The sequence below is a fragment of the Phacochoerus africanus genome, chromosome 8, assembly GCF_016906955.1.
Source record: "Phacochoerus africanus isolate WHEZ1 chromosome 8, ROS_Pafr_v1, whole genome shotgun sequence".
Taxonomy (NCBI): domain Eukaryota; kingdom Metazoa; phylum Chordata; class Mammalia; order Artiodactyla; family Suidae; genus Phacochoerus; species Phacochoerus africanus.
Window position 1 is genome coordinate 167,682,358 of NC_062551.1, and position 139,313 is coordinate 167,821,670.

Consider the following 139,313-nt stretch of genomic DNA (forward strand, 5'->3'; position numbering starts at 1 on the left):
GCTGAAATCCCTATCAAATTACCAAGGACATTCTTCACAGAACTAGAGGAGAATATTTTAAAATTTGTGTGGAAATACAAAAGACCTAGAAGAGTCAAAGCAATATTGAAAAAGAAAACAGAAATGAAGGATTGAGTCTCCCTGACTTCAGACTATACCCAAAGCTATGGTCACCAAAACAGGATGGTACTGGCACAAACACAGAAGTATAGATCAGTGGAGCAGGACAGAAAGCCCAGAAATAAACCCAAGCACCTATGGTCAACTCACCTATGACAAAGGAGGCAAGAACATACAGTGGAAGAAAGAACATACAGTGGAAGAAAGACAGTCTCTGCAAAAAGTGGTGCCGGGAAAACTGGACAGCTATGCGTAAAAGAATGAAATTAGAACACTCCCTTACACCACGTACAAAGATAAACTCAAAATGGATTGAAGACCTAAATGAAAGGCCAGATAATTTATAAAACCCTAGAGGAAAACAGGCAGAACACTCTTTTACATAAATCACAGCAACATCTTATTTGATCCACCTCCTAGAATAATGACAATAAAGACAAAAATAAACCAATGGGACCTAATTGAACTTAAAAGCTTTTGTGCAGCAAAGGAAATCATTTTAAAAATGAAAAGATGGGGCTCTTGCTGTGGCTCAACAAGATCAGCAGCATCTCTGAAGCACTGGTGTGCAGGTTCAATCCCTGGCCTGGCACAATGTGTTAAGGATCCAGCATTGCTATAGCTGTGGCATAGGTCATAAGTGCAGCTCCGATCTGCTCCCTGGCCTGGGCACTCCATATGCATCTGGGCAGCCAAAAAAAAAATGAAAAAACAATCCACAGAATGGGAGAAAATCTTTGCAAATGATGCAACTGACAAGGGCCTAATCTCAAAAATATACAAACAACTCATACAACTCAATGAAAACAAACACCCAATTGAAAAATGGGCAGAAGACCTAAACAGACATTTCTCCAAAGAGGACATACAGACAGCCAGTAGGCACATGAAAAAAAAGGTTCAATATCACTAATATTAGAGAAATGCAAATCAAAACTATGATGAGGTACCACCTTACACCAGTCAGAATGGCCATCATTAACAAGTCTACTAATAACGAATGCCGGAGGGGGTGTGGAGAAAAGGGAACCCGCCTACACTGTTGGTGGGAATGTAAATTGGTATAACCACTGTGGAAGACAATATGGAGGTACCTCAGAAAACTAAATACAGAAATACCATATGGTCCAGCAATCTCACTCCAGGGCATATATCCAGACAAAACTTTCACTCAAAAGATACGTGCACCCCTATACTCATTGCATCACTATTCACAACAGCCAAAACATGGAAACAATGTAAATGTCCATCAACAGATAAAGGGATAAAGCAGATGTGGTACATATACACAATGGAATATTACCCAGCCATAAAAAAGAACAAAATTTGCAGCAACATGGATGCAATTAAAGATTCACTTCTACCAAGTGAAGTCAGGCAGAGAAATACATATACCATATATCACTTAGATGTGGAATCTAAAATATAGCACAAATGGGGAGTTCCTGTCATGGCTCAGCAGTTAACAAACCCAAATAGAATCCATGAGAACCCAGCCTTGATCCCTGGCCTTGCTCAGTGGGTTAAGAATCTGGCATTGCCATAGCTGTGGTATAGATCACAGACCAGCTTGGATCCAGCATTGTGTGGCTGTGGTGTAGGCCAATGGCTCTAGCTTTGATTTGACCCATACCCTGGGAACCTCCATATGCCATGGGTGCAGTCCTAAAAAGACAATAAATAAATAAAATACAGCACAAATAAACCTATCTACAAAACAGAAACAGACTCACAGACATAGAGAACAGACTTGTGGCTGCCAAGGGGGAGGAGGCAAAAGTGGGATGGACTGGAAGTTTGGGGTTAGATGCAAATTCTTACATCTATTTTTTTTTGTCTTTTGTCCTTTTTAGGGCCACACCCATGGGATATGCAGGTACCCAGGCTAGGGGTCTAATTGGAGCTGCATCTGCTGGCTTACACCAGAGCCACAGCAATGCCACATCTGAGCCTCATCTGCAACCTACACCACAGCTCATGGCAACGCCAGATCCTTAACCCACTGAGCAAGGCCAGGGATCAAACCCACAACCTCATGGTTCCTAGTCGGATTTGTTTCTGTTGTGCCACAATGGGAACTCCTATTTTTTTTGTCTTTAAATTCTTACATTTAGAATGGATAAGCAATGAGGTCCTACTGTATAGCATAGGGAACTATATCCAGTCTATTGGAATAGACCATAATGGAAGATAATATGAGAAAAAGAAAGTATATATATATATATGACTGGATCACTACACTATGGCAGAAATTAACTCAACACTGTAAATCAACTATACCCTAATAAAAAAAAATTTTTTGCCTTTTCTAGGACCACACCCGTGGTGTATGGAGGTTCCCTGGCTAGGAGTCTAATTGGAGCTGTAGCTGCTGGCTTATGCCAGAGCCACAGCAACACAGGATCTGAGCTGCATCTGTGACCTACACCACAGCTCATGGACAATGCCAGATCCTCAACCCACTGAGCAAGACCAGGGATGGAACCCACAACCTCATGGTTCCTAGTCAGATTTGTTAACCACTGTGCCATGATGGAAATTCCCAAAATATAAATTTAAAAAAAGAAAATTCATGAAGCAACATGAACATCAAGAAATAAGAAAAAGACGACAATGAGGTATCACTTCACACAACCCAAAAGAGCCATCATCAAAAAGTCTACAAATAATAAATGCTGGAGAGGGTATGGAGAGAAGGGAACCCTCCTACACTGCTGGTAGGAATGTGAGTTGGTACAGGCACTATAGATAACAGTAGAGAGGTTCCTCAAAAAACTAAAAATCAAACTACCATATGATCCAGGAACATTGCATCCCCACTCCTGGGTGTCTATGCAGAGAAAAACATAATTTGAAATGATACATACACCCTAATATTAATTGCACTTACAATAGCCAAGACATGAAAGAACCTAAATGTCCATCAACAGAGGAATAATAAAAAAAAAAAAGATGTGGTACATATACACAATGGAATATTTCTCAGCCATAAAAAGAATTAAACAATGCCATTAGCAGCAAGACTGAGTCACTTTGCTTTACAGCAGAAATTGGCACAACAAAGTAAATCAACTATAATTTAAAAAGAAATTTAAAATAAACAATTTTGTTCTTTTTTATGGCTGTGTAGTATTCCATTGTGTGTATGTATGTATGTGTATATATATATATATATATACCACATCCTCTTAAACCATTCATCTATCAACGGACATTTAGGTTGTTTCCATGTCTTGGCTATTGTGAATAGTGCTGCAAAATAATGCCATTTGCAACAACATGGATGGAACTAGAGACTCTCATACTGAGTGAAGTAAGTCAGAAAGAGAAAGACAAATATCATATGATATCACTTATATCTGGAATCTAACATATGGCATGAATGGATCTTTCCACAGGAAAAAACTCATGGACTTAGAGAACAGACTTGTGGTTGCCAAGGGGGAGGGGGTGGGGTTGTGATGGACTGGGAATCTGGGGTTAATAGATGCAACTATTGCCTTTGGAACAGATAAGCAATGAGATCCTGCTGTATAGCACTTGGAATTATATCTAGTCACTTGTGATGGAGCATGATAATGTCAGAAAAAGAATGTATATATGTATGTGTGACTGGGTCACTTTGCTGTACAACAGAAAATTGACAGAACACTGTAAACCAGGTATGATGGAAAAAATAAAATCATTTGAAAAATAAAAAAATTAAATATATAAACTCAAGGAAAGTAAAGAGTAAAGAATAGAAATTTATCAGAGGGATTTCCTGTTGTGGCGCAGTGGTTAACGAATCCGACTAGGAACCATGAGGTTGCGGGTTCGGTCCCTGCCCTTGCTCAGTGGGTTAAGGATCTGGCGTTGCTGTGAGCTGTGGTGTAGGTTGCAGACGCGGCTCGGATCCCGTGTTGCTGTGGCTCTGGCGTAGGCTGGTGGTTACAGCTCCAATTGGACCCCTAGCCTGGGAACCTCCCATATGCCATGGGAGTGGCCCAAGAAATGGCAAAAAGACAAAAAAATAAAAATAAAAAATATATAAATTTATCAGAATTCCCTGGTGGCCTAGAAGTTAAAGATCTGATATTGTCTCTGCTGTGGTATGGGTTCAATCCCTGGCCTGTGGCCATGGCCAAAAAAAAGGCAAGCCAAGGAGTTCCTATTGTGGCTCAGTGGAAATGAATCTGATTAGCATACATAAGGATGCAGGTTCAATCCCTGGCCTTGCTCAGTGGGTTAGGGATCCAGCGTTGCCATGAGCTGTGGTGTAGTTCGCAGACAAGGCTTGGATTCCACATTGCTATGGCTGTGGCGTAGGCTGGCAGCTACAATTGCAATTTGACCCTTGGCCTGGGAAACTCCATGTGCAGTGGGTGCAGTCCTAAAAAAAGACAAAAGACAAAAAAAAAAGGCAAAACAAGAACATCCACTAGTATCACTGTTTCTACTACACTGTGCTAGAAAGCCTAGCCAGGGCAGTAAGGCAATACATAGAAATAAAAACATAAAAATTGACAAAGAAGAAATATAATTGTCAATATTCTTAGATATTACTGGTTATATAAAATTCTGAAAAATTATAAAAACTATCAAAGTTGCTAGAAATAGGGTCAGTATAGAAATACTAATCATACTTCTATGCCAGCAAAAAGTTATAATTTTTTCAAATTTTTATGTCCACATCTGCAGCATATGGAAGGTCCCAGGCTGGGGGTCAAATCAGAGCTACAACTGCTGACCTACTCACAGCCACTGCAACACTGAATCTGAGCTGCCTCTGTGACCGACACCACAGCTTGTAGCAATGCCTAATCCTTAATCCAGGGATCGAGGCCAGGGTTCCTCATGGATACTAGTCGGGTTCTTAACCCACTAAGCCACAACGGGAACGCAATAAGATAATTTTTTGTAGATATGCTTTATAGGAGTTCCCACTGTGGCACAGTGGGTTAAGAACCTGACCACAGTGGCTCAGGTCACTACAGAGGCTCAGGTTCAGTCCTCAGCCCAGCACAGTGGGTTAAAGGATCCAGCACTGCTGCAACTGCAGAGTAGATCACAGCTGCAGCACAGGTCACAGTTACCGGTCTGATTCAATCTGACCCAGGAATTTCCACGTGCTGCAGGTGCAGCCATAAAATTTTAAAAAGATATAATTTACAGATGAATGAAAAACTTTAAATATCTAGGAATAAATCTGACAGATTGTGCAAGACATACAGAGGAAAGAATAAAACATTGTTGAGAGAGAAAAAAAATTTTTTTTTAGATTTTTAGGGCCACACATGCGGCATATGGAAGTTCCCAGGCCAGGCGTTGAATAGGAGCTACAGCCACTGGCCTACGCCACAGCCACAGCAATGCAGGATCCAAGCCACGTCTGAGAGCTACACCACAGCTCACAGCACCTCCGGATCCTTAACCCACTTGAGCGAGGCCAGGGATCGAACCTGCACCCTCATGGATCCCAGTCAGGTTCATTAACCACTGAGCTTCGAAGGGAACTCCAAGAGAAAAATTTTTAAACCCTTTTAAAAGGGGTATTATAAATGTTCATAGGTCAAAAAGACTCTGTTTTGTGAAGATATCATTTCTCTCATGTTAATGTTTCCTCGGTGGACTCCAAATCCAAAAATGTGCGTGCATATTTATGTAATTAATTTTACAGGCTGAATCTAAGTTTATTGGTGGAATTGCAAGGGACAAGGAAGAGCCAACACACCCTCGGAAAAAACCAAACAAGGTGAACAGACTTGCTCAACAGGATATCAAGACTTAATATAGGAGTTCCCGTCGTGGCGCAGTGGTTAACGAATCCGACTAGGAACCATGAGGTTGCGGGTTCAGTCCCTGGCCTTGTTCAGTGGGTTAAGGATCCGGCGTTGCCGTGAGCTGTGGTGTAGGTCACAGACACGGCTCCAATCTGGCGTTGCTGTGGCTCTGGCGTAGGCCGGTGGCTACAGCTCCGATTCCACCCCTAGCCTGGGAACCTCCATATGCCTCAGGGGTGGCCCTAAAAGGACAAAAGACAAAAGACAAAAAAAAAAAGAAAAGAAAAGAAATCCCAGAAAGAGCTTGATTTATGACTGTAGTGAAGTGGAGAAATGATGGTCTTCGCAACAAATGCTGCTGAAGCAAGAAGGTATGTGTTGGGGGAATACTTTGACTCCTATCACACATCAGATACAAAAAAAAAAAAAAATCAGACAAAACTGTAAAGCCTTTGGGAGGTTAACCTAAGGAAATATCTGCATTTCACTGCGGTAAGAAAAGATTTCAAAAGTAGAAAACGAAAAGCATTAACATTGATAAGTTAAACAGCATTAAATTCAAGAACTTCTGTTCATCAAAAGATGTCCTCCAAAAAGTCAAAGGCAAGTCGGGGGCGGGGGGGGGCACTACTTGAAATGCATGTAACAAAGGGCTCGTATTTAGAATACATGAAGGTTTCCTACAAATGGTGAAAGAAAACCCAGCAAAAGCTTGAGCAAGAAACTTGAACAAACACATCATAAGAAATACAATTTTCCAGGAGTTCCTTTTGTAGCTCAGTGGTTAGCAAACCTGACTAGTATCCATGAGGATGCAGGGTCGATCCCTGGCCTTGCTCAGTAGGTTGAGGATCCAGAGTTGCTGTGAGCTGTGGTGGAGGTCACAGACGCAGCGCGGACCCCAGGTTGCTGTGGCTGTGGCGCAGGCCGGCAGCCGTAGTAGCGCCAATTCGACCCCTAGCCTGGGAACTTCCAGATGGTGCAGGTGCGGCCCTAAAAAGCAAACAACAACAACAAAAGAAATACAATTTTCCAATAAGCATGAAAAAAATCCTTAACCTCAGTAGTCATCAGGGAAATGTAAATTAAAACCACAACCACCCCAGACTAACTGCAAGTCCAAAAAAAGAGTTGAGGAAGATGTGGAGAAACAAAAGTCAGCCAGACTTTGTAAAATGTATAGAGTGCAACCAAAAAATAATGAGCATAAAGGAGTCCTTCAGTCAATTGACACTTATGGAAACCCACCTGTGTCCAGCTCTGTGCTGGGAATGAGACACAAACATGTACAAGGCAGTTCCTGCCCCCAAAACCCTAACAATCAGGACTCTCCTCCTGCTCAGTGCAAGTTGATATGGGCTTTGGTTAGATAGTAAAATGTTCTTACAGGTTTATCCACCCAGCTAGGTTTATAAACTCCCTGAGAGTAGCTATCAACACGTTCTGCTTCCTTGGTGGTCTCCAATGATCCTAGGCAGGTAGCCGATCTCATTATGGATACCTATCTTTTGCAGGTTCCAGAAGAAACTATAGAGGAAGTAAATACAAAAAAATTAAAAGTACTGAAAGTTTTCAGTGTAATACTGGGGCGGGAGGTATGGGCCCGTTTAACAACATATGAGGAGTTCCTGTCATGACTCAGGGGAAACGAATCTGACTAGCATCCATGAGGACACAGGTTCGATCCCTGGCCTCACTCAGTTGGTTAAGGATCCAGTGTTGCCATGAGCTGTGGTGTAGCTCCCAGACACAGCTCAGATCTGTTGTTACTGTGGCTGTGGTATATAGGCCAGCAGATGCAGCTCCGATTCAATCCCTAGCTTGGGAACCTACATATGCTGTGGGTGCAGCCCTAAAAAGACCAAAAAAGAAAAAAGGAAAAAGAAAAAAAGATGAGGTATTACACTGTGACTTTTACTAATGTGGAGTCAAACCTTATACCTTTGGAGCAAATTGAAAACTTAAATAAATGTGAAGCTCTGGCTTCCACATCAGGAATCAGAATGAGAAAAAAACAACGTTTTTTCAAGCTTTATTTTGAATTCAAGTTCAGAGAGGAATAGATGCTGACAACACAGTCACCAATCCTATCAAACACCTGCTTTCCAAACCATAAACAACCTTGGATCAACCTCAACTCTGCACAGGCAAAGTCACAGCTCAAGTTGCTAAACCCAGAGAATCTTAAGCGCTCAAATGACACTCTACATTAATTTACTCATTACTTGTAAGTTATTCATTACTTGCAAGAGTATTTGTTCTGATTTTTATAACACTGAGAATTTGTAGGCACACGGCCTTGAGACAGATTCAGTATTTAAAACACCCTTTCACATACTTGCTTACCTCTGCCCTGGACTGAGCATGTTTATGTGGCTGTTATCTAAGAGAACATGGTAGTTGAACAGACACAGCAAAGCAGGGTTCATTTCAGAATTACATATGGTGTAAGTACTTCCAAGGCTCCAAGAACCAACTATTTGAGTATACTATATTAAGAAATGGGAAATCTCAACTCTCAAGGGCTCTCTGGACAGTTTTCATTCTAAATATTCATCTCTGTGTCATATCTCTCAACTTTTGGTTTGTGGAGACCCTGCAGACTGAAGGGACAAATTTTCTTCTTGCAAAAGAAGGGTGGAATAGCTGTAAAGGGACAGTATCCTTCCCCAGAAGGTATAAAACCTTTTCTCCAGACAGCTCTGTCTCCTGCCCACTCACCTAGTCTAAGCTAACTAAATTCCACAAAATAACGATGCCGTACTATCTAGTACCACTCCACACACAGGACGGCCACTCAAGATTCAACAGCATCAGAATAAACCACAAAACCCGTTTCAATGCAGAAAATAGGAATGAGAAAGTCTCCTGCCTCCAGCCCAGCTAGAAAGCTAGACAAAGCGACCCAGCAATGTCTAAACTCTTGGTGATATTTGTGCTGCGCTGAGGGAGGTGCCGTGACTCAAATTGGGAAACGACCTTTTTCTCAAGGCTGATGTCCTGCTTTCCGTGTTTCCCATCAGCCTATAGCCTTGAACATCTGTCCACTGCCCGTTACCTGTTTTTAACACAGACGTTAAGAAAAATGAGGTGAAGACCTCATGGACAGCATGGTCTACCTAAAAATCTTTCTCTAAAGAGTCAAGCAGGCTAACCAAAGTGAGATAGGGAGACAGAGAACGTGAGACGTTTAAGACGGCAGGTTAAACCAAACCAAGAGTAAAATTCAAGTCTCCCGACTTTTCTGGATCTAATCAATAAGGCAATAACTTCAGATTAAAGACCACAGACATGGACAGCAGACTTGTGTTCGCCAGGGGGAGGGGGAGGGGTGGGGGGAAGGGGAGTTTGGGGTTGGTAGATGCAAACTACTGCACAGCACAAGGAACTACGTCCAGTCTCCTGTGTTAGAACATGATGGAAGATATTTAAAAAAAAAAAAAAAGGAATGTATGTATATGCATGGCTGGGTCACTTTGCTATACAGAAGAAATTGAAGGAGCACTGTAAATCAACTGTACTTTAATTAAAAATATTTTTAAGATATCAGCTTTAGGAATAATTGACTGTTATAACTCAGGGCAGACTTTTTACATAAGTAAGACACAGCAGAGAGAGCCACACTGTCCGTGGATCGCTCATGATTCCTGCCCTCTAACTGGTCCATAAAGATGGTAGGGTTACAAGGACTTTTTCCCTACTGGCCGCACTCACAGTTTTTACCAAGAATGAGCTTTCTGATGGGACTTGTTGCTGAAACTCTTCTCACCAGTGGGACACTTGCTAAGAGCTCTCCTCAGTACAGTTTCTCTGATGAATACTGAGAACTGAGCGTCTGTAAGATCTTTGTCCTGCGGGGACTCTTTGATGCATAAAGAGAAATGAATGCAGCTGACGCTTTTCCCACACTGGAAGCAATGATATGGTTTCTTACCTGCGTGGGTCTTCTGACACAGTACAAGTTAGGTGCTGTGACTAAAGCTCTGGCCACACTCTGGGCACACATGGGGCCTCTCACCAGTGTGTTCCTCAGGTGATGGAGCAAGTTGGAGCTGGAGTTGAAGCTTCCCCACACTCCTGACACTGACATGTCTTCTCCAGTGTGAAGGCCCCGCTGGGTGATCAGGTTAGGACTCTGGCTGAAGGTGTCTCCCCACACTCTCAGGACTTGTAAGGCTTCCCCTGCACGTGTGTCCTCTGGTGGGTGGTGAGGTTGGGGCTCCAGCTGAAGCCCTCGATTCATTTTTCCACACTGGTACGGCTTTTCAGCCGTATGCATCCTCTGATGATGATGAGGGCTGAGCTCAGGCTGAAGGAGTGCCATTTATAGTGCCTCTCCCCAGTGTGGGTCCATTGGTGTCTAATAAAATCTGAGCTGTTACTGAAACATTTCCCACAGTCCGGGCAATGATAGTGTTTCTCCCCTGTGTGGATCAGCTGATGCTTAAAAAGGTGTGGGGGCTCCAAGTACAACTCCTTCCACACTCAGAACACATACCCAGCTCTATACAGGGCCCCTTGTAACTTGCAAATGACCTTAAACTGTCCTCTTCAGCAGTGGACTTTCCCTGTTGATGTCCCAGAGATGTTATTTCACCTTCAGTTGCAAAGCCTATAGTTCCCGTTGTGGCTCAGCAGGTTAAGAACCCGATTAGCATCCATGAGGATGCAGGTTCAATCCCTGGCCTTGCTCATTGGGTTAAGGATCCAGCATTGCATAGGTTGCAGATACGGCTCGCACCTGGCATTGCTGTGGCTGTGGTGTAGGCTGGCACCTGCAGCTCCAATTCAGCCCTTAGCCTGGAAACTTCCATATGCCACAAGTGTAGCCCTAAAAAGAAAAAAAAATTTCAAAGACTCTTCTCTGATAATACTGTACAGAAACTAAAAATGCATCGTCAAGTAACACTTCCACAAAAACATTCTCTGCTGTATTGTCTTCCTTCTCACTTCTGACCTCAAAATCTGAAAGAAGAGAAAGTGAAATTATCTTATTGTTCATTACCTAAGGAAGACCAGGATTAGGATTAAAGGGCCCTAACAGTTTGGATATTTTTAAGGATTTCTCACTGAAGGGCACTACATATATGAAACCTTAGAATTTAGACATTTCTTTTCAAAAGTAAAAATAGTGCAGTTTTTCTGATGATAAAACTAACATATGCTTATTGTAAAAGGTGCAGAGAGAACCAATATAGATTTGTTCTATATATGCTATTTGATAATCTGCTTTTATTCCCAACACATAATGACCGTCTTTCCATGCCTAAAATGTATCTACATCATTATTTTTACTTACGTGTGGAATTCTATTCTTTGGATTAAAATAAAGTCATTATGAGCATCTATCTTCTTTGGAATCAGACTGTCATGAATTCAAGTCTGAACTCTACCATCTACTAGTAATGGGACCTTGGGCAAATTATTTAATCTCTCTCAGCCTTATTTCCTTTAACTGTGAAAGGGAGATTATCACATCCATCATAAACAAGATGATTAAATGAAACAATACCTAAAAAGAATTTTCAGAATACCTAATGTGTAATAATACCTCAATGGATGATAGGTACTGTCTTTGGAAAGATTACATATCATTTAAAATAATGACTTACCAATGGACATATAGGTTGTTTCTAATTCTTTCCTTTAAAAACAATGGCACAATATATTACTCTGTATATAGAAAATGTTTCCTATTTGTGTAATTTGGCTTTTTTAGGTTTAATCCATGAAATAAAATTCCTGGGTCAAAGGATATTGGCAAAACAGGGTTCAAACATCCACCAAAGTTTCACAGCATTAAAACTGAGGGAACTGTAGTGAATAGACAGTGCAAAGAGAAGGGCTGAACAGTAATAGCCATGCAATGGAGAAATCAGAAAAAGGTGTGGACTATTTTGTGGAAATTTTATTGTATGGGGGGTGGAGGCAAGAAATAAGGTAGAAGAGTTAAGAGTATGCACAAGCTCTGAAGTCAGGTAGTCTAGATTTAAACCCTTATTTGTCTAAATTAGCTGCTTTACTTTGGACAAATAACATTTTTAAAGGAAAGAGTAACAATATATATTTCTTAACTATGAGCAATAAATAAACTAATCTATGTGAAGGATTTTATACAGTGCCTAAACCAAGTCAGTGCTCAGTAAATGGTTATTATTATTGAAAATATCACCTAAATTAGGAAATAAAAATGAGAAAAAGCAGAGCACAGAAAAAGAAAACTTCCTAATTAATGCTTAAGGAAAAAGAGAACCCTGACATTAAAACTGGATGAAAGCATGCAACAACATAGAACTATAGATAAATATCACTTGTGGATATAGATGTAAAATTCCTAAATAAAATAAGATAAAAATATTAAAACAAGTAGAGTTCTAGAAAAATAATGTCATGCCCAAGAAATGGCTAAGTGATAAGGCAAATTTTTAAACGTTTCAGTGTCTCATTTTTCTTTTCTGTAAAACTACATGGTACAGTAGGAGTTATCTCATAGGACTGCAGTGTTGAACTGAACATAAAAAACTAAGAACGCTAAAAAAAAACACCAAGAATACTGACTGTTATATACTGAATGCTTAATGAGTGTCAGTTACTAATACTATCGTCATCACCACTACTACCACCACTGGAATGCAAGGACGGCTCAACTTTAGGTCGAAAGAAAACCACGATCACCTTAACTGCTGCAAAACATTTCACAAAACTCAACATCCATTTATTTTAAAACACTAAGCCATCTAGAAATATAAGTAAGCCTGATATGTACCCCAAAACTAGAGAAAATACCATTCTTGAGGGATACAGGAATACCTTGGATGTACTGAGGATTTGGTTTCATACCACAACAATAAAAAAGCAAATTATCTCGACAAAGTGATTATCACAATAAAGTGAGTCCATTGAACATGAAAACACAAATTTTTTGGTTTCCTAATACATATGAAAATTGTGTTTACACCATAAGGTAGTTTATTAAGTGTGGAATAGTATTATAAATAACAATGGTAATGTACATACCTTAATTAAAAATCATGCTGTTGGGAAAATGGCAACAGTAGATTGATCAAACAGGATTGCCACAAACCTTCAATTTGCAAAAAAAAAAAAAAAATTCAATTTTACCTGTGAAGCACAATAAAACAAGGTATGCCTGCATCTATTATAACTGGTTTTAGGGTTTTTTGGGCCATACCCATGGCATGCAGAAGTGCCCTGGCCAGGGATCAAACCCACGCCATAGCAGGGACCTGGGCACAACAGTGACAATGCTGGATCCAAAACCCACTGAGCAATGAGGGAACTCATTGTATAACTGCTTTTATTCACTATTTTTCTGAATGTTTTAGCCAATGCAATAAGTCAGGAACAAGAAAGAAGAGGTATAAACACTAGTAAAAAGAGGTAAAACTGATTGTTTACCTGTGAGGTGGTTTCTATGAAGATTAATCATCCCAGAAACTAATAGAGGGCTTTGGATATATTCCTCTACTCTACCTGTCCCATTTAAAGGATAGAATCTGAAGATTTAATGACAAAAGACAGTTGCAGAGTTCAAAACTGTGGCTAATCAGGGAGGAGATGGGATTAAGATGGTGGAATAGAAGGACCGAGCTCGACTTCTCTCCTAAAAACAACAAAATTTACAACCAAATACTGAGCAATCTACAATCAAATGGACTGGAAACTTTGAAAAAGATATTCGGAGTTCCCGTGTGGCTCAGTGATTAACGAATCTGACTAGGAACCATGAGGTTGCAGGTTTGATCGCTGGCCTTGCTCAGTGGGTTAACGATCCGGCATTGCCGTGAGCTGTGGTGTAGGTTGCAGATGCAGCTCAGATCCCGCTTTGCTGGGGCTCTGGCGTAGGCCAGAAGGTGCAGCTCCAATTTGACCCCCAGCCTGGGAACCTCCATATGCTGCAGGAGCGGCCCAAGAAATGGGAAAAAGACAAAAAAAAAAGAAGATATCCTACTCCAGAAGACAAAGAGGAGGCCACTAAAGAGGTAGGAGGTGTGATTATGTGATATAAGCAACCCCATACCTCTCAGGTGGGAAGCCACACAGACTGGAAAGTAACCATTGCACAGAGACTCACCTATAGGAGTAAGAGTTCTGAGCTCCACAAAAAACTCCCACGAGTGGGAATCTGGCACTGGGAGAAAGAGCCCCTGGAGGATCTGGCATTGAAGGCCAGTGGGGCTTGTGCTCAGGAGCTCCATGGAACTGGGGAAAATGGAGACCCCGTTCTTAAAAGGCACACACAGACTTTCACAGGCACTGGGTCCTAGGGCAAAGCAAAGTCTCCACAGAAATCTGGGTCAAACCATACTGCACTTCTTGGAGGACCTCCTGGGAAAACAGGGGTGAATGGGGGTTGTTGTGGGGGAAGGACATTGGAAGCAAAGCTCTCAGGAATATTCATCAGCTGCCTTTCTCTGGAGGTGGCCATTTGGGGAAAATCTGGTCCCACCCATCAGCACTGAGAAGCCCCAGGCCAAACAACAATCCAGGTGAGATCACAGCCCCACCCATCAGTAAACCGGCTTCCTAAAGACCCTCCAGGCACACAGCCAAACCTAATCTCACCCAGAGACTAAGCCCCACACACCAGAGGGATAGGAATCAGTTCCACTTACCAGTGGGCAGGCATCAGCCCCTCCTATCAGAGAGCCTACAGCAAGCCCCCAGACCAACTTCAGTCGCAAGGGGGGCAGGCCCCAGAACTAAGAGAGGCTACAACTCTATTATCTGTAAGAAGGTCACCACACCAAAAACCTATAAAAATGAAAAGACAGAGAACTATAACTCAGATGAGGGAGAAAGAAAAAGCCCCAGAAAAATCAGCTAAGTGATCAGGAGATTCCCAGCCTCCTTGAAAAAGACTTTACACCTCTGATGCTGAAGATGATGCAAGACACTGGAAATAAACTGGAGGCAAAGATGGATAATTTACAGGAAACACTGAGCAAAGACATACAAGATATAAAACTTAAACAAGAAGAGACGCAAAATAAAATAACTGAAATAAAAAATCCATTAGAAGCAGCCAACAGCAGAATACAGGAGGCAGAAGAACGAATAAGCGAGGTGGAGGACAGATTAGTGAAAATCACAGATGTGGAACAGAAAAGAGAAAAAACATTGAAAACAAATGAAGAGAATCTCAGAGAACTCTGGGACAACGAAAAAAGCACCAACATGCATATTATAGGGGTGCCAGAAGGAGAAGAGAGAGAGAGGGGGCAGAAAACATATTCCAAGAGATAATAGCCAAAAACTTCCCTAACATGGGAAAGGAACCAATCACTCAAATTCAGGAAGCACAATGAGTACCATATAAACTAAACCCAAGGAGGAACACCCAAGACACATATTAATCAAATTGACCAAAATTAAAGACAAAGAGAAAATATTGAAAGCAGCTAGGGAAAAGAAACAAATAACATACAAGGGAACTCCAATAAGGTTATTGGCAGATTTTTCAGCTGAAACTCTGCAGGCCAGAAGGGAGTGGCATGATATACTTCACGTGATGAAAGGGAAAAACCTCCAACCAAGATTACTTTAACCAGCAAGGCTCTCACTCAGATTTGAAGAAATCAAAACCTTCACAGGTAAGCAAAAGCTAAGAGAATTCAGCAACACCAAACCAGCCTTACAACAAATACTAAAGAAACGTCTCTAGGCAGCAAAGAAAAGGCCACAACAGGAAACAAAAATCCCACAAATGACAAGGCTCACCAGTAAAGGTACATATACAGTAAAGATACGAAATCATCCACACACAATTATGCCACCAAAATCAGAAATCATGAGAAGAGGTGGGTACAAATGCAGGACACTGGAGATGAACTTGCAATTAAGAGACCAACAACTTAAAACCATCTCATGTATATATAGAGACTTTATATCAAAACTTCAGAATAACTGCAAACCAAAAATCTACAATTGGCACACAAATAGGAAAAATTAACTCAAATACAACACTAAAGCTAGTCATCAAACCACAGGAGAAGAGAACAAGAGAAGAAGAGAAGAAAAAAGAGCAACAAAAAGCCAAAGCAATTAATAAAATGGCCATAAGAACATATATATCAATAATTACCTTAAATATTAATGGACTAAATGTCCCAACCAAAAGATACAGACTGGCTGAATGGATGTAAAAACCAGACCCACATATGTGCTGTCTTCAAGAGACCCACTTCACTTCTAGGGACACATACAAATTGAAGGTGAGAGGATGGAAGAAAATACTCCATGCAAACGGGAATCAAAAGAAAGCTCGAGTAGCAATACTCATATCAGACAAAAGAGATTTAAAATGAAGAATATTTTAAGGGACAAGGAAGGTCACTACATACTGATCAAAGGATCAATCCAAGAAGAAGATATGACAATTTTAAATATCTATGCACCCAACATAGGTTCGCCACAATATATAAGGCAACTGCTGACAATCTTAAAAGGACAAATCAACAATAACACAATAATAGTGGGGGACTTTAACACCCCACTTACAGCAATGGACAGATCAACCAGACAGAAAGTCAGTAAGGAAACACAGGCCCTGAATGATCCATTAAATCAGATGGGCTTAATAGATATTTATAGGACATTCCATCCAAAAACAACAGAATACACATTCTTCTCAAGTGCACATGGAACATTCTCTAAGACTGATACATCTTGGGCTACAAATCCAACCTCAGTAACTTTAAGAAAATTGAAATCATATCAAGCATCATTTCCAACCACATCACTATATGACTGGAAATCAACAACAAGAAAAAAACTGCAAAAAACACAAACACATGAAGACTAAACAACGTGCTACTAAACAACAAATGGGTCACTGAAGAAATCAAAGAGGAAAGTTAAAAAATACCTAGAAGCAAATGACAACAAAGATACGACACTCCAAATCCTATGGGATACAGAAAAGGCCGTTCTAAGAGGAAAGTTTATAGCAATACAAGCCCACCTCAGGAAACAAGAAAAAGTTCAAATAAACAAGCTAACTTACAGCTAAAGCAGCTAGAGAAGAAGAACAGGCAAGACCTAAAGTTAGTAGAAGGAAAGAAATCATAAAGATCAGAGCAGAAATCAGCCACATGGAAAAGAATGAAATTAGAACACTCTCTAACACCATACACAAAAGTCAACTCAATATGGATCGAAGACCTAGATATAAGACCAGATACTATAAAACTCTTTGAGGAAAACATAGGCCAAACACTCTCTGACATAAACCACAGCAACATCTTCTCAGATCCACCTCTTAGAGTAATGACAGTAAAAACAAAAATAAACAAATGGGACCTAATTAAACTTCAAAGTTTCTGCACAGCAAAGGAAACCCTAAACAAAACAAAAAGACAACCCACAGAATGGGAGAAAATTTTTGCAAATGAATCAGCTGACAAGGGATTAATGTCCAAAATTTATAAACACCTCCTATAGCTCAATACCAAAAAAAAAACAACCCCATCAAAAAATGGGCAGAAGATCGAAACAGTTCTCCAAAGGAGACATATGGATGGACAAAAAACACATGAAAAGATGTTCAACATCACTCATCATTACAGAAATGCAAATCAAAACCACTCTGAGGTACCACCTTACACCAGCCAGAATGGCCATCATCCAAAAGTCTGCAAACAATAAGTGCTGGAGAGGGTGTGGAGAAAAAGGAACCCTATTACACTGTGGGTGGGATTGTAAATTGGTGCAACCACTGTGGAAAACAGTATGGAGATTCCTCAGAAAACTAAACATAGAAGTACCATTTGATCCAGCAATCCCACTCCTGGGCATCTACCCAAAGAAAACCACGACTCGCAAAGACACCTGTACTCCAATGTTCATTTCAGCACTATGTACAATAGCCAAGACATGGAAACAACCTAAATGTCCATCAACAGAGGAGTGGATCAAGAAGATGTGGTATGTATACACAATGGAATATTACTCAGCCATTAAAAGGAAAGAAATACCAGAATTTTAGCAACATGGCTGGACCTAGAAATTATCATGCTAAGTGAAGTCAGTCAAGACAATGAGATACCAACATCAAATGCTGTCACTTACATGTGGAATCTGAAAAAAGGACACAGTGAACTTCTTTGCAGAACAGATACTGACTCACTTATGGTTTCCAAATGAGACAGTTTGGGAGGTGGGGGGATGCGCTGGGGGTGTGGGATGGAAACCCTATAAAATTTGATTGTGGTGATCATTGTACAACTATAAATGTAATAAATTTATTGAGTAATTTAAAAATTAAATAAAAAATAAAAATAAAAATCGGAAAAAAGAGGTAAAACTGTCTCTTATTTGCAGATTATTTGTATATAATCTAAATAGCCAGAAAATCTGAGGCATCATGATCAAGTGAGAAAACTCTAAGAACTAACAAAAATGGAGTTCTCATTGTGGCTCAGCAGTAATGAACCCAACTAGTATTCATTAGGACACAGGTTTGATCCCCGGCCTCGCTCAGTGGGTTAAGGATCCGGCGTGGCTGTGAGCTGCAGTGGAGGTCACAGACACACTCAGAGCTGGCACTGCTATGGCTGTGGAGTAGGCAACTACAGCTCTGAGTCAACCCCCAGTCTAGGAACTTCCATATGCCACAGGTGTGGCATTTAAAAAAAAAAAAAAAAAAAACTAAAACTAAAAATAGAATTAACAACAACATCAAAAAAAACTAGCCCTAAAAAAAGAAAAGAAAAGAAATAAGCCATACATTTATGTGCTGTGGTGTAGGCCAGCAGCTGTAGCTCTAATTCAACCCCTAGCCTAGGAACTAGGACAAGCACTGAAACTAAATGTTTAGTGAAATGACCCAATACAAAAAGGACATATAAAATCTGAGCCTGAGATCCACATCAATAAAACAGAGGAGTTCCCACTATGGTGCAGCGGGGTTGCTGCAGAGGTGCAGGTTTGATCCCTGGCTCAGCACAATAGGTTAAAGGATCTGGTGTTGCCTCAGCTGTGACATAAGTTGCAGCTGTGGCTCAGATTCACTCCCTGGCCCAGGAACATCCATGTGCCACAGGAGTGGCCATTTAAATAAATAAATAAATAAATACCAGAGACTATATCATAATTACGAAATAAAATATAAACACGGTATTTAGAAATGTTTGTTGTACAGTGTGCAATAATGCTGTTTAGATTTGGTTAACACAGAACACTTTTTTTGTGAATTTATTTTACTTTTTTTTTTTAAGGGCCTGTGGCATATGGACATTCCCAGGCTAGGGGTCAAATTGGAGCTGAAGCTGCCAGCCTACACCACAGCTGCAGAAATGCCCGCTACAAGCTGTATCTGCAACTTTCTACAGCTGCAGTTTACGGCAACACTGTATCTTTTACCCACTGAGCAAGACCAGGGATTGAACCCACACCCTCATGGATCCCAGTCCGATTTTTAAACCACTGAGCCACAATGAGAATTCCATAAATTTCTTTCTTTAAAATGGAGTATTTACAGCAATAAACAATCAGACATACTACGTAGTTCCGATCTTATGCTGAAGGCACTTTGCTGCCATCTGGTGACAGTTTATCTTTTTAAAAGGGCAGTCAAGTTTTGAAAACTCTTCATAGTACAAGCTGCAAACACGACACTGAATATATTAGATCTTAAAGTACTTTTTGTCCAGAGACAAACGGACGTTACAATGTCAAGAAATCCAGTTACTCATTAAAGACAGAAATGTGAGAGACAAGGTTACCAAACAACTTCAGAAAATACTTAAAGGAAAAAGCAACTCTCTTTGCTCCTGTTCCCTTGCCACATTCTAAAACCTGAGCTAGAAGGAGATAATGCTAAGAGTTCATCCAGCAAAAGGTATAATTATTCTGGGATGGGGACAATGAGAGGAGGAGGAAGGGAAATCTCCTTGGACTGGGCTTTGTGACAGAAGCGCGAAAAGCGTGAGCTCTGGAGTTAGACATGGCTTTGATTTCTGCCACCATCACCACTTACCAGCCTCGAGGCCCAAAGCAAGTTTCCGATCCTCAGGTCCTTTTCTTACCTGTAAAATGTGAAGAGTACAGACTTGACAAGGTTACTAGGGAAATATGAAAAGTTCGATGTGTTTGGCTCCAAAGTGTTTTTTCTGAAATACAAATTAGCTGTCACGTGACTAGCTTATGGGGAAGCAATGCCATTATTAGGCAAAAGTGGAAGGGATTCGTATGTAATTTTTTCAGAATGTTAATGCTTTGCACCACCAACTGACAACATCTGAATTTAAGTAAACTAATGTGACTGGATGTAGTAAACTAAAGGGTGAATGTATATGACCCATATTTACATATCAGTTTGCTCCACATTCTTCCTCTTGGCCACAGCTCTTCCATGAAGTTTCCCCAATATCTGTGTATCTTGCCCTTATCTCCATAACTCAGAACCCACTTACAGCCCTTCTTTACATCCCCTTCACCAAGACACCGTCACCTTTGTAGGCTGAAGTACTAAAGTCATTGAGGTACTTATTTATTCATTAGGAGGTTAGCATGTCTTTTCAACTGTGCTAGCCTTTTCGTTAGGATCATTTTCACATTTGTCATTGTGACTGTTACAAAGTTGCAATGATTTTGAGAGGTCTGCCCCCAAATTGCTACTTGACATCACCAGTTCTCAGATGCATCATTATCATATATACCACTAAGAAGGAAAAAAGTGTCATTTAACTATAACGCAACATTTTCTTACACTGAACTTGTACTGAACAGGTATTCAAAGAGTGCTTAGATTTTCGATGTGTGTTACCATTGTTCGTACATTAAAAGGAAATAAATTTGTGAAATAAATAGGTAAATGTAGTCCTAAAACATCTTTATATTCAGTTTGACTCTTCTGACTTCCGTTTTGACTCAGTTACATATTAACATACTTACATTTGCATATTTACATATTAATATACAATGTGTAATTGATTACCCCCTGTGCCACTATGAACATTAGGATACAGCATTTCTTAAAAGGTGCTATATGAACTAAAAGCCATTTAGAGCTAGGCTTTGGCTTGAGTTCTGCAATTATGAATACCTAGCTTACTCCGGTTCCCTCTTCAGGGATGCTGCTACGCACATTTTTATTTACTTTCTTCCCTACCCCTCCCCCCAACCATTTCATTCCTGGGGGTTAAAATAGCACTCCACTCTTATCTCCGAGGGTGTCTTCCATCCCACAGACACCCATTCTGCAAGTTTTGATGCTAAGGGGTTTCCTTAGTTTATTTATAACATGATAGTAGCTTCACGTGTACAACATAGCGATTCGGTAGTTTTACAGATTATACTTCATTAAAAGTTATTATAAGATATTGGCTATAATTCCCTGGGCTATACAATATATTCATGTTGTTTATCGATTTTGTACATAGTAGTTTGTGCCTCTTAACCCCATGCCCCTAATTTGCCCCTCCCACCTACCCTCTCCCATTTGGTAACCACTAGTTACCAAAAGTTTCTATATCTGAGAGTATGTTTCTGTTTTGCATACACATTTATATTATTTTTTAGATTCCACATATAAGTGATACCATACAGGATTTGTCTTTGACTTCTTTTACTAACCATCATATGCTCTAAGTCCATCCACATTGCTGCAAATGTCAGACTTTTGTTTTTTTAAAGTGGCATTAATATGCTATTGTGTATGTATACCACATCTTCTTTAATCTATTATTTCTCCATCGGTGGGCATTTTCGTATCTTGGCAATGGTAAATAATGCTGCTATGAATTATTTACATGGGGTGCATATATCTTCTCAAATTAATGCGTCTGTTTCCTTTAGATAGATACCCAGGTGTGGAACTCCTAGGTCACATGACAGTTCTATTTTTAATTTTTTTGGGAACCTCCACACTGTTTTTCACAGAGGCTGCACCAGTTTTACATTCTCACCAACAGAGCACACATCCTTTCCCACACTTGTTATTTGCAATCTTTTTGACGATAGCCATTCTGACAGGTGTGAGGTAATATTTCATTGTTTTTTGATTTGCATTTCTCTAATAATTAGTGATGTTGAGCATCTTTTCATGAGCCTCTTAGCCATCTAAATGTCTTCTTTTTTGATTAGGTTTTCGTCTTTTTGATACTGAGTTGTATAAGCTGTTTATATATTTTGTTTTTTGGGGTTTTTTTGGGGTTTTGTTTGTTTTCTTTTTTGTCTTCTTGTTGTTGTTGTTGCTATTTCTTGGGCCGCTCCTGCGGCATATGGAGGTTCCCAGGCTAAGGGTTGAATCGGAGCTGTAGCCACCGGCCTACGCCAGAGCCACAGCAACGTGGGATCCGAGCCGCGTCTGCAACCTACACCACAGCTCACGGCAACGCTGGATCGTTAACCCACTGAGCAAGGCCAGGGACCGAACCCGCGACCTCATGGTTCCTAGTCGGACTCGTTAACCACTGTGCCACGACGGGAGCTCCTATATTTTGGATATTAACTTTTTCAGTCACATCATTTGCAAATATTTTCTCCCATTCCATAGGTTGTTTTTTCTTTTTTTGTGTGTGGGGTTTTTTGATAATTTCTTTTATTGTGCAAAAGCTTTTATGTTTAATCAGGTCCTATTATTTATGGATGCTTTTATTTTGTCCTAGGAGACAGATTCAAAAAATTTTGCTACAATTTATGTTTCCTTATAGTTTTATGGTTTCAGGTCTTACAACTAGGTCTTTAATTCATTTTGAGTTTATTTTTGCATAAAGTGTTGAGGTAATGTTCTAATCTCATTGTTACACATGTATCTGTCCAGATTTCCCAGCACTGCTTTTTGAAAACCCTGTATTTTCTCTATTGTACATTCTTACCTCTTTTTTGCTGATTAATTAATAATAGGTGCATGGGATTATTTCTTGGCTCTGTATCTGTTCCTTCGATCTATGTGTCTGTTTTGTGCCAGTACAATGCTGTTTTGATTACTCTAGCTTTGTAATACCGTCTGAAATCTGGAGGGTGATACCTCTAGTTTTGTCCTTTTTTCTCAAGATGGCTTTGGCAATTCTGGGTCTTCTGTGGTTCTGTGTAAGTTTTGGGATTATACTCGTGAAAAAATGTCATGGGTATTTTGATAGAGATTGCTGTTAATCTGTAGATTGCTTTGGGTAATATGGTCATTTTAGCAATGTTATTTCTTCAGTCTAACTACAAGATATCTTTCCATTTCTTTAAATCTTCATAAGTTTCCTTCAACAATGTTTGATAGCTTTCAGAGTATAGGTCTTTCACCTCCTTGGTTAAGTTTATTTCTAATTATTTTATTATTTTTGATGGGATTTTTTTAACCTTTGCTTTTTGATGGTTCATTATAATTGTGTAGAAATGCAGGAGTTCCTGTCATGGCTCAGCAGTAACAAACCCAACTAGTATCCATGAGGATGAGGGTTCAATCCCTGGCCTCACTCAGTGCTGCCATGAGCTGTGGTGTAGGCTGTAGATGCAGCTTGGATCTGGCATTGCTGTGGCTGTGGCTGTGGCTGGCAGCTGCAGCTCTGATTTGATTCCTAGCCTGGGAACTTTCACATGCCATAGGAGTGGCCCTAAAGAGCAAAAAATAAAAATAAAAAAATTTAAACATAATAACAAAGAGAGAAATGCAGTAGATGTTTATATATGAATCTGTATCTTGCAACTTTGTTGAATTCATTTATCAGTTCGAATGTTTTTGAGTGGAGACTTTAAGGTTTTTCTATATAAAGTACCATATCATCTTCAAATAGTGAGTGACAGGTTTACTTCTCTTCCAGCTTGGATTCCTTTTACTTTTTTTTTTTTTTGTCTGATTGTTAAGCTTTTGATGTTTGCAAATGCACAGATAATGCTTTATCACTACTTCTACCTGGCCGACAAAGATTGTAACCTTTCATCAACTTTAAGCAACATTCCATTTTCAAAGATATGTAAAACATGAAAAATATGCATTGAAAAAATCAATAAAATAGGTAACATATTTAATCCTTACAACCCTATGACACAGATAACATTATTATCTTACTTTTATAAGTGAACTAAAGCACAGAGAACTTGAGTAACTTGACCAGGATCGCACAGTTAATTGGTGTTAAAGCTGGTGTTCAAAGCCAGGATTCTGGCTCCAGAGACTTTAAAGTAGCCCTTAGCTTCAGAGCTCTATTCCTATTTCATCAAAGCTTCGTTCTAAAATACCCAAGCAGCAAACATTTATACTATTCTCCTAAGGCTAACTACTCGGTGCAGATCACAATCAGAAAGCCTCAAGACTATGGAAAACAGTATGGAGATACCTCAGAAAACTAAATACAGAACTATCATATGACCCAGCAAGCCTACTCCTTGGCATATATTCCAGATTTGGCATATATCCAAAACTTTCATTGAAAGAGATACATGCATCCCCTATGTTCATTGCAGCACCATTCACAATAGTGGAGACCTCAAACAACCTAATGTCCATCAACAAATGAATGGATTAAGAATACTACTCAGCCATAAAAAAAGAATAAAATAATGTGGATGGAACTGGAGACTCTCATACTAAGTGAAGTAAGTCAGAAAGAGAAAGACAAATACCATATGATTCTTATATCTGGAGTCTAACATATGGCACAAATGAACCTATCTACAGAAAAGAAACAGACTCACATAGACTTGTGGTCGCCAAGGGGGAGGGAGTGGAACTAACTGGGAGTTTGGGGTTAGCAGATGCAAACTATTGCATTTGCAGTGGATAAGCAATGAGATCCACTGTATAGCACAGGGAACTACATCTAGTCATTTGTGATGGAACATGATGGAGGATAATGTGAGAAAAAGAGTATATATATTCTTTATACATATATGGCTGGGTCACTTCGCTGTACAGCAGATATTGACAGAACATTTTAAATCAACTATAATAGAAAAAATAAAAATCTTTTTAAAAACTAAATAATAATAATAATAAAAAGAAAGCCTCAAGGCCTTTGGTAGGATTTAATTTACCACATCTTGAAAATCAGAATTCATTCTCTAGTTGTTTGTTCTTCAAACCCTCACCTGGGTGCATTTTCCTTGAAGGCATCACCTGTCTTGAGACCCAGCATTCTCCACTGCTCCAGACTAGAAAGAAGTGCAGGTTTTGAGAATGAGATACCTGCATATGGGTAAAGACAAAGGATATGGCTTATTGCACATAACTTTCCCAGAGCTCTGGTTCTAAACCCAGGGATCGGGGACAAGCTGAGACAAGTGATCAGGCCAAGCAATTCAAATGACCACTAATTAGTCTTGGATGAAATATTCCACCTTAGACAATTTGGGCTTTTTCCTGTTGTAAACCTTCAATTAATATCTTTCATCCCCAAAAAACTGTAAGCTCACGAGAACAGGAACCATGTTGTTTTTCTGTTACATTCCCAGCACTTGGAAAAATAAATGGCACATAGCTATGTAAAAATTAACTAAAACTGAAATTATCTTTAAAGACACTTTCTCAGGCATATTTGCTTTCTAAATCAAGAACATAAGAAATAGAAATATTTTTTTTTGGATTTTAGGGCTGCCCACACAGCATATGGAGGTTCCAGGCTAGGGATCGAATCAGAGCTGTAGCTCCAGCCTACTCCACAGCCACAGCGATATGGGATCCAAGCCACATCTGGGACCTACACCACAGCTCGTGGCAATGCTAGATCCATAATCCATTGAGCAAGTCCATGGATTGAACCTGCGTCCTCATGGATACTAGTCGGGTTCATTACCGCTGAGCCACAACGGGAACCCCAAGAAATGCAAATCTTTAGAGACACAAAGACAGCTAAGGGTCTATGGAGGTTTTTTTAAAAAGACATCTGCAAGTGCTTAAAAAGAACAAAGAGAATATTATAGATCCCTCCAAACTTTAGTCAACTGAATGCACCAAAGGTTATCAAATTTACCTACCCCTCAAAGCAGCCTCCCAAAGTCTTCTGAAATGAGTGTTTACATATAAATTTTTATTACTGTAATGTACACATTCACTCTCATTTGACCAGCTCCCCTGACTGCCTATGACAGAAATTTCGGCAGCCAGAGGTAAACTCAACTTCTGGAGCTGACTGGAACCGGGAGCTCAGGTGTGGCATACACAGAGCAGGTCATTTATACTGATTAATCAGGGGTCAGGCCAAGGACTCACAGACAGGGCTCAGATCCAGTCTTCTTTGCCCCTGGCCAAGTTTCCCTAACTACAAATGAATAAAGTTCAGGGCAAGGGGATCATTTTGTCTATAATTCAAGTAGAAAATTGTTTGCCTGTGGTATAAGATAAGGACAGCACATCAATCAAAAGATACGAAAAAATAAATATCTAAATTCATCATACTTTATAGACAGACTTGGGTGCCCAGATCATAGGACCAGAAGTTATGTAAATACTGGTAGAGTTTCTGTTTGAATGTTTATGGGCTGAGTTGATATGAAGGCTTCACTCCTTGACTGGAATTGCCCTGACCATCTGCCACCTGTGTTACCTTGGTTGACAGTTCCCCCTCATGGGAACTCTGGGACGCCCAGAGCCGTGGTCCTTCCCCTTGTTCTAGGAGAGGAGTAGCACTGTGTTTGGGGTTCTGAAAACCTGTTAATGTGAAAGTTACTGGGAGGAGGAAGTTCCAACAAGATTGTCTGAAAAGTCAAATATCTCAGTCCCTCTCCCCCTCCCTCTCCCCATCGCCCCCTCTCCATTCAGGGCTTCTCCGGGTTTTCCTTTGAAATACTGTAAATGCACATGTCCGTGTGCTCTGTGAAGGGTCTGGGGAAAGAGAGGAACGCGTCCTGCTGTGAAAAATAAACTTCTTACACAACCGTCTTATGAAATCTTTGGAATTTTGCACAAAGTTTGAATACACTAAACTGTTTTTCTTTTTTTTTTCTTTATGCTTTTGCTATTTTTTTTAAATTTTTTTTTTATTTTCCCACTTTTCTTATATAAATACCTTCTGGCCAAGAAGATGCACATGGCACCCTGCTCTGTATCCCTGCAATTTCAATTGTCTCAAATTTGAGAAGTGTGTTCCTATACCATCTGCAAGGAACTCTAGCTGCAGTTCCTTCCATATAGTTGCCAGTCTACTTAAAGAACAATGAGTATCCAATAATGTTTGTTGGATGGATGGATGGATGGATGGATATCATTTGGAAGAGTAAACTTTCTATCTGTGAAAAAACAAGTTATTCCTGCCCCAAACTAGGGAAGCTCAAGGGTTTCAGCAGAATTAAATCAAACAAAGCAAAAGCAAACCAAACTGGAAACTCATTTAAAACCATATCCCTGGAACAATCCCAATGTTTGCCTTTCAGATACAAAGCAGCAAAACATATTTATAAGCTTCCCCTCAACCATGCTCAAGGCAATACAGAACCTGGACCATACAAATGGGTCGCTTCTGAGTCTAGTCATAAGGAGCAGAAGGAAAAAGCTTGTAAGTCATTACTAACCTACTCTAATCCTGCTCGGGTCCCATGTTTATAGTCTTCTCCCTTTCTGAGTTTGGAGCCGAGGGAAATTAACAGTGTCCTCTAGCCCAGGATCTTGTAGACCAGTAGATCTCCTGGAGTCCACAGAGAACTTTCACAAAATACACATACGTCCCTCAAATCAAAACCTCCAGGGTAGAGACTGGAAACACGCTTCAGTATCTGATGGGAACCCTAGTTAAGAATAACTAAAACAGCGGCTATAGACTGCTAGCCTGCAAGCAAACTTTACCCAGGAAACACTCAAGGCAGTAAGAGTAAGTGGCTACACGGGAGATTTCTTCAGCTCCCACTCATCCAACATGCTCCTCCACACCCACCTCATCAACAAAGCATTTCCCAGTGAGGATGGAACAATCGGATTTCACTTCTCCCTCTCAGATCTTTATCTTCGCATTTTTGTCTGCTCTCAAGTCCACCAACCAAACAAGAAAAAAAGTAGATCAAACTAGTATTTAAATGCGCAACATAAATTGGCATGGGACTTATGGCTGACTGTCTATAAATGCATTTCCATGAATAGTGAATTGTGCCATTCTAGCCTTACGTCCTAGGAGATACGATTTCAAAACAGTAGACAAAATGTAGTTGTTTGACTATTAAACATTATTATATTGCAACAGGTAGGTGAAAGAAAAAGTAACAAGCCTACTCTTTTCCTTAGCTGAAGTCCTATCGTGAGCGTTCCAGAGAGGCTGTGCGGGAAGTGGGAAGTAGAACACAAACCCAGAGTGGTAGACTTTGAGCTAAATCCTCCTCTTGCCTTGTCCTACATCAAAATATCCACAAGGAACATAAAGACTGAAGACCATTTGTGGCCTGAGAGTTTCCACCTCAAGTTTCAGAAAATCGAACTCCAGAGCACAAGCAAAATTTCTCCTCTGCTCTTTGATCAAAAAGCAGAGCAAGATTATGGCACCAAGTAAAAGCAAAGAGAATAATCCTGGTGCGAGTGAAAAGGACAGAACTGCTTATTCATCTTTGTGTCCACAGACCTAAATTCAGTGACTTGACTTTTAGCAAATATTGGAGGGAGGGAGGGGGGAGGGAGGGGGGAGGGAGGGAGGGAGGGAGGAAGGGAGGGAGGGAGGGAGGAAGAAAGGAAGGAAGGAAGGAAGGAAGGAAGGAAGGAAGGAAGGAAGGAAAGTTACATACATAGCCTCTGCCAGAATCAGAGATGTGCATGAAATAGAAAACCCCCAAAGTCTCTGAAGAGATTCAAAAAGAGAACCTAACTTCCTCTTGAGCTCTGCTTGTTTTACCTGAGCACAGCATAAGATCTGCCTCTCAGGTGTGACTTGGCATGATCCAAATATGGCCCTAAAAAATCTAGGGAGAACAGGAAAGAAATGGGAAGAGGGACCACAGCCCGACAAATGTTAAGGAGATTGAATATAACCACGTCTCTATTATCCATACATGTGGTAGGTGTTTAAGGGACAGAGGAAATAAAGACATTGGAAATGGTATTTAGGACAATTAAAAAATCCAAGGAGCCCCAACAGGGCAGGTAGGAATTCCTGGGAAAACAGAAGAGAAGGGAAGGACCAACTCACAAGAGGATGTTCGATGTAAGAGGATTCTAGCTCACCTGAGGACCTGCCACAATAAGTACAGCTGCCTCTCCTGGTGTTTCCCTTGTTCCTTCTTTCAGAGATGCTGAGCCCTTCAGGACTGGCAGAGCTGTAGCAGCAAGAGGAACTGTGCCAGCACCGGGCTCCCACAGTGGAGGCAAGAATCTACTCTACTGTGTATGAGGTCCACTTCTACAGATTAAGAGAGCGGACAAGACTCTCCACGTCAAATACTCCTCCTCCTCCTCCTCAGGCTCCTTTCCCAGCTCCTTCTGATTCAACAGGACCTTTAGAGGCTGGAGCTCCTGGGGATCAGCCTTAGGTTCTCTTTTCATTTCTCCCCACACTCTGTCTGGTCAATATCATCACCGCTATAGCTTTATTCATAATAACTTTCCAATCTATCACCATCCCAGAACTTTCCTCTCAGCTTCAAAAACAAAATCCAACTGTTTGACATCCCATTCAAGCGCCTCAACTCAAAATATCAAAAAACAGACATCTTTCTCAACAAATCTACCTCTCCCTCCCGTCTTCTTGCTCTTGGGAAATGGCACTCAAGTCGGGTATCTAGGAAGCATCCTTAATCCACAGCCCCCCTCTGCAAATCCCATATAATCACCAAGTCCCAGTGAGCCCACTGCAACCCACTCGTTTGAGTCATTGTCACCTCTCCCCGGGCCACTGTAACAACCTCCAAACTGGACGCCCTGTGTCCATTCTTGCTGCACTGCCATCTATTTCCCATACAACAAACTGATCTTCTTAAGCCACAAAACTGAAGGCCATGTATTTGCTTAAAACCTTGATTATCTTTTAGTTACTCTTAGGATAAAATATAACCTAGCCCCAGACCACCTCTGTAACTTCATCTCAAACCATTTTCCCTCCCTTCCTGTGCTTCAACTATTCCAACATTCTCACAGTTCCCTGAACATACTATGCTTCTTCCCATCTTGAGGCTGTTTCCACTAACTAGAAATTTCCCTCCCCATTTCCATCTCTCCCCATCCCATATATCTGGCTAATGCCTACTTATCTCTCAAGTCTCAAGCTCAAGTTCACCTAGAAAGGCTTTGCCCTGAAATGGTAAAACTGATTGGTGTTAGCAAGTCAATTAGTAGGTCAGTAAAAGAGCTATCGTTTTCACGCTTATCTGCCTGACTCCCATGTGTCTTGGTTCTAAACTCGGGTGGGAAAAAGAGAGGTGTTTCCTATTGAGCTCCCTCAAAGCCCACCAATATAAGCTCTCACGAGACTCTGTACTTGCCCTTCACAATCCAAACCCTCCTCACTAACTTGTGAAACTGTTTCGTGTCTGAATCTCCTCCTGCACCATACATTTCGCAAGGGCGTGGATATGCCTTCTGACTATCTTGATATCCCCAATGCCTAGCTCCAGTAAGCACTCAAATGCTTGGATGAATGGATACCATGCTGACATCTTACCTTCACAGAGAAGCACGTCACTGATAACATTTTTACTGACCCCAGGTTTGACTCCCACCCCTAACTCCAGTCTGGAAAATTCGCTCTCCTACCACCGATGGCCGTGTCTTCTCACCTCTCTCCTGGGACACAACTCTCTCCACCACCACCGTATATTTACCACTTTCCAGACATGCTCCTGTATCAGCTGGGAATCACCCCTGGCCGTAGAGTAAATGGCTGTTCTCTGGGGTGCATTTAAGGCCTTCGCCGCTAAGGGCAGCCCTCCAGGAGTTGGCGGAGAGCTTCCTGGAGTTCTCGCCCCTGGTAACCATGGACCTTTTGGTCAAACTGGTAAGAAATCTCGGGGCTGTTTACTCGATTGGTGAGAAATCTCGACTCCTCATCTCTCCTTCCTCCCTCCTGCTACCTGGAACACAAATGTGATGGCTAGACTGTATTCGTTTTGTATCCCTGCCCTTGCAGGGTATGTTCCTTTTCCCAATTTGAGGTCTCTTCTAACATCGCCACTGGTAGCTTCTCTTATTCCTTGTTAGACCTGGCCTTGAGGACACAGGACAGCGGTCAATCTGGATTCTGCATTCGCCGTTCAGTAGACAAATATATAAAGCAACCATTCCCTCTCTTCACCCTCAGGCTCAGGGGATGGCTTTTCCTAAAAGGACCTGGAAAGACATCCATGGGGTAGAACTAAGATGGGAGAAACATTTCAAAACCAACCAATCTCAAAGACCTATACAGCTCACCTAACTCTCCATCAGTGAGCTCAAGGAACTTCAACTCCCTTCAGTGATGAGAGACTTACAGAAATAGGTAACAGACTTCTTCGAAAGTGAAATCCAACAGGAAGCCAGCAGAAACAAGAAGAGTTAAATACTGTCCCAAGGAGCAGGTAGTCAGACAAGCTTTCACATCAGAGAGGATCTGAGGAATGTCAAAGTCAGAATGAGAGGGGGGCAAGGAAGAGAAAGTGAAGACTCAGAGCTCTCTTTGAAAGGCCCCAATAAATTACAGTAGGTGTGTTATCTGAACAGAGAATAAATTTGAACATTTTGCAGAGTTCGCGTCATGGCTCAGCAGAAACAAATCTGACCAGCATCCATGAGGACACAGGTTCGATCCCTATCCTTGCTTAATAAGTTAAGGATCCAGCATTGCCATAAGCTGTGGTGTAGATTGCAGGTGCGGCTCAAATCCCTTGTGGCTGTGGCTGTGGCAGAGGCCAGCGGCTACAGCTCTGATTCGACCCCTAGCCTAGGAACCTCCATATGCTGCAGGTGCAGCCTTAAAAAGACAAAAATAAATAAATCTACATTTTGGGGGGCATAGAGAAAAGCATACTCTGAAGGTGTTAGCTCTAAAAAAAATGTTATGAATGTAGATATTCCTGATTGTAGGTTGAATAAGCAACTGCCACCCATAATATCAGCTGGGGGTGGGGGTGGAGGGATGCCGGGCTGCCATAACCTGTCCTAATGTCTCCATGGGAAATTTCTGCTCCACTCCCCTGGGAAGGGATGGGGAAGAAGGTGGCACTTTAGAGCTTTCTCTTAACCCCTCTATCCACTCCTCCTCGAAAGAAGAGAGAGAGTTTATCTACTTGGCAAGATTGGTTGTAAAATTGACTTGGGAGGGTGTCTTACGTCAAACACCAATGTCCAGGGAACAGGCTGGGAAGACCAAGAACCCGACACGGGCATAAGAGAGATGGAGATGAAGCTCTGCTCCTTCCTGCTAAGAGTTCGTTTGGAGGACGAGGTTCAGACCTGCGGAAAGTGGGCTAGTCAACTTCATCCCTGACATAGGCAGACAACTCATGCAGCAGAGGCTACTGATTGTCCCCTAATAGCTGTCTTCCCTTTCATTTAATAGACTTCACAATTCATGGCTGAAGAAATGGTTTCTTGGAGTAAAGACTAAAGTTGCTAGTTTTCCTTGTAGCAAGTTACACAGGCCAAGAGGATTTAAACAGAAGTTCTACAAGGCAGCTTCAAGGAAAACCTCCCTAAAATTTGCCTCCATGCCTTCTTCATCTCTCCCTCCTCCCTTCCTCCATCCTGCTGCCTGGGACACAGATGCAACGGCTAGCATATACTAGTTTTTTGTCCTCAGAGCACCCTGTACTCTAGGTATTACTGTGCAATAAGCAGGAAGCAACTAGGTCCTTGAGGACCTTGGGGGCACAAAGCCATCATACTGGCCTTGGACTGCCTACCTCTGGAGCTTTTTAAACAAACAAACAAACAAAAATTTCCCAATCCATTTAAGTTTTACTATTTTTTATGTCTGCTCCCTGCAGCAAAGTTAATCCTAACTGACACACCCAAGCAGACAAAGACAGCTCTGGGTTCTTCACGCCTCCCACTTGGTGACCAACCCAATAAAATGTATGACATGGAAGAGCAGACCCGCCCCAAAGAGAAAAGAGGAAGGCACTGAACCAAGTAGGTCAGCCTTTTCCAAACTTACCAGTTTGGCCACTTTTCTTTGCTCCTTGAAGGAGAGAAGAATGAGGAAACAGAGCGAGGTCAGGAGGGTTCCTCTTTAAAACTGCCCCCACACATGGGAGTCCCATTGTGCCTCAGCAGTACCGAACCCAGCTAGTATCCTTGAGGACACGGGTTCAATCCCTGGCCTCACTCAGTGGGTTAGGGATCCGGTGTTGTCATGGGCCGTGGTATAGGTTGCAGACGCAGCTCATATCCCATGTTGGTGTGGCTGTGGTATAGCCCGGCAGCTAAAGCTCCAATTCGACCCATAGCCTGGGAACTTCCATATGCCACAGATGTGGCCCTAAAAAGAAAAAAGAAAAAAGTGTGTCCACATAGAAACAGTCAGGAGTGGGGTTTCCTGCCACCCTGGCCCTGTGCTTCTGAGGTCCGCTTCAGCTCCTCCCCTTCCCTCCGTTCTTGTTTCTCAACAGTCACAGGTCTTGCTTGCCGTCTCTTCAGTATCTCTACATTTAGCTGTCTGTTCCCACCCACGCTGCTCCTGTTATAGCTCATGTCAGTAGAATAATAGTGTAGGCACTGGTCAAGACCGTGGGCTTTGAAACTAGACACACCAGGGTTAGAAACTCAGCTCCTGAATCATAATCTGTGTGCTGCCCTGAGCAAATTGCCTACCTGGTTTACCCCTCAATTCTGCAATATGGAAAACAAAGATAACACTAACCTCATAAGCTGTTGGAAACATTAAACAAGACAGTGTTCATAAAGTAGTTGGGTAATACTTGACCATGAATGATCGCCACAGATCTATAATGAATTCATTAATCTCTCCCCGGGACTCCAGCCTCCTAACTGGCCTCCCCAAATCCACACGGACCTACCTAATAGTCCACCCTGTTACCAATGTGATTTTCCTAGCATTCAATTGCCACTCCCCACTTAAAAATCCTTCTCTGGACCCCACTGTCCCAGGGATAAAGCCCAAACTTCCCAGGGAAACACAAGACTCTCTGTATCTGAACCTTGCGTGTCTTCGCAGCTTCAGTTGCCATCACTCATTCCCTCGGCCACTCTGTGAAGGGCTAGGCCTGAGCAGGGCCAGACCACGACGACACTAAGATTTTATCCTCTGTATCTGGGAGTCGCCGACAAGAGCCCGCGGGGGGGACAGATCACTCTCGCATAAACACGCCTTAAAGCAAAACCCCTGGGCGCCAGGGACCTTACCTGCTAACACTGATTTTGGGGGTTAAAGTCATTCTTACGTGGTTCAACATCATTGTCAACAGTCACTCTTCATACTGGTTTCCCAATTTGCTTGACCCCCTATGAGAAAAACTGCTTTGGACCCTGTAACACAAGACTCAACCAACTTACCACACAATACACACATCTCCCGCGGACAGTACGTCGCGGACTGTCACACAGGTAACATGCGTTTCCTCACCCTCCTACAGCAAGCCTTTCCTTAATTTTTTTTATTAAAGAGTAGTTGATTTACAAGGCCGTGCACGTTGCTTTTTCTCAGAGTCTATCATGTTCTAGCCCAAGAGACTGGATATAGTTCCCTGTGCTATAGGGTAGGACCTCACTGCTGATCCATTCTGAATATAGCAAGTTTGCATTTGCTAACCCCAAAGTCCCCGTCCATCCCCCTCCCTCCCCTCTCCCCCTTGGCAACCACAAGTCTGTTCTCTATATCTGCGAACATTTTTTAAATGTATATTTTCCTAGATTTTTTCAAAAGATAAACACTAACAGAACTTATAAAGAATATTAAAATTCGGAGTCCCCGTCGTGGCGCAGTGGTTAACGAATCCGACTAGGAACCATGAGGTTGCGGGTTCGGTCCCTGCCCTTGCTCAGTGGGTTAACGATCCGGCGTTGCCGTGAGCTGTGGTGTAGGTTGCAGACGCGGCTCGGATTCCGAGTTGCTGTGGCTCTGGCGTAGGCCGGTGGCTGCAGCTCCGATTCAACCCCTAGCCTGGGAACCTCCATATGCTGCGGGAGCGGCCCAAAGAAATAGCAAAAAGACAAAAAAAAAAAAAAAAAACTAAAATTCAAATTCTAACTTTTTTTTTTTTTTTTTGCTTTTTAGGGCCACACCCACATCATATGGAGGTTGCCAGGCTAGGGGTCCAATCAGAGCTGCAGCCGCCAGCCTACGCCAGAGCCACAGCAACGCGGGATCTGAACCACGTCTGTGATCTACATCACAGCTCACGGCAACGCTGGATCCTTAACCTACTGAGCGAGGCCAGGGACTGAACCCACGTCCTCATGGATACTAGTAGGGTTTGTTAACTGCTGAGCCACGACGGGAACGCCTAACATAATTTTAATTCTAACCCAATAGTTACAATAATAGTGTTAATAACAGCTAATGCTTGCAGGGGGCCAGGGACTCTTCTAAGCACTTTATGTGTATCAATTCTCACAACAACCCTATGAGGTAGGTGTTATTATCTTCATTTCGCATCAAGGAAACTAATGTAAAAAGAGAATAGGTTGTCTGCCCAAAGACCCACAGCTAGGAACCCTGAATTTGAGAAACTTTCAAAAAAAAAAAATGTCTAGGAGTTCTCTGGTGGCTCAACAGTTTAAGGACCCAGCATTATCACTGCTGGGTTCAGGTTGCTGCTGTGGCACAAGTTTGATCCCTGGCCTGGGAAATTCCACATGCTGGCTGATGAAGCCAAAAAAACTTTAAAAAACAAACAATAACAACAACAAAATCCTAACCTAAATGTCTACCAACAGATGAATAGATAAAGAAGGTGTGGTACATATGTGCAATGGAATATTACTCAACCATTAAAAAGAATGAAATAATGTCATTTGAAGCATCACGATGGACCTAGAATTACATACTAAGTGAAGCAAGTCAGAAAGAGAAAGACAAATACTATTATGATATCACTTTTAGGTGGAACCTGAAACATGAGACAAATGGACGTATCTACGAGATAAAAACAGACTCACAGACATTGAGAACAGATTTCTGTTTGCCAAGAAGAAGGGGAGTAGGGGAGGGAAGGATTGGGAGTTTGGGATTAGCAGAGGCAAACTATTATATATAGGATGGATAAAAAACAAGGTCCCCACTGTATAGCACAGGGAACTATATTCAATAGCCTGTGATAAACCATAATGGAAAATAATATGAAAAAGTATACACATATAACTGAGTCATTTTGCTGTACTAATTAACACAACATTGTATATCAGCTATATTTCAATAAAATAAAAAGGAAAAAATCTCACTTTCATGTGCTAGAATGGGATTGGTTATATCCTTTTTAGATTTAAAATTTCAGAAGCTGATTTTGTGTGGCAATTTAACATTTTTTAATGTATTGACTGATTGGATCTAAGCTGCTATATCATGATATGTGGTGGTTAAGAATGTGGACTCAAGCCAGGGGTTTGAATCCCAATTACAATTTCTGCCATACCTTAGGCAAATTAGTGAATTTGTATGACTCTGTTTTTTTCACCTGTGAAATGAAAATAATAGTAGTACCTGTTATTTTAAATAACAGTTGTTTTGAGGATTAAGTGAATAATAAACTTTAAATAACTTAATACGATGCTTAATAAAAAAATAAAATTTCAGAGGCTGAATTTGCTAGTCTTGATGGGGAAATAAGGTGTTGCTACGAATTTCTAGGATATGGCCATTTATGAGCATATGAGCTGTTTACTGTTTGCTCTAAGCATAATCCTTCCCTCTGCTAGTTGGGGACTTTCAGTCAAATCTTCATTTTCCACTTTCCGTATTTGAGAAGCCCTGCTTTCTCTGTCATAGTCATGTGAAAGCAATCTTTTATGTAAGGATCTAAAGATGTGTACAGAACACAGCAATATTAAGAGCTAAAAGCCACTCCAGCCAGCATCTGAAAGAACAACCGCAAATTTACACGTCCTGATCCTGACCCAGGGAACTTCTTTACCATCCTCATACAAACCCGTTCTCTAGGAGAGATTTCCTTCACCCACATTTAGAAAGGAGCTCTCTTTCTTGTAAATTTTTATTTTTATTGAGAGTTACTTACAGGGCTGCGTCCACTTCTGCTGTGCGCGTGGCGCCCCAGTCACAGAGACGTGCACATTCTTCCCCTCCTGTCTCTTCCATCACGGTCTGTCCCGAGAGACTGGATGCGGTTCCCTGCGAGCCCATTGCCCGTCCACTCTAAGTGTAATAAACGCACCTGCCAACCCCAAAGTCCCCATCCATCCTTCCTCCTCCCCCTCCACCACCACAAATCCGTTCTCTAGTCTGTGCGTCTGTAGAAAGGAGCTCTCTTGCTTTTTAAGATATAACACTATCAACGGAGACTTTTCTCATGAAATGGATGTTTGCCTTTTTATAATTAAATTTTACATGAACTATTTCTTTTTTTGTTTGTTTGTTTGTTTTTGTCTTTTTCGGGCTGCACCCACGGCACATGGAGGTTCATACGCCATAATCTGAGCTACAGCTGCCGGGCTACACCACAGCCACAGCAACTTGGGATCTGAGCCCCATCTGCGACCTACACCACAGCCCACAGCAACACCAGATCCTTAACCCGCTGAGCAAGGCCAGGGATGGAACCCCAGTCCTCACGGATACTAGTTGGATTTGTTAACCACTGAGCCACAACGGCAACTCCTGCATGAACAGTTTCTAATAAAATACAGCAAATTAGTAAACGTGGGAAGATACTAAGAGTGGCAATCAAAGAAAACAAATGATCATAACAATATTTCTTCCTAATGAGTTACAGGTTAAATTGGCCCTTTCTTTTGGAAAGCAATGCGGTACTGTCCATTAAGTAAAATGTTCACAAACTTTGACCTCTCCCAGGAATTTATCCCTTCCCTAGCCCAGTCTGTAATATGTAAGTTAAAAACCACGACATGAAAAACTATAAGGGAATATCCATTCAATGGAGTATTAAACGGTAACTAAAATTTTAAGAGACTATGCAATAACATGGAAAATGGTTAAGACACCTTAAATAAGAATGCAAGGAGTTCCCATCGCGGCTCAGTGGTTAACGAATCTGACTAGAAACCGGGAAGTTGCAGGTTCAATCCCTGGCCTCGCTCAGTGGGTTAAGGACCTGGCATTGCCGTGAACTATGGTGTAGGTTGAAGACGCAGCTCGCATCCCCTGTTGCGGTGGCTGTGGTGTAGGCCAGCAGCTGTGGCTCTGATTAGACCCCTAGCCTGGGAACCTCCATATGCCGTGGGTGCGGCCCAAGAAAAAGGCAAAAAGACCAAAAAAAAAAATGCAAGATTACAAAACTATATTGAGGAGTTCCTGCTATGGTAGAGCAGGTTAAGATCTGGCCAATGTCTCTGTGGGGGCGTTGGTTCAATCCCCAGCCTGGTGCAGTGGATTAAGGAATCCTCACGGCCACAGCTGTGGTGTAGGTAACAGCTGCAGCTCAGATTCGACCTCTGGCCTGGGAACTTCCATATGCCACAAGGGCAGCCAGAGAAAAAAAATCATATTGAGCTGTGACTGCAGTCCACTTATTTATACAGTAAACATGTAGCCTAATCAATAGTCCACAAAATACAATAGCCATTTGTAGTTTTTTATTCAATAAAATTAAACTGTTTGGCTTCTTCCAAAATATAGTAGCCATTTCAATCTTACTAAAATCCATTAGCTCTTAAAATTGAAAAATATTCTGGAATTCATAGGTGGGTTTCACAAAAACACTGCAGTTTGCGTTTTTCTGAAGAAAAAGTTCTAGATTTTCATCATACTCGCAAAGGGTTCCCTGACCCTAAAATACTTGAGAACCTCTGCCTTAAAAAAAGCAGGGTCGGGTTTGGGAAGAAAGAGCTTAAAGCCAAAGGGATGAGATATGGAGGCTTGATTCGTCCTGTATGATCAAATTAATCTTGCTAACACTTTGCTTTTGTCCGATAGGGCTCTGCTCAAAGTTTCAAATGACTCCCTTCTTCCTATCACGTTAAATCCAAACTCCCTTTGCCCGGCTTTCAGGGTCCATCTTAATCTTCCTCCAGCCTGTCTCCCCAACAGCACTCTCTTCCCAATTACCACGACGATCTTTCTCCAAGCCAGTTTCACCAAACCCCGCACGCAGCAAACCATCCTTGCTCTTGCTATTCCCTACCCCAAGGAGGTTCTCCGGCTCTCCTCTTCACTTTTCAAGACCTAGCTCAGGTGCCACTTCTCCCACACCACCTTCCCAAACCTGTGTCTCCCTTCCTGTGCGCCTTTAAACTCTAGTGTCTTTTAACTGCTGGTAGAAGAACTCTTAGCTGGGCAAAAGGAAACAGTCCTTCCTTCCTTCCAGCTACTGATAAGCAGAAAGGATTCTGCCTCATACAACTGTTCTTGCAAACGTTATTTCTAACAAGGTAGACCTTTACAACATCAGGGCTTTTGAGATGGCTGGTATATCCAACGAAAATAAACTTTAATCTCAAAAAGGCCTGGCATTATTGGATATTGCGGGACTACACCCCTGCAGGCCTGCAACCTTGTAGCTGAACAGCCAAGAGACTAAAGGAGGAGCCCAGATGCAGAGATAGCCATCAATGGTTTTATTAGATAGAGGATCTTACATGTTTGAAGCCAAAGGTCCTAGAATGACACCCTACCGTGTGAGGCAGATGGGAAGCAAGACCGAGCAGCAGTCTCCGCTACTTGAGGGGGAAGGAGGCTACCATTTATAGGAACTGACGTCAGATTGGCTCATCGGTTACCTGGGAAACCAGCAGCTGAGACACAGAGCAAACACACAGGCAATTACTGATTAAGCCCCAAAATTAAGAGGATTGGAGGGTCATGTGAGTGAAACATGGCCTGGTCAAGCAGAGGATGTGCAGAAAGTAGGAGAACAGCCATTTGAATGATCTAACCATACAGATGCCTTCCTTAATAATTGTTGGCATCTTTATTTTACAAAAAGTATAAATACTTGCAACTTTATTTTACTAAGCTGGTAGAGGATCAGTGGCATTTTCCTTTCCTCTTACATAGAGGTAAAAAGTAAAATGATGCTAGGGGGTTTGATTTAAACAGAATTTGAGTATCTGCAATGCACTTAAATTTAACACATGCAATAATTCCTGAGATAAGACTGAGCATAGAGTGTCTCAGAAGCACAGAAGAACATCCAGCTTTGGCTAGATTTGGAGACAATTTGTACTCTTTTAGGAATGAAGAATGCTTGCACTGGGCGGAGGGGTGGGCAAAATAGGTGAAGGGGATTGGGGGCACAAACTTCCAGCTAAAAATAAGTCATGAGGAAGTAATATACAGAATGGGAAATGCGGTCAATAGTATTGTAATCGTTTTAAAGGGTGACAGATGTTAGCTAGATTTACCACGGCAGTCATCTCATGATGTATGCAAATGCTGAGTCAGTATGTTGTACACCTGAAGCTAATATAATGTTGTCTGTTAATTATACTTCAATTTTAAAAAGAAAATGCTTTCCCTGAATGTGGAGGGAAACATCAGACAACTACTGGAAGGGCGTTTCACACACAGGGAATAGTACATGCAAAGGCACCCAGCAAAGAAAAGGATCACGTCTTCAAAGAACAACGAATAGAATGACTAGAGCAAATGTTCCTCTGACCACGTAATGGAAGGTAAGTTTGGAGAGAAAGGCAGAAATTATAAGGCAGAATTACAAGGTTTCGAACAGAAAACACAGGCTCTTGCCGATAGTCCCTGGCATGCTGTGGACAGGTGATACCAACGCTTCCATTGCTAGTGAACTAGATGGCACAGAGGTTGGAGACGATGCACAAACTGGGCAATATTTTAGGGGTCTGAGAGGTTTGGAGAAAACAGCAAGTATAAGGATTGTGAAATTGGACGGCTGCTGCTAAATGCCATTAACTTATCGAAGAGAGAAAATGACAGAATTACATCTATTCATTGAGGATTTAAAGCAAAGCGTGAAAGTCAGAGATCCTCGTTGATGAGGATTTAAAGAAATCCTCATCTCCTGCAGGCAGAGAGCAACAAAACTAGCTCTTTAATTGTAAGAGAAAGAGTTCCCGCTGTGGTGAAACTGGATCAGTGGCTTCTCTGGAGTGCTGGGACGGCAGGTTCAATCCCCTGCCTGGCACAGTGGGTTAAGGATCTGGCATTGCTGTGCTGTGGTGGAGGTCGCCACTGCAGCTCTGATCTGATCCCTGGCCCCACAAACTGGAGGTTGGCAAAAAAAAAAAAAAAAAGAGAGAGAGAGAGAGAGAGAGAGAGAGAGGGAGAAATTTGTAAGAGAAGCAGAACTTCAGAACAGACTGAATTCTCAGCCCGAGCACATCTCCTATGCTCTGATAGGAAGGGGATGTGACCTGAGAATGGTGCTATCCGGAGAGATGCATTTGAGAACCTTAAGATTCTTGGACTGCCCTGAAACTTCTGGTCCTGAAGAGGTGTACCACTCCTCCTGACTGGGCGATAGAGACGTGCTTACTTGAAGACCATGGAGAAGACACACGTGAGGCAGATACATCACAATACCACGCCTGCCCTCGCAAGGACCTGCTCTCACCTCCTCTCCTCACCACCAGACCCCAAACTAAGTTCACATCTCAGCATGAGATGACTAGGGAAGGCAGTAGCATCACTGAAGAGCCCAACAGTGGCCGTCCTCTGTCGGCTTGGATTGACGGGAGGAGAAGGTACTGTAGAACCCGTCTCCTTGGCAACAACACGGATGTTGGATCGCAGAACAGCGAAGCTCCGGTGGCAGCACCTAGAAGGTAGAAGAAAGGTGAGGCCTAATAATGCGATGGGCAACAAAATCAGAGTGGCAACCAGGAGGACCTGACCCTCAGAGATCTATGGAGGTCCTCAGAGATGATGACGTTTCTAAGGGCAAGAGAGATGGGCAGCCAGCAAGGCAATTACTTAGGATATATACTCAAGAGAGTTGAAGAACCAATGAGCAAAAAGCTTTGATCAACTGCTCCATGGAAAGCCACAATTCCTCGTCCAATTTCTAGTCATGAACCAGTTTTCAGAACCCAAACCATCAACTGAAGGAGAGGCCGCATCCCCGAAATAAAATAGAATTAACATAGTTTTGGGGGGTGTTGGTTTTTTGTTTGCTTGCTTTTTGCTTTTTAGGGCTATGGAGGTTCCCAGGCTAGGGGTTGAATCAGAGCTGTAGCCACCGGTCTACACCAGAGCCACAGCAATACAGGACCCGAGCCGCGTCTGCAACCTACACCACAGCTCACGGCAACGCCGGATCCTCAACCCACTGAGCAAGGCCAGGGATCGAACCCACAACCTCATGGTTCCCAGTCGGATTCGCCAACCACTGAGCCACGACGGGAACTCCTGGGATCTTTCTTGTTTTTTAATGTAAATATTTATAGCTACACGTTTCCCCTTTAGCACTGCTTTCTCCACATCCGATAAGTTTTTTTAATTTGTTTTGATTTTTGAGGTATAATTGACTGATAAGTTTCAATATGCTGTGTTTTTGTCTTCATTCAAGTATTTTTTAATTTTCCTCGTGATTTCTTCTTTGATCCATTGATTAAGAGTGTGCTGATTTCCACAAATTTGAGAATTTTCCAGATTTACTTCTCCTTCTTTTTTTGTTTCTTTTTAAGGCCACAGCCGCAGCATATGGAAGCTCCCGGGCTAAGGATCGAATCAGAGCCACAGCTGCTGGCCTACGCCACGGCCACAGCAACGTGGGATCCAGCCACATCTGCGACCTACACTGCAGCTCATGGCAACGCCAGATCCCAGGCGTGTTGGTATCACATCCGCTTAATTTGAACCGTGTGTGTTGTGAGGTTCGCTGGTCACCACGGCCTCCTGGACTCCTCTCCGTCTTGAGACTCTCTATTCCAATTCAGTCTCCAGTTTGATAAAAAGACTGCCTTCAGCTGGAGTCCACATGTGGAAGTTTTCTGAATTCTCATGTGTTTGAAAACGGTTTGTTTTTTTGGGTTTTTTTGGGGGGGGGGGCGGTTGCGCTGCCAGAAGAATTGTGTTCTTGCTTGATTTAGGATTATAAAATCACACAGCCCATTTCCCTTGATAGTCTGTAGACATTATTCAAGTATCCTTTCTTCCTTTCTTTTGTGTGTGTGCGCGTGTGTGTGTGTGTGTGTGTGTGCTTTTTAGGGCCACATGCACGGCATGTGGAAGTTTGGAGCTACAGCTGCCAGCCTACACCACAGCCACGGCAGTGCCAGCCAGATCCTCACCCCACGGAGTGGGCCGGGGACCAAACCCACATCCTCATGGACACTAGTCAGATTCGTTTCTGCTGCGCCACAGCAGAACCTCCCTCAACTCTCTTTTCTCTTTCATTGTTGGAAAGGGGAGCTATCCAACGTGAGCAGGGTTCTTGTTTCCTTCTGTACCTGTTTTGTTTTTGGTTTTGGCCACCCCACCCCCGCTGTGTCATGTGGAACCACCTGGGCCAGGGATTGAACCCTTGCCACAGCAGTGACCTAAGCCACAGCAGTGACAACACTGGATCCTTAATCTGCTAAGCTACCAGGGAACTCCCAACCTGTTCTTAATAAGAGAAGCTTATAAGACTTTTCTGTTTATTCTTAGAGTTTAGTGTCTTTTTGCCTGTTTTAAAAACGTGCCTGGGATTATTTGAGCTCTTTCAACATGGAGGCTCACCTTTCTTTAGATCCAGGAGGTTTTGGCCTGTAACCTCTTTTTCCTTTGAATTATTTACACTCAGGTGTGTTTTTCACGTATAAGCCAAAGGACTGGAATTGGGGCTTTTCAATGGTCAAATAAGCCCACATTCAACTAAACAAAGCTGTAGTTTTCTATCTGTGCTTTAATTATTACTTCTCCATCTGTTTTCCTTTTTTACCCTCTGTAATTCCTACTATTAACATGTTCAGCTTCCTAAACCTTTCATTTGAGTCGACTATTTTTTTTACTCATGATTTCAATTTCTTTGTATTTTTACTTTGGATTGAAAGATTGTTTTTAATTTAAACATTAATTAGAATGTTAATTCAGTTCTCAGCTCTGATCACACTTCTTAATCAATATGCCAAGTTTTTACATTTAGAACTTCTGTCTTGGAGTTCCTGTCATGGCGCAGTGGAAACAAATCTGACTAGGAACCATGGGGTTGCAGGTTCGATCCCTGGCCTCACTCAGTGGGTTAAGGGTCTGGCACTGCCATGAGCTGTGGTGTAGGTCGCAGACACGGCTCAGATCTGGCATTGCTGTGGCTGTGGTGTAGGCCGGCAGCTGTAGCTCTAATTAGACCCCTAGCCTGGGAACCTCCATATGCCACAAGTGTGGCCCTAAAAAGACAAAAGACAAAGAAAAAGGAAAAAAAAAAAAAGAAATTCTGCCTTGCAGTTTTGGAGAGTCTTGGTGATGGGGGGGTGAGGGGTGGGTAGTAACACGGCCTCTGGAGTTCTTATGCTTTGGTTTTGGTTCTGGTTTTAATCACTTCCAACTAGCACTTCAGCTGGTCTAGGTTGCTTGCTTAGAGGGGTGACCCAGAGCCTCATCCTTAGAAGGTCTTTGTCCTTAGTTGCTTTATCTGTTTCAGGTCGTGGTGGCTGTAATTGAACATGATAGTTAATACTGGGCACTGAAATCGCCCAGGGACATGCCATGACTCTCCCGGGCTCCGGATATACTGCCCCCTACCTTCCTTATTGGATAGTAGCAATAAGGACTTGGGGGTGCTGCTATCCAGTAAGGCAGGGAGCAATATATCTGGAACCTCGTTTTCATAAAAAGGCAAAACTGCTAAGTGAGAATCACAGCCTCAAGTACAGTGGCAATTGTACTGTGTCCCCTGGAGTAAGTGTTTTCCCCACACCCAGAAAATAGAACTTCTGCTACAGCCTGTATTTGCAGGAGTGGTCTATACAGCTGTCATAATCCGGCCACCAGGATTGATCACGAAAGGACCGGTCCCACCTCTGCCTCTTTGTTCATGGGCCTGCGCACATCAGCCACTGGTTCAGCACACAGAGCGCCCCGCGTGTAAAGGGAAGTACCACAACCCCACAAGGCACTGTCCCCAAACTGGGGCCTTCACTGAACATTTACTTAGTTGTTCCGCGGGTAGGCCAGGCTGGCTACTTCCAGGTAATGGGTTATATTTACCAGTGAATCATGTGGCAACGAGCTCATGGCCCAAGCGCCTTTGCTATAAAATGGGCCCCCTGACCTGAAGCCGTACATAGGAAACACCACGACAATGAACCAGGCATGTTGTTAGACATCAGATAACAGTGCTGATGAAGGTTATGCAACCAGAGAATGCAAATCTATCGAATTATCTATTCCAGGAATAAAATTTCTGCCTCCTCCAAGGTGTAAGATATCTGATAAGGTCAACTGGCCATCAGGTCGCTGGCGGGTCTCTCAAGAGAAAGCCACATCAAGGGCTCTGCGTCTGCCGGGCATTGAGTCATCCTTGCTGAGAGGGAGCCAGCGTCAGGGACTCTGCACAGCTCTCATCCATGCCACCCTGGCCATTACCTTTAAGCTCACCTGGCAAGTTCTAGGATGGCCAAGGAAAGCGCAGGTGAGGGTGGTGGAGGTTTTTTAAGTCCCTCCCGAGGTGGTGCTAGAAGAGACCTGGCAGATATTAATGGTAAAAAGACCTGCATGCTTAGTTTCACCCACACGAGTACGTTCAGAACTTCTCAGTCTTATTCCTTCCTGGCCATTGACCAACTGGCCAAGTCATTCATCAGGTCCATGAATCAGTGTGTGTAGGTATCTTGGGCCATATTTCCCTTTATAGTAAATCTACGGCCAAGTGTACCACTTTTAGCTCTGCCCATTGAGACCATTACCCTTTATTTTTATTTTTTATTTTTTTTGTCTTTTTGTCTTTTAGGGCCACACCCATGGCATATGGAGGTTCCCAGGCTAGGCATCCGTTCAGAGATGTAGCTGCCAGCCTGTGCCACAGCCACAACAACTCAGGATATGAGCCCCATCTGCGACCTACACCACAGCTCATGGCAACGTCAGATCCTTAACCCACTGAGCAAGGCCAGGGATCGAACCCACATCCTCATGGATGCTAGTCGGGTTTGTTAACCACTGAGCCACGATGGGAACTCCCGAGAACGCTTCCCTTTAGTCCTTTTCTAGCATGCACCAGCAAACCACGCTGAACCGTCAGTGAACCAAACCCAAGTCTTTCCATCCTCCATCAGCTGGTCACAGGGAACCCCTTCACCGTACCACAGAATAAGAGGCATTGGTAGGTGACATGAGCATCTGGGGTGCCTGTCCTTATAATTGATTCATGATCCTGAAAGGCTGCTTTCATCGGCCAATGCGTTGCTTCTGGGCTCGCCCAGACCTATGAGTCAGGGGATCTGTAACGATCTGAAAAAACCAGCTCAAGATAAGCAGCTATGGTACATAATCTCTTTGTGTCTTGTGGTTAAACATTTAGTCTCTACCAAAGCCCAGTTAGCAGGGCAGGAAATATTTTTCAAATTGAGAGTGTTTCTCCACCACAGAAGTCGTGGCCCTGCTTCAAAACCTAGAAATCTGCACAAGACTGTCCCCTGGAGCCCCCAGAGACCCTGCCCAGTGTCCTCACCCACCGCAGACACTTGGCACCATCGTGCCTGCTGGTCAAAGGGCTGAGGCCCTTGGGTCAGCTGCACAGCCCTTTTTTCTCAAGGTCTGAGTCAAAACTGGCAGCCTTCTGAGCCACCTAATGAAGGATCCAGACAATGTTCCCACGTGCGGTAAACGCCACCGTCCAAATACAGCCACGTGGTATGCCCCTTCCTTTGCAGTGAGAAGCAACACCTTGTCCTTTACCAGACTTCCCGTCCCGGCGAAGCGGCAATGAACCCGACGAGCACCCATGAGGACACAGGTTCAATGCCTGGCTTCGCTCAGTGGGTCAAGGATCCGGCATTGCCGTGTAGGTCGCAGACATGGCTCAGATCTCACGTTGCTGTGGCTGTGGGGTAGGCCAGCGGCTGTAGCTCCGACTGACCCCTAGCCTGGGAACCTCCATGTGCCACGGGTGCTGCCCTGAAAGGACAAAAAGAGAAATAAATACATACATACATAACGTGTCCTTTACCTTAGAAGGACTGTCTCCTTTAGGGGAGAAGTTGGCCAACAACTGTCGGGCCCCCCTCCTATTTTTGTAAATGATGCTTTAGGGGAACACACAGCATGTCCATTCATTTATGTGCAGCCAATGGCTGGTTTCCCACCACGATGGCAAAATTGAGTAGCTGTGAAGGAACCTTATGCCTCGCAAAGCCTAAAATGTTTACTGGCCGTCCCTTTAAAGATAAAATTCGCCAGCGCCTGCTCTAACACTGCTAATCCATGGCACGCAGTTCCTTAAATTGTCACCTGTAATTGGCTAGACTCAGCGGCCTATGGAAGGCAAGGCTTTGGAAGATCAAGTAGCGATAATTATAGAACACTATGGAATATTCTTTCCAAAATGAAGGGCAGCTATTGCATCAGTCCTCTCCAGTCACAAAGAACCCAGCACATCTTTGGATGTGGAAGATTTCAGGGGGCTTGCTGCTGGAGCGGATTTACTGAGTAACCCCCCAGACTGCCACAGGGGGGCGGTGTGGCATCTTGGAAAGTTCAGCTTCAGACAAGACGGATGACTCGAGCCTATTTTCTCACATGCAAAATGACCATAAATAACTTCTTCATTAAAAAAAAAAAAAAAAAGGAATCCCCTTGTGTCACAGCAGGTTAAGGATCCAGCGTTGTCACTGCTGCAGCTCGGGTCGCTGCTATGGCATGGGGTCAGTCCCTGGCCCAGGGAACTTCCATCACGTGCTGTAAGCAAGGACAAAAACAAAAGCAAAAACAAAAAACTTCTTCATAGGGTTCTGGTAACTATAAAGTAAGCTAACACGTGAGAAAGCCCATGAAAGGCCACATCCTTGCCTGCACCACTTCGCAATCTGATGCCAGTCCAATGACATCCGCCCAGAGTAAAAACTGCCCCATAAGGGTTGGCAACAATTCTGTTTTCTTCTCTTGCGTTGTCACATGGATACAGAAGTGCCTATGAAACATTAATGTAGAGTTTAAAGAATAATAATAATGTGACACCCTTCTAACTCGCACTTGAGTCAGAAATAGAATGTGGCCACTTACCCTGTAAAATGACCCCCAGCTGAGAGAGGCAGAAGGGGGCTGAAATCGATGAAGCGTCTGCCAGTGCCCTCTGCTCCACAGTCTCGTATCCAGTGAGATGTGGGCGTGCACTAACTTCCCCTGAGCCCCCAACCCTGAAAGGGCCCGCTGGGGTTATCCCAAGGTCATCCCACTCCGCTTCTGCGGCAAGCAGCTTGTTCCCTCTCCTTTCTGTCGGGACAAGTCGCATTTAGAACAACAGAGGGCAGCCACTTCCCACCAGTGATGGTGCCTGGGCCAACAACAGCTAAACCAAGGGGGCCAAGGCCCACCTCCCAGGGCCCTTCTGATCCCTGCTCCTGCTCAGGCCCACGCCACACAACAGAATGAAGCGGTGTAGAGACCCATGCCATTGGCAAACGAGAGACCTGGGCTTGAATCCGACTCTGCCATTTCCTACCGGTGACCTTGAACAAATGACCTCTGCAAGCCACGGCTCCCTCACCCGGAAAAATCCGGTGCAAAAATAGTATGTACCTCATAGGGTTGCTGGGATGACAAGTGGGACCATGTGGGTCCAAATACTGTCCCAAGAGTCCTTGTTCTCGGGCATCGTGCCAGTGCATCCCATCGGAATGTCACCACAGTCCTGGCGGGCAGAGAAAGCAAATGGGACTGCTTCATTCTTCAGATGGAGAAACTGAGGTTTGGGAGTGCCCGCTATCGCACAGTGGGTCAGGAATCTGACTGCAGCAGCTGGGGTTCCACCCCTGGCCCAGGAACTTCACATGCTGTGAGTGTGGAAGAAAGGATGGAAGGAAGGAAGGAAGGAAGGAAGGCAGGCAGGCAGGCAGGCAGAGAGAGATGGAGGGAGGGAGGAAGAAGGAAAGAGAAAGAAAGAAAGAAAGAAAGAAAGAAAGAAAGAAAGAAAGAAAGAAAGAAAGAAAGAAAGAAAGAAAGAAAGAAAGAAAGAAAGAAAGAAAGAAAGAAAGAAAGAAAGAAAGGAGAAAGAAAGAAACTGAAGCTGAAAGAGGCTCCTCGACCCGAAGCAGCGTGATGGTCACCGTTTATTTTCTCCTCCTCTCTCTCCACCATCCACAGTGTTGGCAGCTGACCTGAAAGACTCACTCATAACCCTTTTGTGACTCTGGTACGTGTTCTGAGGTCCAGAGAGCGCAAATATCTCTCATGTGAGCCAGAGGTGAGCCGGAGGTCACTGGATCCAGGACTCCATGAGCCCGGCCGGTGGGCTCCTGTCCGGTGTGGCGACCACAGCCCCACCTAAGCCACAGCTTCATTGCCCGGCTCTGATTCACCGTCACAGGATCCCATCCTTGGCTTGCCTCCCTGACTGGACTGTGCTAAAAGAGGAAGCATCTCGAGGCATAGGTATTACCATGGAAAACCATCCAAAGCGTGTTGCTGAATGGACAAGGGATCTGCCAAACGGGGCGCACACGACCCCGCTTTCTGTCTCTGAATATCAGCAGAGGAAAAAAGTAGAAGGTCGTGATACACAATGTAAAATTAAAATATTAATATACAAGGTAAAAATGCTTATCTCTGGGTGGCAGAATTACAGATACGTTTTGTGTTGCCTCCCTGTACTTTCGTATGTGTTTCTAAATTTATACAGAAGCATGTTTTATTTCTACAATCACAACTGTGTGTGTGTGTGTGTGTGTGTGTGTGTGTGTGTGTTATACCATTTCAACTGTCCATTTTTAAAAACTGCTTCATTAAGAATCAGGGATCAGGAGTTCCCGTCGTGACGCAGTGGTTAACGAATCCGACTAGGAAACATGAGGTTGCGGGTTCGGTCCCTGCCCTTGCTCAGTGGGTTAACGATCCGGCGTTGCCATGAGCTGTGGTGTAGGTTGCAGACACGGCTCGGATCCCACGTTGCTGTGGCCCTGGCGTAGGCCGGTGGCTACAGCTCTGATTAGACCCCTAGCCTGGGAACCTCCATATGCCGCCAGAGCAGCCCAAGAAATGGCAAAAAAAGACAAAAAAAAAATCAGGGATCAGCGTTCCTGTTGTGGCTCAGTGGGTTAAGGACCAGACATTGTCTCTGTGAGGAGATGGGTTCAATCCCTGGCTTCGCTCAGTGGGTTAAGGATCCGGCATTGCTGCACCCTGCAGTGGGTCGCAGATACAGCTCACATCCAGTGTTGCCATAGCTGTGGCATAGGTGGTCAGCTGCAGCTCCAATTGGACCCCTAGTCCTGGAACTTCCATATGCCGCAGGTGCAGCCCTTAAAAAAAAAAAAAAGGCGGGGATCTTGGGCTGTCTACCCCATTAATTTATCATGACTTTGTGCAATCCTCTTAACTCCCATGAGCCTCAGTTTCTCTCCTGAAACACAGGGATGCCCCTCCGCCCCCTTCACCCAGAGGCTCCGAGCCGTCCTGGTCCGGCCGCCTCGGGCGACTCCCTCCTGTCCTCAGGCCAGCTCCTGGGCATTTATGACATCGGGCTCTGTCTCCACTTCCCCGGCTCCATGCATGAACCCCTCATCTCCCTGCAACTTGGGTTTTGCCCTCTATCCTTCAGATCGCATTCTGCAGGGGTCACTGGTGGCCTCCAGGCCTCTATGGCACACTCTCTCTCACCGCACCCCTCCGCCCCCGCCCCACCTGGTTCAAGTCCCAAGTCCGTCCCCATTCAAGTTCCTGCGAGGGGCTCTCTTGATGTGCCCTCCCTCCTCCTTGGAGCTCCGTCTTCTCTGGCCCTCTCTGCACGTGGCTGGCTGGCTCGCCTCAGCGTCCTCAGCCCTCTGGCTGCTGCTTCTCCCAAGGCGCTGCCTCTCAACAGGGGTCCCCTGGGCTCCAAGGCCCCTTCTCTATCTTGAGTCTCCCTGGGACGACCTCGCCCACACCCCGGGGCCTATCAAATGGCCCCCCCGCACCTATCTCCAGCCCAGACCTGGCTCCCGAGCTCCAGGCCTGATAGCACGTCCACACGGGGCCCAGCCCACACTCAGCGCAGCTGAGCCCCTTCTCTCCTCCGGCCCCTCCCACACCCCACTCACCCTCCTCCATCACCCACGCCGAAGACAGCTTCCCAGGGGCCGGTCGCGCAGGGCCAAGGCCGCACCTGCTCAGCCTGGGCTCTGCCTCTCCTCCTCCTGAGCCACGAGGCGTTGTCCCAGGTCTTGATCAACTCAGCCCTCAAGCACCTCTAACCGACCGTCCTCACGAAACCCTCACGGAGGCCCCACCACTCCCACCACCCGTGAAGCCACTGTCAACCACTTGCTCCCTCTCCACGGCACTCAGTGAGAGAGTCCCGCTCACCTCCTGCCACAGCCCACACCCTCTATGCCCTCCTCCTGGGCCCCCGGCTCGTCCAAGGGCATCACCGTGGAGCGCCACGCCTCTCACCCGCAGGACGTCCACGGACTCCCCACCAGACCCCTTGCCTTCGCTCACTGCCCCTCCAGCCAAGCCTAAAGTACAGGTTACAGCGTCAGGCCCATCACAGTGGCGACGGCTCCCTCATTTCTCTCTCACAACGACTGCATGAGAGAAGTACTGCTCTTATTACCTCCATCTCGAAGATGAGAAAGCGAGGTGTACAGAGTTTAAGGAACCCACTCACGGTTAATTATACAGTTAGCAAAGCCTTGGAACTGGGGTTTGAATACACATAGTCTGGCCTGCCTGCAGAGCAGCTGCCTTGAACCTCTCTGCTCCACTGCTAATTGGCCTCTTCTGCCAGAAACACCTAGAGGATAAAGTCCACATGCTTCTCCCTGGCCTCTGGGGACCCTCAGACACACCCTTGCCGTCCATCACCTACTGTGCCCCCATCCTGATCGCACCCGTTACCTGTCCATGTCCACCTGTCAACCCACGAATTCTTGTCCCGGGGTGCCTGTCTACCTCAACCGCATCTCCCAGGCTCAAAGCCGTCCCATCCTTGAAGGTCATTCAAAGGCCTCTCCATCAGGCTGTGCTGCAAAGCAGCCATGGTGGGGGAATGGCCGGCCGCGGGGAGCCGGGAGACCTGAAAACTTGACCCTTGCCCTGCCAGATGGTGACAGGGATCTGGAGCCCTCAGGCCAGGCCTCACTTTTCTCATGCATCAGATGGAGAGGGTAGGACTTGCTCACCCTTAGGAGTCCTGCTTTTGCTCTAAGAGTCGAGGACCCTATGCTTTCATGATCCCCGAAATGGAGGTGAAGCTGCCCTCTCTGAATCCCTTTAACATTCACAGAATGGAGAGAATGTCAGGCCTGGGAAGGGCTTCAAAGAAAGTGTAATCCCACCCTTCACTCTTCCACCCCCGCCCCCCACCCCCACCAGATGCTTAGGCCCAGGGAAGGGCAGAGGCCTGGCTAGCCAACCCCCGGGAGTGGTGGGTGGGGAGCCATGCTCTCTGCTTCAAGGAGGGCCCATCTCGGCAGGTCCCCAGCCCTGCAGAGAAAGGAGTGGGAGGAGCCTGGAAGCGCAAGAGCTTCTGAGCCTGGCTCTGGGCCGGCTCGGCCTGCCCATCCTCAGGAGGCCCCAGTAGTTTTCCATAACCCGCAGGCCAGCAGCCCGGGATGTGTGCTCCCCTCTCCCCTCGCCCCCCGCATTCCTCTGCACGCTCAGGCACCAAAGCGGCATTCAGGGCCCTGAGAAGGTGGGGCGGGCGGGAGGCCCACATACAAAGCCTCACAGATACCAGGAAAGCCACAAACATGCAGACCCACAGAGATAACACAGGCCCAGATGAAGCAAAAGGAACCAGATACAAACAACCCGCGCAGATCCAATACACCCGCCCTGCCAGACACGTAGACCCATTCTTAGAGGCGCTCGCGAGGAAGACTCTCTCGCAGATTTTCCTCCTGAGCGCAGGCCCGCACAGGCACGTTCACACCCGGAGGCTCACGTGCACACGCAGCAGACCCGCCCCCCCCCCACCCCCCGCCCGCCCCTGCCCTCCTCCCTCCCCTCCCTGAGCCCCTAGGCAGCCTGTCCTATCAAACATGAGTCAGGAAAGGGAGAGGTCCCACGTGCCCCAGTCCTGGATGATGAGACAGGGGCTGGACGAAGCCCAGGGCCCAGCCAGGCTCCCTCTGCGTGGAGAAGGCGCCACCTTTTTTAGTTCCACAGAAGTCACCCGACAATCCCCACCCTGTCCCCAGAGGCCAGAGTGAGGCTGGTTCCGGAGCTTCACCCCTCCACGACCTTGCTCCAGCCTCTCGGATTCCAGCTCAGTCCCCAGCCGTTACGGGAAAGGCAGAGGGGCTTCCAGCAGCCACCCACGGGCTCACTTCCCTCCAATCCGCTCTCCACCCCCAACACCGGTCTCCCTCACTCTGTCTCCCCACTGCAGCCCCACACCTGTCCTCCCAGAGAGTACCTCCGCACCTCGGCCGCATCCATCACACTCAAGAACCCGGAAACACTACTCCTCGACCAGCAGCCTCCCATCGGGTGTTCCATGACTACCTGGTGGCCAGGGGGTCCAGTCGGGGGACTGCGGGGCCCGCGGCGGCCCGCTTTGGAGTCAGCAGAGGTGGCTCCAGTTGCAGCCTCACCCCACCTGTCTGGGGACCTCGGACAGGTGGCTTCAGCTTTTTGAGCCTCGAGGTCCACGTTATAAAATGGGGATCATAACGCCTCTCAGCTCTCGGCAATATATGTAGCGTATCACCGGGACGAGTTTCGAACCCTGGTGTTAACCAAGACATGGGCCGTGCCACGACAGTCTGAGGATGCCAGGGAGGCTCCGGCTGCCGGCCTGGGAAGTGCGGTCACTCTGGCCCCCCTGAGCTAGTGCAATACCCTGCGGGAGCGCTCGGCCTCTAGAGGGGGCGCCCGCCGAAGCGTTGCGCGCCCCCTCGCCCCCGGCCCCACTCGACCCGTTTCGCACGCCGCCGGGCCCCAGCCGGCGCGGGCTGTCAGCCGGAAGGGATTTGGGATCAGCTGCGTCGGCACAGAGGCCGCCTTGTCCCGGCGGGGACCAGAGGCCACGGCCGGGCCGCGCGGTCACGTTGCTCCGCGTCCCCGGTGCCCGCGGCCACCCGCCGCCCCCGCCCGACCTGGGGCCGCTTCAAGGGCCGGCGCCGCTTCAAGGGCCGGCGCCGCATTTCCCGGCCCCGCGCCCAGCGCCCCGCAGGCTGTTTGGGGGGCGCGCGGCGCGGAATCTGCAGGGCCTCGCTGGGCGCACAGTTTCCGGCCAGCTCCGGGGGGGGGGGGAGGGGCTGCTGCTCCACCACCACCCTCCCGCCGGCTCCCACCCCACCTCCCACGAGCATTAGCCGAAGCCCATCCCTCAGGCCGCATCCCCACCCGTTCCCGCAAAAGACGCGATCCCAGGCTCCTGCCCCTCCCCGTTCCAGGCATCCCCACGGATGACCACGGGTTTCCCCAGAAAAACACCTTGGAACTCGGAAAACCTCTCGGGGATGAGCTCACTGAAGATGAGCTCAACTGAGGATGGACTGGGGGCGGGACGGGGAGGTGGGTACTGGCTGAGTCTGTTCGGCTCGGGAGTTCTGGGTCAGGTTGTGGGGATACGGGAGGGGTGCTCGGGGTTGGAAGCCAATCAGATGTTATCTGGTCCAGTGCTGGGATCTTCTCAGCGTCCAGAGTTCGCGGGGTGGGACCCTGTCTTCGCTGAGATTCTGGATGGAATTGTGGGGAGGCTCTCAGGCTCTTCTCCCTGCGCCATGGAAGCCCATCCAGATGCAGCTGGTCCCCGTGTGGGGCTGGTTCCTCCGTGTTCAGAGTCTGGGTGAGATGCTCTTCTCTAGGTCAGGTTGTGGGGGCTTTCTCTGGAGTGGCTGTTGGAGGCCCACCCAGCATATGTGCTCCAGCGTTGGGGATCTTCTGTGGGTGTCAAAGGCATGGGTTTGGGACCTGCCCTGGCAGATTAGGTCCAGGTGTTAGCAGCTCTTCTAGATTTGTTTGGAAATAATGTCCCACTGGCCTGAAGGCAGACACCTTTGCTCAGCCTCTGCCCCTGTTCACCAAGACCCCTAAGGGACCAGCTACAGCAGGGCCTGTGGCAGCTCAGCCTGACACCCTGCTTCAGAGCCTGGGATGGGAGGCAGACCTTAAACTTGACCTGGGAAGCAGAGTGACCTCACGTCCTTTCCCTTCTCTACCTTCCTTTCTTGACCACGAAAAAGGAAGAATGGGATTTAATATTCTCCAAGGTCCCCTCACCCCACTCTCCCTGTCCTTCCCCCCCACCCCCACAGTCTTAGGGCTCATTCTCATCCCCCCCACACTTGTTCACACGTGTCTTCCTGCCCAGCGTGTTCTCCTGGTCCTCTCCAGCCTCCACGAGTCCCTCCGGCCCCCTTCCTGCTAGAAAACCTTCCGTACCCCCACCCATTCCAGCCCGACTCTCCTGGTTCTCGCCCTCTGGCGGGGAGCTCTTTGAGGGACGGGCCCTACCTCCTCCCAGTGCCCCCCCCCCACGGAAGCTTCCTTCTAGATGGGCATGGGGCTCAGGGGCTCCTGCTCAGCTCAGCCATCATCCCAGGCAGGCAGTTGACCCTCTAAGAAGAGGAAGAATTTCTATAGTCACAAACACACCGGATGGTGGGGTGGGCACTAAGCGGATTTAGAAGGCCTGTGTGCTGCCCACACCAATTCTCCTTTCCAGGCCGCTGCCCCCATGTGACAGACAGTCTGGGGCACTGGGGAGCCCTCAGAATCACATGGGCCCAGGCGGGTAGCGCTTACCTCTCCTGGGTGGCTGTGTACCAAGCAGACAGAAATCAGAGACCCCAGAGGGCGGGAGTGATCTGGGTCAATTACCCCGCTTTCTGGACCAAGCCGCACAGTCGAGCACGTGAGCGTAACGGTCCACGGGCACACACATGCCCACGCAGAGGCACCAGCTTCACAGGAGGAACTGAACCACCTTCAGAGCTAGACCTGTTGCAGATGGTATTGCTTAGTCCCCACAGCAGCCCTGGCAGAATCCCTAGCCCCATCTTCGGATGAGGAAACTGAGGCTCAGAGAGGGAAAGGGACTGAGCCGAGACCACACAACTGGCAAACGTAGAATCGGAATTCAAAGCCATGCCTCTTGCACAGCACCACTCTGCGTGGGCACACACGTATGCACGTACACACACATACCTGCACAAGTGCACACACAACTCTCACACACTGGTGCTCAACTCCTAAACGGGTCATTGACTATCGGTGCGAGGAGGGAACTAGGAGACCCTCTTGTCTCTTTTTACAGAGAGAGGGGAAGGGACTTTTTTAAGTTTTCACGTATTTAGGAAGTGGCAGAACCAGGACTCAAATTCCCATCTCTGTGGTCCCGCAGAGTCACATGTACACACATTCACACACCACACAGCTTAACCAGAGATGCTTACACACCAACCCGTGAATGCACACACAGCCGTTCCCACCACACACATCCCCGGCTGGATTGTATGCCTGCACATGTGGCATGGCACCTGTCCACTCATTGCACACACACACACGTGGTCATCCGTGGTCACTCTCGGTGCACATTCACCTACATTCACTCACACATGATCCTTTCGCTTATCTGTCTACTCACGCACACATGCCCACACCCATGTTCCCTCACTCCCACACTCACAGGTACCCACCCTCCTGGTGCAGAAGAGATAAGCTGACCCTGAGCAGGGACCCTGCACAGCTAAGGCTAGACCCTGGGGTGGGAGCCTTTAAGAGGGGGTGCCTGAAACCAGCATGGTGTGGCGTGGGTGCACCCCGGCATAGCCATCGGCAGCCCTGGGAAGTGTGGGCTGCTGCCAACAGTTCCCCACAGGCCCAGGCAACTTGCCTTGGCCAACCCAGCAGGTAGCTCCAGAAAGTGCCAAGTCATGGGCCAGGAGTGGCCCGACCCGGCCCGGCCAGGCTGGCGGCAGGGCTGGTCCCAGCTTGTGAGCTAATATTGCCTTCTGCCTGGAGCCACAGAGGGGATGCTCCTCCCCTGAAAGGGCCAGACCCTGAGTCATGGCCCTTCCAACACTGACTGAAGATGAGGATCAAGGCGCCAGGATTTGGGGGTAAAGCACCCAGAGCTGCTAATGGGATTTACCAAAGTTGGTGAGCCAACTAATGTGTGTATCTAATGCAGACTAATCCCAAAGCCTAGTCCATGAACAGTGACAGCTGTCAAAGTCTTCTACCAGATGCTCTAAGCTGGACAGACCAGACACGTAAACAAATAATGATGATGCCGGGGCTGGAGGCTCTAACACAGAGACAGACAGAGCATGGTGGGAGCTCAGGGCAGGGAGCAGCCACCTTGGACCAGAGGAGGGGCCACTTGATCTTGAGTTCACCAAGAAGCTTTCCAGATGGAAAATTGTGTTTCAGGGAATGGAGGCCAGCACAAGTGTGGGCCGAAAGGGAGGGTGGGCTGGAGGTACAGGAGACGAGGCCAATTGGAGTAAAGCAATTCAACAAATATTTACCAATACCTACTATGTGCTGGATTATGACATAGGAAACATACAAGCCTCTCTCTCAAAGAGCTCAGGCTCCAGGGTCCCAAATTCAAGTGCTTTCTGGGGCCAAGCAGGTGGTAGAAATGGGCAAGATGGGATAGTATAGGCAATGGGGCGTGGCGGGGTTTGTGTCCAAAAAACGAGAGCCTTTCTGTGCTATCTAAAGCATCTCTGTTTGGCTGTCAATCCTGTGACAGTCAAAAAAAACCCGATTTGCGCATGGGTTCAGATGATAGACCCTGAGTTCAGAGGAAGCCTTACGTGGCAAGTGGAGGAGTTTGAGTCTGACGCTGCGGGTGGGCCTAAGACCCACGGGAGGCTCTTGCCAGGAGAAGATATTGATCACAGGAGCCCCCAGGAGACGCTCTGATGCTGTGGTCAGAGGAGCTCAAGGGGCTGCTGGCGTGGTGCCCAGGACCCTGAAGACGAGGACAAGGATCTGCTCTGCCACATCCCAGCTGCTTCCTGGCAGGGACCACTCTGTCCTCACACGAGTCCTCATCCCCAACCCCTTCCCCTACCCCTGCCCCCCAATCCACAGGTGTCTATCCACAGCGTGCCTAGAGAAACCCACCAGTGGGCCCTCCCACACTTCCCTCTAACCCAAAGCTTTCACAAAAGGACATCACATGTACACACACACACACGCCTTCGTAAGTCAAGGGGCTTAGACGTATTGATCCAGCAGTGTTCTCTGTGTGTCCCACCTCATGGCAACACCAGAATGGCCTGAGAGATGAAAATGCCTGACTTGGTGTCTGGCTCTCCTGAGGTTCTGGGGGAACCTACGGGCTAGATTAGTGCCCAGGCAGGAGTGGGGAGCCTGGATCTAGGGTTCAGCTGCAGCACCACCCCACCCCCCCGACCCCACTGCCTGCCCAGGGAAGGAGGGAAGCATGGCCAGCTATCCAGCACAGCCTCTCTCTCCCCCAACATGCATGCAGCCCCCAGATGCTTGGCAGTGGAGCCTGGGAGCTGCCCCAGGGGACATATGGGTACCCCCTCCTGCCCCCACCAGCTACAGAGCCCCCACCCTGGACCCTCATTAAATTATTCTGCCCCACTGGTCCCAGGCTCAGCCTGCCTTTGATGTGCACCCATTCGGCTTCCGAGGCCAAAGCCAGACCCCTCACGCCAGGCCAGGCTGATGGGTTCTGACAGCTTCCCTGGGGCCCCATGATGGCAGGACACCAAGGCCCAGTCTCACGCCCAAAGGACCCAGGATTAGGCCCATGGGCAGCCAGAGGTTCCCACAGTGACATGCAAGGCTCACACACACACGTGTGCACACACTCTCACCTAGTCCTAGCGGGACTTGCCCTGTGGCACAGACACGTAATCCTGGCACCCTCACGCACTCAGGCACACCTGTATGCACACATTCAAGCACCGCATTGGCCCGCGCCCTTACTCACTCCTGGGGACCCACACCGCAGTGCCCAGCTCTCACATGAGGCTCCCATGCCTTCCTCCTTAGCTCTCAGGTGGCATGAAAGGCCGTCTGCCAGCTCGCTGACCTCCTCGCCTTCCTCCTCTTTCAGAGGGCATAACGTGTTAATAACGCACCCAGGTGGCCTGGCTTCAGCTCTTGGGGACCCCAGAAGCTGGGTGGCTGTGGGCCCGTTACCAACCTCTCGGGCCTCCGTCCCCTTTGCCATTGGAAGGGAACCATCATGGTGTCTCCCTAGCGTGTCGTGTGGCTCAGAAGAGCTTCTGTATTTACCCACGTCCCCAGTGCCTGGCGCAGAGTAAGAACGCAACACACATAGCTGTTCTCTCTTGCCTCCCCCCCCTCACATCCTTTGCCTCAGTGGCAACAAAACCACGAAGTTTCCTAAGGGGGCCAAGCTGCCACACGCTTCTGACCCTTCGCATAGGGCGCTGCTTCTATGTGGAACATTCTGCCCCACTCCCCAGCCTTCCACCTGAGGAGCTCCTACTCAACTTTCAAAACCCTTTTCAGGGAGCTCTGCCCACTCCCAGCAGAACTGATCACTGGCTAGTTTGCATCCCCCTGACCTCAACCCTCTGTAGACGGTGAGCCCCTGGAGCACATGGGGCCTTTTGCGAAATCCATCTCTTCGGTCCTGTGCCCGGCACTGGACGCGGCTCATCACGAGCGTCAGTGGCACTTCAGGGAGAAAGCTGTGCCACATCATAACCAAGAGTAAAGAAGAGGCGCTTGAGCAACTGACCATTAAATGTTAGGGAAACTCCATAGCCTAAAGGACTGATGGAAGCAATAACAACGTGCCCTCCCGGTAACGAGAGCGACTTTACCGCAGGGAACTTTGGGCGAGCCCATCATTAAAGGCTTTCTGCTTAACGCTTCAGCAACGCTCTGAGGCTGGGGTGGTGATGTGTCTATGGCTCGAGGGAATGAATGAGGGAAGTGTGGGATGCTTCTAATGGAATACGATGCCGGAGCAAGAAGGAACAGATCAATCTACGTATAGGAGCTTGGACTGACTTCAAAATCACAGTGTTGGATGAGAAAATGGGGGGCCAGGCAGATTGACAGCACAGGACCATTTTTGTATAGGAACCCCCCCCCCAAATGTGTATTTTATGAAGACAAACACATTTTAAGGACGTGTTTTTTAAAGCTTTTCTTTCTTTTCTTTCTTTCTTTCCTGCCACACCTGCGCCATGTGGAAGTTCCTGGGTCAGGGACTGAACCCATGCCACAGCAGTCACCCAAGCTAAGGCAGTGACAATGCCAGATCTATAACCCGCCGCACCACATTTTTTTTAACATCCTTATTGGAGTAGATTCCTGGGTTGAGGAAGGGAGGAAGGGAATCTGGGAAGAGGGGAAAAATGAAATTGGCAGAGTGGACTCAACTCAATGAACCTGAAGTATAATAAAAAAAAAAATCCATGGGAGCATATAATTTTTATCTCTTTTACCGCTGAGAAAATAAACTACTCATCCTGTTGTTCTTTTATTTAGGTGTGGATTATATGGTATCCAAGCAGCATCATTGCTGATCATTTTCCTTAAAGCAAAGAAAAGTTTTGTTTTCATCTGATGCTCTCTTCCTTTCTTCTCGGAATCATTCACTGAAGGCTTGACTGAAGCTGGAGCTAGATTCTCTCAGAGACAAGGGCCGACCCCATGACCTCCGTGTCTTGCGGAGGAATGAATGAGTGAGTGAATGAATGAGGGCGGGAAGGAAGAGAAAGAGAAAGGGAGGCAGGGATGGAAAAACGAGGAAAGGTTCCTCAGAAGCCTCAGCATGGGAAGACTCTTCCAGAACATTCGTCTCCTTTCTCCATCCCTGTCCTGGGTATGAGTCTGGGGTTGGGGCAGGGGGAGGGGAGCAAAGGGCTAGAAACTGGACGGCTGACCTCCTCCAATCCTGCCATCACAAGGGGTTGCTTCCCGTGTCAGGAGGCAGCCAGCCCTGGCACAAGATCCGGAGCCACAGGCTAAGCATCCATCGCTCCAGGGGTCCAAAATCCCACGAGATGTGAGCCCCCCGCTCCAGGAGAGACACCGGGGCTGCCCTTCGTACTAACAACAAGGACGGGAACCACCAGCATCTCCATCCACTGACTCACCCTCAAGTCTCACACCAAGTGTGCATATGAAGGATGATCACCATTTTGCTGGAAAGAAAAAGAGAGCTTAAGAGTTTCTTAAAGTAACTCAGCTCTCAGTATGAGAATAAGAGCAAGCGCTTTCTGAATGCCAGCTCCACGCCACCACCACAAGCACTTTGTAGGCCTTAACTCATCTGATCTCACAACAGCCTGTGACTGCGCAGTCATTGCCACCGTCTCGCAAACGGTGAGCCAAGGCACAGAGAGGGCAAGCGACTGTCCCAGAGTCACACAGCTACCACGTGCGGAACCTGAAACTGAGGTTAAACGGTTCCAGAGCTCTCTCCTCACCCCAGGCTGGGCTGTCTTCTGCGTAGTAGAGCTGAGATTTGAATGCAGGGTAAACTAACCACGCGGAGGGGGTTGCGAGGGGCGGGCTGAGTATGCAGAGAGTCCTAGACACCGGGGTACCCTGCTTCCTGCCCGTCAAATGAGGGCCCACTGGGAACAAGGTCAAAGGCACACAGGGTCAGTCACTGCCCTGCTGGGGCCCCACAGTTGGCCTGCAGCCTCCCCAAGGGCCCCTAAGCCCCGGGAACAGGGGAGAGGCCGCCTCCCTCCCCCTTCCCCAGCCAGAGCTGAGTGAGCTAATCCTGGGGAGAAGACACATTAGTCCAGGAGAATCAGTCCCAGCCTGCTCTGCTGAGTCAGCAGGAAGTTCAGCCCTTGTTCTGCCAGCTACGTGAGCCCCTGCACGGCCACCACGGCTGCCTCCCTGCCAGCCTGGTGCGGCCCCCACTGTGGGCATGCCCGCATGTGCCGGTTTCCTGCTGACCTGCCCACTAGAGCTCTCTCCAGCTCAGCAGTCCTGGGCCTCCCTCTCATCCACTTTCCTAGTAACAGATCTGTTTCTCAGCGCCATCCTCACTGACCCCCAAAGATAGCCGTCCCCTCCAGCATAGACAGCTAGTCCTCACCAGAGTGGCCGCGAGTGGGAAGGAGGGCTTCGGGGGAGACGTAGGGAGCCTTTTCCCCACGTCCAGCACACTGTCCACTCCAGAGAGGAGAGGTGCGGGCAGCCCATGCGTTCTAGAGGTCACCGCCGCAAGTGGTACCACTCTCGGTGTAATCCCCACCTTCCTGGCGTCATCCCCGTCTCCACGAACACCCTCCCTGTCGCTGTGGCCACCATCATTTTCACCCCTGCCATCAGCCTGATGGATGGAGCTCCATGCTGTCAAGTTCACCAGTGACACCGGCACCTGGACCACCACCACGTCCATCAGTCCTACCAACTAAGACAGGCAGGTGTCTCCAATATCATCAAATACAGTACGGCCGGAGTTCCCTGGTGGCCTAGCAGTTAAGGATCCAGCACGGTCACTGCTCTGGCTCAGGTCACTGCTGTGGCACAGGTTTGATCCCTGGCCTGGGAACTTCCGCATGCCAATGGCTGGGGCAAAAACAAAACAAAACAAAACAAAATAGTACCGCCATTAGCACTGACCCCACCACCCCATCATCATCACCAACACAAGGCATCACGAAAATTATTTTGACCAACAGCAGCTACACTGTTCTTATACCAAGGCCACGGTCACTTTCACACCCTCCAAGACCGTGGTCATTGTACTACCAAAACTATAGCCATCACTTGCACCACCAGCACCACCCTTGCCTTCACCACTCTCACCAATACCCATGCCACCATGCCTGGCACCATCGCTCTCACTATTCCCACGGGATCAGCAATACCGCCATCGCTGTCCCATCACCCACCACCACCGCCATCGTGGCTTCCATCATCACCAAACTACACTCACCACTGCTCCCCGAGAACCACCAGCGCCAACATCACCATCAGCATCCGTAACCGTAAATGGTGCCAAAGTCACCAGGACTGCAACCAACCCCACGAAACATGGTACTACTACCCTCTAGGCCACCACGCCTAGAACCACCACACGGTTGTCAGCGATACCTGCCCCAACGCGAACACTCCGTCCCCCCAAACTGTCACCACCATCACACTGCTTTACTAGGGTGAGAAACATTTGCTCTTTACCTGAGCCTGTTTCTCCGCCAGGCAGAATGTGAAAACAACAGTTGGAGAAAAGCAAACGCAAACTTCTTCTAGCTCATTGTTCTGACTACGTAATTATCCGCCCATTCACTTCCCATTAATGTCCCCCTCTAGACAGACGGGATTGTTCGCTAAATTGGTCCACTTGGCGATTCACAGAGACACAGCCGTGCATATGCCTGAGTGGTTAACAGCCATGCATGCCTGAGTGGTTGCAGGAGTCACCCCCACTGTCTGTGGCATCAGGAAGTGCAGCTCCCAACATCACACACCCTTTCCCCTGCACACCTCCCTCAGACACTCCGGGGCCCTGTAGAGGCGTCTCTCTCTCTCTCCAAGGTAGATTTAACCCCTTCTTCTCCCAAACGTTTGTTTGCTCCTCTAGAGAAGAACAGAATGTTGGAAGACTGTGGGTCTGAGGGTCAGAGCCCTGGATCACAGCCTCGGCCCCACCACTAACTCTCCACGGGGCCTCAGCCAACTCATTTCCTTTGCTCTGCCTCAGTCTCCCCATCTGTAAAGAAATGACCTTCTGACTCTGATGCTTCAAAGGCGTTTTGAGCTGAGACCCTCCTAGGACAGATCTGAGCCCCATTTCCAGAAGGTCCCCTCAAACAAGAAAAGAGACGGTCAGGTCATCCACTGATTCCCCCAATAGACTCCCCAGGCCAGCATGTCCTGGGCTCTCCAGGGAGACTTCTTTGAGCCCTGAGATGCTGCTGCTTGGACAGGGTGGGATCTGAAGGGTTAAGCTGTGCGTGAGCTAGCATCTCAGATGAAAGGCTGGTCCCAGAGAACGCCATGTAGCTGTTGTGGTTGGCAGGCTGGGGCAATGGGACCAGGCTAGGTCCCGAAGGAAACCCCCTCCTGGTCTCACCAGAACAAAGTGGTGTTTTATGAAAACGCCATTGTTCTTGGGCAAGTCTTTCCCATCTCAGCGTAAACCAGGAAGCAGTGCTTCCTTTCCTTGGGCGAGACCCCAAGGTCCCCCCTCCGGTAGGAGTCGGGGGGAGAAGAACAGAGATTTTCCTGCCTGGAATGATCTCCCACAAAGCCCCGCCCAGCTCGATCCAAGGCTCCCCCGGGCCGGTGTGTGTGGATGAGCGTCGGGGCAGGGGCATACGTGCGTGCGTGCGAGATGGGGTGAGCAGAAGAAGCAGAGGGGCACTTAGCCCAGTCTCTGGCCTCCGAAGAGAATTCTGTAGCCAGAGCCAGACGATGACAGAGGTGTCACTGCCCACCCATCTCCCCTCGCCTGTGCTACTCAGGCTTTCTTTTATGCCCCCATCAACCTGGCAGTCGTGTTTCTGCCTGTGGCCTCTGTACCTGCTGTTCCTTCCGCCTGGAACGCTCTGCCCTTCACATGCTTGCTCCTTCCCATCACTTCGGGCTCTGTCCTAACCTCAGTGAAGACGTAACTGTTTAATTACCTGTTCGGTCTCTGCCTTTTCTGACTCCGTGAGATCAAGGACGAAGCACTATGTCCATCTTGCTCATTGCTGCATCCCCAGCACCTGGCACAGGATAACCCCAGGGTGTGTGTGTGTGTGTGTGTGTGTGTGTGTGTGTGTGTGTGTGTCTCCCCACCTCCTCCCACCCTCCAGGCCCATATAGAAAAACAGGTCACAGCGCCTCTTAGGCAAAGGAACCATTTCCTTCTCAAGCTGGAAAATCAGTTCTTGCCCTCAGAGAGCATCCTGTCCAATCATTCCATTTTGCTGAAAGGGAAACTGAGGCGAAGAGCCTGGAAGGTCCCGGCCAGAAGCTCACGGTTGGCCAGGGGAATTGCTAAACAAGACTCCAGTATGCTGATGCCAAAGCTGCCAGACAGGACCTATCACCTCCTTTCCCAGGGTGGGCACAGCCTGGTGCGAATTCTCTCACCTTTTCAGGTATGTGTTGAAATTTTTCAGATACAGTTGAAACTGGCTGAACCTGCTTTTCCCACTTCCCGGAGAACAGACTTACTAAAAGCCCAAAGAAAGAGATCCCTCCTGTGGTGGTACGGTGGCCGGTGGTGGCGGCGCTTCAGGGCTGAGGTGCTCCCTTCCCGCAGGCACTGTCACCACGCACTTTCCATCTGTCACTTTCAGAGCGAGAGGGGTGAAGTCACCCTCTGGGGCTTCCCTGATGGCCAAGGGAGCAGGGTTCCGGCTTACTATCCCTTTAAACTTCTCTTTTTTCGTTTGTTTGTTTGTTTTTGTTTTCTGCAATGAACATTCCTGCTTTTATTTCTACAGCTCTTGCTTGAACTGGGAAGGCTCATTTGCCTAAATCTTTGTGGACGAAGAGAGAAGGAAGATTATACCTGCTCCTACGAGTTGCTGGAAACACTGAATGAGCCACTGTTTCTGGCACAAGTTGGTGTTTTGATTTATGCCAGATCCTTTTGAAAGTCTAAAATGCCAGGTAAATGCACGGAGTTACTTTCTAGGCAAGGAGGATTTACAGACTCTTCCCTTTACAAATATGTGTTTAGGCCTTCTGAGGAAAGGAGCAAAGTCCGATTTTAAGAAGAGTTCCCTGAGGTTAGCTAGAATGGGAATGGTTGGCTTTTTTCCATTCTTTGCAAAAAAAAAAAAAAAAAAAAAAAGGATGTATACTCCCAGGTAAGACCTCAAGCAAGCAAACAAAGCATAGATGAACAGGCGAACCTTAGCTGACATTATCACTTGTTCCCAAAGAGACAAAGAGAGGAGGGAGCCTGCTGTATTCATTCCATTCCTTTGAGGCTCCTAAATTTATCTCTTATCCCAGGCTGGTGGAGAGGGGCACAAAGAGGTGGATTTTGTACCTCCAGGCAAGAGCAAGATAGGGAACAGATAAAATTCCACCCAAAGAAATTACGATAATCAGCTGGTAAGGGATTTAAGCCCCCTGGGGTGGGGAAGAGGGGGAGAAGAGCCCTCTGCTTCCAGCTCAAGTACAACTCAGAAAACTAACAAAGAACTGTGTGATTTCTCACCCTGGGAAGGGAACACAGTTGGATTCCAACCCTGGAGCAAGAGAAGGTTAATAACTTTTGAATTTCCTACAGGGAAGCAGCTTAACCTGGACAGTGGCTATGCTTTGGCCATCACGAGCTCAAGGATGCTTGTGATTCTTTCCAATCAAATTACAACTGATGGTTCATCTCCTTATGCTGCGCTGATGTGGAAAATTCCAGCTCCATTACGACCAGGAGGGTCTTCCCTGTCCTAAGCATGTACAAGAGTCTGGAGGGCTTGGATGGTGTCCAGCAAACAAGGGAATGACCCTTTGAGCTCCCTGTTGCTCCAAGTATGGTCTGAGGACCAGATGTATCGGCGTCCACAGGGACCGTGTTAGGAAGAACCTCAGAATTCACTCCAGGTCCACTGAATCAGATTCCCAGGTGATGCACACGCACATTAATGTCTGAGAAACACTGTAGATCACCCCCCCCAATACCACCCCCACCCCCAGAGGCTGACAGCACTGTGGCTTCAGTGGATCAAAGGAGCTTGGATGCCTGGGGCTCAGTCTCCCTAAAGGAGCCACCCAGCAGACACTACCCTCTAGAATTCTGCTGGTTCCTCATTCTTCCCAGGACCGACCCAACCACCTTTCTTTCATTCCTTCTCCCCTTTCTTTCATCACAACCCCCTCAATAATCCCAAGCTTTCAATCAGCAAAAGCCTGAAAGACCAGTCGTCTACAGGGGACAACTAATCGAGGCTTCACCAGCTGCCCTCCCTCCCAGCACCTGCCCGGAGGTGATGGAGCACAAAGGCAGGGCTCTCTGTTCTCAGCCGAGGATGGAGGCTGGCGGGATGCGGGGGAGGGATGGGGCGGAGGAAAACCACCAACACAAACACCATCTCGATCCATTATCTTGCCACCCTTGTAATTCTTTAACTCTTGCTCTCAATTACATCTGGATTTAAGAGTGCAAAACAAAGGCTTATGCTGTAACTTTAATGGACTTGTTTTTATAGGAAAAAAATGAGTCCCAGAATCCTAGAAATGATTGCTTCTAAGACTCACAGGGATTTAATGAGCTCCTAGTTTAGAGATTAAGGATTTTTTTTTTTTTTTTTTAGCATCAGTGGAACGTGTCTCCTGCCCTTCTTCCAAAATAAATCACTCGGGGAATCCTACCATATAAGCCGAAATAGTGTTGCTTTGGTTGACAGATGGGGGACACAGAACCCCAGCTAGACGGTTCCCTCTCCATCCCTATAGCAGCCTTTGCAGTGAGACAGGAAGACTCCAGCTCAGTGGAGCAAGGGGTGAAGAACCAACCTCAACCTTCCACCCAACACTGGAGATCTCCTCATGGCTTCCTTTCTCCCACCTCTGATCACTCGCTTCCAGAGAGAAGTCTCCCAGGAAGCCAGACCCAACGCCCAGCAGTACCCAGCACCAGAATACGCTTCCTACATGATACCCAAATTCACTTCCCTGTCACTTTCACCCCGAAGTCTCAGTTCTGCCTGGGGGGGGGTGCAAGGAAAAGGCCAAGTTCCTCTTTCCCATGATTTACAGTGCGTCTCCCCTGGAGTCTCTCATCCAGATGAAACAGGCACTTACATCTATGACAAATGGGTGAACGCAGGAAAAAATGCAGCAACAATCGAACGAGGGGGTGGGAGAGAGGTGGAAACGGGAGGACGAGAAGGAAGAGTCTCCCCAGTCCCTCGGGGACCTCCTCTAGCTTGAGAACAGTTCCTCTTAAAAAGTGACATGTGGAGTTCCCGTCGTGGCGCAGTGGTTAACGAATCCGACTGGGAACCATGAGGTTGCGGGTTCGGTCCCTGCCCTTGCTCAGTGGGTTAACGATCCGGCGTTGCCGTGAGCTGTGGTGTAGGTTGCAGACGCGGCTCGGATCCCGCGTTGCTGTGGCTCTGGCGTAGGCCGGTGGCTACGGCTCCGATTCAACCCCTAGCCTGGGAACCTCCATATGCCGCAGGAGCGGCCCAAGAAATAGCAACAACAACAACAACAAAAGACAAAAAGACAAAAAAAAACAAAAAAACAAAAAAAAAGTGACATGTATGAGCTTGGGGAGCTGAACAAAATATTCCAGAAAGACCTTAAGCCAGTGTTTTTCAGACTACAGGTGGTGACCCCTGTCAGTGGTAAACAGCCTCTCAGTGGTTCTAAACCATCGTTTCGCTTAACGAAAGAACAGAATAGAGCAGAGAATGTCGTTGTTCATCAGCCAGCCTCGGGGTCGGGGGTGGTTTGGAAACATCTTTTCCAGTTGTGTATATACGTGCGTGTGTGTCTGTGTGGCTGTTGTGTGTGTGGTGTGCCGGAATGCGGTACCGGGTCTTGATGTAGAATGTTTCTTACTGGGGGTCACAAGTCATGTTCCAACACTATGAACGAGGCTCCACAATCACCCCCATTCTCAGATGAAAATAATGAGACAGATCAATTATTAACTTGCCTAAGGTCACCCAACGAGTAAACGCCAGGGCTGAGACTGGAACGGGATGGGAGAGGCGGGTGGGAGGCAGTCTGACTCCACAGCATGAACTTGAACCCCTCCCCTCAGGGCCTCCAGAATACGAAACAGCCACGCCGTGCAGGCAGGGGGAGGGTGCTGCGGGACCAATCTTGGGACCAGGAGGCACCTTGCAGGCTCTCCTCTCACCCATTAGACTCACACTCCCTTCCTTCACTCAGGGCACACCCACACCAACCCCAGTGAGCTTTTGTGGAAGGACCACACTGCCAACGCTCTGGGTCATCAAAGAGGCAGAGTCCCATCTACCAGAATTAACGTATTCCTTTCACCCTGGGCAGAGGGCTTCAACCAGCCGTGTGAAGGCTGAGCGAAGATTCAGTCTGTATTTTTCCACTAACCCACAAAGATATGTGTGAAAGATGTTTCAAAACCTCATCGACAGCCAAATCCACCTCAGTGCGGTGGTACCAGACAAGTGGCCATCAGCCCCTCCTTAATCCATGTCACGTGTTTAATAGATTCTTGATGCTTTAGTCCCACAGACAAACTCTAAAAACTTTCTAGATCCCGAGAGCTTTATTGGACAAATATTATCACTGTCTCGCAAAGGTCTGTTACGAGCATTCATCACCTCCGCATACTTCATCTTTCTCACTTGTGTGCCCCAAGGCTCTTCCTCCATTACCGACCACAAGACAAATTTTGGTAGCGCTTGAGTCTACTCTGCTATAAAAGGAAGTCTGTAATTTTGATATGTAAGGCCCTGGGGTGTGGGAGATCCCAGACCCTGGCCAGAGAGCTCTGTCCTTTCTTCCGCAGTGTGGTTCTCAGAGCACCAAAGTCTTATTTTTAAATTCTGATTCTGGGAGTTCCTGTTGTGGCTAAGTGGGTTAAGAGCCCCACTCGTATCCATAAGCATGTAGGCTCGATCTCCGGCCTTGCTCATTGGGTTAAGGAGCTGGCGTTGCTGTGAGCTGTGGGTAGGTCGCAGACATAGCTCGGATCCCGTGGTGCTGTGGCTGTGGTGTAGACCAGCAGCTGTAGCTCCGATTCGACCCCTAGCCTGGGAACTTCCATATACCACAGGTGCAGCCCTAAAAATTTCTGATTCTGTGGTACTTTTCCCACCACATGCTCTGATCACCCTTCCTACAGGGGAGATGTGGAGAGTTAGGCTTGCCTTGACCTATGTGAACCCGTCTTGGCTCCCTATAATCCCTGCTTAGAAAAGGAACTTCTGGAATTTTGCCTAGGATTATCATAAGCTCAATGTACCATATTTTTCCCATGCTCAAATTGAGGCAGTGTTTTTTTTTTTTTTTTTTATTCCTTCCTGGAAACTCACCTCCCCAGAAGGGCCCCTGGAATGATCCATCTCTGCCTGGAGGGGCCTCAAACAAAGCAAAGGAAGTTGGGGGTAGTTAGGTCTTTAACTTAGTATTAGCCAGGATTGTTCTGCTTCTCTGGTTTGAAGAGCTTCCTCCTTGATAAAGAAGGCAGTGTCCTTTGGGTTACGGTCTGTTCTATAAAATTCTGTTCTGTTCTATAAACATAAACCGTGTACCGTATTTTTCCTCTCTTGTTCTGCACAGGGTTCGGAAAGTCTCCTCCATCTTCTTTAGGTCTCAGTGGTTCAGGGAGATGGGACACGGCTACACCTAGGAAGGGTTCATCCTTTCCGTGATCCAAACCCAAACCTTGGGGCGTGCTTGAGGAACCAGCGCAAGGGAGGAGTCACCGGCAAGGCGGGGGTGCTGGACGAGCATGGTCTGTTTGGGTGAAGGCCCGTCCCTCATTATCAAGGGAGTCACACATCTGCATCAAGGAAAGTTCAACGCTCAGGATGCCTGGGAGGATTGGACGAGATCATGTTTGTAAACCCTTGGTGTCAGGCACGTAGCCAGGATTTAACAAGCCGCCATTAGCCCTGTCATCATTACTTTTGCTGTCATCCAAAAGAGCTCTGGTAGTCCTCGGCTCTCCAACAAGCCTTCAGGGCCTACCATGACTCTGCTGACTCCAGGGGCTCCTTCAGCAGCTGCCTCTTCCAGCACATAAACACCCCAAGCCAGAGCAGGCTGAATTCACTGAGGCTCCGGCTCTGCAGTTACCTAATGAGTCAGGCTTCTCAGAATCTCCATCCCTAAAGACTGGGGCAGTGATCCCACCCAGTCACACTTGCACTGGAGGGAGAGGACAATGGGCTGGGGTCCATCCCAACCTCACCTCCTCTACGTACTGAGCCTCTGTTGGCTCCTGCCTCATTGGGTTGTTGTGAATGTAATTATGGGAAGGTGCCTAGCGCAGAACCTGATACCAAGTAGAGACGGAAGAAAGTTCACCAAATTTCAGCCCAGACGTCTGAGTGCCTGGCATCTTTCTGGGAATTATAGGAGGCAGGTATTGTGGGGAAATGAGGAGCCAGGGAGAGAAAGAGTGGTCTTGGAAATAGACACGTCTCCTCAATTGCTCATTGGCAGGTCCTGGCAGAGAATCTGCCCCTGAGGGATTTTGGCTGGGTCTGTGGTGTGGAAGAGAAAGAAAGGAATCAGATGATAAAGATGAGGCCTCTTCATGAAGCACAGAACCCAAAGCTCCACGACTCATCAATGAAGAAGCTGGGGTTGGAACCCAAGTATGTCTGACCCCATAGCCTACGCTGTTTCAACTTCCAGAAGCTGCAGAGGAAAGGCATGGCCTCCCAATAGGGCCTGAGAACAAGTCTCTCACTTTCCAGATCCACCAAATGGACACCAAAAGCCCAGGTTACCTGGTGTGATCCCAGACCCCGAAAGTTTGCTCAGACTGCTGTCAGGCCATGATGCAAAACAAAGTCCAGCCAACACGCTGGGAAGTTCCCAAGTAAGGACTGCCCATTAAGAGAGTCTCACACTGGCCAGAAATGGCCAGTTCCTAGCACCCATGTGCTTCTCATCAGCTGGGAGCTGCCCGGAGAGCATGACCTCGGCCTGAAGGTTCTGCAGCCAGAAGCTGTCACCTACGAATCCCCTCGCAGTTGAATAGTAAGTCCTTCATTGAAGAGAGGTCCAAGCAGTGCGACCACTTCATGGCTCCCACAGTCCACCTATTCCCTGTACCGATACATGTCTCCAAGCTCCTGGCCGACATCTCTCCCGTCTTGGAAGAGGGAGGATGATCGGACAAACTCCAGCTCCCATCACTGCAGCCAATCTTAGAACTTCAACTGGAACTCATCATCTCCTTCCTCAACTACCGGTTCTCAACCCCCGCCCCTCCCCTGAGCTGTCACCTTAACAGGTCAGATTATGGGACCCAAGCCTTCAATCCTCACCCCAAGGCCTGCATTGTGATTCTCCTTCTGGGGCATTCCACCAAACTCACACCACATGGTTTTCTAAACTGGCATCTCCAACCCCAAGATCTGCTGCTGTGGACAGCCCATGAGGAAGGCATCCTCGTACTGCAGCCTGTTCTTGCTGCAGAGTCCTTTCCAGCCCTGGGCCCTGCTCACAGCTGGGAGCCTTTCATGTCATCATATGGACTGGAACAGTATCCCTAGATAGGGAATGTGTGCCTTCAGAACCCAAAAAAGTCCAGCTAGCATTTTGCTTTATGGTGGCAAAAAGCAAAATGCAGCGATTTGTGGATCTTTGTAAGGCACTTTCTAGAGCACACACTAGAAAGCTTCCTATCAAAGCCTCAGTGTGCTAGTCACCTCTTGCTCATCCTCTTGGTTAGTATAATGTCCTCAAGGTCACAGGTCAGTGCGATGTTCTGCAGGACGTCTGGGTGATCTACACCTCTGTGGCTCATGTTGTGACAAAGAGCAAGAGATTTAACAAGACCCTGGAATAAAACTACAAAGGTACACTCTTGTTCATCCCATGTGAGTAGGAGCTATTTCTGACCTTCACATTTACCAAGTCAACGGCAGCATATCCTGCACCTGAAGCCATATCAATCTGCTCTAGCAAAGACCCTAGGTCTCCAGGGGAGCTGCATTTGGGGCTTCTATTTGGTAGAACTTTCAGGTGTCTGGCATCACACTCTAGAATTCATCTGGTTTCTGCAAGGACCAGACTGATAAACTAAACAAAAATATGATAGGACCACCGCTCCCATATCCTGGGGTCCTTAATGGCAGCGTCAATATCTGCCACCTCCCCGTGATACAGCGTTGGTTTTGATTTACTGTCTTGGTTGGGGTGGAGCATGGAGAACAGAGAGTGGAGAGGCAAGAAGAGAAAGGAGAACAGCTTCAGAGACTTCCATTTGGCCTTCTCCACTATGGTAACTTTCCCTCCATAGGTCATGACCCAATGTAAGGATTATTCCATCTGCCAAGTATGTCAACCCCAACTATACATTCAGAGATCAGATAAATGCGTGCTTGGGACACTCACATCCCCAGTGGGGCTACTATAAGCTGGACTCTGGGCAGGACTCCATTGGTACTTGTCTCTCGTATGTAGGTCCATAATGACGTGTCAGGTTTCTGGGTATCAGTGTCAACTCAGACCCTGGGTCCAACTGTCCTAGAAATACCTGGTTATTCACATCCCCCATATAAACAGACGCTGGGTAAATGGCCAAGAGCCCCTTTGTGGAAGGACTGGAAAAATCCTTCCAATATGTGCTTGCCATGGTATAGTACCCTTCCTCCTGGAGTCCCAGCCCCCTCTTCAGTCAACAAGTTCTCCCTTCTACTGACACAAAGACCTAAAACGTGGACCGGGCCCAAGAATTGGGCAAGAGCTATTTCACTGGGGCCACCAACCTAAACCTGCTGCTGAAACATTCTTGCTTCCTCTTAATGATACACCCTCATTGATTTACTCTATTTTGCCTGTAGGGCAACTCATTCTGTTAACCGTCTCCACAGCCCTCTGAAGGTCAAGCTCCCCTGGCTGCCACCCTAAATTTTCTAGTTTTATAGTCATTGTGACCTCCTGGCTTTCGGAGGAGCCATAACTCCCGCTGCTACCAAAAGGCCAAGCTCGGGGACAGTCTATTCCACCGTCACCTTCCACCATCACCTCTTCTCGCAGAGGAGAGAGCCGCCATGGGGCCGAGGGACACTGGCGCCCTCGCACCAGCACACCCCTGATGAACTTGGCGTCTCCTTGGACTCCCGTGGACCATCATCCTCGGATGGGTTTTGACCTCACCTGATATACCCGCTCTAGCGCATCTGCTTCTCTGACATTTTAACCCCTTTCCCCTCCATTCGCAGTGGCAGTTCAGGCATTTCCCCCTTGCTTGGCAGGCACCGTCATGTTCTCCAGGTTTCTAGGAGCTTCCTAAGCAGCAGATTTGCACTGTCCCCCTGGATCCTTGCCAGAGGTTAAATCCCATATCCCCAAGGAAATAATCCCCTTATCCAGTCATCTGTTCTGGATCTCTTAACATGCGGTATAATTCTTAGAGTTCTTCTGGGGTACAGTCCATTTCCTCCCATATAGGAGTCGGGCTGGGTCACGATGCAACTTGGTTCTGATTATCAGCCTGGCGGCCAGGAAAGGAGACTGGGGCAGACTCTAGAGAAGACCCCTGTCGCCAGCTGGCGAGAAGCCGCCTCGGTATCTTCCTGCACACAAGGAGTGCTATCTCTTGGTGGAGAGGGGTGGGCCACCTCTGCACGCTCCGATAATGCAGAGTCTGGGGAGCCAAAACATACAGGTGCCTCCTTCCTACGTGTCAGGTCTCAGATTTTCCTAACTAGGCCCACGAGGGCCTGACCTCAGCATAGGAGACTTGTCTCAGCGGAGCATTCTTCATCTTTGAAGCTAGTCTATCCTGGATTTTGATCATAAACTTTTTCTGCTCTCCCTCTCTCTCGGCAAGAAATAAAGGTTTACTTCGTATACCACCAAAAAGCCCCTTTACACTTAGTTTTTAAGTGCTCCCAGCTTTTCATGAGCTCTCTGAAGGGTCAGTGTAACTTATGTGACTTAACACAACCGGCTAGTTCCATTGACTGTGTCTACATTTCCCCTTGTGCTTTTCAAACACCTTTATCATTGCACAGCCAGGTGTTCCTTCCGCCGGAACATTCTTCCAAGCGTTACCAATGGAAGTTTTAGCAACTGAGCCACCATTTGTACCTGGGACTATCATGCTTCCCACACCCCTGGGGACGAGGTCTTCATTTTACGGCTGGGCAGCAAGTGATCCAGTAAATAAATCCACCTTACCTCCTGTGCCAGCGTTTGTCCTTCAGGAAGCACACACTGTGATGGAGTAAGAAGTACAAATACTCGCTGGGAAGTGATGCCTGTGAAAGATGAAGGAAGAGCAGGATTAGGCCATCTGCAGACCTCATAAAGCTTCTTCCCGCTGCTTGAGAGCTGCCCATGGAAAGTGTGCTACCCCAAAGTGCTTCAGTAAGGGGAGGTCCACTCACTGCACTCCTGGTAGCTTGTTGTGAACGAGTCTCCCAGCCCTCCACTAAAGACATGGCAGCCGCCACCCCGTACCCACTGAATGTAAACTTGTTTGGAAAGAGTGTTGTTGCAGATGTCATGAGTTAAAAGGTCACTTTGGGGGAGGGTGGGTCCCTAATCCCGTAAGAGTAGTGTCCTTATAAGAAGAAGGCCATGTGAAGACAGAGGCACACAAGGAGAACACCGCAGGAAGATGGAGGATTAGAGGGATGCAGCCGCAAGCCAGGGAGTACAAGGGGCTACCAGAAGCTAGGAGAAAGGTTTAGAACAGCCCCTTCCCTAGCACCTTCGGAGGAGCAATGGCCCTAGTAAGTCCTTGATTTCAGACGTCTAGCCTCCCGAACTGTGAAATAAATAATTACTGTAATTTAAGCCACACAGTTGGTGACACTTTATTATGGCAGCCCTAGGAAACCCATAACAGCTGAGTAGCAAGCTATCTTTGAAGGGAGAGCAGAGTGATACACCAGTTGACACAAATTTTAAACTGGCTTCACCTTCCCTGGGTGGGGGTATGAACTGGGGAGGGAGAAGGTCAAGGTCCCGTGCTTTCCTTTGAGACCTCCCACCACCACGCCCCCCATGCTGGTCCTCTGCTGTGGGGTGACAGAGACTTAGGCAGCCCACTGGACGAGAGAGGCAAGGCTCTAACAGGGCTGAGCCCCATCCTGGCCTGGTAGCTCATCTGTGCCCATCACTCGGAACCTCTCACGCTGGGGCTTCCTTCTCCTGTGAAACTGGCTCTCTGTTCCTCTGAAGCTGAAGACACTCAGTGAGCGGAGGGGAAGGGGCTGCAGAAGCTGCCCTATTCCAGGCCCAGCACCTCTAAAGAAGAGCCTGCTGCAGTCTCTCAGGCACACACATGTATATTGGGGGGAAGGGGTGTAGGGATTTCATCAGGTTTCCAAAGACGTCTCTGACCAACCTGCCAGAGGTAGGACCCCTGGCTTAGTCCAAATCCTCCCCTGGACCAACGTCTCTCCTGAGCTCTGCACTAGACTCACAACCTGCCCCCGCTCCCTACAGCCCCGGAGACCTGCCCTTTGGTGACACTAGGTTCCATTTCTCTTTCTCCAAAGAAGGCTTTAGCCACAAGGCTTGCCCGGTGCCTCTGGATGTCTCCACAGACAAAACGCCAACCACATGCGGTCTCAAGGAGGTGGAGGTACCAAGTAACTGAAACGGGCAGTCTCTGCCACTGGAAAAGACGGGCATGCCTTTTGGGTTAGTGAAGCAACCTGAGTTGCCTTTGGGGGATGGTTTTAAGCAGTGGCGAAGGAAAACCCCATGCCCTGAGCTCCCCTCTGTGCCAGGCCTGGTGCAATTCCTTTGCCTTCTGCGTCTCGCTGTAATTGTCCCCATTTTGTCAGTCAGATGTCACGGGCTCAGACCGAAGGGAATGGTCCGAGGCCGCCTGACAGCGGAGTGGTGGTGCTGGACTGACCAGGATCCCCTGCGTCCTGACAGCATGCTGCCCTTTCTGGAACCATCCATGTGGAGAAAAGGATGGATGATCTCCCAATCGGATTCAAATAAAGGTTTTCATAAAGTTCTCTGGGTATCAGGGGAAATTTTTAGGGAGACTTTGACACTGGCGCAAAGGATCACTGGCTGCCAGGTCCTAGAGTCCTCTTCCAGGTTCTCTTCCCATTTTATCATCCTTGAGATAGGCTACAACTCTCTAAGTAACGGAAAATCGATAATAGTAACGCAAAGTATTCTTTTCCATAGCAGTGCAAGGGAATTGCATCCGGTGCAATGACCTCGATGACGGCCCCATGGGTAGACCCATTTTGTAAACATTTTTAAATACATCAGCAGTCGTATGACCCACATCTATGAGGTTTCCTTAACTCTCCTCCGACACAGCGGTACCATCTTACTGTTCCCTCCTTAATCAGGAGGCTCCCTGACACGTGTTCATTACGTATTTGTAAGTGGCTGGGAAATTCATACGTATTGGGTGACTTTTACTCTTGAGGCCAGCCTGCGACTTATCACCCGAAGTGTGATAAGGTTTGAGAGGCCGGACTTTGTATCACCCAGAACTGTCCTTTTAAGATCTCTTCCAGGGAGTTCCTCCTGTGGCTCAGCGGGTTAAAAACCTGACTAGAACCCATGAGGATGCGGGTTTGATCCCTGGCCTTGCTCAGGGGTTTAAAGGTTCCGGCATTGCCGTGAGCTGTGGGGTACGTCACAGATGCGGCTCGGGTTTGGCATTGCTCTGGCTGTCGGGTAGGCTGGCAGCTGCCTCTTGGATTTGACCCCTAGCCTGGGAACTTCCATATGCTGCAGGTATGGCCATTAAAAAAAAAAAAACTTTTCCGGAGTTCAGAAAGAGACATTCTTTTCCTTTTTGTTCTTTATTTTTACTACTACTTCCTGTCTTCTTAACATCTATACTTGTGGGTCTCATAGGAAGGGCCCCAAGCACAGTCCACTTGTGTCCCTTAGTGGACAGGCAATGTGTGTGGCCAGGGCCACGCGGGAGGCATTTATTGACACTGTCACCTCCTCTGTTTACTCTCCCTCCCAGGACAGACTGTAACCCAGCAGGATGGGAAGGGGACAGGAGGTTCAGACTCCTTCTTCCACACTTGGGCTCTGACAACAGGAAAGGCTGTTGGAGGTTCCAGCACGGATAACCTCCTGGGCCAGCGGGAGCCAGACAAGTCAGGGAGTCGGGGAGAGCAGACAGCTCTGACCAGGCTGAAGATCCACCAACGTCTGGAAGGTGATGCCATGGGTCCCTGTTGGTCCCCTGCAGAGACCCAGCCTGCGCTGAGCCCCAGAGCCGGAAGGACGCCCTCCCGAAAGGCAAAGTTCAGCATTGGTTCCCCAGAGCCGTGGTCTCCAAACCTCTTTGATCTCATGACCACTATTGGTTAAAAACAATCGAAGCATGCTGTTTAAAATATGTGTGCATTTTACTTCTAACTCTTATATATATATTTGTTTATATTAAACAGCAATAAAGCTTAATGACTTTTTCATTATTTAAAAAAATGACTATAGGTGTTCCCGTCGTGGCGCAGCAGAAACAAACCCAGCTAGGAACCATGAGGAAGTGGGTTCGATCCCTGGCCTCACTCAGTGGGTTAAGGATGCAGTGTTGCCATGAGCTGTGGTGTGGGTCACAGACACGGCTCGGGTACCTAGTTGCTGTGGCTGTGGTGTAGGCTGGCAGCTGTAGCTCTGATTCGACCCCAAGCCTGGGAACCTCCATATGCCGAGAGTGCGGCCCTAAAAAGCAAAAATAAATAAATGAATAAAATAAAAATTTTAAATGAATATAAAGAGAAGTTCTTCCTGCAGCCCAGAGAACTGTCTTGCCCGCTCACTGTGAAGTCCACACTGCCCGGGAGTGAGCCCAGCTCCACAGCACAGGAGGGAGCAGAGCACGTGGAGTTTAGAGCTTGATGACTTCAGATAAGCTGTGTCTCCTCTCCGAGTTCCTCCATCTGCTTCCAATCAGGATTATCGTACCTGTGGCTGCCAGGCCTCCCTTACAGTTTTAACATAAACACCAGCTTTTGTGCAAAATGTGACGTGCTATAATTATCTGCTGTGAGGTGTCATTTCCAGGAGCCTGAAATACTGGTGCTTTTTGTTTTTGTTTTTGTTTTAACAGCACACAAAGCCTTTCGAGCCAGAATGAAAGCTCAGGTCTAAAATAGGAATGCCCCCGAGGGTGACACCTGGCCAGAATAAACTCACCAGAGCAGAGCAGCTCTCAAATACCCCCAGTCAGATCCTCTTCCAGGGGGAAGGAATCCTGGGGGGACAAAGGGGCGTAAATCAGGGCCCCCAAGTGAATGCCAATGTTGACTTCGCTTCTAGCAAGAGCTGAAACTTTGCAGTGATAAACATTTGCTCAAAGTAATAATAGTAACTACTCTTTACTGAGCACTCAGGATTTGAAGTGCTTTACATGTATGATTTCATCTCATTTTGGAAATAAGACCAGGGCTAGGGCTGAAGCGTGATCAGCCCCTTTATGGGGAGATTGAGATGCGGAGACCTTAGGCACACTGGCAGAGCCGCCTGGCTGCCAAGTCCGAGACCCAGGTCCTCTGCCCCCAAGGCCACCTGTGCCCCACGATCCAGCACAGCACGCTGCCTTCCTCCCTGGGCGCCTCCACCTGCAGTGACGCCAGAGAGGATGCCCTGTCAATTTCCCTCCAGACTCTCCCTTGGGCCAGTGGGCCACCAGCGGCCGCAGAAAGACCCTGGGATGAAGGAAGGCCACCAGCAGCCCCAAGGCTGGCACAGCCACACTCACAACTGCTTCAGAGCTGGAGCTGAGGAGCATTTAAACTCATCCAGACTCTCAGCCACACTGTGACCCCTCAGACGGGGGCCACAACAGTGCCGCGCCCTGCGTGGGAACTCCCAGCCCGTGGCCGGCTGGCTGGCTAAAGAAAGCAAAGCTGCTGCATTTGTCAGGGGCACTGGCCTTGGAATCGAGCTGCGGTTTAAGTCCCAGCCCTGCCACTTATTCACCATGCCTTTCGGAGCAAGCAGCTGAATCTCTGGCAATCTGGGTTTCTCTATCCGTTGCCTACCTCAGGATTGCTTTGCTATGCGTTCATTCATTCACTCAACAAACAGCAGGTTGAACTGAACAAAATTGCTGGTGTTCAATTGTTCATTTTACCCACAAAACAGCCACCACGTGTGTTTCAGTTCTAGCATTTCTCGAGGGCCATATTTGTCAGGTTCTACCGAGACGCAGAACCAATAGGTTTAAGAGAGAAAGAGAGAGAAAGGGTGCTTTTGAGGAATTGATAGATTCCCCTTCTTTTGAGGGGGTGGAAAATCTGAACTCTCTAGGGCAGCCTAGAAGGCTGGCAAGTCAGGTTAAGAGTTGACATTGGGGTCTTGAGTCTCAGTCTTGCAGGCTAGCTGGCAGAAAACCCAGGCAGAGTTTCGCTGTGACAGAGTCTTTGAGGAGAATTCCTGATTCAGGAAATCTGCGTCTTTGCTCTGAAGGCCCCTCAGTGACTGGATGTGGCCCACCCCACATTCTGAAGGGTGATTAGCTTGACTTAGAGTCCACCGATTGTAAATATGAATCATTCACCTTCAGATACCTTCACAGCAGCATCTAGACCAGTGCTGACCAAACGACTGGGCGCCATAGCCGCGCCATGGTGACAGAGAATTAATTTTGCACGTGCCACCGCTACAGTGGGCCCTGTTGTGTGTGCTTGGGGTACATGAGGGACTGACACTGACAAAGGGGCCTGATCGAGCGGAGCTGACATGCAGTCAAGAGACAGCAAGGCAACAACCAGCACGATAAACAAACCACCGTGTGTCGGGTTAAGAGGGGAAAACGCAGGCTGAGGGGGAATGAAGGTTCAGGGGGCTGGCAGGCCCGGCCCGCAGAGCGGTCAGGGCAGCTAGGCCCCCTTGAGAGCCAAGGCATGAAGGCGGGGCGGGGTCGGCCACGCCAGAGCTTTCGGGGCAGGGGGACCCCTCAGTGTGGAGATGTTCGAGAACTGAAAGAGGCCAGGGCAGCTGGAGCGGAGGAGGTCCAAGGAGAATATAGCAGGATGTGAGTTCGGAGAGGTCCTACGGGGCCTTGTAGGCCAGTGTCAAGTGAGAAAACGAGGGTTAAATCAGAGCCACATGCACGTCACGTACCCAGCCTGGACTATGGCAGAAGGTAAGTGCCTTCCATCCTTGAGAGCAGGCCAGGGGCCTCCGGGGCAGTGCTTTGCCCTTCCCACCCCTTGGATTCTGTGTCCTGGACTCTGGATTTTACCCACTTCGTTCCTAGAAAGGGATTTGGGGAACCAGCGGACCGCTATGACAGCTGGAGTGTCCAACAGCACCTGCCGTATACATGAGAGAGCCAGGACCCATCAGGAGAAGAGGCCAGAACGCCCCTGCGTGGGCCAGGCTGAGACACATGGGCCGCTTCCCCCACTGGCATCCCAGCCCTGTCCTATCTGCCCAGGCCAGCCTGCAGCCCCGGCCAGCTCTGTCCCGGGCTTTGTTCCTGAGTTTCCAAGGCCCCTCTTCCTGCCAAACAAAGCCCCCAGCCCCCGCCTGCCGCCCAACAGGCACCTGGGGCCTCCGGGCCTGGGAATCAAAGCCTGTTTTGCAAAGGAGGCCCTGTGTTTGGAGAAACACCCATCCCCTGCTGCCCAGCCCTTCAAAGAGCTCGCATTGTTCTGTGCTGAGAAGGCGCCTGCTGACGCGAGGTCTGGGTGGGGGCTGACGCGGGTGGACCTCTGATCTCAGGCCAGGCCCCCCACACCACTCAGGGGGGATGCAGGGGCCAAGCCAGGCACAGTCTGTCTCATGGCACTGTGCCCCTCGCCCGTCCTCTGCCCACCTGAGCCCCAGCCCTTGTGTCCCCGCTGAGGCCAGGAGGCAGCGGCCCAGGCCCTTCCACCTGCCCAGATGGCAAGGCGGGCGGAGAAGGGCATCAGGACCAGCACTGAGGTGGACGCCCCAGGGGTGTTCCAGGGCCAGCAGGTCGGACCCTATGGGAAAGCTGCCCGCGTTTCAGACTGTGAGACTGAGGCCAGAGAGGGGAGAGAACTGGGCCTGGGGGAAGACCAGCCTTCACGCTCCACCTTGGTGGCGAGAGGCCCGGGGCCCAAACATAGCCAGGTGTTTTTTTTTTTAAAAAAAGGAAGATTTCATATCTACTCTTCTCTCCACCAATGTTGTTTTTATTGCAACTTAACGTCAGGTAAAAGCAAACTTGAGATACGTCCTCTTAACAGAGAGGGGAGGTCACCACGGAGCGGATGCAGAGTGCTTGGAGGTGCTCTCCTGCTCCTGCTGTCCTTCTCCTGCCACTGCCACACAGCCCAGAGGTGGCTGAGGAGCCTCTTAGCCTCACCCCTGTCGTACCAAGGTCTCTCAAGGCACAGAGAGGTTAAGCCACCTGCCCAAGACGATACAGGAAGCCAGGGACAAGCCACAACTCAGACCCCACCTCAGGGGCTACTTCCGCATTCTTTGTTTCCTCCAACGACACTCGTGAAGCTGGGGCGCCCCAGGTCCCTTTGCCACAGGGTCCCCAGGAGCAAGGTGTACGTTGCAGTCCAGGATGCCGACAGAGATCAAGAGTTCTCCAATCAGGCAGCCTTGAGGGTCCAGCAAGGCCCTTCCACTGCAGGACCTTCAGCCAACTACGGGCCCATTCTGAGCCTCAGGTCCCCCAACCTCTGCCAAACAGGAAAAATGACAGCCCACAATCTTAGAGGCTACTATGAAGATTCACTTAAGCGAAGGGGCAACGTGTGAAAAGCCCTCCGCGCCTCATAAATCATTAACACTCAAGAAGCGTTATCATGAGAGTTAATATTACCCCACTTTCACTGTCTGGAGCAGAGGGGAAAGGAGGGGCCCCGGGGAAGGCGCGGCCTTGTCTCTCTGTGTGAGCTCTTCCTGAAGCAAAGAGCAGCAGCCTCTTGCTGCCGCTGCAGGGAGAGGGAAGGGCCGGGCAGGGAAGGGGAGAGGGTTGCAGAGGGAGACTTCTGAGCCCCGGCCTGGGATTCTCGCATGTCACCTACTTGGCTTTCTGGGCCCCCGAGTGCGACCTTTTGACTGTCAGGATATCGCTGTCCTGGTCATTTGTCAAATGTCTGATGACCACAGAGGTCACTTCCAGCCCCAGGTTCCTGGAAAATTCCACGAGACTGTTTGAGGCAGTAGTAGGGCAGAGCAGAAACTGTGGTGACACCTTGAGCAGAACACTTCCTCTCTGAGACCTGCTGGAGAGACCGGCAGGCGCGGCGGATGCAGGTTCCCACCCCAGCCCTGCCACGTGCTCGTCTGTGTGAGCTCGTGCAGGTCCACCAAGCTCAATGAGTCTCAGGTCTTCTTCCACCAAACAAGGACAAGAGCCACACAAAACCATGAGTTGGGATATTCATTTACTGGACCCTAAATGGTGCAAGGTGACATTATCCAAAATTATTTTAAAAAGGCCAATTGTAGTAGGTGGTATCATACAGATGCTAAACAAATTAGAAATCAGATTCTCTTAAAGTGTTGCCAAGGGAGAGGGAAGGGCCTTGCTGGACCCTCAAGGCTGCCTGATTGGAGAACTCTTGATCTCTGTCGGCATCCTGGACTGCAACGTACACCTTGCTCCTGGGGACCCTGTGGCAAAGGGACCCGGGGCGCCCCAGCTTCACGAGTGTCGTTGGAGGAAACAAAGAATGCGGAAGTAGCCCCTGAGGTGGGGTCTGAGTTCCAACTATTTTCTAGGTGATGCTTCATCAATAAATTGGAGTTAAGGAGTTCCCATCGTGGCTCAGTTGGTTAAGAACCTGACTAGTATTCATGAGGACACAGGTTCAATCCCTCTCCTCATTCAGTGGGTTAAAGATCTGGCGCTGCCATGGGTTAAGGATCTGTTGTTGCCATGAGCTGTGGTGTAGGTCGCAGATGCAGCTTGGATCTGGCATGGCTGTGGCTGTGGTGTAGCCCAGCAGCTGTAGCTCCGACTCAAACCCTAGCCTGGGAACTTCCATATGCCACAGGCAGGGCCCTAAAATGCAAATAAATAAATAAATAAATAAATTGAAGCTGGAGTTCCCATCATGGCTGCACAGAAAGGAATCTGACTAGTAATCATGAGGACGAAAGTTTGATCCCTGGCTCCGCTCAGTGGGTTGAGGATCCAGCATTGCCATGAGCTGGGCTGTAGGCTGCAGACATGGCTCGGATCCCTCCTTGCTGTGGCTGTGGTGTAGGCCAGCGGCTCCAGCTCAGATTCGACCCCTGGCCTGAGAACAGCCATATGCTGCAGGTTCAGCCCTAAAAAGACCAAAAAAAAAAAAAAAAAAATTGGAGTTAAACCTAACGTCCTTATGGTATTAATAATAGCTGCCATTTGTTGGTTGTGTATTACAGGCCAGACACTCTCTGTACCTGGTGCTTTTCGTGTATTGACTCATATCGTCTTCTCGACAAGTCCGTAAGGAGGGCTGCTTATCCCCATCTGACAGATGGGGAAACCGAAAAGTGTCTGCTGGGCATTCAGCCTCAGGCAACCTGCTATCCGAACCCCTCTTTCCACCACCGCACACACCGCCTACCTGCTCAGCGCCTGTGAGGTGGGTCAAAGAGGGGCTTGTGTATCAGTGACAAATGGCAACTAACAGTGCCACTGCTACTGCCTGGCCTGGCCAAGAACCAGATCAAATACTGGAGGATGGAACTACAGATGCAAGTGTTGAGAGGGGTTGTTAATATTTGCTTTTTAAATTATAAAAGATCTGCCTATGGACGATTCATACAATATAATACTCCACAAATAGTAAAATCTAAAGATGTCTTACTGTCCATTGACAGAGGAATGGATAAAGAAGATGTGGAGCATATATATCATGGAATACTACTCAGCCGTAAAAAAAGAATGAAATCGGAGTCCCCGTCGTGGCGCAGTGGTTAACGAATCTGACTAGGAACCATGAGGTTGCGGGTTTGGTCCCTGCCCTTGCTCAGTGGGTTAACAATCCGGCGTTGCCGTGAGCTGGGGTGTAGGCTGCAGACGTGGCTCGGATCCCGCGTTGCTGTGGCTCTGGCGTAGGCCGGTGGCTACAGCTCCGATTCGACCCCTAGCCTGGGAACCTCCGTATGCCACAGGAGCGGCCCAAAGAAATAGCAAAAAGACAAAAAAAAAGAATGAAATCATGTCATTTGCAGCTACTTGGATGGAATTAGAGATTATCATAGTAAGTGAAATAAGTCAGAAAGAGAAAGACAAATATATGATTCCACTTATAAGTGGAATCTAACTTTAAAAAAACGATATAAATGAACTTATTTACTAAATAGAAACAGACTCACAGATTTTGAACACACTTATGATTTTACCAAAGGGGAGACATGGAGGGAGGGATAAATTAGGAATCTCAGATTAACACACACACTCTAATGTATAAAATAAATAACCAGGAAGGAACTTCTGCATAGCACAGGGAACTCTGCTCAATATTCTGTAATAACCTATATGGGAAAAGAATCTGAAAAAGAATGGATATGTATATAACTGAATCACTTTGCTGTCCACCTAAAACTAACACGACATTGTAAAGCAACTACAGTCCAATACGATTTTTAAACAATAAAGATGTCTTAGAAGAATCTGCAATGACATGGAGAGAAACACAATATTGTGAAGTGAAAAGAAAAATAAAACCAGTCCCTAGACAATACGCCTTGATCGATATTGAAATGCGATCGTTTAGAAGAAAGCCTGGAAGGACCTACACGGCAACTTGTTAATACCAGTGGTGGTGGCTGGACAATAGGTTTGCAGGTGGTTGGGGGTTTTTCTCTTTTTGATCAACTGTATTTTCTAATTACTTCTCTTGAATCAACATGTATTTCTTTTGTGATTTAAAAATATTCATAAATGCAAGATGAGTAGTGACTTAGGTCTACCAGCTTAAAAAAAGACTGAATTCTATTCTATCACATTCATTTATTCACTCAATAAATATTCAAGTATGGGAGTTCCCATTGTGGCTCAGCAGGTAAAGAACCCAACTAGTATCCATGAGGATGTGGGCTCAATCCCTGGCCTCGCTCAGTGTTGCCACGAGCTGTGGTGTAGGTCACAGACACAGCTCGGATCTGGCATTGCTGTGCGTAGGCCGGCAGCTGCAGCTCTGATCCAACCACTAGCCTGGGAACCTCCATATGCCACAGGTGTGGCTCTAAAAAGACCAAAAAAAAAAAAATCCAAGTATGTACTATATATGCCAGGTACAGGCCCACTCTAAGTTCGTCGGTTCAGGACAACAGGGCTGTGAAGGAGAGGGTCACGGGAGGCGCTGGGATAAGGGGCATCGGAGCCCCTGTGGGGACTGGGCTCCGCTTTGAAGGACACACACCTTCCTTGTGACAGCCCAGCAGACCTGGGCTTTTTCCTCCAGGTGATGTCACTCCATGTTTATTCAAGGGAATCGGACCTTCCTCCTGAAGGACTCATCAGGAGGGAGATACAGAGGGTCACACCACATGAGAAGGCACCAAGAACAAACATCTGCTGCCATGATGGGGACTTCCATGCCACCCAATGAGTAAGTTGTCCCAACTGCCGTGCATTCACTTTTGCAGACGAGGACACTAAGGCTCAGAGAAGTAAAGCTGCTTGTTCGAGGTGACCCAGGGAGTGAGCTGGGATTTGAACCCAGCTCTGTCCAACTGAGACACCATTACCCTTCTCCTGTAGGAGCCACTGCCTCCCTCCATCTCCCTCACCACCATCAATGTTCTGGACACCATGTGCTGGGCACCCTGCTAAGGGCAGTGTCTGATACCCGTGGTCTCACCTTCCCCTGAGATGGAGTCAGGAGGGGGTGACGTTTGCCAGTGAGGAATCCCGGCTCAGAGAGGTTGGTCACAAAGCTCTGGAGAGGTGGAGCTGAAATTTGCAATCTGTCCTGATGGCTTCCTGAGCTCTGGTCCTTAACGCCTGCACCGCCCGCCTCTCCTCCTGCCCTAGGTTGGACTGGTCTGAACATCAAGGAGCAGCTTGGGAGTAGTAGCATCAGTGAACACAAAGAAGCATTGGCTTTCTTTTCCTTTTCCTTGCTTTTTACAACAGTCCAGGACTCTGTAATGTGGAAAGATAAAGGAAGCAGAGGGGTGCAGGGAAAGGGAAGGTGCGGGAGGACTTAACAATCCGTCAGGCTCTAAGACTCAACCCCCATGCTTCAACAGGACTAAAAATTCAGTTTCTGAAAAATGAGCATGGAAGCATGGCAGGGAAAGAGAACGGAGAAAAGGCTTGAACTCAAATTCTTAGAGGGACGGTTAAAGGAACTGGAAGTGCTCAACCTGGGGGAAAGTAATTTCCATTATTCAACTAACAAGTACATGTAAGGCTTCTCCTCTGGGGCAAGCGTTGTGCAAGGACATGGAAACAAACAGGACAGACATGGCTGCAGTCCCCACGGAAACTGAAATAGAGGGATGGTCAAGTTTTCTGCCCGCAAACATCTGAGAGACTGGCCTTGTTCTTCGGGGGCCAGCAGACAGTGCCGGGATCGCTGTGCAGATGCCTTGGTGGACAGATTTCGTTCCTGAAGACGGAGGAACTTGCCAACAGGCAGAGCTCTTCCAGGGTGGCTGGCTGCTTCGGGGACGTGGTGAGCTCCCCGACGTGAGGGGAAAGGGGGCATGAGCACTCGAGAGGCTGTGAAAGAGGGGCTGCTCCACAAATGACCGCTGAGTGGCTGAAACGATCCATGTTTATTTATCACAGTTCTGGGGGCCAGCCAGCTGGCCTTCTGGTGAGCTCTTTCCTCCTGACTTACAGATGGGGACCTTCTCTCCGTGTTCTCAGATGGCCTTTCCTCAGGGTTTAGGCATGGGGTGGGGGGGGGGGAGAGGGAGAGAGAGAGAAAGAGGAAGAGGAAGGGAGGGAGAGAAGGAGAAAGAGGGAGGGAGGGAGAGAAAGAGGAAGAGGGAGGGAGAGAGAGAAAGAGGAAGAGGGAGGGAGGAGAGAGAAAGAGGAAGAGGGAGGGAGAGAAAGAGAAAGAGGGAGGGAGGGAGGGAGAAAAGAGAAAGAGGGAGGGGAGAGAGAGAGAGGAAGAGGGAGGGGAGAGAGAGCTCTCGCGTCTCTTCTTGTGAGGGCCCCACCCCCCTGATCTCATCTAACCCTAAGTCCTCCCCGAAGGCCTCATCTCCAAATGCCATCACATTGGGGTTAAGGGTTCCTCGTGTGAATTAAGGGGGAACACACAAACTTAAAAACAGAACAAAACAAAAAAGTGAAACCTATAAAAATAGTAGGAAAATAGTTGCGAGGGGCTGGGGGAGGGGAAGAAAAAAGACATGAGGGAGAAGAGGGTGGATCTGTTTTGGAGTCCACACATAAGGGACATTGTGGAGTATTTGTCTGTCTTTAACTATTTCACTTAACATAATGCCCTCAAGGACCCTCCATGTCATCACAAATGGCAAGATTTCCCCTTTTGCGGCTGAATAATATCCCACTGTGTATATGTACCACGTCTTCTTTATCCACTCATCCATTGACAGGCACTTAGGTTGTTCCCATATCTTGGCTGTTGTGAATAGTGTTGCAATGAACATAGTGTAGGTATCTCTTCAAGATCCTGACTTCATTTCCTTTGGGTACATACCCAGAAATGAGATTGCTGGATCGTATGGTACTTCTATTCTTAATTTTTTTTGAGAAACCTCTATACTATGTTCCACAGCGGCTCTACCAGTTTACATTCCCATCAACAGTGGTTGAGAATTCTCTTCTCTCCACTTCCTTGCCAATACCTGCTATCTTTCATCTATTTGATAACAGGTTCTAATAGGTGTGAGCCATTTTAGCTGAGAGTCAAGGGCCAACATTTCAGTAACAGTCTTGCTAATGCTATGAATTCTCTTACCCCCGTCTTAAGATCGTACTGGTTGGACAAACCTCTCCCTATCTGCTTCCTGTGGCTTCCCGTGCCCAGCAGCCAAACGCCGCTGAGAGCTGCACACCACAGAGTCCCGAATTTCCCTATAACTCTGGGACCTCACTTCAACAGGCCTTGGGCACTGCCCAGAACCAACCACCCTCCAATGGCCACTTTACACCTTCACCATGCCCCGCAAACCTGCTTCCTCACTCTCATTGGTGACCCCACCTTCCACTGACAGAGAAAGAAAACACTATCCCCGATCATCACATGTACAAGTGCAAACACATTCGCACATGCAGACTCACAGCCGTCCTCTTCCCTTTCCCTTCTCTTTCAACACTGGAGGTAATACTCTCATCAAAAGCCAGTTCTCTTCCCTTTCCCTTCTCTTTCAACACTGGAGGTAATATTCTCATCAAAAGCCAGTTCTCCTGGATTTTGGTTTTCTCCCTTTCCCCTTTCTTGGGAAGCTTGTATTTCTTTTTTCTGTTTCTTTTTTTTCTTTTTTTTTTTTGTCTTTTTGTCTTTTTGCCATTTCTTGGGCTTCTCCCACGGCATATGGAGGTTCCCAGGCTAGGGGTCTAATCAGAGCTGTAGCCACCAGCCTACGCCACAGCCACAGCAACGCGGGATCCGAGCCGCGTCTGCAACCTACACCACAGCTCCTGGCAACACTGGATCCTCAACCCACCGAGCAAGGGCAGGGATCGAACCTGCAACCTCATGGTTCCTAGTCAGATTCGTCAACCACTGAGCCACGAAGGGAACTCCAGAAACTTGTATTTCTTATTATCCTTTCTTTCTCCTTGATTGTCTAACTCTACTGCTCCATCACATCTTTCCTGTTAGCCTTTAAACACAGCCAAATCACCTCGTTTAAAAAAAAAAAAATTCAACTCCCTCGACCTCACATCTTCTCCAGAAACCACTCTCTGTCTTTCTTACCTCCACTGCTGATCTCTGCAAAGGAGCTGTCTGCACTCTGTCTCCACATCCTCAGATCCCTCACCTTTTCTGGATAGCTTCGCTGAGGTACAACTGACGTACAATAAGCTGCGTATGTGGAAAGTGTGCAATTTGGTAAGTTTCACCCTATGTCTACACCCAGGAAACCACCACCACCGTGAAGATCATGAACACCTCCGTCACCCCCGTGAGTCTCTTTGTGCCACTTTACAGACTTCCTGCTCCGTCACTCACTGAAAACACTGCGGATAAAGGTACTAGTGAGCTGCATCTCCCTAGATCCAGTGAAAGATGGTGATTGTTCCTGAGACATCTCAGAAATACCTCGACTACAACTCATCTAAAGCCAGACTCATGAATGTATTCCCCCAAATCTGCTCCTCTTCTGGTAGCATCGTCCAAGGGAGAGTCAGGAGCCTAGACGTTTTCTCGACACCCCTAGGCAATGCTCCACCAAGGAACATCTGTTTCACATACTCAATTATCTCTGCCTCCCCCCCACCTCCATCATCACCACCTCGTGCAAAACTCCTTCCTCGGTTCCACACCAGAGCAAGGGTCCCCCCACTGCCAACTCTGTCCACGAGGTGCACACACTTCACCTCCCTAGTGCAGCCAGAGGACTCTTTTACACAACCAAGAATGAGCTCATGCTTCCCCACCTCGACTTAAAATATAGGCAAAGACTAAAACTCATGACATGACCTACAAGTAACTGACAAGGTCCGGCTCCTACTTTCCTCTCCAGCCCCAGCTTATCTTACTCTGCCTCATTCCCTAAGCTCTCACTGGGATTTCCCAATCACAGGGCTTTGCACATGTTGTTTCTTGTCCAGAATGCTCTTCCTAGTCATGCTTCAGACCTCAGCTCAATACCAGCTCCTCAGGGAGCTCCCTTTGACTTCTCTAAGTTGGCTAAATTATCTTCTCACAGCTTCATGTAGCACTCTCTACCTCTCTTTGCAATATGCACCGTGGTGTGACTTGATTGTCTATGCGCTTATCTGTTTCCCTTCCAATGTCACTTCCCTCACTTAAGTCCTAGGCAAGAGAGTGGGTCTGTCTTTGCTCACTGTGCTGTCCTCAATGCCTGATCTAGTAGACCCAGTCTCCTGCACTGTAGTCAATATGCGTGAAACTACTGAGCATGGAGTGAAAATCAACTGTGTGCCACGCTCTTCCGTATATCTCGTTGCCTTTAATCCTCACAGCAACCCTGCAGGTGGGTATTTTGCTCTTCATAGATGAGGTCATCTAGGCTCAGGGAAGCCAAGAAACGAAGCCATGGTCACACAGCAGGAAGTGACTGAGCCTGAGCAGGAACCGGGTCTATCTGCCTCCCAGCCAGAGTTCTCATCAGTTTCCCCAGCTGCCTCGAAGGGAGGAAACATTCCCACATCCACTCCCACACTCTGAGGGCCTGTGTGGCCTCGTCTCAGCTCATCTTCAGAATCAGTCTATGAGGTATGTGTTCCATCCTTTTCCAAATGCAGTCATTGAGGTACCAAAAGGTTATGTCAACAGCCCACGATTACTCAGCAGAACAGCAGACCTGGGCTTCTAATTCAGGGCATCAGGGCTCTTTTCACTGCATCAGACACGATGGAACAGGTACGAGTGAAAAGTACAGCCAGGTTAGCGGCTCTTTAACCTCCTAGTGAAGGAAAGAACTGGCTTCCGGGCCTCTTCTCTGGTTCACACTTGCCCACTTGAGTCATCCAGGCTTTGAGACATACTCATGCCCAGAACAGTTCTGTGGACCCAAGGCCCCTGCATCAGAGAGTTTCCGACCAAGGGGGGAGCAAGGATAGAAGAAGCCACGGCACATCCCTAGTGTCAACTGGAAGACACCCAATGTCAAGACAGGAGATGGTGGCATAACCCTGGAGCTGCCCTTCTGCCTCCACTAAAAAAGAAACCATCTGATCTCGGAGTAGCTTTTCAAGGACAGGCTGTGTCAACTGTCGCCCTCCCTCCAGGGCACAGTGTGGAAGCACAGGGTGGGTGGAACCCTGGCTGACAGTGGTGCCCACAGGCTCTGGACAGAATCAGCCAGTTTCCAGCTGGAGTAGAACCAAGAGCCCTTGGGCGCTGGAGCTGCTTGGGCCTGAACCTCCCTGCCCGCCCTCCAGTAGGCAGGAGAGGTATGCCAGCTGCAGGGGCCTGTGCTAAGGGTGGGGTTCCTAGGAGAGTTTCCCTTGCCAGCAGAGGAGCAAAAGCACCATCTGAGTGGTGGCACGGACACTCTGCCCACCAGGGCCTCCCTGTGAAAGACCCACTAGTGCCACCGTGGTTTCCTTTGCTCCCATCTGTTCTGTTTTGTTTTGTTTTTTCTGTTTTGTTTTAAGGGCCACACCCATAGCATGTGGAAGTTCCCGGGCTAGGGGTTAAATCAGAGCTGTAGCTGCCAGCCGACACCACAGCCACAGCAACACGGGATCCAAGCCGAATCTGCCACGGCAACACCAGATCCTTAACCCACTGAGCAAGGCCAGCGACTGAGCCTGTGTCTTCGTAGGTACTCGTCAGGTTCACTACTGCTGAGCCACGACAGGAACTCCCTCCTTTGTTCACATCTTAATTCAAGAGATAACCTGACAGAAGCAGGTTTCTCACATTATTCACAGACCTAGCTTTGTGTATGACCACACTTGGATGTCAAAGAAAATGTCAAATTGCTGCAAAATGTTTCTAAACGCTTACTCAGAATGTTGGCGCTTAACTCACAATGGGCTGGTAACAAAGAGTCTGCAGGTCCGGCATAGCCCATGGACCACACTTGGAGTGGCACTGGTGTAGAGGATCCATGGCAGGCTAAGAGCTGGAGGGAGAGTGTGGCGGGAACACCCAGGAATGAGAAAGACCCTGTCTGCTGCCCCAGAGGAGCATAGGCTACCGAGAAAACGCCTGGGTTCAATTCCACAGTATCAGATGGGAGTCGAACCTTGGGCAAGGCGCTTCTCCTTGCTGAGTCTCCGTTTCTTTTTCTGGAAAAGGGGGGAGGGGCACCTAGTATAAAAGATATCCATTGTTTCTTTCTGCCCAGCAACTGGACAAAGATAGCATCTGACCAGCTTTGGGGTTTGGGAGGCTCAGTATATAACCGTGGTTGCAGGACTGGGTGTATAACCTAAGTGTCTTCAGGTTCAATCACCATGACCCTGTGCTCGGCCCTGAGATGGGTCCATACCCCAGCTGAGCCGCCGTCTTGCATCTCTTGCTGGCTGTGTTTGGAGAAGAGCTTCTTTGTGCTGGGTTGCTAAGCACAAAGAAAACGCTTCTAAAAATGAAGCCATTGGAGTTTCCGCCGTGGCGCCGTGGTTAATGAATCCGCCTAGGAACCATGAGGTTGCGGGTTCGGTCCCTGCCCTTGCTCAGTGGGTTAACGATCTGGCGTTGCCGTGAGCTGTGGTGTAGGTTGCAGACGTGGCTCAGATCCCGAGTTGCTGTGACTGTGGTGTAGGCCAGTGGCTACAGCTCTGATTCGACCCCTAGCCTGGGAACCTCCATATGCCGCGGGAGCGGCCCAAGAAATAGCTAAAAAGACAAAAAAATAAATAAATAAAATAAAATACATCCTGTTTTTATTAAAAATAAATAAATAAATAAAAATAAAAATGAAGCCACCTTTCAGACGAAAGCTGAGCCAGAGTTGCAGAGAATGTCTCCTGACAATAGCGTTTGAGCACCTGGACGCAGGTGAGCATCCATCATCCCTCCCTCTCCTTCTCCCGGTCACTGTCCTTGGTCAGACTCCACTGGCTCTCCTTCCCCTCTTGGGCCTCCCTGAGGATATATGCGTCCGAGACAGGAAAGTTCGAGAACGCAGTTTGGGTTAAGAGGCAGGGACCAGCCATGTGAGCTCAGATAAGGGCCTTGGTCCTCTCATCTGTCAAGTGGGGATGTGGTCTTGTCTCAGACTCTCAAAATTCTCTCAAGGACTTGGCACACACATGAGCAAACAGTACTTAGAAGCCGAAAGTGCTGAGCATTGACCCAGGACTGTGCCTGGCATTTTGCTCATTTCCCTGAGGCCATGTGACATGTCCGAGGAGAGAGAGTGCAGAGAACAGGCTTTGTCAACAAGACCTTTTCTCCAGTATTAGCTCTGCGACACTGCAGGTGCCCAGGATTGAGCCTAAGTCTTTGTTTCCCCATTTATATAAAATGAGATGATAATAGTACCTACCTGCCAGTATGTCTACAAGAGAGGGGGGACAATGTAGATAAAGCACATGGCACATAGTAGGTGCATTTAAAATGGACTCTAAAATTTTTTTTTTTTTTTTTTGCTTTTTAGGGCCATACCCACAGCATGTGGAGGTTTCCTGGCTAGGGGTCAAATTGGAGCTACAGCTGCCGGCCTACACCACAGTCACAGCAGTGCAGGATCTGAGTCGCATCTGTGACCTGCACCACAGCTCATGGCAACCCCAGATCCTTAACTCACGGAGCGAGGCCAGGGATCAAACCCGCAACCTCATGGTTCCTCGTCAAATTTGTTTCCGCTGCACCATGACGGGAACTCCAGGGACCCCATAATTTTTTAAGGAAACCAAACATAGGCGAAACCCGGCTCAGTAACTCAGGAAAGGTTTCCAGTCTATTCAGCGTGGCGGTCCTCTTTTGATTCCTCCTGAACAAGACATGTCCTAGAGGTGTTTGCAATTCCTACCTGAGATCCAGGATCTGTTTAATAATCTCCTCTCTTTCCCTTGCTCTGCTCCCATCCAAGCAGTCGCTAAATTCTATCCATTTAAACTCTGCAACACTCTTTCACCAGGCCACCTCCTCCCATCCACCTTCCCCTTCCCTCTGCCCTGCTGCACAGCCTCCCATTCACTGCCTCTCCCCTGCAATACATGCTGGGGCTGGCAAGAGTTTTCAGGAGCAGCCCCCTAAGTTTGGAAAAGTCCCAAACTCTGTGGGTCAAGGTGTGTCCTGCAAAGTCTCTCAGGGTCCCAGCGGGTTGGGCATCAGTTACCCGAAAGGTAACTTGCTCACCTTTTATTGGTTTTCCTCCCTTCTCTCTCTCTTCCCAACTCCTTCACTGTCCTTCCTCGGACGTCCTCTCAAATAAAGTACTTGCACCTAAATCTTTGATTCGACATCAGTTTTGGAGGGTACCCAGATGAGGACACTTTCAGAGTTCAAGTCCCATCACACCCTCTCATGCACCCTTAATTCTAGCCAATTTAAACTATAAACTAGGTGCCCCATGCATTCCCTCGTTATTTTTTATTTTTCGGCCAGGCTCATGGCATGCAGAAGTTCCTGGGCCAGGGATCAAACCTACACCACCGCAGTCACCTGAGCCCCAGCAGTGATGCCAGGACCTTAGCTCCTAGGCTGCCCGGGAACTCCACTCCTCCATGTTTTCCTTCTAGCCTATCACCTAGAAGCCCTTCTTGCTTTTGCATTGGTCATCCCTTATCTATTTTTCAAGAGCCAGCTCAGGTTTCACTGATTTCATGATAAGCAGGAAGAGCCGTCTTGCTCTCAGGTCCCTGGTATGCTCTCTGTCCTCCAGGCTTCTTGACCTAGTGGGGTCTGCTGACAATCTCCCCCCCACCCAACCCCAGTCACTCCCCTTTTGTTCAATGGCTTTACTCCCACGGCCACACCGAGACCTCATCATCTCCCCGACCTGCTCTGGCGCTGGGATCTTCGACTCCCGTGTCCCCAGGGTGACCACAGACACCTCTCACTCTCCTGCTTCAGAGGCATCTGTTCTGTCAGGGTCACCTCTTCCCTGACTCTCAGGCCCTCCAAGCCACAGCCACCCTACCATCGCCGTAAGTCTCTCCCCAACCTTGCCAGCCCCTTGGCCCTTCCCCCGCTTCAATTGCACAGAACCCAGTTCTGGGTCAGGTCACACCCCTAAGCCTTTTTTTGGTGTCCTCTCCACCAGTGGCCCGAGAAGGGCGAAGTGGTTAAGGACACCCACAGGAATTATCGGAGCTGGAATCTTGGCTCCCTGACATGTTCATTTTGTAACCTTGGGCAAATTACGTAAGTTTTCAGTCTGCAGGCTCCTCATCTATAAAAGAGAAAAATAATAAAACGTACGACTCAGGTGGGAGGTTCCATCTTTAAATGCCAGAGGGATGGCAAACCCTCCATAGCTGGTTCTATGTTGACGTTGCTTCTATTACTGAGTATTTACTGCATCAGGTTGGGGCTTGAACACATGTAAGGCGCTGAGAACCACGCTGGGCTCAGGGTAGACGCATCGTAATGTTGACTGCTATTATTATTGCTGAACTGACTTCTTGGACTGCTGTTGTCAATCACCACAACCAGGTGGCTTAAAACAACAGCAGTGTAGGAGTTTCTGCTGTGGCTCAGTGGGTTAAGAACCTGATCGCAGCAGCCCAGGTTGGTGCAGAACTGCAGGTTCAGTCCCCAGCCCCGGGAACTTATATATGCTGAGAGTGCAGCTGTTAAAAAAACAAAAACAAAAAACCAGCAGTGTATTGTCTCACAGCTCTGAAGGACAGAAGTTTGATGCTAATGTGTCTCTAGGGTTGGCTCTGAGTCTCTGCCTGAAAACCCACTCATGCCTCTCTCCTTGCTTCTAATGGCTGCTGGCAATCCTTGGTGTTTCTTGGTTTATGGGTGTATAACTCCACTCTCTGTCTCTGCATTCATATGAACTTCTTTTCTTTTTTTGGTCTTTTTAGGGCTGCACCTGAGGCATCTGTAGGTTCCCGGGCTAGGGATCCAATTGGAGCTGTAGCCACTGGCCTACACCACAGCCACAGCAATGCTGGATCCGAGCTGCATCTGCGCCCTACACCACAGCTCATGGCAAGACCAAATCCTTAACCTACTGAGCGAGACCAGGGATCAAACCTGCGTCCTCATGGATGCTTGTCAGATTTGTTTCCTCTGAGCCATATCTGGAACTCCTGACCTTCCTTGCTGTGCCTCAGTCTCTCACCTCCCTCTGACTTTCTCTTATAAAGATAACTGTCATATAAAGATAACTGTCTTATAAAGATAACTGTCATTATATGCAGGGCCCACCCTAAGCCCAGGCTGATCTCATCTTGAAGGCCTTATTTACATCTGCAAGGACCCTTTATCCCAAGACCTTCACATTCAGAGGTTCCAAAGGTTAGGACACAACACTTCAGGGGCCAGCATTCTACCTTCTGCAATGACGTCACCAAGTTACCAAGAGTTTAGGGGAGGATGGGAGTGGAAGCCAGACTGCAAAGAATTAAGAAACAAAGAGAAAAGGGCAAGAGGAGAAAGAAGATTCTCTTTAAAAAGACAAAGGGGAGGTAAAGAAATGTAGATATTTACTGATAGAGGTTGGTTAAGAAAAAATACTGAGAGGCAGCTAGAGGGGAACTAAGCAGAAGAATTTTTGCTACTTTTTTTTTTTTTTTTGGCCACACCCTCCGCATACAGAAGTTCCCTGGCCAGGGACTGAATCCTAGCCCCAGCTGTGACCTACACTGCAGCTGAAGCAAAGGTGGATCCTTTACCCCACTCTGCAGGGCCGGGATCAAACCTGTGCCTCCACGGCAACCCGAGCCTAAGCAGCTGGATTTCTTTTCTTTTTTTTTTTTTTCTTTTTTAGGGCCGCACCTGTGGCATATGGAAGTTCCCAGGCTAGGGGTCGAATTGGAGCTGCAGGTGCCAGCAACTCAAGATTCGAGGTGTGTCTGCAACCTACACCACAGCTCATGGCAACACCAGATCCTTAACCCACTGAGCAGGACCAGGGATCGAATTCAGATCCTCATGGATACCAGCCAGGCTCGTTACCACTGAGCCACAATGGGAACTCTTCTTTTTTTTTTTTTTTTTTTTTTTGCAGATTCTTTAACCCATTGTACCACAGCAGGAACTCCCCTATTTTAAAATGTGGTAGAAACTGGAGTCTCTTGTGGTGGGGCCGGGGGTTGGGAGGTGAGGTAATGGAGAAAGGGGAAGACCTTGAGCATGCAGGAAAGAGGAGAGGAGCCCTGGAGCAAGGACCAGGCCCCAGAGCAGTCAGCTTCAATAAATCGGGGCTAAATGGGTGACTGCGAAAATCCAGGGATGGGTCAGCCATGACTGACAGCTGCCATAGAACAGGTCAGAGGAGGAAAGGCTGAGCCAAGGAGCCATCAAAGACAAGAGCACACATAACCAATGAGCCTCTGGAAGGGCCTGAGACTGAAAAGGGCTGAGTCAGAGATCATCCACTGGGCAGCTGGTAAAACCCTTTCTCCGGCTTCTCATCGGAAGCTCTGACTCCTGCTGGAGGGCAGGCAGAACTGTGATGCCCCTTGGGTGGAGGAAGACACGAAGACCCAGAGGCCTTGGGGCTACTGAAGGACACACAGGTAGCTGGGGGTACCAGAGGACACGCAGAGGCCCCAGGGAGGAGGCAGGAAGCCCAGCGAGGGCTTGACGGATCCTCCAGCTGCAGGAAGAGACGTCCCGGAGGCCCCGCCCAGAAGCGGGCGTGGTTTTGTACCGTCGTGCACACCCCCTTCTCCGGGTCAATTCCCTAAGCCTCCGAGGTGGTCTTCCTCGCCCTCCAACTCTTGGGTCTTTCTCAAGTCTTTCCAGAGGACCTCTTCTCCCTCCAAGGCTCTACAGATCCAAACCTGGATCCCCTTACTGGCCCCCAAACTGGCTCCTCCTTCTGTGTGCCCTGCTTGGTGGTTGGCACCACCAGCCACAAATCTGCCCCTGCCTCTCCCCAACATCGTTCTGATCACCAGGTGCTGTGTCTTCTGCCTCCAAAATACCCGGTGACCCTGACCATTCTCTGAGTCCCTCCCGGTGACCCTGACCATTCTCTGAGTCCCTCCCGATGAATCTGACCATTCTCTGAGTCCCAGTGAACCTGACCATTCTCTGAGAGCCCAGGATGTGCTGCCCTGTCTTGCTTGAATCCTGCAATGGCTTCCCCCACATCTCCCTGACTCTCAGCTTCCCCAGTCCATCCTCCAAACTGCTACATCCTGATCTTCCTAAATCACAAGGATAATGCTCCGCTCATGCATTGGAAGGTCTCTGCGGGCTTCTCACCTCTGCTGGGTAAAGCGCGGGCCAGCATTCAAAGCCCTTGCGGATCGGGCCCCTGCCAGCTTCTCCTGCCACACCTACGGCTTGCCATGTTTCAAATGGTCCCCCACCTTTGTCTAGGTTACTTCTGCTGCCTCGAAAGTCCCTCCCACCACCACCTGCCTAGAGCCGGCTCAGTCATCTGCCCCTGTAAGAAGCTCTCCTGACCCTCCATCCCATGGAGGTAACCCCTCCGTACACACAGGGCCGCACGATTGTCCTCTTGTCACACGTCTCACCCTGTGCAGTGACTGTTTCCCCGCCTGCCTACCCACGAGATGGGACAGATTCCCAGGGAGCCAAGGTGGAGTTCAGAGCGGACGCAGGCTCTGCCCTCAGTTACAATGTGCTGCCCTGCGTGCTGAATTGACGCAGTCTATACCAAGCTGCAATGGTTTGTAGTTTGCTTACTCATTGCTCCATTACTACCACTCTTCTCCACGACACACAGTCAGCTCAGAACATCTTTAGACAGGTAAGGATTTTTCCCCTTTCCACTATCTACTTGGAATATATTCCCCAAACTGCTTTGACTTGGCCAAAGATTATACTTAAGTGTGTGGCTATGAATAGGCATTGCCAGACAGCTCTCTAGAAAGGTCGTGTTGGTTCCCATCACTACGATGTGTGTGCGTGGATCCCTGCAACGCTGCCAGCACTAGGTTTTACCATTTTCATTTGTATTTGCTTCTGTGTTTTTTCTTTTTACGGCCTATGGAAGTTCCCAAGCCAGGGGGTGAATCAGAGCTGCAGCCTACAGCTGCAGCTGTGGGCCTGCACCACAGCCATGGCAACACTGGATCCAAGCCTCGTCCTGGACCTATGCCACAGCTTGCAACAACACCAGATCCTTAACCCCCTGAGCTAGGCCAGGGACCGAACCCTCATCCTCATGGAGGCCACACTGGGTCCTTAACCTGCTGAGCCACAGTGAGAACCCTCATATTTGCCACTTAACAGGCATGCACAGGGATGGTTTCTTCCTTCCAGAAGCCTTTTCTAGTCCCGGAGAGGCAGTTACAGTGCCTTGACAGAGGGTAGCTGAGGGGACTGTGGGAGCCCAGATGGAGTGGAGGGGCTCCAGCCTGGGGGGTTCGAGGAACGCTTCCTAAGGAAGGTGACACCCGCCTTGGACCAAACCAGCTGATGCTTCTGGTTGCCCTGGAGTCCAGGACGGCCCCTGCCAGCACTGCCCTTCCCAACCTTATCTCCACCAGTCTTCATTCACCTCCTGCCGTGAGGCTCCCAAGGCCCAGGAACAGTCCCCACTAACTCGGTGGGACGCTTCCTGGAAAGACTATGTGCCAGGCCCCACGGAAGCCTATTGCTCCATCCACAGCATCGCTGGAAGGTAGGAAATATCAGCCGCAGGCTACAAAGGAGGGACGTGAAACCCAGGGACGACCTTCCCAGGGTCACACAGTGGGGCAAGTCCAGGGGGACCCAGAATGGCCAGGAATACAGGCTCTCACCCCTGTGAATGTTTTCCCCGCCCCCACCTCCCTGCCACACTCATCTCAGAGGGAGCAGCCGTTCAGCAGTGCGACGGGTTAACTGCATTTCCCCCAAATCCATAAGTTCAAGTCCTAAGCCCTACACCTGAGAATGGGACCTCATCTGGAGAGGGGTTTTTTCAAGAGGCAAGTGAGTTTAATGAGGTCGTGAGGGTGAGCCCTAGTCCAATATGGCTGGTGTCTTTATAAAAAGGGGAGATTCAGGAGTTCCCATGTGGCTCAGTGGGTTAGGACCCCAGCTAGTATCCATGAGGATGTGGGTTCACTCCCGGGCCTCACTCAGTGGGTTAGGGATCCATCACTGATGCACGCTGCAGCTTGGATCCTGCCTTGCTCCGGCTGTGGTGTGGACCACCAGCTGTAGCTCCCATTCAGCCCCTAGCCTGGGAACTTCCATATGCCGCAGGTGCAGCTATAAAAAGAAGAAAAAGGGGAAACTTAGACACAGACACACACTCACAGAGAGAAGATGATGTGAGGTCACAGAGGACGAACCTAGACAAGGAACACCAGGCACTACCAGAAGCCAGGCGACAGGCATGGAGCAGATCCTGCCCTCGTAACCCCGAGAAGGAATCAACCCTGCCAACACCTTGATTTCAGACCTCTAGCCTCCAGACTTATGAAACAACAAATGTGGGGTGTTTTTTTTAAGCCACTGTTCATGCTGCTTTGTTACAGCAGCCCCAAAGGGAAGACTGCCAGCCACCCCAAGAAGAAGAGATCCTGAAGATATAGTTTTGAACACATGATCTTTGCGATTTTAAAACTTCCAATGTTGTTATTACATTTTCATTGAAAAAAAATTTGGAAAGGATCAAACAGTATCAAGAAGAAAATTAAAATCACATGCCCTCGTTGAATTCTTCCGGGACAGGGTGGGGAGTTGGGGGGGGGGGGGACCCGCATGCCTTCTTATTTCACTGTTAACATTTTAGCAAATTTCCTTAGAGTCTTTTTGTCCCCCTTGCAGCTACTAGACTCTCCCTTGCAAGGCCGCTGTGTCGCTCGACTGAGAGATTGGGTAAAGTTCTCAGCACGGAGTAGGGCACCCAGTCCACACTATAAATGGTAGATATTCTTCATATTTATATAGACACTGTATAAAATTGGAGTCATGCTGTTTTATAACTTCCCCTTTTCACCTAGTAGCACAACGGGTTTCCTCAGATCTTTACTATCCTTCAAGAGCGTGATATTTAATTTCTACCTATGAATGGAGCGTCATCTATTTACCCAATTCCCTGTCATTGGACCTCAGGAACTTCCAATTTCCCCCAGATATAAATAAGACTGGGATTTTTAAAAAAGGAAAAAAAAAAATCGTTGATTTGACAGTACATCCAGGAAGCAGAACTGCTAAAAAAAGCATAACTCCTTTCAAAGCCTTTGAACATAAAAAAACGCGCAAACAGTCCTGCAGAAACGCTGTACAATTGAAACGCTATACAATTTACCTCCTCGGCAGAGAAAAAAGGCTCTGACTTCCCCACCCTTTACCAACATCTGGTGTTTTCATTATTTTTATCTCGACCAGTTCTATAGGTAAGAAAAGCCGGAATCGCCTTTTCATTTGTACTTCGGAATTTCTAACATTTTCATAAAGTTTTTGTATTTCCTCAGTGAATTGCGTTCATCATCCTTTGCCGGTGGTGTCCCAGGTCAGTTCCTTTCATTGTTAGGGTTTCGCAGGACTTGAAAGGGCTGCTGCAGATGGGGCCGCACCAGCAGCTTCCTCCCCGCCCTTCTGACCCTCCTCTTCCCACATTCTCCTCCTCGGAGCTTTCCTCTGCTCCCCGGGGAACCTGTGTCATTCAAACTAGCCCTTGCTTTCCCAGGGCCCTGGGAAAGTCATCTAAACCTTTTGCTGGCTCCCCCCACCCTCGGCCCCACATTCCTGCCGCTCCCGCCTCACCTCTCACCGCACCCTGCACATTCACCCCTGAAATTCCTCAAGAAGGCCCCGAGCCACAGGGGTCTCAGAATGACTTAGCGCTGGAGCGAGAAGCCCAGCCCGGCCCTGCCCTGCTCTGGCCTGAAAGGGGTAAGACTTAGGGAAAAGGGCTCAGAGGCGCCGCCCTCCCCTGGGGCGGGAGAGAGCCTGCTTTGGAGGTCTTTTGGTGTTTGACGTCAGCCTAAGCGCGGAGCTCAGACCCCAGGGCAGCCTTTCGCAGGCTGTCCCCTCACGCTCCTGCAGGGTCGCAATGTGGGGGAAATGCAACATGCTTTGCAACAGGCCCAGAAGTCAGGCACACAGATGACAAAGCCCCGAGGAGCAGGCATGGCTTCCCTCCAGGGGAGATGGGCCCGGGAAGGGTCCGATTTGCACTCGTGGGCGGAATGAACTATTTCAGGCAGGAGGAACCGCGGGAGCAGAGGCCGGGAGGCCGGAAGTTCGGCGAGTCGGTCAAGTAAATGGAGCGCCTCGGGCTTCCGAGGAGACCCTGGGGTCCGTGGTCCCCTCGGGTCCGCCGTCGGGCTACCGTGGGCGCTCCGCCCAGCTCGGGAAGCCTTGTTCCTTCCTGCCCGTCTCCGTCTCCGACCGCCCGCGCCTTCGCTCCCCACGTGAAGGCGCTGGTCCGCGGGGCCGTCGGGCCTGTGCGGGCGGCGGAGCCGCGACCAGAGCAATCCGGGCGCAGGAGGCCCCCGGGGGAGACGGACTAAACCTGAGAGCGCGGGCCTCCCAGAAGCAGCCTCTCAGCTGGGCCTGGGGGTGCGAGTCGGTCGGGCGCTAGGGGGCACGCAAGGGGGGCACCGTGTAAAGCGTCGCCTGGACCCCAGCTGGCCGAGCCCCAGTAGCTCGGGCGATGGTCTGTGAGCACCCAAGGGTGGCGCGTGCGGCAGAGGCGGGATGCAGCCAGATGCCCAGGGACGCTCCCGCCCCCGCCCCCGCCTGTGGGCTGCGGCACGTAGCGCTCGTCCGCCGCGTGCCTGGCAGGTGCAGAGCAGGAGTGCGGCGGGCGGGGCGTGCCCGATACCTGCCTGGCTGCCCCCACCCCTGCCGGCGTCGGGGGTGGGTGCCTGACGGAGAGGAGGGCGGGCGGGCTGGGCAGGGGCCCGAGGGCACACGGTGGGGCCGGGGCGGTCCCCTCCACCCGCAGCGATCCTTCCCGCGATGGCGATCTCCCCGGGGGCGGGGGGGGGGGGGGCCACGGCCAGGGAAGGAGGCGGGGCCCCTGTGTGGCCGAGGGGGATGTTTGAGGCCCAGACAAAGAAAGGGGCTGCCCCGGGTCCCGCAGGGGTCGGGGAGAGAGGCCCTGGGAAAAGCAGGATCCTGTGTTGTGCAGGAGGGAGGCGAGCCCAGGTCCCCCTTGGGGCTCGCAGTGCCCCCCGCCCCGACTTCACCCTCACCCCCAGGGTGAGGACCGGGGCTCTGCCCAAGGCCCTCTAAGCGAAACTCGATGTGCAAGAAAACGCAAGTACACAAGTCCGAGCCCCCGGAACGGCTCCTCTAAGCGCCAACCCAGGTGGACCTGCCTCTAATCGGCTCCAGACTGTCCTGTTCACATCCAAGGAAGGGGGAGGCGCCAACAGAGGTTAGAGCGAGAACAAAGCCTTCTCAAGCCAACTGCTGCTCCACCTCTGCACCTCCCCATGCCCAGCGGACGCCTTCGCGGGCGCTCACAATCGGACAGACGCACGGACACCCACGCGTGCGCGTGCACTTGGGTGCAGTCCCACTGACCCGTGTTCCCATCTGACTTCACACATGATGCCCAGGTTCCAGCCCCCCACGGGAGACCCTGACAGTCAAGGAGACGGCAGAATGAACCCTAGAATGATCCTTTGGGGTTGTCCCTCCTATTCTCTCTCCCCCACTTCCAGCCCTTCCAGCCCCTGTTCCCCACAAGGCTGTCTTCTCCGTGCAGGGCAATCCGGGAGCAGCTGCAGGAGGGGAACTGGGTCAGGCTAGGCGGAGATCAAAAGCACTCGGGGAGGGAGTATCCTCTGGACCCGAGCTGCCGCCTCCCCCACCACACCCGGGGACCAGCCCGGTGCAGAGGGACTGCCCGGCCCCCATCAAAGCAGGCCAGAGGACCACCCAGGCTAGGTGTGGGCTGTGAAAGAACTGGGTGCTGAGAGACTAGGCCCCCACAGTTGTAGGGAGGGGCTGGAGGAGCTGCCTCAATTTTCTAATCAGCACTTGGGGAACAGTGCTGTTCCCTGAGATCTGGGCCCCTCCAATTCTGCCTTCTGTTCTGGAACTGATCAGCAGACCTAGGCAGTGGGGCCCCTGTGCTCGCACACACCCTCCCCCACCCTTGCCACCTGGCCTAGAGTCCCCATGCCTGGAGGGGGGACCCAGGAGCAGCAGACAGAAGCTCTGAGGCGAGGCGCCAGATAGCCTGGTACAGTCTCCCCTTTGTCAGCCAGAAAGGAGTGAGACCAAGCCCCTGCCCTGCGCGTGTCTAGACCATGAGTAAGAGTCACGTACACACATGCAGGAGTGGGGCTGCACCCCAGGTGCTGAGAGCTCAGGACCAGTGTTCAGAGCAGGTGGGAAGAACACTCCCCCCTCAAAAAAAAAAAAAAAAAAAAAAACAGGCACCAGGCACAGGGCTGGGTATGCAGGTGCCCTCAGTACTGTCTGGTGACTGAATGAAGGAACACATGAGTGGCTGAATTCAGTGGATAAATGAATGAATGTCCAAGGCCACGGATTCATCCCACTGGAAAGCCCTGGGCATGCCCAGGCTGGGACTTCTCATGAATTGTCATTGTTCTTGCCCTGGTATGTGTCATCACCCCAGCACGTCGAAGCTCCCCAGGGGCTAGGAAACCCTTTGCTTGCGTCCCAGCCCAAGGCCTGACATTCACAAGGTGGCCAAGCTGTGCGCACTGCTGCAGATCAAGAGTGGGTATTGATGCGTCCACCCTCTCACCAGACTGAGAACTGTTCGCAGGAGTCTCCGGTATCTGGCTCAGATTCCTTCCCACCCTCCGCCCCAGTGTCCCCTATAGTGAAAGGCAAACTGTACCAAAAGACTGGTCTGCAGGCTGGCCTGGCCACTGCCTGGCTGGGGAGCATTAGGCAGTCATTTCTCTCCGTGAGCCTTAATTTCCTTATGCGAAAAGTGGAGGCTAGATGCCTTCTTTGCTTTGCTTTAGGGGCTGTGGGGTCACGTGCAGCATCCCTCTTCCTCCGAGGCCCTCCCCTCAGCACCCAGGGGCCTCTGTTCACCTGTATGCCTCTTACCCACCACTCCTGTCTATCTGCCTTTGTACCCCTGCATTAGCTGTCGCCCAAGGGCGGGAATGGGTCCCCTCTATCTTTCCGGGCCCTCTCTTGCCCAGCACTGCCCAGCACACGGTGAAGCACAGGACGGTGCGTGGGAGTAAAGGCTCCTTGAAAGGTGGGTGGCGAGTGGAAGCCTTTTGTTAACCAGACAGGCTGTGCAAATAGGAGGGCTTTGATCATGATGGCAGAGTCATCTAAATCCTAGAGGCTCAGCACTTGAGCACCTTACAGATGAGCTGAGTCCTCCCAGAGGCCAGATGAGGAAACTGAGCCACAGAAGAGGCTGCCGGAGATCCCTTAGAAAGGCTGTCCTGCCTTGACCTCCGTTAAAATCTCCCAGCTCCCAGGGGAGAAGGGAGTCCTCTGCGGCCCCTCCCCAGATCGTTCTCATCAGACCACGCCCCCGCCCCTGCAGGGCCCCGGTCCCTGCAGACACAGGGAAGCCCAGTCATCCTCCCCCCAGGGACGGACTTCCTCAAGATGCCTGAGAGCCATGAGTGTATCTGGGGTTCTTGAGGGCTGAAGACGGGATGCTGCTGTAAAGAGGCTGTGAACTCTGAGGCTGCCCTTCAGTGGAAGGCAGGGGGCGGGCGGTGGTGGAGACAGCAGCATATGCAGGGGAGAGCCAGAGCCTCAGCTCTAGAGCTTCCGGGGCAGCATAGGGCAGTGGAATCAGCATGGACTTCAGAGCCAGACCCCCCTGGCTTTGATTCCTGACTCTGACGCTCAGCTGGGTGAGGTGCTTGGCAAGTTACTAGATCCATGAACCTCAGTTCCACCCCCCACCCCATCATACAGAAACACCAATCTCTCCCTGACAATATCGTTGAGATGCTTCAATGAAACATAGCAAGAGTGTGTGCGATGGACTGAATGAGTACCTCCCTAAAACGCCTGGGTTGAAGCCCTAACCCCCAGTCAGGCTGATTTTGGAGATGGGGCTCTAACGAAGTAAGAAATGAAGTCATAAGATGGCCCTGATCTGATAGGACTAGTACCTTAAAGGAAAAGACACTGGAGAGCCTCGCTCTCCATCGCCCCACCTGCTCAAGTGCAAACAGAAGAAAGGCTGTGTCGAAAGGGACCTAGCAGCAAGGTGGCTGTCTACCAGCCAGGAAGAGAGCTCTCACCAGAAACCAACTACGCTAGCACCCTGCTCTCGGGGCTGCAGCCTTCAGAACCGTCAGAAATGAATTTCCGTTGTTTAAGCCACTGAGTCTATGATATTTTGTCAGAGCAGCCCAAGCTAATACAATGACTAAATAAGTCGGAGATACCTGTTCTCCCCCATTGACTATCTCCAGCCTCCCCTCTCCTCGCAGGATCGACTAAGGAAGGAACGCTGGCCTGCTCCTCTGGTGCCCTAAAAGTTGTCCACACCAAATCCCCAGACCCTGGGAGTGTTACCTTATATGCAGGTGAGATGAAGCTAAGGACCTTGAGAGGAGGAGCTTATTCTGAGTTGTCCAGGTGGGCCCTAAATGTCATCCCGAATGTCCTAGAAGAGAGAGGCAGAGGGACAGAGAGAAGACAAGACACACACACAGAGCAGGAGGCGTGAGGACAGTGGGAGAGACCGGCCACAAGTCAAGGGACATCGCCAGCCCCAGAGGCTGGAAGAGGCTGACTCCCTGCTGGAGTCTCAGGAGGCAGTGGGCCCCTTGCTTTCAGACTTCCGGTCCCCGAACCATGAAAGTACAGTTCGGCTGTTTTAAGTTACCCAGCTTATGATCATTGGTTCCAGCAACCACAGGAAATTATGACAGGTTTATTGGTTCTGGCGCCAACTCAGCCAGTCCCCTGCCTCTGCAGCTCTCATCTCCCGGTTACACCTGGACCTGGACCCCCACTAAGCCTTCAAGCCCCGTTCTGAGTGGGATGGAACACCTACCCACAGCCTAGGCTGAGTCATAGCTGCCACCTGCCTCCTGGACTCGGCACCAGTTTCTCTGCCCCATCGGACGCCAGTGGGGATGGGAGGCAGCATGCCTGCTGAGGCCAAGTTCGGGTTAGTGGGAGGAAAAAAAACACTAACTTGGGAAAACCAAGGGCCTGTATCTAAATGCTGCCTTTCTATGAACTTGAGCACGTCACCTGAGCTCTCCAGGCCACAGTTGCCAGATGCCCGGATTAGAGGGCATGGTTTTTCTGGGCACTTTCAGTTCAGACTGAACTTTCAGGAGCAGAGAAAGGGGTGGGAGGGTTTGGCAAGGAGGAGGAAGATCATCAGAGCTGAGCATAAATGAGCTCCAGTCTATAAATGCAGTTTGAGTTTTTCTCATGGACCAGATGAGAGGCAGTGTCACACAGTGATTCAAGGCTCAGGGAGAAGGAAGGCTTGGGGTTGCAGGTCTTCAGGAGAGGTGTCCATCCCAGGGCCACCTCAAGACACCCCTTTCAAGGGAGATCACTCTATCCACAACCTCCACAAGCCAAGCGGGTCCATTCGGACCCTTATCTCCCATGGACAGAACCAACTGGAGGAAAGGGGGACCTGACCAGAGGGCTGCCTGGCAACCAATGACATGGAGGGAAAAGATGAGACAGAAAACATGATAGAAAAATGGAGACGGAGAAGTTCCAAGATCCAAGCCTGGTCAAGCTCGTGACCAAAAGGAGAAAATAAAAGGGGTGAGTGAAGAGCCAGCAGAATGAGGGGAAGCAGCTGGGATGAGAGGTGGATATATATGCATGACTGGGTTGCTTGGCTGTACGGCAGAAATCAGCACGACAGAATGTAAATCAACTCTACTTTAATAAAAAGATGTACTCTTTTTAAAAAGAGAGAAACTGCGTTAAATAAAAGAGCAAAAGACTGGGGGGGCAGCCACGTTGTGTTAGTGATGAGCGCTGTGAAAGTAAGAGGCCACACACGTGTGCTGCTGGTGACCCTCAAGCTCCCGGCGTCAGAGGGGAAAGGCCCGGACTCAGCATCAGTAAGAACTCAGTTTATTTAAAGTGGAAAAGGAGAAACAGGCTCACCAAACAGGAACTGAGGCCTCTACCGCACCAGTTTCTCAACCCATCAAGTCCACAGACATGTAAGCTACGAGGACGGAGGTCAGCAAGTCTCCGGGTACAACTTTGCCAACATTCTAAATGCGAGTATATTTCTCTCTACTGGCAATAAGCAATGAGCAACGGAAATTTTTTAAATGCCTTTTTTTTTGTCTTTTTGCCTTTTCTAGGGCCACTCCCATGGCACATGGAGGTTCCCAGGCTAGGGGTCCAATCTGAGCTGCAGCTGCCGGCCCACGCCAGAGCCACAGCAACGCGGGATCCGAGCCACGTCTGAGACCCACACCACAGCTCACGGCAACGCCGGATCCCCATGAGCAAGGCCAGGGATGGAACCCGCGACCCCATGGTTCCCAGTCAGATTCGTCAACCCCTGAGCCACGACGGGAACTCCTAAAAATGCTTTTTAAATTGCATCGAAAAACATCAAATACAGGATGGTCCATTTATCACAACAGATGCAAGATGTGTATATTAGTCATTGATTAGCATAAAAAATTATCCTAAACGTGGGGGTTTAAAACAACAAACTGTTCCTATCCTAGTCTCCATGGATCAGGATTTAAGGAGCAATTTAGTTTCCAGGTGGTTCTGGCTCAGAGGCGCTCAGGAGGTTGCAAACCAGATGTCGGCCAGAGCTGCAGTCATCTGACAGCTTGGTGTTGGCAGGAGGCCTCAATTTCTCATCACATGAAACACCTCATGGGACGGCTCAAAATCGGAACACTGGCTTCTCCCAGAATGAACGATCCAGGAGAGAAAGGGCAACCCACTGAGAAAGTGCTGCCGATGACTGAGTCATCCAAGTCCCACACTGTCACTTCCGCTTTATTCTACCTGCTAGAGCAAGTCAACTCACTAAGTCCAGCCCATAGGTGCGGGGAGAGAAATTAGTCTCCACGTCTGGAAGGGAAGTGTATCAAATAAGCTGTGAAGGTATTTTTCAAATCACCGTAACCAGCACACTGGAAACGGTAAAACACTGCTAAGAGAAAATTGTAAACGGCAAGATAAGCATATTCGGGGACGAGGAGACTCAAGACTATGAAGACGCCACTTCTCAGACGGATCGATGGATTCAACACCGTCTCAATCAACACAGCAGCAGGACATTTTTACAGAAATCAACAAGCTAACTGCCAAATTTATATGAGGACGTGAAGGTCTTCGTGGAGCCAGAACAATCTGGCAAAGGAAGAACTAAGTCTGAGGATGACACCCCCCGATTTCAGGACAATATAAGGCCGCAGGAATCAAGACAGTGCAGCATTGATATGAAGTTAGATATACGTCAGCAGAATAGAACAGAGTGCAGAAATAAACCCACGCACATGTAGTCAACCAACTTTTGACAAAGGGGCCAAAGGGAATTCAATGAGGACAGGATGGTCTTTTCAACAAATGAGGCTGAAACTACTAGGTGTCTATATTCAAAAAATGAATCGCAACCATCACATCAAATGCAAACATTAACTCAAAATAGGTCACATAAATCAGAAAAGGTGGAGTTCCCGTCGTGGCGCAGTGGTTGACGAATCCGACTAGGAACCATGAGGTTGCGGGTTCGGTCCCTGCCCTTGCTCGGTGGGTTGACGATCTGGCGTTGCCGTGAGCTGTGGTGTAGGTTGCAGACGCGGCTCGGATCCCGCGTTGCTGTGGCTCTGGTGTAGGCCGGTGGCTACAGCTCCGATTAGACCCCTAGCCTGGGAACCTCCATGTGCTGCAGGAGCGGCCCAAGAAATGGCAAAAAGACAAAAAAAAAAAAATCAGAAAAGGTAACACTACAAAGCTTCAGAGGAAATGTAGGAGAAAATTATTCTTATCTTAATTTAGGCCAGTGTTTGTTTTTTTTTTTAACTTGGGGTAGTTTTTCCCCAGGAGATATTTGGCAAGGTCTGGAGACATTTTAAATTGTCACAATTGTAGGGGTTATGCTACTGAGTTAGTGGGCAAAGACCAGGAACACTGCCAAATGTTCTATAATACACAGGACAGCCTCCCACAACAAAAAATTTTCTGGCCCCAAATAACAATAGAACTGTAATTGAGAAACCCTGGGCTGAACAAAGGTCTCTTCGATAGGGCACAAAAGTAAGAAACCATAGAATTTTTTAAATGGATAAACTTTACCAAAAAAAACACAACTTCTGCTCTTTGAAAGACACCATTAAAAAAGCAAAAGGCAAGTCAACAAATGAGTAAAAGAATTTGCCAAACATATTTCTGATAAAGGACTTTCATCAAGAATATATCAAAAAAAAAAAAAAAAAAAACCCTCTTACAACTCCAAGTAAGAAGATGATGAGTTTTTCTAATGGGCAAAAGATTTGAACAGAGGAGCTTCCTTGTGGCCTAGCAGTTAAGGACCTGGCATTGTCACTGCTGTGGCTCAGGTCCCTGCTGTGGCACAGGTTCAGTCCCTGGCGCAGGAACTTCCACATGCTACAGGCATGGCAAAAAAAAGAAAAGAAAAGAAAATTTGAACAGATACTTCACCAAAGAAGATATATGAATGACAAATAAGTACACCCACAAAAATACTCAACATCATTAGTCACTAGAGACGCACAAACTTAGATCACAATGGAATGACACCACATATCCACTGGAATGACTAAAAAAATCTTAAAAACTGACCATACCAATGTTGGCAAGGATGTGGAGCAGCTGAAAGTTTCATAATCTGCTGGTGGGGATACAAAATTGTATGACTTTGGAAAGCAGTTTGGCAGTTGCTTGTAAAGATAAATATGTACTTACATTACAGCCCAGTAATCCTATTCCTAGGTATTTACCCAAGAGTTATTTACCAAGAGAGGAATTTACCTAAAGACTTTCAAGTGACTGTTCATGGCAACTTTATTCATAACGGTCAAAAACTAAAAGTAACCCAAGTACCAATTAATGGTAAATGGGTTAACAACCTGTGGTACATTAACAGAATGGAATCACTCAGCAGTAAAAAAGAAACAAACTCCTGATATCCACAAGAATATGAATGAATCTCAAAAATCATTATTCTGGGTGACGCTGAGATCAGGAACAAGACAAGGATGTCTGCTCTTGCCGCCACTATTCAGCACAGTTTTGGAAGTCCTGGCCCCAGCAATCAGAGAAGTAAAAGAAATAAAAGGAATCCAAATTGGAAAGGAAGAAGTAAAACTATCCCTATTTGCAGATGACATCATACTATACCTAAAGAATCCTAAAGACTCGACCAGAAAATTGTTAAGAGCTCATCAATGAATTTGACAAAGTCGCAGGATACAAAATTAATACACAGAAATCAGCTGCATTTCTATATATTAACAACAAAAGATCAGAAAGAGAAATTAGGGAAGCATCCCATTTACCATCACATGAAAAAGAATAAAATACTTAGGAATAAACCTACCTAAAGAGACAAAATACCTGTACTCGGAAAACTATAAGACACTCACTGACAAAAGAAATCAAAGATGACCCAAACATATGGAAAGACATACCATGCTCTTGGATTGGAAGAGTCAATATTAACAAAATGACTATCCTACCCAAGGCAATCTACAGTTTCAATGCAATCCCTATCAAATTACCAAGGACAGTTTTCACAGAACTCAAACAAAATATTTTAAAGTTTGTTTGAAAGCACAAAAGATGCAGAATAGCCAAAGATATCCTGAAAAAAAAAATGGAGCTGGAGGAATCAGGCTCCCTGACTTCAGGCTATACTACAAAGCTATAGTCATCAAAACTGTATGGTCCTGGTAGTTCCCGTCGTGGCGCAGTGGTTAACGAACCTGACTAGGAACCATGAGGTTGCGGGTTCGTCCCTGCCCTTGCTCAGTGGGTTAACGATCCAGCGTTGCCGTGAGCTGTGGTGTAGGTTGCAGACGCGGCTCGGATCCCACATTGCTGTGGCTCTGGCATAGGCTGGCAGCTACAGCTCCGATTCAACCCCTAGCCTGGGAACCTCCATATGCCGCGGGAGCGGCCCAAAGAAATAGCAAAAAGACAAAACAAACAAACAAACAAAAAAAACCTGTATGGTCCTGGCACAAAGGCAGAAATCTAGATCAGCGGAACAGGATAGAAAGCCCAGAATTAAACCCATGTACCTACAGTCAACTAATCTATGACAAAGGAGGCAAGAACACACAATGGAGAAAAGACAGCCTGTTCAATAAGCGGTGCTGGGAAGACTGGACACCACATGGAAAAGAATGAAATTAGAACACTTCTTAACTCCATACACAAAAATAAACTCAAAATGGATTAAAGACCTAGATATAAGACCAGATACTCTAAAACACTTAGAGGAAAACATAGGCCAAACACTCTCCGACATAAACCACAGCAACATCTTCTCAGATCCACCTCCTAGAGTCATGACAATAAAAACAAAAATAAACAAATAGGACTTAATTAAACTTAAGTTTCTGCACAGCAAAGGAAACCCTAAACAAAACGAAAAGACAACCCACAAAGTTGGAGAAAATATTTGCAAATGAAGCAACTCACAAGGGATTGATCTCCAAAATGAATAAACACTTTCTGCAGCTCAATATCAAAAAAACCAACAACCCCATCAAAAAATGGGCAGAAGATCTAAGCAGACAATTCCCCAAATAAGACATACCGGTGGCCAAAAAACACATGAAAAGATGTTCAACATCACTCATCATTAGAGAAATGCAAATCAAAACCACTAGGAGGTACCATCTTACACCAGCCAGAATGGTCATCATCGAAACGTCTAAAAACAAGAAGTGCTGGAGAGGGTGTGGAGAAAAGGGAACCCTATTACACTGTTGGTGGGATTGTAAATTGGTGCAACCACTGTGGAATGCACCAGTATGGAGATTCCTCAGAAAATTAAAAATAGAACTACCATTTGATCCAGCAATCCCATTCCTGGGCATCTATCCAGAGAAAACCATGACTCAAAAAGACACATGTACTCCGATGTTCATTGCAGCACTCTATGCAATAGCCAAGACATGGAAACAACCTAAATGTCTATCAACAGAGGAGTGGATCCAGAAGATGTGGTACATATACACAAGAGAATATTACTCAGCCATTAAAAGGAACAAAATACCGGCATTTGCAGCAACATGGAAGGACCTAGAAATTATCAAGCTGAGTGAAGTCGGTCAGACAATGAGACACCAGCATCAAATGCTATCGCTGACATGTGGAATCTGAAAAAAATGGACACAATGAACTTCTTTGCAGAACAGATACTGACTCACAGACCTTGAAAAACTTATGGTTTCCAAAGGAGACGGGTTGGGGGCGGGGGGAGGCACTGAGGGTCTGGGATGGAAATGCGATAAAATTTAGTTGTGATGATTGTTGCACAACTATAAATGTGATAAAATTCATTGAGTAATAAAAAATGAAATTAAAAAAATCATTATTCTGGGTGAAAGAACCAGACAGAGAAGAGTGCATATGGTATGATTCCATGTATAAGAACTTCTGGAAAATTCAAAATTACAGTGAGAGAAAGCAGATTAGGAGTTGCCAGGTACTGGGAGAGGTGGGAAGAGGTGGAGGGGCACAGAAATATTTGGGGGTGACAGAAATGTTCTCTATCTTGAATGTGGTAGAGGTTACCTAACTGCAAACATTTGTCAAAACATCCTGTTTTATACTTGAAACCGGTGAATTTTTATTTATGTAAGTTGTACCTAAATGAAGCCTATTTTTTTAAAAATAAAGTCATCTTTTAAAAAAGCAAAAAAAAAAAAAGGCCTCTTTTTATACCTTCTCTTTTTTGGGTGCAGGGGGCTGGGAGGAGGGGGCATGGCTGTGGCATGTGAAAGTTCTTGGGCCAGGGATTGAACCCGTGCCAAGGCGGTGATCCCAGACACCGTGACAATGCCATATCCTTAACCCCCTGAGCCACCAGGGAACTCCTGTCCCTTCTCTTTATACTGCCTCCAAGACTGGCCTTGTGGTCAGCAGTGGAGGAGGGGCCTTGCAATACCCAGCTAGGAAAAATGACAACTTGGGAAATTTTGGCCAAGAAGAGGAAAGTGCACTTAGCATTTTAATTATCAAAATTTTTTAATTTGAAAGGAGTGCTAATACACTGTACATATGAAAGAATTTACTGGGGTTTTTTTCAAGTAAAATATATGGGTTATGGTATTTGTCCAGTGGAGATTACCTATTAAAGATTCACAAAGAGGTTCGCAGAGCTCGTCCAGGGAATAAATCGTTTAAAAACCTCTTTGTTCACTGAGATTTTCCACACTGACCGCCTGACTCGTCGTCGTGCTGATCAGAGCGGGGCTGCATTCCTCACCTTCAGGGGCCCGCCTCCACGAAGACCTCCTGGTAGACCCCACAGGGTAGGGTTTTTGGAAGAATCATGGGGTTTTGCTTACTGCACCTTACAAACTCTTCTACAAACGCCCCCTTTGTCCTTTGTTTCTTGACACTAAAAGCTTTCCACTGGGAAAAGGTCAGAGTTCTAGTTTATGACTAAGGATTAGGGTAAGATTAGCCTGAGGATTATGCTCCTGGAAAACCGAATTGGTGTTGTTCCTAGACCTGTGTCTAATGCATAGTAAAAGGCAGCCTATGTTGGTCAAATAAACGAATGGAAACTGGTTTAGACAAAAGGAATCTGTCCCTTGGCTCCGGCTGGCTCAAACAATTTCATCCAGAATGGGGAACAGGGAGAGGCTCCCCTCTCAAGCGGTCTTTCCCTCTCTCTGCTCTGACCTCTCCAGTATCTGTCAAAGTCTTCCCACCACCCAGCACCCAGCACCATTCTCTGCTAAAAGCCTTCTTGTCCCTCCCAGTACTGTCCTGTAGAAGGGCGTCTCCCTGGTATCACCCTTGGGAATGAGGCCACTTTCTCAGGAAGGCCAGAACAGGCAGCTTGTTTTTCACTGGCTCTGACTTGGTTGGGGGCCAATCCTGGGCAATGGTTGTGGGTACATAGACTGGCTAAAACCAACTGGAACCTATTATTTGTGCTGGGGAGTGAACTACTTCCTCGAATGTGGGAAGAATGGTGCTTGGTAGTCAAAAATGATAAATGTCACAAGGAATTTCAGGGTCTGGACTGGAATTCCAAGAAGGCTTACCCTAAAGCAATAAAATGAAATGAAATGAAATAAAATAAAATAAAAAGAAAAGGTGTGTTTTTTCAGATCAAGAGAAGTAGGAAAACAAAAGCAGCACTTTGCACCTGACATCCTACTCTTCAGACTTTGCCCAAAAGCAGAGCATCACCAGAGCTCCCTGGCGGCTCAGCAAGTTAAGGATCTGATACTGCCAGTGCTGTTGCTCTGGTTACTGCTGTGATGTACGTTCAATCTCTAGCCTGAGAACTTCCGCATGCTGTGGGCATAGCCAAAAACAAAAACAAAAACAAAAAACAAACAAACAAACAAAACAAAACCACGTACCTAAGAGCTATTCTTAGTGTTGTTTTTACGCAAAAGAGTATAAGAGCACATGTAGAAAATTAAGGTTGAATTACGGTAATACTTTTTCAAGATAAAACACATGGAAAAATAAAAATCATTAGATAGGATAGTCAATAATGTACAGGGATAGATTGAAAGTAACCTACATGTTTAAATTTTTTCTCCCACAAATATCACAGTGTTTGTATAATCACAATTATACAAACAAATTAAACAAATCAAAACAGAGTTTCACTGAGAGTAGGGGTCAATGCTGGGGCTGAGGCTCAATCAGATAACATTTCCTTGGAGAAGTAACTTAACCGCTCTGAGCTTCAGCTTCCTCATATGTAAAAGACTATTGTGCGTGTTGAATTAAAAATTCCATCTAGAATTTAGCACAGAGTACCTCGGGCCTAGTAACCATTCAGCGTGCACAGACAGTTAGGAGGAGGACACAGTGGCAGACAGGTGTGTGTGATGGCAGTGACGCTGTGTAAAGAAACAGACTGGCTATGACTGCTCAGAACTGGCATCAGATCTTTTAAACAGCTTCATTGAGGTATGACTGACATGCAATAAAGAGCACGTTTAAATTATACAATTTGATACGTTTTAACACATGCATACTCACTTAAAACCATCACCACGAGATAGCAAACACCCCAAGTTCTCTTTCATCCCTCTATCCCCCTCCATCCCAGGTAAACAGATGTCTGCTCTCTGTCACTGAAAATTAGTTTGCATTTCCTAGGATTTCATATAAATGGAACCATACACAGTATGTATTCTTTTTTGCGGGGCGGGGGGGGAGGGTCTGGTTTCTTTTCATTCAGCTTGTTTTGAAATCCACCCATGTTGCTGCAGTATTCTTTTTCATTACTAAGAAATACCCCATTGGAGTTCCCGTCATGGCTCAGTGGTTAACGAATCCAACTAGGAACCATGAGATTGTGGGTTCAATCCCTGGCCTTGTTCAGCAGGTTAAGGATCCAGCATTGCCGTGAGCTGTGGTGTAGGTCACAGACGCAGCTCGGATCCCATGTTGCTGTGGCTGTGGTGCAGGCTGGTGGCTACAGCTCCGATTGGACCCCTAGCCTGGGAACCTCCATATGCTGCGGGAGCGGTGCAAGAAATGGCAAAAAGATAGATAAATACATACATAAAAATACCCCATTGTACAAGTCCCTCACAATGTGTCTATGAAGTCACCTGCTGGGGAACATAAGGATTATTTCCAAATTCTGTTTGTTATGTGGCATATTCCAAGTAAATGTGGCATTCCAAGCGTGGGGCTGCTGTGGAAAAGGGTGGGAGGCTGGGGGTCAGAGTCAGGGGTCTCTTACACCCCTTCCCTACCTTCTCAAGCTTTCTGCTCCAATCTGGTATTCCCATAGGGCCTTTCCACGCTTAGAGACACCCCATCCCCATGGCACGGGTTCCTATACCTGGGGGGGGGGGCATTAGAACCTCCTGGGGAGCTTTAAATAGTATAGACTCCTGGGTCCCACCTGGGATCTACTACTCAGAATATTGCCTGCTGAGACCTTGGATTCTGTGTTTTTTCAAATGTCTCAGGTGATTCTGCCATGTAGACAGGCACAGGAACTCCCCAGATACTGGACCAAGTTTAATCTCCAGACACGGCATTCGGCACCCAGCCCCCCAGGCAGCCTCGTGCCTTGCCCCTCGCCCCAGACACACAGCCTAATAAACTGACTCCATGGTCCCATGCTCGGGCTCTCTCACCACCAAGTTCCGCTCAAGTTCCTCACTCTACCTTCCCCTCCTCCATCTAAGAACTTCCACACATCCTTCCTTCAAGACCCAGAAAAGGCCACTTTCCCCAGGAAGACTTCCACACTCATCCCCCCGCCAGGCAAAACTTCTGTCTTCTTCCCGAGTCTTGCAGCACCACCCACCATCTATAGCACAGCCCTGTCACTCTGCCGTGTAATTACAGCCTTCCAATCTATGGGCCCTACATCTGCCAGTTCAACCATCAGTGGATCAAAATTATCTGAAAATAAAAATGCCAGAAAGCTCCAGAAGGCAAAACTTCAATTTGTCACAAGCTGGCAACTATTTACATATCATTTGCATTGTATTTGTTATTGTAAGTAATCTAGAGATGATTGAACATGTATAGGAAGCAGACTTCAGATAATACTACAAAGCTACAGCAATCAAAACAGCATGGTATTGGTACAAAAACAGACATATGGATCAATGGAGTAGAATAGAGAGCCCAGAAATAAACCTACATACCTACAATTAATCTTCAACAAAGGAGACAAGAGTCTTCAGCAAGTGGTGCTGGGAAAATTGGACAGCCACATGTAAATCAGTGAAATTAGAACACGCCCTCTCGCCATGCACAAAAATAAACTGAAAATGGCTTTAAGACTTAAATGTAAGACATGACACCATAAAACTCCTTGAAGACAACATAGGCAAAATATTCTCTGACATAAAACATACAAATGTTTTCTTTGGTCAGTCTCTCAAGGCAATATAAATAAAAGCAAAAATAAAGAAATTGGATCTAATCAAAATTATGAGCAAAGGAAATCATAAACCAAACAAAAAGACAACCTACAGAATGGGCTAAAGTATTTGCAAATGATGTAACCATCAAGGGCTTAATTTCCAAAATATACAAACAGCTCATACAACTCGACAACAACAACAACAACAAAACAACCCAACCAATGGTCAGACGACCTAAATAGACATTTCTCCAAAGAAGAAATACAAATAACCAAAAGGCACATGAAAAAATGCTCAACATCACTAATTATTAGAGAAATGCAAATCAAAACTACAATGAGGTATCACCTCTCACCAGTCATATTGACCATCATTAAAAGTCTACAAATAATAAATGCTGGAAAGGGTGTGGAGAAAAGGGTATCCTCCCACACTGTTGGTGGGAATATAAGTTGGTACAGCCACAACAGAAAACAGTATGGAGACTCCTCAGAAACTAAGGATAGAGTTACTGTATGATCCAGCAATCCCACTCCTGGGCATCTATCCAGTCAAAACTACAATTCGAGATGATATATGCACCCCTATGCTCATAGCTGCACTATTCACAATAACCAAGACATGGAAACAACCCAAGTGTCCATTGACAGATGATTGGATTCGCAAGATGTGGTATATATACACAATGGAATACTACTCAGCCATAGAAAAGAATGACATAATGCCATTTGCAGCAACGTGGATGGAACTAAAGATTATCATACTACGTGAAGTAAGAAAGACAAATACTGTACGACATCACTTATATGTGGAATCTTAAAAATGACACAGAAGAACCTATCTATGAAACAGACTCACAGCCATAGAGAACAAACTCGTGGTTGCCGAGGGGCAAGGAGTTGGGGGAGGGGTGGAGGGGGAGGTTGGAGTTAGCAGACGTAAGCTATTACACCTGAAGGTGGTAAACAAGATCCCACTGTATGGCACGGAGAAATACATTCACTGTCTTATGACAAACCATAATGGAAAAGAATATTTTTTGGCATTCCCGTCATGGTGCAGTGGAAACGAATCCAACTAGGAATGATGAGGTTGCGGGTTCGATCCCTGGCCTCACGCAGTGGGTTAAGGATCCGACCTTGCCCTGAGCTCTGGTGTAGGTCACAGACATGGCTTGGATCTGGCATTGCTGTGCAGGCCGGCAGCTGTAGCTCCGATTAGACCCCTAGCCTGGAGACCTCCATATGCCACAGGTGAGGCACTAAAAATGTTTTTTGAATATTTTTTGAAAAGAGTGTATATACATGTACAACTGAGTCACTTTACTATACAGCAGAAATAATTAACACAACATTAATCAGCTATCCTTCAATAAAAGGTATATTTATCCACAATTAAATAAATAAAGCATACAAGAGGATGTATCAAGGTTATATGCAAATACTTTGCCACTTTATACAGGGACTTGAGCATCCTCCAATTTTAGAATCCGCAAGAGTCCTGGAACCAGTTCCCTTTGGATACCAACGGATGACTGCATCTGCTAATGCCCGTGCCGGAGAGTTTGCATCGGCAACCTTGTTTAGCCCCCCAGGAATCCCGCGAGGCAGGTCATGGCGGCGATGACGACAATAGCAAAGACCGAGTAGGTGAAAAGTCGGCCACAATCCTTCTGCCTGTGCTGCTAGACCCTTGAATCTTCACAGCAGCCAGGGGAGGAGGTACTGTTATTATCAGGCCCACGTTACAAATGAGAAAACTGAGGCCCGGAGAGGTAAATGGGAGAGCCAGGATCCAACCCAGGAAAGGCTGCAGCTCCTTTGCAGGAGGACAGCGATGCCCAGGGGAATGATCTGCCCAACATGTTCATCAGTAGCACAGTCATACTTTGCACCCAGGAGCCTCTGATCCCACATGACCCCTGTTTAAACCTTCTGCTAAGAAATCCACAGGCCAAGCCCTTATTCTTTTTTCCTTGGCTTTGGGATAAGGCATCATTATGAATATTCATATAAAAGGTTTTGTAATGCTCCCATTTCTCTTGGGTAAATAGCAAGAAGAGAAATGGCTGACCATTAGGTAGGTATATGTTTAACTTCCTAAGAAACTGTTTTTCCAAAGTGATTAAATCATTCTACATTCCCACTAGCAATATCCGAGAGTTCCACCTTCTCCACAGCTTCACCAACACTTGATATGATCAGTCTTTTTAATTCGAGCCCTTCTACAAGATCTGTGGTGCTATCACATTGGACTTTACATTTTCCTAATGACTATTGCATTGAGTTTCACTTCGCCTATTTATTAGCATCCACATGTTTTCTTTGGTGAAGTGTCTGTTCAAATCTTTGCCAATATTTTAATGGGTTTTTTAATTTTCTCAGTGCTGACTTGTGAAAATGCTTTATATATTCTGCAAACAAGTCTCCCTTCTTTTTTTTTTTTTTTTTGGTGTTGTTGCACCCATGGCATATAGAAGGTCCTAGGCCAGGGATTGAACCCAAGCCACAGCAGTGACAATGTTGAATCCTTAACCCACTAGGCCGCCAGGGGTCCTAGAGTTCCAGGAATCCTATTACGGACAGGATGCCAGACATTGTGAATTTTACCTTTTTGGGTCCTAATTTTTTATTTATATTTATAGAAATACTTTTATTTCTATAAATAATCTCAAGTTTTCTTCTGGGGAGTCATTATGTTACTTGGAAATAGTTTGATCTTTTTGTTAGGTGGGACCAGAGCTGTGTTTAGGGTTCCTTTTTCCCCAGTACTCAGCCAAGACCCTTCTTAGCCCTCTAATTAATGCCCCCTGAATTATAAGACTTTCCCCTCTGGCTCTCAGGCTCTCGGGAACAGGCTCTATCTCCCAGTCTTGGGTGACCTCTGAGCACTGTTCCCTCTTGTATTTTGAGTGGGTCTCTCCCAGCCTCAGGTAGTCCCCAGTTGATTGATGCTCAGCTGAATGGTGGAGCAGTTTCCCTTCGCAGATTCCACTCTTACCCTGCAGCTCTCGTTCCTACGAATTCTAGTCTCTAGGGATTCACCCAGATTCCCAGCTGTGTCCCCTTAATTCAGGAAACTCTGGTCTGCCTGAATCCCCCCACCCCTGTGCCAGGCCTAGAACGTTCTCCAAAGCAGTATGTCAAGTCAGTCATAAAACTCACCTTGTTTTTCTTCCCGTCTCTCAGGGATCACTGCTTATCGTTGCCTCATGAGCAATGTCTTGAAGGCCACATTTTGCTTTTTGCCTTTTGGTGTTATTTCCGATGGAAGGGTAAATCCAGTCTGTGTTACTCCGTCTTAATCAGAAGCAGAAATTCCTGTCACCAGCGTTGGCACTGGGATTTATCAGGGCTGGCTCTGAGCTGGACTAGGAGGTTTTTCCTCTCTTACACCAGGTGGCATACCTGGCCCCAGGGCAGGGCTGGTCCTCCTGTGCTTGCAAGCTCTCAGGCACTGGGCACTGACCAGAGCAATAGCCAGGAAGAGAAGGTAACCCACGCACCCCATGGGAAGTTGAACGGGGTTATCTTATTATAACTGTGTCAGCAAGAGGCTGGCTCACGAGGTTCCAGTGCCTTCCGCTCCTCCTGCCATCCCAGCCGGGGTTGCTGACAGGCGCTGACCTCTTCTCCCGTTACCGGCCTCACCTGGCGGGGCTGGAAGGGCTTGGCACCTGCAGCTGCCCAGCTGGCAGCATTAACTACTAACAAGAACAGTAAGAACTTCCTTTATTGTACTGATTTATCTATCTATTTATTTTGCTTTTTAGGGCCACACCTGCGGCATATGGATGTTCCCAGGCTAGGGGTCCAATCGCAGCTGTAGCTGGCAGCCTACCCCACAGCCACAGCAACACCAGATCTGAGCCACATCTGCGACCCACGCCACAGCTCACGGCAGTGCCGGATCCTTAACCCACTGAGCAAGGCCAGGGATCAGACCCACATCCTCATGAATACTAGGTGGGTTCCTTACCACTGTGCCACAACGGGAGCTCCAACCAGCTTTTTTTTTTTTTTTTTTTTTTTTTAAGCAGCTGCCGTTTTCCTGAACCTGGGCTACGTACTAAGAACCTGCGGCTGAAGGAGGTTAAGCGACTACCCTGAGCTCGCGTAGCTGGAAGGGTAGCATCAGGGTTTAGCACTTACCTCCACAGCGCTGGTGTCTTGCCAGCCAAGGAAGAGTCCTGGAAACTTTCTCAGCCTCTGGGTCCCATCCTCCACCTTGGCCTGGGCTCCAGCCTCCAGTGCTGACTTGTGACTGCCTCGGGGCCTGAAGCCCTACCTGGAACCTGCTCAGCTGTGGGAGATGGCAGGGGAGCAGGGGGGCAGGACACACACTGGCTTTGTACTCAGACAGACTCAAGTTCAAATCCTATTCTCTAACTGCTGTGAGTTGGAGGGAGTCACTTACTCTTGCTAGGCCACAAGAGTTGCTTCTGCAACCTCACATAATGGTGTGACTTCACAGTACTGAGGTGAGGCTAAAATGAGATAATATCTAAAAAGTACTACCTCGTGCAAGTGTTTGACACATGGTAACAAGACCCCTAGTTTCCAGTCGGGCATGTAAGGAGCTCAGAAGTCGAACTCCATATGAAAAACAAGTTAAAAAGCTGAATAAATTTTAAACATCAGCCACTCTTCTTAGATCTATTAGAGACCTGAGGTCACAGGGCAAACTCCTGCACCAAAATTGGAGCCAGAAAGGTGCGTGCCGAGATGTACAACTTGCCAAAGCAGATCCCCATGTGTGGTCACTCCCACGGGGACTAGCACTGGATGGGAAACCTGAGGCATCACTGAAGAGTTGCCAGGGACTCCTGAGCAGACAGAATTCAAAGCACAGAGGGACCCCACATGCTTGTGGAGTTTATCTCCAGGAGCTCTACCGGGGCCAGACAGTGAATATCTAAGAAAATCTGCTCTGCTTCTGGCAGGGGCAAGGGACAAGGAAGATTCTGGAATATTGACAGGGTATTCTGTTGTTCTTAACAAGACCTGCCCTCAGGAGAAGCTATTTTATCAAAGCCTGACCTCCATGGAAGGGAAATGCCCAACTCTGGCCCCTTCCACCCATCCTGTCCCACCTTAGGCAGAAAACTGAGAAGCACTTATGAAATTCACAGTTCAGGGGCACAGGTTCACTGAAAAACAGAGACGGAACCATAGGACTATAGACCGTTTCTCATCCCCCACACATTTCCCACATTATCGCTAAAGGTCTATTTACCTTTTGGGGCTCTTTCTACCCAGTACATCATGTCTGGCTTTCAACAAAAATTTGTAAGGCTACCACAGGGCAAACACAGTTTGAAGAGACACATGAAGCACTGAAACCAGACTCAGGCATGGCAGGGATGCCGGAATTATCAGACTGGGCATTTAAAACAACTACAGTCAATATGCTAGCAGATATAATGGAAAAATAGACAACAGGCAAGAACAGATGGATAATGTACCAGAAAGCTGGAATTCCTAAAAACCAAAAAGCAATGCCAGAGATAAAAAGCACTAAAACAAAAATGAAGAATGCCTCTGATGGCTCATTCGTAGACGGGACATGGCTGAGGAAAGAATCTCTGAGCTTGAGGATATCTTGATGGGAACTTTCAAAACTGAAAAGCAAAAAGAAGAGGCTGGGGAAACAATGGGACAGAATATCCAAAGCACTGCGAGAAAACAACAAAAGGTGTGAGGTTCATGGGCTGGGCATACCTGGAGGAGAAAAAAAGAAAGAAATCCAGGCAATATTTGAAGGAATGATGAGACTTTCCCCCAAATTAATGTCAGACACCAAACCACAGATCCAGAGGACACCAAGTAGAATTAACTGTTCCCCCCAAGAACCCCTACCTATTATGTTCAAACTACATTGATAAAATCAAAGATAAAGAAAAAACATTGAACGAAGCCAGGGGGGGAAAAACACTTTATCTAGAGGGGAGCAAAAATGAGAATTAGGTCCGACTTCTCCTCAGAAACCAGGGACTCAAGAAGAGATTGAGGTGAAACAAGAGTGTTAAGGGGAAAAAAAAAAAAAAATCCCACAAACTAGAATCTGTATACTGTGACATTTCCTTCAAAGTGAAGAAGAAATAAATAAAGATTTTCTCAGACAAACCAAAACTGAGCAACTTTGTTGCCAGTAGACCTGCCTTGCAAGAAATGTTAGAAGAATGTCGGAGAAAAGAGAAATGATGGGGTCAGAAATCTGGAGGTGCCCTAAAGAAGGAAGAGTATCGGAGAAGGAACAAGTGAAGGGAAAATCAACGTTAACTTTTTTCTTTTTAATTTGTCTTAACAGATAATAGTTTCAAAAATAACTGCAACAAGGTATCTGGTGATTAGAGCACGTGCGAGTGAAATGAATGACAACAGTGATCTAAGGGACGGGATGGGAGAATGAGAAATATTTGTTCTTATAAGGTATTTGCACTGCTGTAAAGCAAAACAGGGTTATTTGAAAGTAGACTTCGATTAGTTGTAAATGTATATTGCAAACTCTAGGACAACCACTAAGAATTGCTAAAAAAAAAAAAAAAATAGAACCGATATGCTAAGAAAGTAGAGAAAATAGAATCATAAAATGTTCAGCTGAAACCAAAAAAAAAAAGGCAGAAAGAGTGGAAGACAAAAACAGGAATAAACAACTGGGCAATGAATAAAAAACTAACAAATACGGTAGATATTAATCCAACTATATCAATAATCACTAACACCGATGGTCTAAATATACCAATGAAAAGACTAGATTGTGAGAATAGATCAGAAAAACAAGACCCAGCTATAGGGCTGTCTTCAAAAAAAAAAAAAAACCCTTTCAATATAAAGGAACATATAGATTAAAGTAAATGGATAGAGGAAGATATTCCATGCTCACACTAATCAAAAGCAAGCACAAGTAGCGAGATTAATTTCAGCCAGAGCTAACTTTAGAGCAAGGAAATTTATCAGCGATAAAGAAGGGAATTACGTCATGATAAAGGAGTCAAGTCTGCCAAGAAGACATAATCATCTTTCGTGCGTATTCACCTAACAACAGAGCATCAAAGTACATGCAGCAAAAACGGAAAGCACTGCAAAGAGGAACAGATGAATCTGCTCGTACAGCTGAGCACTTAACACCGCTCCATCAGAAATGGACAGAGCCGGCAGGCAGGGAATGAGCAAGGACACGGCCGAACTCAACAGCACCATCAACCAGCAAGATGTAATTAACACCTGTCACCTGCTTCATCCCGCAACCACAGAATATACAGTGTGGTTGTATTCCACACGCACACGGAGCATTCGCCCAAATAGATCATATTCTGCTCCATAAAACAAATTCGAAGGAACAGAAGTCACAGAAGATCTACTCTCAGACCACAGTGGGATTAAACTAGAACTCCGTAACGGAAAGGTACCTGGGAAATCCCAAATGACTCTGGGATGAAACAACACACATGGGTCAAACAGGAAACCTTCAGAGAAATGTTTAAATATTTTGAAATAAATGAAAATACAACTTATCGATATGTGCTAGCCATCACCCTCCTCCTCACTGCCTGGCTGCAGCCCCGCCCCGGTCGAACTGAGCTCACCATGACCACCAAGCATTGGATCGATCGCCCAGCTAGCTCCCAGCTCTTGGGTCTAGCTTGTCACTGCATCGTGGTCTTCCCAATTGTCCTTGCTCTAAAAACTCAGCACACCTTGGGCTGGAGTCCACCTGCCTTATCGCAGGTGCAGGAGAAAGTTAGTGAAGGACCTCCTTATCTCAAGCATTTCTACAGGCAGCTGATGTCGTAACCTCACAATGGAATGGGCCACCTAGTGAGAGGGTGAGAGCTGTCTTTTAGTAGAGGCAGCAGAGCAGTCAGAAACGCTGCCAGCCACGCCGCTATTAAGGAGATGTTTGCACTCAGTGAGGTGCAGACTGCATGACCCTCGCTGGCTCCTTCCAGCTACTATGAAGCTTTCCATGAGCCTCTGAATCACAGTCCTTGGGCTAGATTATTCCAAGACTCTCTTCTGAGATGATTTGACTTTAATATTTTGTGAGTCTCGGGTTTTAGAAATAGCGCTAAATGCGAGAAGGCATATAAAAATCACTACCTAAATATATGGCCCAGAATTCCTCTTGGGAAAAGCAGGAACTATCTTTGTGGAAGAAATGCTTTGAGGAGGTCTTTGAGTAGAGACCCCATAGAGAGCCTGGACTCCTGAGGAATGACCTGGGAGGGAGGGAGGAGGGGTGGGGGGAGAGGTAAGGTGAGGAGGGAGAGCGTATGACCCACTGTAGTCTCCAGATCCTGGTAGGCTGTGCCCCTTCTCAGGAACATTCCAGAACCTCTTTGCGACCTACTCTCAGGAATGCTTGGGAGGAGTGATTTTAATTTTTGTAAAAAATCCAAATAAGAGTCTGAGTTTCATCACATTCAAGTCAGTGTGGTTTAGGACAAAGCCACATGCTTTGCTGGAAGCAGAGATTATGGGGCGAGTGCAAACCCCCGGGATTTGGCAGGATTCTCTGGAGAAAGTGCCCCCCTCCCCATGTGGTCAAGGGGTCAAACAGCATCTGGGGACCTCCATTCATAACAAAGTCTCTCTAGAGGCATATAGTGCACAACCTGGGCAACTGTATGTGACAGCCCTGACCTGAGGCCTTAGAGGAAATTTCACCACCATCTGAAGGAACAAGAAGGCCCACCCAGTTCATATTCAGGCTCTCTGGGTTTTTTTTAGATTCTGTTTTTAAGGTTTTAAGACCCTAGAATCCTCTGACTCCAAGAATCTGAGTATAATAGAGTTTTATAATTCTAAGACAACAACCACGACCATCACAGCCGATGCTATTGTGTGACCACATGCCAGGCACCGTGCCGGGCACTTTATCTGTATTATCTCAGTTAATCATCAAAGCCTATGAGATACACAGGAGTCTCTTCATTTTGCAGATGGAGAAACTGAGGCAAGGAGGGTTAAGGCCTCATTCCTGGAACACAATGGCAGGACCGAAGCCAGTTATTCTGGCTGTGAGTCTCCCTTGCTCTACCCTCTTCTGCTGGCGCCCCTACACGCTTTCTTTGTCCCTCCTTCTGAAGCCCTCACAACCCTTTTGCCTATGAGCTGGGCTATTTTCCCAGCTCAGGCCCCAGAGATCTGGACAACAGACCTGAGATCTGAGTTGTGTCGGGTTGAACTGAGTCCTGCTGAGTTGTGTTGTCATGTTGTCATAGGCCGTGTTGTGTTGAGTGTGTTTGTCTGTCCCCATTGTACTTTGACCCCTCCAAGACAAAGACTTCAGTCCAGGGACTGGCACACAAATAAATGTGTACCGTGCGAGTGACTCATCGGCCAAGCAGACTCCAGGTAGCGAGGGAGCGCTTCCGGCCACGTACTTGCAAATCATCGTCCTGTGATTACATCCTGACGGAGGCTGGCAAGGTGGGCATGCTCCCCAAGGCACCCGATGACGCCAAGCCAGAATTCACCTCCAAGGACCTTGGAACCAGGGGCAGGACAGACCCATGAAGATATCGGGTCCTCAGGTCAGGAGTCAACATGAAGAGCCTGAGGGGAGCCTCCCAGGAGGGAGCCGGGCACGGGCAAGAAAACAGCCCCAGGAGCCCCGGCCGCCCATCTTCACAGGTAGCCAGAGAAGGGAGGTGGTCCAGGATATGAAGGTGCTGGAGCTAAGTGTCCCCTGCTCCTTGCCTTGTAGCTTCTTCTCCCTTCAGGAGCGGGGCACCATCTGACACCCGGCCTGGCTCATGGGAACTGTTCTCAAAGGCTGGACCTTGCCCAGACTCCTGTGTGCAGCCTGGATCCTGCTATGGACCTCCCCCGTGTCTAGACACAACCCAGCTGCACCTGCTGACCTTGAGCCTGCCCAAGCCCAAAGCCCAGGAGCTCCAGGAGTTCCTGCCTGCCTCAGCCTCTCCTCGGCCTTGAGCCCTGGAAATGCCCGCTGCCCTGAGTGGGGCCAGCTCTGCCGTCCATCTGTCACACACACACAGGAGCTCACCCCTGCCGGGCCATTTGCCCTCACCCGAGGTTAGGCCTTGGCTGCGCCTCCTTGGTCTATGCCTGGTCCTCCTCACCGGCCATGCTGCCTGGACGCTTCTTGTCCGGCCCACTCCCCCAAACCAGCTCCCACATAACATTCTAAGAGGTAAATGTGACCATGTCCCTCCCCTGCTCACAATCTTCCAGTGGCCCCCCCACTGCCTCCAACCGGAAGTTCTAGTTCCTTAGCCCAGCATCCAAGGGCCTTCGTGCACAGCCCCTGAGCTCTCCAGCCTCCGCACCCTCTGTCCCTTGAATGCTCCCCACGCTGAGGTCACTGCAAATATCTTTTCACTCCTACTTGACACGTGCTGGCCTCCCTGCTTGACACGCTCTCCTTAAGTTCCTACTCCTTGGCCAATTGTCAGTTTTCCCTCAGTTTCCCGCGGGGTTTATCACACCCTACGCACAGGCCACATCACGGCCATCCTCACACTGGACCAGAGCTGTTAGATGGTGTTGGTCCCCCAGCCACTGGGAGTCCCCTGTGAGGCCCCGTGTTTTGCCTCGAGCTCCATCCACAGAGTCTGGCACATGTACCTACATGCTGCATGAAGGAGGGAAGAAGCGAAGGGACGGCAATGAGTACGTGACCGTGACATCTGCAGCACCTACACTGGTGACGGTGTGGGAGGGGTCGGCGGGGGCAAGAGCTCACGATGAAACAAAAGGACAGAGCAAAAGCCCGAAGGCACAAGGAGCCGGCTTCAAGAGGGAGGCAAGGAAGTTGCCCTCACGTGTCCCAGCTCCATCTCTGCATGGGTCCATCCTGTGCAGGAGCTGCATGCTCTGAAATCCCAGGAATCCCTGTTATTTCCTCCTGGTGTTTGTTCTTTCTGCTGCCCCTGTGAGGAAATGCTTCTTGAGTTGCTCAGGCCTTACCCAAGGCTGCCGCCTCTTCGCAGGCTGGGGCGTGAGGAGGGGGGCTGCACAGATCAGCCCTCTCCTGAGCCCCAGGACCCTCCTGGCAGGGGGCACCCCAGGGAGGGCCTGGGATTTGGGCCGGCAAGGCCTGAGCCCATGGGAGAGGAGACTGGGTCTGTGGGACAGGGGGACCCAGGAAGCCGTGGGGTCTGGAGGATGGACCACTGGGCCCTGCTGATGCTGCAGTCTGAGACCCCCGGGTGGGCTTCCTGTCTCAGTGCTCTTGTATTCAGCCGCATTCCCAAGGACAAAGCACTCCAGGCTCAGCCATCTGAGGGAGTCAGGACTGATGGAAACTTTTGTAGGGAGTCGGAGTGTCTGCTTCATTCACCCTGCACCCCCAGGACCCAATGCCATGCCTGGCACATATACAGAATGGATGGATGGATGGATGGATGGATAGATGGATGGATGGATGGACGGATGGATGGATGGATGGATGGATGGATGGATGGATGGAGAGAAGGAAAGTTGTCCTTCTTGGAGCCAGAGGGCTATAAGGCAATAACACCTCCAGGGTCCATCTCTGGTGGTAATTGCAGCCATCAGTGTGTAGACTTCTTTGGGGGATGGGTGGGAGGCTGGGGGTTAAAGTCAGGAGCCTCTTACACCCCTTCCCTACCTTCTCAAGCTTTCTGCTCCAATCTGGTATTCCCATAGGGTCTTTCCACGCTTAGAGACACCCCATCCCCATGGCACGGGTTCCTATACCTGGTGGGGGGGCATTAGAACCTCCTGGGGAGCTTTAAATAGTATAGACTCCTGGGTCCCACCTGGGATCTACTACTCAGAATATTGCCTGCTGAGACCTTGGATTCTGTGTTTTTTCAAATGTCTCAGGTGATTCTGCCATGTAGACAGGCACAGGAACTCCCCAGATACTGGACCAAGTTTAATCTCCAGACACGGCATTCTGCACCCAGCGCCCCAGGCAGCCTCGTGCCTTGCCCCTCGCCCCAGACACACAGCCTAATAAACTGACTCCATGGTCCCATGCTCGGGCTCTCTCACCACCAAGTTTCGCTCAAGTTCCTCACTCTACCCGCCCCCCCGCCTCCATCTGAGAACTTCTACGCATCCTTCCTTCGAGGTCCAGGAAAGGCCACCTCCCTCAGGAAGCCTTCCACACCCATCCCCCAGCCAGGCAGAAATTCTGCCTTCTGAGTCTCACAGCAGCACCCACCATCCAGAGCATAGCACCAGTCACTCTGCCCCTAGTTATAGCTGGCCTTCCACATCCATGGGTTCAACCGACAGTGGATCAAAAATATTCTGGAAAAAAAAAAAATCCAGGAAGTTCCAAAAGGCAAAACTTGAATTTGCCATATGCTGGCAACTGTTTACATAGCATTTGCATTGCATTAGGTTTTGTAAGTCATCTGGAATGATCTGCAGCATGTGGAAAGATATGTGTAGGTCCCATGCAAATACTGCGCCATTTTATGTAAGGGACTTGGGTGTCCTCCAATTTTGGTGCCCACAGGGGTCCCGGAACCAAGCCCCTGCAGGTACCAAGGGATGACCGCATCGAATAATGCCTGTGCCAGCCAGTTGGCATCAGCAGCCTTGTTTAAGCCTTCCTAGAACACTTTGAGGTGTGCCACGGTGAAGAAGATGATACCGATGATGACAGCGCTGATTAGATGAAGAGTCTGGAAGCCTTCGACAGATCCTTCTAGACTCTGAAATGCTCACAACCGGGTGTGGTAGGTACCACTCCTATCAGGCCCATCTTACGGATGAGGAAACTGGGGCCCAGAGAGATGAATCCATTTGCCCCGGGTCACACTGGTAAGAGGTAAAGCCAGGCTCTCATGCAGGAAGTGCTCCCGTGACCACTCACTGCTCCTCAGCCCTTTTACAGAGGACACCGAGGCTCAAGGGGACTGCTTGCTCCAACTCCCCATCCTCACAAACAGCACAGGCATAATTTGTACCGAGATGCCTCGGATCCCTGAGCTCCACACTCTCCCCCATGGCCCAGTTTAAAACTTCTGCTAAGCAATCCCCTGGCCAAGCCCCATTCCTGGCCTTTCCAGGCTCTCTTCCTCTTCCCACAACCGCCCCCCCAGACCTGACCCCCTCTCCTCTCCCTGGCCTGGCCTGCCCTCTGATCTCACTTCAACCCATCTGCCCCGCCTTGAGTTCCCTGGAAGGAACGCCCAGCCCTTGCAGAGGTCACAGCTCAGCTTGCCAACGTAAGTCCAATCCTGCTGGCAAGCTTTTCCCTGCCTCTTCCCCATGTGCTTTCCAGACTGAGCAGGTTGGGGCAGCGGGGGGAGCAAGCCCCCTGCTCTCCCTGGCCTCCGTTTCTTCTCTCTCAGGCAGATAACAGCAGGGCTGGGAGGAGGCTGCAAGGACCACGGGGTAAAAGGCTCCATAAACTGCTGATGGTCCAGCCCTGGGCACCTCACTCCTTTAAGGAGAGTGGGATCCCCTGCCAGCCTGGAACCCAGCTCTGCCGCCCTGGCGGTTACCTGCCCACCTAACGTCCCCATGCACCTGAGTCCCTTCTAAAGAACAAGATCACAAGCGCAGCATATAAAGGGACCTCTCACAGTAAATGGTTCCACACGCAAATAGCAGCAGTATTTACGGGAAGGGCCCTGCTTCCCTCCACAGAGAGGGGAGACTAGAGCCTATGCAGTCACAAAGCCTATAATAGCAGCTGGGGTGGGCTTTGGTGCCAGGCTGGCTTGAGCTCATTTCCAGCTCTGCTAATTATCTGCTGCAGGACCTTGGGCATGTTATTTCTCCTCTCTGTGCCTCACTTTGCCTCATCTGCAAAGCAGGCATGATACCCCCAACTTCTGAGGGTGCCGTGAGAATTCCAAGGATGAGGCACAGGGGAAGTACCCAATAATCCTAAAAGCTCCACGACCCCAATGTTCTAGACGAAGACACTGAGGCTCGGAAAAGCCCTATTGCCTGTTCCACAGCAAGTAAAAAGCAGGGCTGGCTCTGAGGCCAGGACCCCTGCTTCCACACAGGAAGTTGCCCCTCAGTTCATGAATATTTGAGGCCATGAGGAATAGCTCTAGCTGCTCAAGGCCAAGGACCAATCTCACGGTTCCACTTCATCCACCTCTCCTTACAGCCCTTGTTAGTCTTAGTTGGCTGGGCTCCAGACCGTGGCCCTCCAGCGTGGGTCACAGGAGACTGGGTCAAAGTTAGGATGGGCATGGCGGGTGTGGCAGGTGAGGCTGTGTGCCCCGTGTCCACTGGAAGACCTGGAGACACAGGACAAAAAAGCAGCAGGCCTGTCCCCATCAATCCACGCTTCGAGGTCACCATGAGCTCATCGCCACAGCCAGCTCAGCTGTCAGCCTGAGTCAGAGGGCACGGACACATCACTTTCCTTGGCCTTCATTCCTGCGGGCTTATTAGGGCTGCTTCCTAGGAAAAGATAAGAATTCTTCTTAAGAATCTGCCTCTGGGCAACTGATTTTAATTTTCACTCTTTGAGGACAAAGATGAGATACCATTTTCTCATCCATCCAATTGACAAAGACTGAAAAGATAAAACCACACCCAGCACTGGCCAGAACACTCTGAAAAGGACAGGTCCCTTTCCAGCTGGTAGAAGGGCAGCGGTTATTATGTTTTGAAAGGCAATTTGACAACGCTTTAAAAACTCCCCCTCTCCTTTGACTCTATAATCCCTCCCCCACAAGGATTTGTATCTAGTTTTTGGCACAAAGTTTATCTTCACAGAGTTGTTTATAACTGCCCCCCAAAAGTCACCTAAATATTCATCAATAGGGGATTGATAAAATCAATGATGGATTATCCATCAGCCATTAAAGATCAGACTGGGGGAGTTCCCACTGTGGCTCAGCAGAAACGAATCCAACTAGTATCCACAAGGATGCAGGTTCAATCCCTGTCCTCGCTCAGTGGGTTAAGGATCCAGCATTGCCGAGAGCTGTGGTGTAGGTTGCAGACGCAGCTTGGATTTCATGTTGCTGTGACTGTGGCTGTTGCCTAGCCAGCAGCTGTAGCTCCAATTTGACCTCTAGCCTGGGAACTTCCATATACTGCAGGTATGGCCATAAAAAGACAATAATAAAAAAAAAAATCAGGCTGGGGAGTTCCCTTGTGGCACAGTGGGTTAAGGATCCAGCATTGCCACTGCAGTGGCTTGGGCCGCTGCTGTGGCGCATGTTCAATCCCTGGCCTAGGAACTTTCACATGCCCCGGGCGCAGCCAGAAAAAAAAAAAAAAAAGTCAGTCTGGGAAGAATATTTACTCACAGAGAAAATATTCATTATAGATTAGGAGACAAAGCAAGTCATATTCAGAATGATTTGCATGGATATGAGCAGGCCCGGTAAGTTTTTCCAAACCAGTGCTTGATCTCTTGAAAGGCTCCCTTTGGCTCCAACTACCATGCTGTCAGGAGGTTCAGGCTCTCCTGCTGGAGACGAGGAGGAGGTGACACCATGTGTGGAGGAAGACGCCAGCCAAATATCCCACTGAATGCAAGGGCATAAATAACCTGTGCACCATGGGGGGCGGAACGACCCAATCCACAAAATCGTGCAAATAACGCATCATGGCTGTTTAAAGCCACTAGCTTTGGGCGTGGTTATTCCACAGCGATAGGGTGACATCCCATCATAACAGAGCTGAAGCATCCCGTTTTTCATTTCCCAGATTTTCAGGCTGCATGCAGACCATGAGAGCAGAAGCACCTGTGTCTGAGCACCCAGCCCACTGAGCGCCCTTTGAAGGCAGGGCCTGGGGTGACCCCAGTTATGGAAACTCTACCTGTGGCCAGTCACTGTGCAGCTTTCACAAGCACCATCACGTACCACGGGCTTAATAAATATTTGTTGAATAATATTTGTGTGTCTCAGTTAACACACACTGCAGCCCCGTGTGGTAAGAGTGATCATTTTATTGTTACTCAACTGATACTCATTCATCAGAGAAAAATCAGAAAAATGCAGATATTGCAAAAGAGGAAAATAAAAATTACCCCAGTTCTACGACCCATAATTTCAATTAACACTTAGCATTTGTGTATGGACATTCAGTCACATTCATATGCATATTTACTTTCTAAAATGTGATAAACCTACCCTTTTGTAACCCATTTTTTCCACCCCCAAACATTTTGATTTTCTTTCCATGTCACTGAATGGAGACATTTTGGGCAGATGCACTTGTGTGCCTGTGTGACTCCATCAGAGAGTCACACACCTTTCCTCCGCCCTCCCCTCACGCAGAGGTGGGCCTTGCAAGCCCGGGTCGTTTTCTTGGACCCCATCACCCACACTGGCTATGCATTAAGACCGGGAGCAAGTCACGTCAGCCCTGAAAGGGTCCCAGGTAAATCCTGGCCTCGGACGACGGTCCTATTCTGTCCTGTGGAGCAGACCACGCCTGTCTGTGAAGAGAAAGAAAGACACAAAGCGAGGACGAGGAAAGCAGACCACCCGGCGGCAGTGTGCTCGCTGAGTCCAGGACTTAGCCAGCATCTGGCTGCATCCCTCCCACTGTTTCCTTCATAAAGTCTCCTTTCTTGGCTGCAGTTAAGAAGTGGCTGCTTAAATGGATGGGGAACCAAAAAATCCTAGCAAGCAGGAGTTCCCATCATGGCTCAGAGGAAACGAATCTGACTAGCATCCCTAGCGACGCAGGTTTGATCCCTGGCCTCGCTCCTTGGGTTAAGGATGTGGTGAGGTCATGAGCTGTGGTGTAGGTCACAGAACGGCCGGGATCGGATGTTGCTGTGGCTGTCTGTGGTGTAGGCCAGCGGCTAGGGCTCCAGTTCAGCCCCTAACCTGGGAACTTCCATATGCCATGGTCGTGGCCTAAAAAGACAAAAAAAAAAAAAAAAAAGTCCTAGCAAGCTTTACGCCAAGGAAATGAGAAAGAGGGGACTCTCAGCCTCTGGGAACACATAAAAAGAAACCCCAAGATAGAGTATTGCCCCAGCGCCTCCCATAAGCACTGCACAAAACGGGGGAGATGGCTGGACTGCAAGCCCCTTGAGGGGGGCTCCAGAGCCAAGCAGTCAGGGCCCTTTCTCAATGCCGCGGCCTCCACCTTCCAGCCTCAGCAGCAAACATCTACTGGGCACCTGCCATGTGCAGGGCACTGTGTGCACAGCATAGACACACATGCAGAGAGAAAGTGCCATGTGCGATTTGGGGCAAGTCATAGCCACCTCTCGAGGCCTCAGTCTTCTCACCCTACATGGGCTGCAGAGCACGATTCGAACATCTTTCCAAGTCTCACACTTAAAAATCTAAGCCAGGGCCCCCGTCACAGCGCTCGTGGGAGAAGGCGTAAAATAACCAGCTCTAGAAGGGGCACTGGGCTTGCCAAACACCTTCGCACGCCCTCTCTCTCCCAGGATCCTCCCAAGAGCCCTGCGAGACGGGGCTCCTTAGGTCCATCTGCGGCTGTGGAAATGGGAGAGGCAGCGGTTAAGCAGGCCGCCTGGGGGTACACCGCCGTGGAAAGGAAGACCTGGAACCTAAATCCACATCTGCGCCGACGGCCCACAGGGAGGAAGAGCAGATACCTCTTGGCTTTTATCATCACAGCTCGAAAGATGAGGAACCTTCTGCTTGAGGTCCCTAGAGCCGTCAGATTCATAGAGAAAGAAAGGCGAATGGTGGTTGCCAGGGGCTGGGGGCTGGGGGGTGAAGGGTTGAGAGCGATTGCTTAATGGCTAAGAAGTTTCCCCTGGAGACGATAAAGAAGTTCCAGAGACGGAGGCTGGTGATGGTTGCGTAACCGTGCAACCGAACGCCTGCACACTGAAAAATGGTTAAAACGGTAAATTTCACGTTTTATATTTTATCACAATTTTTTTTTTTTAAATGAGGAAACTGGCATTCCCCTCCTGGCTGAGCAGAAGCGAACCTGACTAGCATCCGTGAGGACGCAGGTTTGACCCCTGGCCTCGCTCAGTGGGTTAAGGATGCCAGGAGCGGTGGTGTGGGTCGCAGGTGCAGCTCGGATCCGGCGTTGCTGTGGCTGTGGTGCAGGCCAGTGGCCACAGCTCCGATTCGACCCATAGCCTGGGACCCTCCATATGCCGCGGGTGTAGCCGAAAGAAAGAAAGAAAGAAAGAAAGGAAGGAAGGAAGGAAGGAAGGAAGGAAAAAGAAAATGAGGAAACAGGTCTAGCAGGATAAAGAGAATAAGAATAGACCAGTTTATGAGCGTTCTGGGGACAGACAGGGTTTGATTCCCGGGTCTGACCTGACAAACTCCACTGAGCCTGAGCCTGGGTTTCCTCCTTTATGAGGTGGGTTGGCAACAAGGTCTAGGACTTGCCATGAGAGTTAAAGGGGACAGGTCCGCACTAGTCAGGCAGCCACACATCGGGCACACAGCAAGGCGATGACACACGCCACTGATTACGACAAGGCTTCTCAACCCAGAGCTAGAAGGGCCTTGGAGATCTCACCTGTCGTAACCCCTTCCTTACGAAACTGAACAGACTGAGGCTTCAAAAGGGACAGTGACTTGCCTGAAGTCACCCGGCAAACTGGTAACTGCCCAGAGTGGCATCAAACCACTGCCCTCTGAGTCTGCTTTCCCTTTCAGAGCCAACTGCTGTGGGTTCAGGGCATCAATTTCGAGCCTCAGCGAGGAAGGGAGGGCTTCTCCGGGTTGTGTCGGGTTCTCACTTTCCACCTCCCAAAGCGTGAGTCAGCTCTGGAATCAGGGGGTGAGTCAGCCAGCTCCTCCGTGATGAATGTATGCGTGACTGCCAGGTGGCATCCAGGTGGGGTTTGGGGTGGGGGAGCGGGCACAGGCAGATGCCTCCTGGGCTGCTCGCTCAGGAGGTCAGCTCTGCTTTCTTTTGGCTCCAAATTGCTGCACGGTGATATCCAGAGGTTGAGAGGTCCAGCTCTCAGATCTTCAATTTGCTGCCCAATTCCTCCTTTGGTACGACCTCAAAAAGCAAGGAGCTTTAACTTCGGGGTGCTCGGTCTCCTCACCTGCACAATGGGTGTGCGAGTAAATCTGGCCTTGGAGTTTCCGCTGTGGCACGGTGGGGCAAGGACCTGGTGTTGTCTCTGCAGCAGCTTGGGGAGCTGCTGAGGTATGGGTTGGACCCCCCAAACCTGGCACAGAGGGTTAAGGATCCAGTGTTGCTGAAGCTGTGGCATAGGTCACAGCTGTGGCTCGGATTGGATCCCTGGCCCAGGAACTCCCATATGCCATGGGTGCACCCCAAATAAATAAATATAAATAAATCTGGCCTCGCCCTCCACGCCAGGTGTGGCGAGGACCCAGGAAATGACATGTGGGATGGTGCCAGGCAGTTAAAAGGCTGCATCAGCACAGTTCACTTCTCAAGAGAAACAAGGTTCTGAGAACAAAACAGAACCCAGCCGGGCTATCTGCTTCTCCCTTGGACTTCTTAGGGTCTCTTCTTGCTCTTTCCCTGCACCCCAGGGCACCAAGCTTAAGGGAGGGTGTACTGCGGGCTAGGCCCTGGGACAGGCCACTGAACCCTCCCCAGAGCCCCACGAGGTCATTATTACTCTGAGGCCCATTTTACAGAGAGAAAAGTGAGCCTCACAAAGAATAAGCCTCTCATCAACGCTGGCACCATGGGCAGGATGGAGCTGCGCCCTGAAGCCAGACTTGCAGACCACGCCAGCACTGGTCCTCCCTCTGGGCTCAGGGAGGAATGCTCCTAGGGGCCGCATCAGGTCTCCTCCTTCCAACTCCAGAGATCCCCAGAAAACAAGGCACATGCACATTGAAAGAGGTAGACACCCCCCCACCCCCCACCCCACCCTAAAGTAAATCGGGCTTTAAGAATGTGAAACACTGGAAAGAATAGTAACAGTTACCATTTTTCAAGTATTTATTATGTGCCAGTCACCCAGCCATCATTTTCTCATTTCACAGTCTCACAAAATCTTTGAGGTAAGTACGGATATTATTCCCATTTTACAGCCGGGGAAACTGAGATTCGGAAACGCTGAGTAATAAGCCCAAAGCCACACAGCCAGCAGATCTGTCTCCCCAGCCTCTGCTCTGCCCACCATAGCACTGCCGGCCTCCTCATTCATTCATTCTTTGCTTCATTCATTTACTAAGCATCTAGAGCCTCTCAGCTGGGCCAAGAAATAGCTGGACAGACGGAAGACAGGGAAGCCTGAGGCCCTGGCCCAAGGAGATCATTATCTGGGGAAAGATAAGGCTCAAATAATTGTAATCTCAGTGATGAGAGCCAGGCCCTGATGTGCCAGTGGGGCTGAGTCAGGTGACTGAGCAAATGCTGCGGGTCAGAGTTTTTGTTTGTTTGTTTGTTTGTTTTTAGTAGAGAGGCTAGAACTCACACCTACTACCTGGGTGATCTTGGGCCCATCATTTCGCTTCTCTGAACCTCAGTTTTGGCTTTTAGAAAATGGAGGGGAAAACGACTCATTGAGTGCTTGAGGGAATTAAATTAACTGGAATAATATTGTATTTCCTCCCTTAACAAGTATGTACTGCATCCCAGTGGGTGCCAGGTACCATTTGGGGTGCCGGGGATGCTAGAAGAAGCAGACAGCAGTGGTTCCCTGGGAACCACGGATAGATTTTTTTTTTTTCAGTTACAATTTTTTTTTTTCAATGGAAGCATAGCATGCATACAGAAAAGTGCAAAAATTGGAACTGCCCAGCCCAAAGAGGTTTCATAAACCAAACGCACCCATATAGCCTGATGACAAAACAGGTGTGGGAAGTGAGGCTCCTGAGGAGAATTTAAGGGGCTGCTGAAAAGCTCTGTATTCAAGACAAATCAATGCTTTTAAAGCAACATTTTTTAAAAAAATCAAAATTTATGCAAAAAAAAAAAATCCATGATGACAAAACATCAAATTTTTAAATGAAGACAAGATCAGTAACAGTGCTATGTTGAGTCACAGTAAAGCTCAAGGCAAAAGTCCCCTTTCCTTATCAGGAAAGTTAATCGTGCCTCGCCTAGTCCCAGCCCTGATGATCAGGCCCCCTCATGGTCACGACCCTTCCTCTAAGGGTAACTACTATCCAGAATTCAAATCCCATAGAAAAGCGTTGCCTGTCTTTGGGCTTTGTCTACACGAAAGCCCTCTCCTGCGCATATAGCTTCTTTCACGCAACATGTGTCTGCGAGCCGTAGCCATGTGGTTGCATATGCCACAGAAAGATGTTTAAACAAGGAAACGATGATGCAGCGGCTGGGGGTGGCTGGGCGCTTGAGAGAAACCAGCGAGATGGCAGGTGGGAGGAGGAATGAGCAGAGCTAGAGCAGGGCCAGTGGGGTGGAGAGAAGGGGCTGGAGCCCAGGGCTATTTTGGAAAGGGCAG

General features: G+C 48.1%; 1 long non-coding RNA gene across 1 annotated transcript; it reads right to left on the reverse strand.

The window, feature by feature from the left end:
• Window positions 1–12,913: 12,913 nt before the first annotated feature.
• Window positions 12,914–121,537, reverse strand: LOC125132330 (uncharacterized). Its single transcript, XR_007136205.1, has 6 exons — window positions 121,184–121,537; window positions 74,651–74,730; window positions 41,397–41,600; window positions 24,927–25,023; window positions 19,882–19,930; window positions 12,914–12,966 (listed from the first exon to the last, which is right to left on the reverse strand). It is a non-coding gene; the product is annotated as an uncharacterized LOC125132330 (long non-coding RNA).
• Window positions 121,538–139,313: the final 17,776 nt, after the last annotated feature.